The 141,825-nt window shown below is 38.6% G+C and overlaps 14 protein-coding genes and 1 long non-coding RNA gene across 20 annotated transcripts; 8 read left to right on the forward strand and 7 right to left on the reverse strand.

Annotated features, from left to right (window-relative positions):
• Positions 1–915: 915 nt before the first annotated feature.
• LOC125480263 lies at positions 916–2,273 on the reverse strand. The gene is made up of 2 exons (XR_007260643.1): positions 2,017–2,273; positions 916–1,165 (listed from the first exon to the last, which is right to left on the reverse strand). It is a non-coding gene; the product is annotated as an uncharacterized LOC125480263 (long non-coding RNA).
• Positions 2,274–4,346: 2,073 nt separating this feature from the next.
• LOC103936670 (high mobility group B protein 1) lies at positions 4,347–7,538 on the forward strand. The gene is made up of 8 exons (XM_009346519.3): positions 4,347–4,538; positions 5,480–5,567; positions 5,718–5,846; positions 5,940–5,997; positions 6,114–6,158; positions 6,571–6,651; positions 6,736–6,816; positions 7,285–7,538. Exons 2-8 carry the CDS (start codon positions 5,497–5,499, stop codon positions 7,327–7,329), a joined length of 510 nt encoding a protein of 169 aa, XP_009344794.1. The 5' UTR covers positions 4,347–4,538; positions 5,480–5,496; the 3' UTR covers positions 7,330–7,538.
• A 20,872-nt stretch (positions 7,539–28,410) lies between these two features.
• LOC103936683 (cytochrome P450 90A1) lies at positions 28,411–33,549 on the forward strand. The gene is made up of 8 exons (XM_009346541.3): positions 28,411–29,161; positions 30,067–30,216; positions 31,085–31,330; positions 32,389–32,475; positions 32,637–32,715; positions 32,829–32,935; positions 33,007–33,140; positions 33,334–33,549. The coding sequence occupies exons 1-8, from the start codon at positions 28,643–28,645 to the stop codon at positions 33,449–33,451; spliced, it is 1,440 nt and encodes a 479-aa protein (XP_009344816.2). The 5' UTR covers positions 28,411–28,642; the 3' UTR covers positions 33,452–33,549.
• Positions 33,550–34,106: 557 nt separating this feature from the next.
• LOC103936699 (nuclear pore complex protein NUP88) lies at positions 34,107–39,405 on the reverse strand. The gene is made up of 9 exons (XM_009346554.2): positions 39,100–39,405; positions 38,630–38,781; positions 38,122–38,244; positions 37,743–37,887; positions 37,305–37,366; positions 36,513–36,729; positions 35,334–36,257; positions 34,976–35,225; positions 34,107–34,744 (listed from the first exon to the last, which is right to left on the reverse strand). The coding sequence occupies exons 1-9, from the start codon at positions 39,388–39,390 to the stop codon at positions 34,479–34,481; spliced, it is 2,430 nt and encodes an 809-aa protein (XP_009344829.2). The 5' UTR covers positions 39,391–39,405; the 3' UTR covers positions 34,107–34,478.
• Positions 39,406–40,084: 679 nt separating this feature from the next.
• LOC103936709 lies at positions 40,085–43,581 on the reverse strand. The gene is made up of 4 exons (XM_009346571.3): positions 43,130–43,581; positions 42,265–42,539; positions 40,918–41,020; positions 40,085–40,359 (listed from the first exon to the last, which is right to left on the reverse strand). Exons 1-3 carry the CDS (start codon positions 43,404–43,406, stop codon positions 40,955–40,957), a joined length of 618 nt encoding a protein of 205 aa, XP_009344846.2. The 5' UTR covers positions 43,407–43,581; the 3' UTR covers positions 40,085–40,359; positions 40,918–40,954.
• A 23,225-nt stretch (positions 43,582–66,806) lies between these two features.
• LOC103936724 (putative ABC1 protein At2g40090) lies at positions 66,807–71,914 on the forward strand. Of its 3 annotated transcripts, none has more exons than XR_665703.3 (13): positions 66,807–67,029; positions 67,237–67,391; positions 67,501–67,626; positions 67,733–67,828; positions 67,964–68,064; positions 68,205–68,241; positions 68,537–68,755; positions 69,179–69,290; positions 69,678–69,769; positions 69,858–70,037; positions 70,262–70,375; positions 70,689–71,055; positions 71,382–71,914. XR_665703.3 is itself a non-coding variant. In XM_009346582.3 (12 exons), exons 1-12 carry the CDS (start codon positions 66,846–66,848, stop codon positions 70,893–70,895), a joined length of 1,623 nt encoding a protein of 540 aa, XP_009344857.1. In that variant the 5' UTR covers positions 66,807–66,845; the 3' UTR covers positions 70,896–71,323. The 3 variants fall into 3 exon arrangements, 1 of the variants encoding a protein (XP_009344857.1); XR_007260630.1 differs by having other exon boundaries at positions 71,395–71,914; XM_009346582.3 differs by lacking the exon at positions 71,382–71,914 and having other exon boundaries at positions 70,689–71,323.
• A 3,022-nt stretch (positions 71,915–74,936) lies between these two features.
• On the forward strand, positions 74,937–78,097 carry LOC103936736 (GDSL esterase/lipase CPRD49). The gene is made up of 6 exons (XM_048590379.1): positions 74,937–75,219; positions 75,365–75,442; positions 75,956–76,096; positions 76,517–76,593; positions 76,682–76,834; positions 77,546–78,097. The coding sequence occupies exons 1-6, from the start codon at positions 75,109–75,111 to the stop codon at positions 77,757–77,759; spliced, it is 774 nt and encodes a 257-aa protein (XP_048446336.1). The 5' UTR covers positions 74,937–75,108; the 3' UTR covers positions 77,760–78,097.
• Positions 78,098–79,888: 1,791 nt separating this feature from the next.
• Positions 79,889–82,398, forward strand: LOC103936745 (DNA replication complex GINS protein PSF3). 4 transcript variants are annotated; one of them, XM_048590751.1, is made up of 8 exons: positions 79,939–80,026; positions 80,138–80,222; positions 80,700–80,800; positions 80,896–80,964; positions 81,048–81,148; positions 81,510–81,602; positions 81,835–81,974; positions 82,091–82,398. In XM_048590751.1, exons 3-8 carry the CDS (start codon positions 80,756–80,758, stop codon positions 82,198–82,200), a joined length of 558 nt encoding a protein of 185 aa, XP_048446708.1. In that variant the 5' UTR covers positions 79,939–80,026; positions 80,138–80,222; positions 80,700–80,755; the 3' UTR covers positions 82,201–82,398. The 4 variants fall into 4 exon arrangements, with proteins under 4 accessions (XP_009344887.1, XP_048446707.1, XP_048446708.1 ...); XM_048590752.1 differs by having other exon boundaries at positions 80,138–80,216; XM_009346612.3 differs by lacking the exon at positions 80,138–80,222 and having other exon boundaries at positions 79,889–80,026.
• A 7,300-nt stretch (positions 82,399–89,698) lies between these two features.
• On the forward strand, positions 89,699–90,387 carry LOC103936752 (protein EARLY FLOWERING 4). Its single transcript, XM_009346624.3, has one exon. It carries the CDS (start codon positions 89,810–89,812, stop codon positions 90,203–90,205), a length of 396 nt encoding a protein of 131 aa, XP_009344899.2. The 5' UTR covers positions 89,699–89,809; the 3' UTR covers positions 90,206–90,387.
• A 137-nt stretch (positions 90,388–90,524) lies between these two features.
• Positions 90,525–92,772, reverse strand: LOC103936770 (peptidyl-prolyl cis-trans isomerase CYP20-1-like). Its single transcript, XM_009346640.3, has 8 exons — positions 92,613–92,772; positions 92,446–92,508; positions 92,292–92,358; positions 91,765–91,812; positions 91,653–91,676; positions 91,367–91,549; positions 91,163–91,238; positions 90,525–90,869 (listed from the first exon to the last, which is right to left on the reverse strand). The coding sequence occupies exons 1-8, from the start codon at positions 92,688–92,690 to the stop codon at positions 90,722–90,724; spliced, it is 687 nt and encodes a 228-aa protein (XP_009344915.2). The 5' UTR covers positions 92,691–92,772; the 3' UTR covers positions 90,525–90,721.
• A 3,159-nt stretch (positions 92,773–95,931) lies between these two features.
• Positions 95,932–99,117, forward strand: LOC103936781 (phosphoinositide phospholipase C 6). Its single transcript, XM_009346650.3, is given in 10 exon segments — positions 95,932–96,280; positions 96,817–97,013; positions 97,139–97,274; positions 97,358–97,496; positions 97,499–97,536; positions 97,621–97,847; positions 97,936–98,053; positions 98,204–98,356; positions 98,447–98,533; positions 98,633–99,117. Coding segments are annotated over 10 exon segments (1,734 nt in total). The 5' UTR covers positions 95,932–95,935; the 3' UTR covers positions 98,927–99,117.
• Positions 99,118–103,952: 4,835 nt separating this feature from the next.
• On the forward strand, positions 103,953–107,640 carry LOC103936790 (phosphoinositide phospholipase C 2). Its single transcript, XM_009346664.3, is given in 10 exon segments — positions 103,953–104,390; positions 104,489–104,685; positions 104,888–105,023; positions 105,102–105,213; positions 105,216–105,346; positions 105,447–105,673; positions 105,966–106,083; positions 106,567–106,719; positions 106,808–106,894; positions 107,083–107,640. Coding segments are annotated over 10 exon segments (1,776 nt in total). The 5' UTR covers positions 103,953–104,069; the 3' UTR covers positions 107,377–107,640.
• Positions 107,641–113,019: 5,379 nt separating this feature from the next.
• On the reverse strand, positions 113,020–115,818 carry LOC103936800 (putative serine/threonine-protein kinase-like protein CCR3). Its single transcript, XM_009346674.3, has one exon. It carries the CDS (start codon positions 115,651–115,653, stop codon positions 113,245–113,247), a length of 2,409 nt encoding a protein of 802 aa, XP_009344949.2. The 5' UTR covers positions 115,654–115,818; the 3' UTR covers positions 113,020–113,244.
• Positions 115,819–122,482: 6,664 nt separating this feature from the next.
• LOC103936809 (carboxy-terminal domain RNA polymerase II polypeptide A small phosphatase 1) lies at positions 122,483–125,280 on the reverse strand. Its single transcript, XM_009346683.3, has 6 exons — positions 124,993–125,280; positions 124,289–124,417; positions 124,083–124,203; positions 123,902–123,983; positions 123,064–123,217; positions 122,483–122,956 (listed from the first exon to the last, which is right to left on the reverse strand). The coding sequence occupies exons 1-6, from the start codon at positions 125,278–125,280 to the stop codon at positions 122,825–122,827; spliced, it is 906 nt and encodes a 301-aa protein (XP_009344958.2). The 3' UTR covers positions 122,483–122,824.
• Positions 125,281–127,225: 1,945 nt separating this feature from the next.
• On the reverse strand, positions 127,226–131,216 carry LOC103936817 (dual specificity tyrosine-phosphorylation-regulated kinase 2). The gene is made up of 7 exons (XM_009346699.3): positions 130,660–131,216; positions 129,594–130,386; positions 129,133–129,412; positions 128,789–128,896; positions 128,374–128,652; positions 127,985–128,128; positions 127,226–127,729 (listed from the first exon to the last, which is right to left on the reverse strand). Exons 1-7 carry the CDS (start codon positions 130,946–130,948, stop codon positions 127,553–127,555), a joined length of 2,070 nt encoding a protein of 689 aa, XP_009344974.2. The 5' UTR covers positions 130,949–131,216; the 3' UTR covers positions 127,226–127,552.
• Positions 131,217–141,825: the final 10,609 nt, after the last annotated feature.

The following is a 141,825-nucleotide window of genomic DNA, read 5'->3' on the forward strand; positions in this document are numbered from 1 at the left end:
TTCACAAGATTTATTGTGAGTAATTCCCATTCACTCGAATCCAGGGTACAAGTCTAACTTATGGAAATGAGCAAGAGTAGGGATTCGGACCACTCAACGAAATCCAAAACTATCAATCGGTTTCTTGCATGTAAAATTAGTGTCATCGATCACAATCTATAAACATCAAATATAGAATCATGCTTTATGAAATCATAATCAAGTCACTGACAACTTCGAAGGAGTCACCCACACATCCAACTGACTTTTCTAATTCAAAGCACAAGATTCTCAAAATCCATTGTTCATATGTACATTAAAAACTAGGGCTAGAAGGACGCAGTTCGGCCGAAGACTACATCTTTGAAGCTATCTCAATCCAAAGTCAATGAAACCCAAGGTGGATACGATCCCGGACCATCACTCAACGGAATCAGGGAGTATGAGGGATTCCAAACCATCTCTCAACGGAATCCGAGTGGATATGATTCCGGACCATCACTCAACGGAATTGCGGATCTCTCAACGGAATCTGAGTGGATACGATTCCGGACCATCACTCAACGGAATTGCGGAGGGCCAACAACCATATATACAACGGCTCAAAGAAATGAGACAAGCACAAGTTACTTAATTTACAAAAGTTCAACCAAGGGAAATAAGGCACAAATACTAAATTTAGAACGAATCAACGAAACAGAAGATAAAAACCATATCGAAGCAACAAATCCCCATCACCATGGGTTAACGGTCTACCACTAGTCCTCACATTTCATCACAACATGCTAAGCAAACCAATCAAACCATATTTCAATATATACATGTCAGATCTCATTTCATAAACTTAAATCAATGTCTCAGTATTGGAAATAACAATTCAATAGAAACATATTCATAAAACCAAATCATATCCACATAGGATAATAATTACGAAAATAGAATAATCACCAATATCACTTATATTAAAATCACTCACAGAAATGATAAACCTATATCAAATCAAACCATCTACTATGTAACATTGCAAAACTAGAAATAACCAATTGTTGTGCACGAAGTTTGTCTTCATAAATGGTAAAATGCCACCTATTGGTAATCACACATCTTGTTCCTTTGTGGAACAATATTTATCATGATATGAGCAATGATCCATCGGAGCTATCACTGAGATATGAAACCATGCCACCTACACAACATTTTTCTTAAACATAAATGTTTGGACTTCATTAATAGCAACTAGATCATAAAAAAAAAAAAATCCATATTATTTGTAGCACATTCTTGCATAGCAATTACAGGAAAGCAAGACAACCTTGGAAGGAGCATGAGAATAAAACTTGATCCCACTTTTAATCCCACATGACTTGTAGAATAGCTAGCTAACGTACCACAGTTGAAGGCATTCGGAAAACATAATCAAGACCAATATACATCTTTGAGGGTTGGAAATGTAGAAGTATAGTTAAACTAAAGCTGTAAGGGACTTTCCAACATGCACTAATGTACTATTAGATTACCACATAACACAAGTATTTACAGCTCAGTGCAAAGAAAGTAAAGAAGTTATTTGACGAGGTCTTACTCCAAGGAGATAATATCAATAACCACTTCCCAATAGTGTAAAAGAGTTAATTCAATACTACCATATGTGCATCATCATGGTGCAAAGACTGCAGCTCATGTCTCACAAATTCTATAATCTATAGAGACATTGTGATCTGGTGACAACTAAATAGAGAGCACCTCCCTTGTTGCTTCACTAATCTCCCCATGACAGCACAATAATCAACCAAAGCATTTCAACCAAATGTATGTTCTCACAGTAAATTAATAATCCTAATTCTGCAGATATATAGTATTTCAAGAAATACGCTTTCCAATCTTTAATTATGGGAATTCTAGTTCTTTAATTCAAAAACTACCTCTCATCCATATTGAAGCATGCCTATTTGAAATAACAAAACTCATTGAAAAAAAAATCAAAATAACAGAACCAAAGCAATCCAAATCCAATGACAAGAAACCAAAGTGGAAAACCTTATCCGAATAATCTGAACTCCGAAAGCTAGAAACTATAGATACCATGCTGTTGAAGTTGAATCAAGAACTCGTTTGGTTTCTCTTTGAAACCAAATACCCAAGGCTGAGACTTGATAAATGATGGGGGTACCACTATCAGATCGAAAATGATAGTGGTTGGAGAAGTTGAGTTTAGGTAGGAAAATAGGAAGAGAGTAGAAGACCGCAGGCCCCCCTGCACTCGTCCGCACCCTTCTCCGATTCATCCCCCTTCTTTTCCCTCCTTACCTCATTCTGATTGGCAGCTCCTCTCCTTTCTCCCCTTTTTCATTGGTCCCCTTTTCCACTTAAGATGGCCGGTCCTTTAATCCCAAAAGTGTTTGGGCCTTTTTATCTCTAAGTGGAAATTAAAATAATTATCACAATCTATAGTTTCACAACTTAAAACGTCTGTAACTACACCGTTATAATTCGGACTCTGAAACGGCTTTCGCCTATGCGCTCGTGGCTTCGAGACCTATTCGAAAGCGTTACTTGTGACCTCAAAAGGTCAACGAGTAAATAATAATTTTCCAAACTTCACTCTTCGTAACTAGTTTAATTGAAATCTAATTTCAAATAAACTAATATAAATTCTCGAAAAATAATATAAAATCTCGATAATACAAATATGTAGATTATAATAGTGAAATCCGAAAACGGGATTTCACATGTCATGTTACACTATGAACCTATAATATACAGATGTCTCAATATGTGGTTCAATATAAACATTTGGAGGTGGTAACATAGCTAGTTAGAGTAAGGTCTCTTCATAGTAGCTCAAAAAACAGAAAAATTCTTTAATGTAACTGTCACATCATCACGTGATATTATCAATTTACTTATATTATATAACACGTAAATTTTTTTACTAGTACTAACTTTAAGTAAATGACATATTAATTACATTATTCACGTATATTATAATACATAAATGAATAACACCTCATAATATTTCACCATTACCATATATTTTCTCCAATAAATGGGAGCAATGTGCTTTTTATTTATTTATTTATTTATTTTTGAAGATGAAGAAGAAGAAGAACAAGGGAGCAATATGCTTCTTAAATTCATTGTAATTGTGCTAAGAGTGCATCTTAATTCTTAAACTCATTATTTTCTCAAATAATGAAGCCAAAGCCCAATAAAATAAAGGCCTTGAAAGTTGGCAACCACCCATGTATGATCCCAACTCCCAAAATCAGGTCCGAATCCGACTTTAGGCCATGAAAGTCCAATGACAGATGGACAAAACTTTCCATGCATTCATCTATTTCGAAAGGAACTATGTAAGAGTTCGTAAATATTTATTTATATATTAAGATTTTAAGTTTGATTCAGTTGTTGTTGCATAATATAAAAATAAGAAATAGAAGAGAAATTCCAGAATGTGGATTCTCTTCGAATCTTCTTTACGAAGATTTTGATGATTTTCTAATCATATTTATTTATTGTATATTATGTGGTTAGAAATTATTGTAAATTTTTTATTTAAAATTGAATATAAACAATACTTGACGAAAAACTGATTACACAATGTACGATAAACATACATAATTAAAAAAATTTAAAATCTTCACAAAAAAGATCACGAGAGGATCCTCGTTCCTCTGGTAAAGACCTATAACTCATGATGTTAGATAAAATAAATATTTTATTTTATACACATATAATATTGCTTTGCATAAAACCAAATTGGATTGATGTGTTCTAGCCTTCTAGGGTACACTTTGAATACATCATTCCGAATAGACAGACAGTGACATAATAACTCTCACCATTTAATTATTAAGAAATTTTTGTGTATGACAATCATATAAAATGAACCATTCAACATACTAATAAATATTAGAGTTGTACTTACACTATACCAAATGGCACCGGCTTTGGAGAAGGATTCTTTACCATTTTAATCTTTTTATCTTTTAATGTTCTCTTATTTGAACGATCACGATTAAGTTACATCAATATTTTATATATTTTTTTTTATAAAGATAATAAGATAAAAAGTAATGTATGAGATGTGAGAATGAAAGGATCAGAATAGAAGAGTAGAGTATCATCCTCCACCAGCTTTAGGTTTGCTGTCTCCTTTTTATGTGTCTTGTTACTAATATTGTGACACGTGTTTTTTGATGCTATCCAATCAAAACCCATCAATTATCTTGTATGTATTAGTATACATGTAGCATGACCAGAGCCCAAAAAAAAAAAAATAAAATAAAAGTTCACCAAAAAAAAAGAAAAATGGAAATTAAATAGTCAACTAGCTTAGTGGTTCCACAGACGTGTCAGCTGCTAGAGTTCACAGACATATCTTCTTGGCATCTCTCCCTCTCGATGGACCTGATGACTTCCCACAAATATCTCTCTACTTTTTTTGTCTTTGGATTTCTTAGCTTGAACTTGCTTTAGTCACACTACTCTCTCTCTCTCTCTTTCTCTCCCCCCCTCTCCTTTCCCCTGTTGCGTTCCCTTCTCTCCAAAACCAAGAGGTATGCGATTCTTCCATATTCTTTTACTTTTCTCTCAGATTAATTTATAAATTTTTATTATTTTTGCTCATATTTTTAGTCTGCTGATCATTTGTTTGCATAATTCACTTGCCTGTTAACAATTTCAACCATCTGGGTTGGTGATCATTCTATTTTTCTTCGTAGCTGTTTTATTTCTTTGATTTGGTATTGACAATTCTGCTTAGCTGCTGAGAAAATATAGAAATTTTTACTCTTCTGCCAGTAGTATAACTTGCTTAAATTTCCTGGAAACTTGAACTGAATGGTTTGACTTCTCAGATTCAGCAATGGTTTTATTAGGGTTAGAATTTAATGTTAATACAGCATGGTATTATAACTTTTGATAACTCGAAGAACATCCTCAAAAGAAAAAGGAAATTTTTTAATAACTTGATGAAAAGTCATAATTAAGGTAAGGATTAGTAGTTTGATTAAAGAGAAGTGTTTTTAGCACCTCAAAAATATCATTTGCACTCCTTCCCTCTGTATTTTCTGTGCACTAGGTTGTAGTGCTTAATGGTATTTTACAAGGGCAAATAGCAGCTCCTTGATTATTATCCATAATTAGTATTTTTTTTAGGGTAATATGCCCGTTTTGCGGCCTGAATTTTCACCCTAGCGTTAAATTAGGGCTTGAACTTCGTTTTGGCCAATTCTGTACTTCTTCAAGGGAAATGATTTTCACACACCCCATGGCCAAAACATAAAGAAGAGTTTGTAGGGGGAGAAATGGATTGTGAAAATCATTTCCCTTTTTTTTGAAATAGTCCAATGTAGGGCGTACGACAACTTTTTTGGACGTCATCTATTATTCCATCCAAAATGTCATGTGCACAGGTTTCATCCATTGTTACTACCATATCTGTTTTCTTTCCGTTGGACTTGGCAGTGGTGTTTTAATCGAATTGTATGTTTTCCAGAAATCAGTCTGTTGAGAATGAAGGCTTCCAAGGGCAAAGGACCTGTGAAGAAGGACAAGAAAGAAGTATTAAAGCCTGTTGAGGACGTGTAATTTTCTTTGATCGAAATTCTCTATATGAACGACTTTCTCGAGTGAAACTTTAGATTAATAATTAGTGAGGCAGTGTCAGATGTGAGTCTTAAATAGCTTTCCTTGAAACGTAATATTATGTTTATGTTTAATTTTCTTCAATTCAGAAAGGTGGGAAAACGAAAGGCGGCGATTGAGGCTGACAAGAGCCGCCGAAAACTTGCGAAGAACGCAAAATTGGGCAAGAAGGACCCCAATAAACCAAAGAGACCTGCGAGCGCTTTCTTTGTTTTTCTGTAAGTACTCTCTTTATATGAGATGGGCGAGGGAAACATGTTAAGACTTTTAAATGAATCTTTAATAAGTTGTTTTTTAATTAATTAATGTAGAGAAGAGTTCAGGATGGTTTACAAGAAAGAGCATCCGAATGTGAAAGCTGTGTCAGCTGTAAGTAGCTACCATACTTTATGTTTCATTTAGTAGAGAGTGTTGTTTTTTTTTAGTTTGGTACGTATTTAATCTTTAGTTGGATATTGATGAGATTACTGGATGCTTGAATGAAGGTGGGGAAAGCTGGTGGAGAAAAGTGGAAATCTATGTCACCTGCGGTAAGTCTATACTGTATAGGTATACTGTATTATCCTCTGAAAGTAACAGTATTGGGATGTATGGAGGATGATATGATGTGCTCTCACTGGACCTAGCTATGCACAAAGCAATTTGATGGCTATGGAAATTTGTTGCGTGTCATAGCCATTGTCATTCGGGTAAATGGCTTCGTAGTTGTTGCCTGCCTGATGAACTTAAAGGGCAGAAGTGTCAAATGGTGAATTTTCATCTTCGATTGTGTACCAAAGTTGGTAATTTAGCACAATATTAAAATGGTCGGTGAGGAAAGGATATATAAGTTCTTAGTTTCTGTGAGCTTAATTCTCTTTGTGTAGATGCAGTCCAGGTCACAATTGCTTGGTCCCTTGCATTTATTGTCTAATTTCTATTTTACTGGGCCGGCATTGGTAGGAGAAAGCTCCATATGAAGCTAAAGCAGCAAAAAGGAAAACGGAGTATGAAAAACTTATGAAAGCTTACAACAACAAAGAGGTATAAATGGACTTGCACGTTAATAGAAACAAACCCTTCATCCTTTCTCAATCTTTAGTTTCTGACTGTCACGTCTTCTATCAGGATGAGACGGAGGATGACGAGGAAGAAGTTGCTGAAAAGTCAAAACCCATTGCGAAGGTTGTTGAAGAAGAGAGTGCTGAGGTAATCTTCGAAGCTATATATGAATCCTTGCATGGCTGCGCTGTGCTATTGCTTGCTTTGTTCAGTCTTTGATACTTTCATATCTTGCATGCGTTCTGATCTTTCATCTGGTGCTATCAAGATCTTATAATATCAGAAAGTTCAAGCATTTTATTATAAAAATGACGTGTAAAATCAACTGCAATTTCTGTTGTGAACCAGTAGTTCATGTTGCACTGAGTCAGATAGGTACAGTTTTTACCTGAACAAAAATGAATTGCTCCTACTTTTAATCGGGAAAAAAAAAACATTAATTGCTCCTACAGTCCTACTATATACTGTTACTAGATTGTCAAAATGGGATTCATGAGGTTCATCTTATATTTGGAAATCCTTTGCTCCCTTGTTCATACTTGACTAATTGGGATTGCTTTCGTCACGGGGGTTTCTCTGCTCATGTTAACATAAATTGGAATTTTCAAATTGCAGGAAGACGATGAAGAAGATGATGACGACGATGAAGACGAAGACTGATCTGGCGTGCCATGTTGATCCATAATCACTCCCACGGGATGGGACTTGTACTATGACACCTTTCACTTATGTTAAATATGCTTGTTTATTTGAGAGGGAAGCATCAAGCATGCCGAGCCCTTGCATCTTCTAAGTAGCCTTTCTGGGTTACATCCTCTATATGTACCTTGACCACCATTGTTGTATATATCGTGTTTAAACCGTGTTCATTGGCTGTGCAGGATATGATATCTTTGTTCATCTATTTACTAAATTAGAGATGAATGGGTTGATCTTTGATATGGAAGGTGGAAGCGATTAAGAATCGTTTTACAAGTCATCTACTTATTATTTATCAGCATTAGCTCTCTTTTCTCCAAATCGAGTAGCACACTTATTCCTGAAATGATTTCGTTTCAGTTGCCGAGTCATGTCATGGAGTCATAAGGGATGGCAATTTTACCTGGCAAAACCCTACTCCAGCCGGGCCTCAGACCGGGTACTTTTGCCGGGCCTTGGACTGGGGAGGTTTGGGGAGAAAAAACCAGGGAAGGTTTGGAGAGGAAAATACCACGGATGTGTGTTGACACGGGGAAATTTTATACCTTTCTGGTTTGATCAAAGTGTGGAACTTCCGATTTTGTATGGCGTGGGACGGAGGGAGGGTAAACCCGGCCTCCTGCTCTACTGCCATCATATCATGGGAGAAATTCTTGTGTCCATCTAGAGGACCAGCTCATCTGTATACTTAACACACAATCAAGTGCATCCCTAATATATGGGGTCTTACTTCGTTATGTGTCGAGGTATACGGATGACGTGATCCTTTAGAGGATATGGTTCTCAGCCTGGGCAGCTGAATGATGACATTTGATATGGAACATTTTCAAAAGGGAGGCCCAACCGAGGCAAAACGAAAACACAATGTAACCACCCAAAGAAAAGATAAAAACCAAATCCTGTGATAAGTATTTTGGGATTAGGGTTTATGTGAAATTATGAAAAAGCTAATGCTTTTAGAACAAATGAAAGGGCAAACCACTTTCCAAGTAATTATCTTTATCTACGCTGTGAGCTTTATACATAAGTCTGATCAAACAGATGGCTTATGCTGTAAAGAAAATAGATTAGACATTATAGTTACAGACTTACGGGGAAAAAAAAAAAAAAATCAAATGGTGATAAGAAAATCGATGAGAGAATTGCCATGATTTCACACCTATCGATGTCGGAAACATGTTGTGAGAAAGTGAGAAATGTGATGGTCACATGGTCGCCAGTAACAAAATGTAGCATGCCGCAGTGCATCATGATTAAATTCCATGATTTCATCATGTTTATTAGAAATAAATTCCATTTAAATGATCACATTCCATGCATAATCCTCAACACTAATCATGTTCAATGTCATTTCCCACCCAAAACCAAATTACTACATAGTTACCATACTTGTTTATGTCGGAATTTTGTCGCAGTGATTAGCGGCCGCACGTATACTGTTCCAATAAATTTTTTTTTTCTTTTATTGTAGCAAAAGCTAATTATAGGAGAGTTTTACATTTTTTTTTTCACCGACCACTCATCCTCATCATCAGTATCATGACATGTTAAAGATATTGAACGACAATATCTTGGAGTATCATTGAAGATTGTGTGTCTTCCTTAGTTATAGGAATAGCTTGATCCGTGTAAATCATGTATTGATATTCATAGTTGACTTCCGAGAATAGCCTCATGTATTATTGTATAAATCTTGTACTCCATGTAAAGTAGAATTTGTATGAAATCAAACTACCATTATTTTCTCCCTCACGTATCCTAAATCTTAGAAACATGAAACCCCAGCAGCTTCATATTTTTAACATGGTATCAGGGCCTCGTTTTTGGTGACTCTGAATACCCAATGCTTCCGCACCTTAACCAAACAATACTATCATCATCAGTGAATCAGCAACCAATCCAAAACCAACAGAGGTGGCTAGTGACATCTCGAACCCATTCATAGTACATCTATCTGATCAACCTGGGAACATTTTGGTCTCCAAAACTCTTCAAGAAGACAACTACAACACATGGAGCAGTGCTATGCGTATCAGTCTGAGTGCGAAGAACAAGTTAGGCTTGGTCGATGGAACCATTGACCCTCCTGTTGAAACAGACAAACAATTTGCATTGTGGCAACGATGCAATGACATGGTCCTTGCATGGATCCTGAACTCTGTGCATGAAGACATTGCAAGTAGCGTTTCTTACTACACATCAGCAGCAAATGTGTGGGCAAACCTATGTGATCGTTTTTCCAAGGAAATGATTCACGTGTTTATCAAATTAAGAGAGAAATTGTTGAGCACAGACAGGAGCAACAATTGGTCTTGATCTACTACACAAAGCTGAAGGCATTATAGGATGAATTGACATCCTACCATGAGCCTTCAACATGCACTTGTGAGGGCTTGAAGAAGATTAATGAACGAGATGAAAGGGAAAGGGTGATGCAGTTTCTCATGGGATTAAATGAATCCTATGCCGCGGTACATGGGCAAATCTTGTTGATGCAGCCACTCCTAGACACTCGGAAGGCATACTCTTTTGTTTTACAATAAGAGAAACAAGTGGAGGTATCTCTTACCCGCAATAATAACAACTTACATGCCATGAATGTGACAAGTAACAAGGAACCTGCTACACAACGAGGTAATCCATCCTTTAAATGCTCATATTATGATAAAAAAAATATCACACCATAGATCGGTGCTTCTATCTTTATGGCTTCCTGCTGAGGCACAAATATCATGGCAAGAAGGTAACACTTCCTAACAAGAGGAAACTTACGACCAACCAAGTGAAGACTGGCAATGAAGTCGCCAAAGACATTGATCAGCACCACAAAGGAACCACCAGTGACGGGCCTAAATTCACTGCTAAAGAGTACAATCAAATCATGGTAATGCTCAAGAAAAAACAATCATGACGGTAACCCACAACACTTTGCAAACGCCACAGGTACACTTACACCCTTGTCTAATATATAAGAAGTTTTACCACAGAAAACCCTCTATTGGATCATTGATAGTGGGGCAACGAACCACATCTCTCTTTCACCTCATTTACTTGACAAGAAAGCCTCATCCATGTTTGAGTTTGTACACATGCTGAATAGGGGCAAAGCCACCATAGACTCTATTGGTTCCATTCAAATCACTCCTCTTATTAAACTTGACGATGTGTTACATGTGCCTAACTTTCGAGTCTATTTGTTATCCGTTAGCAAACTCACCAAGTCTTTACAATGCATAGTGATTTTCTTTCCCACATTTTGTGTGATACAGAACATGGATACGAGGAGGACGATTGGCCTGGGCAAGCGATATAATGGGCTTTATTACTTGTCCCCGACACAAAATCCTCACCTTGCCCACAACATCAGCCATCATTCCAACCTTTGGCACCAACGCTTAGGACACCCTTCCACCAGCCCTCTACAAGTTTTGACCAAGCAAGTTCCAACTATTATGTTTGACTCGACTCATTCGTGTGACATTTACCCTCTTGCTAAGCAAACTCGTTTATCTTTTCCATCAAGTTTTATTTCATCTAAAGCACCTTTTGATTTAATACATTGTGATATTTGGGGACCCTATCGAGTCAATTCTCATTCAGGGGCTCGATATTTTTTTACCATTGTTGATGATTATTCTCGTTATACTTGGATTCACCTTATGTGTTTGAAGTCTGAAACACAAGGCTTTTTATGCTCTTTTATTGCTTGGGTTCAAACACAATTTAATTGCATGATCAAAACACTTAGGGCGGATAATAGGGCTGAATTCACTTCTTTACGATCATTCTTTGATAGCAAAGGTATCATGTTTCACACATCTTGTCCTTCAACTCCCCAACAAAATGGGGTAGTTGAAAGGAAACATCGCCATCTTTAAATGTTGGGAGAGCACTTCGATTTCAAGCCAATTTACCTTTAACTTTTTTGGGGGGGGGGGGGGGAGTATTCAAACCGCATGTTATTTAATTAATCGTTTACCCACATCACTCCTCCAACACAAAACTCCTTTCGAGCTTTTACATCATACCCCTCACAATCTTAACCACCTCCGAGTTTTTGGTTGCTTATGCTATGCCACAAATCTCACTCCCACACAAATTTGATCAATGTGCTAGGAAATGAATTTTTGTTGGATACCTTATTGGTCAAAAGGGCTACCATTTCTATGATCTCACTACCCACAAATTTTTCACTACTCGTGACGTTGTCTTTCATGAAGATCAATTTCCTTTTCTTTATCAACCACCAGATCACCAACTCGATAATGTTGTCCTACCTCTACCTCTTGATCCTTCCATTTCTATACCTTCAGAACTTATCCTTGATCTTCCCACTCCCACGCCCGTACCACCTCTCACAGACACATCTCCACACCCATCACCTTCCACAGACACACTTCCTACCGAGTTTACCCAACCACCTTTACTCGACCCTATTCCCTCAGCCTCTTCCCTTTACTACTCAACACTCCCACTGTCCTACTAAACCCTTTGTGCGAGTCCAAGGCTACCATTTATATCATGTCCAGTCACTTGCTCTTGGTGCTAACTCATCTTCCATGTCAGGTACTCGTTATCCTTTATCTCACTATGTTTCTTATGCTCATCTTTCTTCTTTCCATCGCTTTTTGCCTGTGCTATTTCCACCTTTGTCGAACCTACCACTTTTGAGCAGGCTAATAATGATCTTCAATGGTAAGCTGCCATGCAATCCAAACTCCTTGCTTTGGAACACAACAATACATGGACTCTGACTCGCCTCCCTCCCAGTCATTGGGTCATTGGTTGCAAATAGGTCTATAAAATCAAGTACAATTCAGATGGTTCTGTCGAACGTTATAAAGTTCGCCTTGTTGCTAAAGACTTTACCCAACGGGAAAGTATCGACTACAAAGAAACCTTCACCCCTATTACCAAACTCATTACAGTTCGTTGTCTTTTGGCCTTGGCTTATATTCGTCATTGGTTTCTCCACCAAATGGATGTCCAAAATGATTTCTTCCATGGGGACCTTGGGGAAGAGGTGTATATGCAGTTGCCTCCTGGTCTTCGTCGACAGGGGGAGCATAATGTATGCCGACTCAACAAGTCACTCTATGGGCTCAAATGAGCTTTTCGCAGCTGGTTTTCCAAATTTTCCACGACCATACATCAAGCTGGATATCAACAATCCAATGCTGATTACTTTTTATTCACAAAGGTACGTGATCACTTATTCACAACCGTACTAATCTACGTCGATGACATGATCATCACAGGTAATGATGAAATGGCTATATGTGACCTCAAGCAATTTCTTCACACTCATTTTCGAATCAAGGACATTGAACCATTAAAATACTTTGTCGGTGTAGAAATGGCCCGGTCCTCTCAAGGCATCTCCATTTCTCAACGGAAATACACACTTGATATTCTTGATGAAGTTGGTTTACTTGGTGCCAAGCCTACACAATTTCCCATGGAAGAAATCTTGAAGTTATCTTAAACGGAAGGACAAGCTTTTCACGATGCTTCGAAGTATAGGTGGCTTGTTGGCAAACTCATTTATCTTACAATCACCATGCCAGAGATTTCATACGCAGTTCATATACTCAGTCAATATATGCAAAAACCAAGAAAACCACATCTAGAAGCTGTTCATCGCCTCGTGTGATACTTAAAATGGGCACCTGGACAAGGACTTCTATTTCCTTCAAAATAGGACTTAATGTTGGTTGGTTATTACAATGCCGATTGGGCTCGATGCCCACTTACAAGGAGATCCGTCATAGGCTATTATATATTTCTTGGTGGTGCATTGGTGTCTTGGAAAACTAAGAAACAAACGACCATTTCTCGATCTTCAGCAGAAGTGGAGTATCGTGCCATGGCTTCTGCTACATGCGAGCTTACATGGATGAAATATTTATTAGCTGACCTACAAGTTGATCATCGTGTGCCAGCAAAGCTATATTGTGACAATCATGCTGCTCTACATGTAGATGTTAATCCAGTGTTTCACGAGCGCACCAAGCACATAGAAATCGATTGTCATGTCGTTCATGAGCGCATTCAATCAGGGATCATCACAACAACTTACGTTCGCATTGGAGTGTAGTTAGCTAACATGTTCACCAAGCCACCAAGCCACTTGTTAAAAGCTATGTTTCGATCCTAGAATAGCCTCATGTATTATTGTATAAATCTTATACTCCATGTAAAGCAGAATTTGTATGAAATCAAACTACCATTATTTTCTCCCTCGCTTATCCTAAATCCTAGAAACTGGAAACCCTAGCAGTTTCATATTTGTAAAGAAAAACTAATGAAAATGGTTTGAAAACTTTGAATTTTAATGATAAGGATCATGAAAAGACGTGATCAAATGATTGAGAAAGGACAACGTATACACTTGACAACACATTAACCAAATGACTTTTTCTTGTTTGAGAAACAATCTTTAATGGTCCTGTATATGCATGCACAGTAATTCAAATTGTTGCTAACATGATCAACTGAATTTGTATCTTTTTTCATAGGCTGGCAAGAGAATTTTAGCTCAAGATCTAAATGTTTTACTTTTGGAGTTCAAATCTATACTATAGTAAGCACTATCGAATAGATGTGAATGGCATAAATTTTCGTAAAGAAATTAAAGAAAACAAAAGTGGAATACCGACGGTAGATTTATAGTAGGTAGGTTTGTCCACCATTTTTCAAACAAACAACCAAGATGGTAAGCATCTCGAATTCAAAAGATAAAACCCTAACCCTGTTCACTTTTGCTGTCTCAACCTCTTTCTTGCAAGTGAAAAAAAATGATGAGGTGGTTGATTAATTATAGAAATTAATCATAATTATGAGATTAAATTAGTGGATTATAAAATGATTGGTGGAGGGGTAGAAAGTCTTGAACGCTGCAGTAGTGAACCAAATGACAAAGGAATTGAGGACAGGGTTTTGAATTATGAGTGTGGGGTTTTGGATTATAATGCCACTTGATTAGAGACAAAGCAACTAAACCCTAAAGATTTAAAGGGCATTTGGCAGACAATGTCAATCAAGTTTATCAGCAGTACTTCATAGAAAAAAAACAAAATCAAAATCATTAATATTTTAATGAGCTTTTGGTAGAGTTTCTAAAGATCCATTATCTCCAATAAGAATTGACTCCAATGGTTTTGGTACCATGAACATTGTTGAAGCATAGCCCACTACACCCTCCCAAGCTGACGTTTTCCAATTTCTTTAATAATACTTCACAACTTAAAAGATGAGTAGGAGTTTCTCTTCAAAATTGTTTGTTGCAGATTCATAGAATTTCATGTTTATGATCAAAATCTGTCAGATTATAAATTACTATCTAAAGATGCCTATGTAAAAAATCAATTAAAAACTAACGTTATTTAGTTATCGAACCGTATAAATACAGATGAACAAAATTGGTAAAAGCATTATGAAGTGTCTGTATATTTGCTACAATAGATTGACTAAATGACCTTAGTTTTGATTCTTTTTTTGTAGAGATGATTTTTACAGGATGATTCATAGTATGAATAATTTTGGTCATAAGCACAAAGCTCATTTGAACACAAAGATGTTTTGAGTAGGAATTCCTACTTGTTATTGTTCAAAAAAAAATTTCAACAAAACTTCTTGTAAATTGTAATTATTCGCCTCCATTTGGCAAATAAAAAAGACAGAAAAAGAATCCTACCGTGCGACTCGCATAATTGCATACCCTTTTATAATTCCACTCCTAGCTTAGCTAAGACAATCATAGTAGCTAAAGATACAAACATGTTCATTGAGTGTATATTACATGTGCTCTAGATATGGGAGATAGGGACACCAACGAATCAGTCAAATAGCTAGGAAAGATGGTTTTTAGTTATACCACAATTCTCACCTCCTAGATATTTAGGGGGTGTATTTAATTGGGAATTTGGAATCCGTGTTTGGTGTGAAAGTCAGACTTATGAACAATGAGAGACTAAAATACCTCTGTGAATTTTATCGATCCCCAAAAGGGATGGATAATCATGGCTTGCCACCAGTTGTCTCCCTTTAAAATAAAAAATTAGGAGTTTGAGAGATGTTAATGGATTTATAAATCATGGATTTTTATGGATTTTTTTTTATAGGGAAAAGTACGTCATTCATTGCAACGAAATAGAAAACTTTAATGGATTTTTATGAAGTTTTTTTTATGAATTTTTATGGAGTTTTTTTTATTTGTAGAGATTCCATGTAAAATTTTGATTCAATTCTCTCAAAATCTCATGGGAAAATGTGAGATTTGTGGATGCTTAAAATATACTACAAAATCTCTTCACTTCCCTTTAATTCCTCAACTTTCTCAAATTCTTTAAAATCAAATTCTAATTGAATACACATGAAATGTTATAAACTTCTTTAAAATCCTAATTAAATACACCCAAACTTAAGTGTCACATGACTCACATCCCAGGCTCAACTCCACCGTAGCACGATATTGTCTGTTTGGGGCCCCAACCACGCCCTCATGATTTTGTTTCTGGGAACTCACACGAAAACTTCCCAGTAGGTCACCCATCCTAAGAATGCTCTTGCCCGAACTTGCTTAACTTCGGAGTTCCGATGGAACTCGAAGCCAGTGAGCTTCCAAAAGACCTCGTGCTAGGTACATATAAGGCTTATAGGATCCGCTCCCCTGAACGATGTGGAATGTTACAATCCACCCCCTTTAGGGGCCCGACGTCCTCATCAGTACACTTCCGGCCAGGGATTGGCTCTGATACCAAATTGTCACATCCCGGCCAGGGCCCCCACCACATCCAAGGCTCGACTTTACCGTAGCACGATATTGTCCACTTTGAGCCCCAACCACACCCTCACGGTTTTGTTTCTGGGAACTCACACGAGAACTTCCTAGTAGGTCACCCATCTTGGGAATGCTCTCGCCCGAACTTGCTTAACTTCGGAGTTCCGATGGAACTCGATGCCAGTGAACTCCCAAAATGCCTCGTGCTAGGTAGAGATAGGAATATACATATAAGGCTTACAAGATCCACTCCCCTGGATGATGTGGGATGTTACATTAAGGATTTTAATAAATTATCTTAAAATCTTGATTGAATACACACGGAATTTCAGAGAATTACTTAAAATCTTGATTGAATAACCCTAGATTCATTAAAAGAATTAAAATTCTTCAAAATCCCAATTAAATACACCCCTTTAGATAACAAATTTAAGATCTTTATTATGACTTTTACCATATATCTTAGTCAGAGTTAAGTTACAAACAACTATCCAAATGAAAAATTTAAAAATTGGGAGTTGGAAATCATGTGGAAATTGAAGTGCATTTTGTCAATTAGGTTCAATAGCTAGCCTAGATTATCAATTGGACAATTACCAAACTTTAAGAAAGTTGAGAATGTGAAACATATAAATAATTGATTTCTCTAGCAGAATTATAAACACGTACCGAAGAGAAATCAAAATAGAGATCTTAACGTAAAAAAATTTAACAGTAGGAAACAAAACATGTCTTCTTCCTACTATCACCCTGTAAACATTGAAATTTCAGTGAAATAGATGTTCACCAACGCATTAAAGTTTCGACATGCCAGAGCATACGTGGTATGCGCCATGTGTCTCATAAATCATATGCGTGAATGTGACTCATCAAAGTCGGACGAGTCATCAAGAAAGACATGTGTCAACACTTGGTGAAAATGAACTATTTGATTTTAATTTAATTAAATCAAATATTAATTGATGAAGTCAAATCACGAACTGGCCCACATATTGAGTCTTGGTTCTTTCATCAATTAATCAAGCCACAATAAAGGCCAAATTCATCCGTAGTCAAGGCTTGGAGAGTCTACAAAGGAGGCTCCAAGACAAAGAAAATGATCCAAAAATCATTCAAGCACCTAGACGCTGCCAAAACTCAAGCACCCAAATTCCCAAAATAGTCAGAAGAATTCGGAAAGTACTTTGTGTTCTGCACCAAACCTTCGAAGAATCATTAAGCACTACTACCTATGACGATCCTTTAAATCGCCAAGAGTTAAAACCTCGCGGCAACCGTTCATCCAAGATCAAGTCATCGTGGCCCTTGGATCAACAACCTACACGTCTACACATCATTCGGAGATTGAATCAGAGGAAACTTGTAAACAGAGATTGTAACCCTACAAATTCATGAATACAAATTATTATTTTGTACACGTGATCCTTTGTTATTTGTTACAAAAATTTCGTGTTTACACACCCAACCATAAAATTAATAGTACGACATACTATAGAATAGAAATGCTAACTTTTTATAAGTAAAGAGTTTAAGGTCATTTTCTTGTTGTAGGCAAAGCATCATTTAACGTGTGAACACAAATTTTCTTTCATAATTTTATTGAGTTGTTTTTTAATGTAATGAGAAATGACTTTGTACATGTAAGAATTGGAAAAATTTTCACATGAATAATGTAAGTTGTAAACTCAAATGTTGAGCACTGATATTTTCGTTTGTGGATGCCAAATATCCAACTTAGATGATACTTATGACTTCTACATGAGTCGCTACACTTTCGTAGAAGGGGCGTTGAGGGGGAGGGAAAGGTACAGTCACATAAGGAGACACATCCCCACCCGGAATGTCAACTAGGACCTCGAATCGAGCTATGGTGGCAGACACCAGGAAGGTGACGAAGCTATAAAGTGTAGTGATGTGGAAAGTGTGAATAAATTTAAACCTAAAAGTGCCTAAGTGCGCTGTGAGCCGGAATGAACCCAATTCACACGTGATGACAGAGCATAAGTATAGTATTGTAAAATAGGGTGCGAATTATACCATCGATGATAATCGCCTACACTAAGATTTGCCAATAATCATTGTCGGTACAAAAACTTTGCTACTAACACCTGGAGGGGCAAAAAACAAGGGTAAGTGGGTCTAAAAAAAAAGTTTTAATAAAAACCTTTTGAAAGCCTTATAACCCCTCGCTGTAAAACCCGTATAATTTCCAAAAAATAATACTACTACGTAGGTATAAAAACCAATGCACAAGAGCAGCGAAAACTAAAGTATGCCATGTCATAATATCTCAGCAATAATAAATGTAAGTTAGGTGTGAAACCAATATAAAATAGTATGCCAGTTGAAGTCACCTAACGTGACCTGTATGACTGGACCTGTAGGTCATCAATCTAGGCTAGCACATGAGTCGGAGTCACCTAGTGTGACCTATACGACAAGCTGGATATAAATTTGTACGCTTAAGTACTACGATCACGTGAAGGTTGTGCGATAATTTATGGGTCACCTATGAGTCGGAACCACCTATTGTGGTCTATACGACAGGCTGGCATTAGACTTGGATCCAAGGTGAGCGTGCGGTGCGGGAGGTGAACAATCACATAAAGGCTAGCCTTATCCCCGTGTAGGAGCACTAATACCGGGATGCAGCCATGATGAGCTCTAAATAAATGTGTGCATACCAATGCAATACAACCCATTCAATCACATAATACTCACATGAAGCTTACCTAAGTCTCCGCAGCATCACACAATACAATTCACAAGTGTAACAATGTAATATTTAAAATGTAACTTATTTACGATATGGCAATCAAAGCATAGTTCCATATAAAAAAAAACGTTTCTAGAAACCATAAAGTTTATATATCTATAAAAAGGAAAAAGACCCACTCACCTGAGGTCCGCGTTACAACTCCCTGGCACGAACATCAATGCATCACGAACGATCGTCGCCTAGAACAAATATCAATTCACAACTCATAATTCTTATCTATAGAACACGTAACTTACATAAAACACATCCCCAAGAACGTTCTAGAATGATTTGAAACCCATTAACCAAAAGTCAACCGTTAGTCAAGGGTCGACGATAAGGTCCACAACCTTAGATCCGTACCTCAAATTTTTGATTCATAACTTCAAAGATCCACATTGTGCTTCTAAAACATCATACTAAAGTTTCTTTATGATCCAACGATTTCTCTGTCAATTGCAAATTCAAGTGGCGATCAACGTTTTATTTTATGAACTAACAAATCCAATTTGGGAAGATCCGTATGTCGGATTCCCGATCCGTAAGTTCCTATGATCCTTATAAATTGCATACTATAATGTACTAAAGTTTGGTGACGATTCAACGGTCGGATCGTTATAGTGGCGAACCTTAATGGAAGTAGGTTCAAATGATAGAAATTCGTCAATTGGACTTCACATATAGAATTGGAGAATCAAATTTAGCCTAGGAAAGTCAGGGGATGCCTCAGCCCACACACCGCCGTACACGACGGTTGGCCGCCTCGACTGGCCGGAAAAATCAACTATTTCTAAAAATTCTCAAACTTCACAAAAATGAAGATCTCAGTTAGTAGAGCAAGTTTTATACATATGGCTAAGTCCAATTTGGCCGGAAAATTCCCCAAATCATCCTTGAACCGACGAAAACCCTATAAAAGGTGTGCTTTGATTCGACCTCGATTCGAACTCCGACGGCCCCAAACTTGTTTGGGCTTTGTTCCTGGGTTCAAGGTGAGTGGTTGGATGATGGTAATGGTCGATGATGTTTTCACGATGGGCGGATCTTCTCCGTCACACCTTCGGAACCCATAGGTTCCATTCTTCCTCAAAACGAGGTCAATCTAGGTGGATTTTGGGTGGACATGAATAAGGGAAGGTCGGGTAGATGTTTGGTAGTGGTGGTAGGACGTGATTCACCGGAGAAATTGCCTGAATGGCATCGGAAAACATAGATGCCGCCGGGTCGGGTAGGGGTTAAGGGGAACCCGGCGGGTTCCTCTCCTTCTCCCCTTGTCTCCTTTCTCTCCTTTCTCTCCTCTCCCATTAGTCACTCTCTTCTCTCTCATCTTTTGAATGGGTATCCCGCCCCTCTTTTCTTTCCTTTATATCTTCTCCTAACCATTTGTTTCTTCTTTTATTCAATCTGGGCCACACACGTGGCTTTCCAGATTTTGCTCCAAACATATGTAGCCTTCTAGCAATTAATCAATATACTATTTTGTCCCCGACTTCGTTTGTTAGTAACTCCTTCGTTATAACTTCAAATTACATTCTGTTTACGCTCATGTGCTTGTAGCGACGAGTACTACGAGGATACGCCAAGAAAACGAATCTTACGTGATACGACAAGGCAGTGAACAGAAGTCAACGTATTTGTTTCAAAAGGCATTTTCATAAATTCACAAATTAAAATTATTAAAACCTTAAAATTTGGGGACGGGTCATTACATAAGGCCTCAAATGTTAAGGGACTCTAAAATTTTTGCCATCTCATATTATGTAATGATGTTTTATATTCAAAAATTATTTTTGTTAGCACTTTAAAATCTCATTGTGCACTACTTAAAAGATTCTTTTTTTTTTTAAATATAAAAATTTGGAGTGCAATGAGATATTTTGTCACATTATGGCCCGAGCCTCCACCGTAGCACGATATTGTTCATTTTGGGCCCCAACCACACCCTCACAGTTTTGTTTCTGGGAATTCACACGAGAACTTCCCAGTGGGTCACCCATCCTGAGAGCTCACTTAACTTCGGAGTTCCGATGGAATCTGAAGCCAGTGAGCTCCCAAAAGGCCTCATGCTAGGTAGAGATGAGAATATACATATAAGGCTTACAAGATCCACTCCCCTGAGCGATGTGGGATGTTACATATTTTGGGTGTCAATAGTAATATCCTAAGAAAGGATATTTTTCAATTTATAATATAATAATGTTATATATTCAAGTGAAACTTTAAAGTTAGAGTTTTGAAGTTTTCTTTTTCATGTTTGGTTGTTGAAGATTGAAATGCTTTTGATTATTTAGTAAATGTTATGTTTATAGCTCTTTTTACTTATAATTAATGACATTTGTAAACTTGCAATTAGTAAGAACTAAAGTTTGTTTTGATTTAAGTGATTGTTTTCTGGCATCAACATTGTCCTACTTTTCTAAAACTATCTTAAAGAATGATTATTTTATAAATTTCATACAGAACTCCCGAAATTTTAGAGACGGTCATGCATGTACGTACCTTAATTTTGCCCTAAATTCTATATCTAATACAAAAGTACGTACTATAGAAGGCACGAGGAAACTAATTTGGATGGAACCGAAAGCTAAAGACCAAGGTTGAATGTGACCAAGTCTGTGAAAGAAGCCACAAACAAACTAGCTAGTTGTGAATCAATTGGAAGCCAAAAAGCCAGGAACAGAGAGAGAGAACTAGTTGTGAATCAATTGGAAGCTAAAAGCCGGGCACAGAGAGAGAGAGCCGGCGGGGGGGGAGGAGCGACAAATGCCATGGGAGTGCATGTGAACCTTGCTCCGGAAGTACGTGAACATCGTCAGTGCTCTCTCAAATCTCAGTCTCTTCCATCTCTCATGTCCCCCCACACGTGCACTTCTGACAGACAAACCCATACGTGAACATCGTCAGTGCTCTCTCAAATCTCAATCTCTTCCATCTCTCATGCCCCCCACACGTGCACTTCTGACAGACAAACCCATTCGTGTGAAGTCAGACTGATGAAATTTACAAACGTTGAAAAGTGTACACACTCACACAGACATACAGAGAGAGGGGTCTGGCATTCAACGCGCAGTCGCCCCACACGTGTGGCTGCAGACCCCGTGTCCAGTGGCTGACCACTCTATAACCCTAGTTTGACTCCGACCTCAGTCATCACTCTTTCTGTTTCATCTCAGGAGTAGGATTATCTCCTCTCTTTTTTTTTTTTTTTCTTTTTTTTTTTTTTTTTTTTGAACTGTCATGATTAAATTATATTAATATTTTATATTAATTTATTATAACAAGATAAAGATAAAATAAGAGAATGTAAGAGGAATGAATGAAAATGAACGAGAAAACAAAGGAAGAGAATCCTAATCCTCTATCTCATCCGGGTGATCCCTCACCCCCACACTTCCCTACTTGAATGGGTATCTTTGGGAACCGGGCACTTTCATCTTCTTGTGGTACATTGCATGCATGCACTACTTCTCTAATTTCATCCATTTATTGTGATTAATTGGGTTGCATTTACAAAATTAGTGGCCATGACCAACACTTTGTTTTATGATACAAACTATGGAACCATATATATGCAACGAAGTATCTGCTTATTAGGCTTAGCGAAAACAATAACGACAATAACAGATCATATTTTAATTATACTATATCAATTGTATCAACAATCATAACAATGTATAGATAACATATCAACTGCATATATATGTGCATATTTGTTTTTAAATGTGAGTCACTACACAACCTTAAAGTTTAATACTTTAGCTTTAGCATAACACGTAGACGACAATCTAGCTATATATGAGATTCACCAACCATACATACGAAATTCGCAAGTTTTTTCGCCTTGCATAATTTCTTTTGCTAGGGTTTAGGATTCTGTCTTAACATGATTTCTTCACTAAGGGTTGGAGTTCTCTTTTTTCTCATCAAAAGTCTATCCTAACCGAAAAAAATTCTATCTTAACATGAAGAGCTTAAAAATTCTTCACTAGGGTTAGGGTTCTATAGCTTCTCGTCATAAAGTTCTATACTATTTCCAACTTGCAGAGGCATTTGCTCTTAAATATACACCTTCTAAAGTTAAGCATGTCGAGATTCATAATCATATTAGGAAACTGACTAGTGAAGATAGCCCACTTTACTTTTGAATGTTTGCTACTGATTTGTCACAATTGGACAAATTATTGGAGTTCTTCAATCTTGCATTATTGGTATTGCTTGACTAGCCACATAAAATTCCAATTTATGTCATTCACTACCTGACACACACTGAATTAATGGATGAGAATTCACCAATGATTGCATAGCACGCATAGATTTTTCCTCAAATACCTGCCCGTATAAATCCAAATTTTATGACCATAGAAATATTAGTCCACCCTCACTGATCCATGTGCAGCACGATTGAACGCTCTTGATTGTTAGTGATGAAATACATGAATATCTTCAACCTGAAAAGGATGTCTTTGGGAAATAAAGGAAAATAAAAACCTTTGTCATGTTTCGAGACCCAAAAAAAAAAAAAAGTATACATAACAAAAAAGTAAGTGATTTAAGGCGGACTACCGTGTTCCACAATAAAAATCTGTCATCTCTATCTGAATTCTAACCTAATTAATCAACTTGAATTTATGATATCTATTCGAAATCTTAGTAAAAGATTGTAGATTTGTTATCTCATGTTTGATCATTTCATTTATTCAAAGTAAAAACCAAAAACATTTTCATTGGAATTATGATCTTGACCTTTTTAATTAAACGAAATTAATTTTTTGGTCCCCTTTACAGTTGAATCAATGAATCCAAGATTTGATAAGATTCCGTGGTCCTTTTGTGGCTTTATAGCTGGTACAGAGGTGATAGAAAAGAAATGAAATCTAAAAAAAAAAATTCGGGACCTCAAATTGAAAATTCACAGTTCATCATGTTATCTTGCAACTAAAACAGTTGTTAACCATATAGCTATTTGAATATTATTGTGTCGGCAAGCGTACATGATACATGCGATGCATCAAAAAATTTCCGGTGTCCCACATGACTTCATGAGTCCCTCGTAGGTCGCCAAACATACCTCAAACTCCCATATTTTTCAAGTTAAATCCCTTTCACTGGATAAACAATGCACAACTAGCTACCATTTTCTCTTTCAATATTCATCATTTATGTCGTTCACATCACTTACAAGAATATCTTTTTCTTACCAAGCGGTTTTTATATTATTTTGTAACAGAATACGTCATCAGTTTGTTGTTTTATGTGCGTGTAAATCCATACATTATTTATGCTGGGGTTATAGGAGGTAAATATCGACGATATAACAATGATCATATTAACTACAGATCAACAATGATAATCTCAGCAGGTCAAAAACATTGACTAGCTCAACATATCGACTACTTCGGGTCCACATTCTTAAAAATAGGATTAACTCCAACCCAGAAATTCTCTATATGAACCCTGGAAGAGCACGGACTCGTACCAACTTGGCTGCTGGATCCAATCCCAAAGGATCGGTTTGATGGACCAGCAACAATATTAGATCGTTTGATGTGGTATAGCTTCACTGTGGTTGGTGCAAATATATGGATATTAGAGCGACCAATCGATCGAGGCTAGCTAGTGGCACATATGGGTGGAGTCGGGCGTAATGGCCGGGCCCTTGAAAAAGGACACAGTTTATACACATGATCACTTCCATATGCATCTCACTATAGATTAATATCAGGACTGTCACCTCACACGTGAGCTGAGACGTGTTGTAGGGGCAACATCATCTACTACAATTGGCCAACCTTGATGATGACTTGCATGAGCAATGTCTCGCGATTAGGGTTTGCAACTTTTCTTAAGGTAGGGTTGACTTTGCATTATCAAATATATATAACAATTGATTAGTGCTTTCTTGTTTTGACATAATCATTCATATTTTTTTTTTACAGGACATAATCATTCGGATTTCGTTCATGAATTTCAGAGGACATTGGACATTAACCTCAAATATCCTAGTGATAAATACGCATTAATCTAATGTATGTCTAACTAACATAAATAGATGCATGAAAGAACAATCTTTTCAGATGATTTAAATTAGATGGCGGAGTGGGTGGACCAAAGATACATATTCAGCAGCAAAATACACAGCTTCCATATTAAGCTTTATTGTTCGATTTGGGCGCATGATCAGCCTGTGTGCAACTCGTCCTTTTCAATGAAATATGATTTTTCTAAAATCAAATTTTGTGGTTTACTATGTTTTATCAGCGTTTTTATGTTTTTCGGATAATTTTGATAACTTTTGTTTCTATCTGTTAGGGTTATATAGCTTTCTTTGGAGTGTTAGGTTTTGTTAACTTTTATTTATTCAATGAATATACTTTGAGGTTTTCTCATATTACTTTAGTGGATTACAGTTCTATGATGCATTACGATTATCGTTTGATACCATTTTTTTGTTACGATGCATTATCAAAGTACCAAATTATAAAATAACAACCATATAATTCAAATGCAATAATGCTATTTAGACATTGATAAAAACGACATATTTATTGACATACCCACTAATGCCTATGTGATCTATTGTGATCCAAAGTTGACAACATATATAGCCTATAAAATTACACCCTATATTAATATATTCTGAAACAACAATGATGAGGTTAGTTTATACGGAATAACAGGCTATCTCTCTGGCAAAGAAAGAACTCGATCGAACGACAAAGATTTAAGATATATTTAAAAGTGAGAGCTTGCTCTAACATTGTTCAAGTTAATGAATTAATGGGGATTGAAGAATGTGTGTGTTGTATGGGTTCGTACAGTTGCAGTGATCACCAAAGAAAAGGTTGGAGGGCACAACACAAACACATGCATGATGGGATTCTGTCATGAGTGATGGGATTCTGTCCTGAAAATAAAGCTTGATATATACGAATATATAAAAATCTGTGGTTTTGAGAGTGCTTCATAGGGATCATTATCTTATGGGGCAGGACTTGTCCAGTGGGTAGAGATCGATCGATCGAGCCTAATGTTCCTTATGGGGACCATGTGGATTGAGCGATGTGTTATCATCACCTCATATTCTTCAAGTCCAAACCCTATAATTGCATCATACTGATCATTATTTGTATACACGTGGCCGCTTGCTATGTTTAAATTATCTTTTTAGAAGCTTCATTTGTGGGGTTCACACCCCCCGTGGCTGCATCCTGCAGGAAGGAGAGTTCAGATGAACTTGTTTACTAATCATAGTTCGGTTTGATAATGACAATGTAAAGGAAGAGGTTTAGTAATTTTAATATAAGTATGTATCGAACATTGAATGGGTGGGACAATTAGCGTTTAGTAAGTTCGATGACATCCAATTTGATAACATTAAACCTCAACTGAAGCAAGACACTAACTCATTACTCATTATTATATCCTATTTTATCACTTGGGCAAACACAGATTACTTGAAGATGAATAACGTTGGCAGATAACGTCGAATCTCCCTCCTTATATACTAGGTTATGATAGCTTATAACTTTAGGGGAATTTACCAAACATGCATGTATAATAAGAATCAAGCTTCGTTCAGTTATTTTCAACGTCGTCCAGTCCACCCATTGGCAGATGCATTGAGGGGCGGTGAACGTCCATGGATACCTTGGTGTTAATTCTCCGAACTTCGATGAATGTCCATGGATACCTTGGGTGTTGTCCTTTTGAAGATTAGAGTTGGCTTCATACATGACAAAATGTCTGAAAGAAGAGTGAATGAAATGGTGATCTCAGTGAATAACAAAGTATCATCATTCTTGGACAAACATATTAACGAGATGCAATGATATCAAACATTGTTAGTGTGTTCAATATAAGTGTGTTTCTTTGTTAATCATTCATATGGAAGCAACCTAGAAACATGTTAGTTACTCTCACAAATGAGGCATTAACAAGTGTGCATTATACCTTTCCAAATAACTTCAGGCCCACAAAGACTAGATGAAATGGCGATATGCATGCTATTTTTGGTATAAAAAAAAATTGCATGCTGTGCGAGCTATTCTTACTAACCCCCCTAATATTATTTTATGGATCCGCCACTGAGTCCACCAAACCCTTGAATCTTATTATCCCTCAATCTCCAAAGGGTAATGTTATACTTACCACCTAATTGTACTATCATTTATATTATCTCTCTGATAGATGTAAGATCCATCAATGCAAAGTAGTTTCATTTCTATTAAAAATTGTACAAATAGGTGGTATGAGTAACATTTTTTATCCCTGAATATTTTTTTTTTTTTTAGAAAAATTAGTGGCAAAACCTAACTTAAATGAGAATATATTAAGTGCTATATATACTTTAATCTCCTTCGTTACGTTAGGTATGAGTTTCTATATATGGGTTGTGCAGTAAGGTACGAATCCAGAAAAGGATTAAAAATTCGGATCGGGTTGGTGTACTCGCAACTTGTATGATATAACTCGTGATTTTATATTCCCAACCCATAGTTTGAAATATTAAGAAATGTTCTATGGCAAAAAAAAAAAAAAAAAAAAAAAAGAAAGAAAGAAAGAAAGAAGAAGAAGAAGAAGAAGAAGAAATGTTCGTGCGCCACATGACGAATAATTAATGGAATGAGGTTCCTCTTCGGATCCTCTTTGTGATGATTTTAAGGATCTTTAAATTGTGTTTTTTTTTGTACATCGTCCGACCAATTTTCTTCATGTACTATTCATATTTAATTTTAAATAGAAGCATTTAAAATGATTTTTTGTTGTACGATGTACGATGAACGGACACGATTTGAGAATCCTCAGGATCCTCACAAAGAGGATCCTCGTTCTAATTACCGAGAAGGTGATGGTGTTGATAACACCCGAACCGGTGAGAACACTAAACTAAATACAAACAACTATCGAGATCAAATATTCTGCACCTATTTTGTGTGTGGTTTTTATGTGGTCTCTATTATTAATTGACGCATGTTAAATTTATGACAACAAAGTTGAAAAAGATTAAATTTATTAACACGTGTTAATCAATAATAAAGGTCACACCACACACAGAATAATTGCAAAAGATTAAACTCATAAATATTTATCGTCTTCCAGACTGTAAAGCATTTAAACTAAGGTTCACGATCAGTGACCATGAGAACTTAAAAAGTCAACAATTTTTTTTCTCCTAATACTTTATCTTAACCCACCATCTTTTTTCACTAATCCATTCTTTTAATCAAACGGCCAAGACATGGACACTTCAACACATTCTTACCATACCAATCACCTCATGAAACACACCAAAACTAAACCAACAACCCTCTCTTTTTCCCTCTCCATATTTTCCCCAACAAAGTCTCACGACTCTTATCCACAGAGACACAGAAAAGGAACGACATCGTTTTATGAGAAAAAGGAGAAAAAAAGTAACGAAAAATAAAAAGTTGTCAGACACTAAAATATCCGACATTAAATTTCCTTCTCTCCTCTCTTCCCCATCCTTAGATTCTTATTTAACAACCAGATTCATCGATCCATTTTTCGATTCTCGAAACCCCTCGTGTGCTTTCCCCACCACCTCTGCGCCATCTCTTTCCCTACCCCCGACTCTTTCCTTTTTCTATATATACCCACCTCCCCATACACAAATATATACATATAAACAAATATATACGCAAACACTTAGAGCTTAGAGAGAGAGAGAGAGAGAGAGAGATTGTTTGTGTGTACTCAAATATTAAAACTCCATGGATTTCCTCTTCTCATTTTTCTTGGTTTTCTCTCTCCTTCCAACCCTAGTTTACGTTTTTCTGAGAAAGTCTAGGTGCCGGAGGCTGAGGCTGCCTCCGGGGAATCTAGGGCTACCATTTATAGGGGAGACTCTGCAGCTCATCTCAGCCTACAAGACTGAGAACCCCGAACCGTTCATCGACGAGCGCGTGAACCGGTTCGGATCCATATTCACAACTCACGTGTTCGGAGAGCCGACCGTGTTCTCCACCGACCCGGAGACCAATCGGTTCATCCTGCAGAACGAAGGGAAGCTGTTCGAGTGCAGCTACCCGGGCTCCATAACCAACCTTATGGGGAAGCACTCTTTGCTGCTGATGAAGGGCAGCCTCCATAAACGGATGCATTCTCTGACTATGAGCTTTGCAAACTCCTCCATCATTAGGGACCACCTTTTGGACGACATAGACCGGTTGATCCGGCTCAACATGGATTCATGGGCCGACCGGATCTTTCTCATGGAGGAGGCCAAAAAGGTAGTGTACCACTTTACTTCTTTAAGATAGGATTAGGGCAGGTTCGGAATTCGAAATTAAGACCTTACAAGATAAGCTATTACATTTTAGTTTGGATTTTTTCTTCACCAAGTTAGAAATAGTGTTTTTTTACATATTGTTGTTTTTTTTTTTTAATTAAATACAATTATACAAAGATGATATTTGGACACGTAAAATTGGCACAGTTATTAATAAACAGAGTTTGAAGTCATCAGGACTGATAATCTGTTAATTTTGTGTATTCAAATAATTTTATTAAAAATGCAAAGAGATATTGACAATTTTTATTTTTTTGCTATTCCTCAAAAAGTAGAGGACAAAGGTAAAGTTTGTTTAGAATGTTTTATAATCAATGGAATGTTTTAATTAAAAAGAGTTTTTTATAAAGAAAAACTAATATAAAAGAATTGTAAACTCTGAGTTTAAAATATAAGGATAAAATAAAGGGTAAAATATATAGTACCAGGATTGATTTTTTAGTGTAAAAATATGGTTTTTCATTAAAGAGAATAGTACCGGAAGCTTTTTGTTAAAATTCATTTTTTATAATTGGTTGTATCCCATTGGTTAGTTTTAATTTAATTAATTATGTTATAATTTAATTAATCATGTTATAATGGTATTATGCTTCATGGGGTTTCGACTTCCCGTCGAAGAGAAATGGAGGTGACTAGGATCCCATGGCCTAAAGTGTGGGTGACATGCATACAAGTGCAAAGTGCACGTTACCACAATTTAAAGTAAACGGCTACAAAATAAAATAAAATAAAATCATTCCCTTAGAGACATCATTTTCTTGCTAGCTTGTGTACTTCTGGATTTATATTTTATTGATCCTTAATTAATCTTAATTTTTATTAGTTAATTAATTAAATTATGTGCAGATCACTTTTGAACTAGCAGTGAAGCAACTCATGAGCTTTGATCCAAATGAATGGACCGAGAGTCTAAGGAAAGAGTACGTCCTACTGATCGAAGGCTTCTTCTCCGTTCCCTTGCCTCTATTTTCCACCACCTACCGCCGGGCCATTACTGTAATTTCCTCTCTTTTTCTTGTCCGATGATTTAATTAAGGGGAAACTTGATATAAATCTAATTTTTTAAGCTAATAGTAGGAATAATTCAGTTTATTAAAATAAGTTCAATTTGTTATATTTAATTATTTAATTATCAATAGTTATTTGTTCAATGATAAAATTTATTATAAAAATCAAATTTCTTCCCAATTATCTCTTTGCTTATTTCTTTTTTATTTATCTTTTTGTTATTTCTCGTTCTTCCTACTGATTTAAACTCCATGTATAGATTTTATTTTTAATTTTTATAATCAACCTATATCACATGTTAATTATTTTATCTACCTATATGACATATTTTTTTTTTATAATTAACCTGTCACAGATTAATGTGTCTTACTTGTAGGTATGTTATGTTTTTTCTACCTTTTAATTAGGTTTCATATCGGTATTATATACATTCATATATTTGTTACTTGATTTAGGGTATAATGTTTTGCAGATAAATTTATGTTAGTATATTAGTGTTTTTGTTATAAGATATTAAATATATTCTTTTGGAGTTAGAAAATGCATAATATTAGAAGATTTTAATTGATTTTTAATATTTTTAGAAAATTTAAAATGAGTATAAAAGAAATAAAAACATATAATTTAATAACTAGACTCACTCCTAAAAACACTCTACGTTTGTGGACCTGGATCTAAAAGCCCCTTTAATTAATTGCGTAATTAGAATTATATTATTTGAAAACACAAGATAACGGATTTTTCGTTTGTCAAGTGTGTTAGACTTTGTGTATTTTTATGTATTTAAACCTAATTAGTTTTTTTTTGTCAAATTTAAACCTAATTTATTTAATTAATTGGGAATTTGAAATTGAAGGCGCGGACAAAGGTGGCGGAGGCATTAACCTTGATAGTGAGGCAAAGGAGGGAGGAGAGCGAAGCCGGGCAGATAAAAGAGGACATGTTAGGCGCACTTTTGGGCGGAGACACCGCACTCTCCGACGAGGAGATTGTGGATTTCTTGCTTGCTTTGCTGGTGGCCGGCTATGAAACCACCTCAACAATCATGACACTTGCCGTAAAGTTCTTGACGGAGACACCTCTGGCCCATGCTCAACTCCAGGTGCCACTCTCTCCCCCAACGTCCCTTTTTCTTTTGTCACTTTATTTGCCTAGTGGGGACTGCTAGTCTTGCAACTGCCATCATATGCTCACGTTACTATGTTGGGCATTTCAACATCCACTTTTTTATCTAAATCCTCAGCCATTCACTTTGTTTTGGATAGATTGCATTGGATAAACTATGGTTTAAGTGACCGCACATATGGTTTACTGAGTCATTGCACGTATCTTGATCAGTCGTAAGTTGCATTAGATAATGACTATGTCGGACATTCCTCTCCATGTTTGTATCTTTTCAATTATCTTTCGATTTATTCGTTTTTAAGACCGAAAAATGAATGAGTGTTGGACGTTAAAAGAGAATGTGAATTAAAAAGACGAAATTGTCCCTATCTAAACCGGGAAAATGTAGCCTAAATTGTTACACGGTAGTCAAAAAATAGAGTGAAGTGGAGAATGTAAAAGCCGGACAACATTCTGATAAAACCAACGGACAAAATGATGACATGTTTTTTCCCTTCGCTCCCTTCCAAACTGCACGCTTCAGTGTGCTGTAAATATTGTCAGATTCTCGGCAGCTTTGGTCTTTTGACTACGTCGCCTCTTTGCTTCACGTGCAGCTGGTTTGGGAGGGTATTCTGGTCATTCTACTGTACCTAGGGGTCCCAAAGCTGGGCCATTGGGAATCGTGCGGTTCTGATTTCTAGGACCACAACAATCCAACGGTGTAAAGGGGTTCGGAGGTTTCAATGGAGTCAGCACCCTAGGGTTGTTACCCATTTTCGATTCCTAGGATTGTTTTGGTGTCCGTGCGCTCTAGTGATATTCCGTGCTCTACCGTCGGATTATGTTATCATCCGAGAGTGCTAGAATGGACCGACCGAGATTTAGGCAATTGTTAAAGGGTTAAACGGTTAAGTATCTCGATTCATGCTATGAGCCGGTTCATACTAGACAATCCAGATTATTGTCTTTGCTGAATAACAGAAGTCTTTTGTTTTTGTTTTTTAGGTAAAATGTTTGTTAAATTGTTAATGAAGTTCTGAATCCACAATGCAGGAAGAACATGAGCAAATTAGGGCGAACAAAAAGTCATCCGAAACTTTGGAATGGAGTGATTATAAGTCAATGCCATTCACTCAGTGTGTAAGTATTGCTTTCAAAACTCTCAATAAGTACGGGTATTACATCGAACTCAAATAACGTAAGTGTTATTAGAATCCAACATTGTGCCGTTGCCAAACATGCTTGTGAATTGTCGGACTCTAGTTCTTCAAAGTCGATTGACTTTGTTCGTTGAAATTTAGGTTGTAAACGAGACACTGCGAGTAGCAAACATAATTAGCGGGATATTTAGGCGGGCAATGACAGATGTTCACATTAAAGGTAACAACTTTCTATACCACGTAAACAACCTGCATTCCGAATCCGAACTGGATATTTTACAAATTCTTATGCACGCGAATAAAGTTATTAATCGGTGAAAATACTATAAACAGGATACACAATCCCTAAAGGTTGGAAGGTATTTGCATCGTTCCGTGCTGTACATCTTGATCAAGATCATTTCAAGGACGCTCGAACTTTTAATCCATGGAGGTGGCAGGTACTTAATTATACATCTCTGCCTGATAAGTATGTTATAATTTTTTTTTATTAAAAACATGATTTTTGTAGAACAACTCTGGACCGGTCACAAGCCCAGCAAATGTGTTCACACCATTCGGAGGAGGGCCAAGGCTGTGCCCAGGCTATGAGCTTGCCAGAGTAGAAATCTCGGTCTTCCTTCACCACTTAGTCACTCGTTTCAGGTACCCAAAAAAACTATGTAAATCTGCACAAATAGAATTGGTATTATATTTTTAATCACAAACACTAAACTGACAATAAAGTGGCATAAAAAATGTTTTATGTGTACGGGTTATTGTTTGTTTAGATTTGCAACAACTTGTATTTGCGCATATTTCCCGTTAAACTAACGATGCTGATTGTTTGTGTTAGCAGTTGGGTTCCTGATGAGGAAGATAAGCTGGTGTTTTTTCCGACGACGAGGACGCAGAAGAGGTACCCGATCAATGTGCAGCGGAGGAACAATGTGTCATATGGGCAATGTAAAGAGTAAACCAGAGGAGAAAGCAAATGAGTCAGGAAATTATGTAGTAGTACTAGAGCTGTAATATCCTTTGATCTCCAACCCAATAAAGTTATATTATTAATTAATTAATTAATTAATAGTTTAGTGAAATTAAATCAAATGATTAATTGATAGGAAAACTAATGAAAATGGCTTGAAAACTGAGTTTTAACGAAAATGACAAAATAAAGGGTAAAGTGAATAGTAATAGGATTGACTTTTTAGTGTAAAAATATAATTTTTCGTTCAAATAAACAATATCGAGAGCTTTTTCGTTAAAGATCCCTTAATTGATTTCTCTTCCCTTCTGAACGTGGAGGTTTTGTAGGTGACTGCAGATTTTGCAGCTCTTGTAGGTTTTAGCCCAGCTTTAATGTGCTTTAATTATTAAAAAGGAAATCCACCTGAAAATCTTTTCCTCCTCGAGCCCTTCTTCTGCGTGCGTTTATGGCCCTGGTCCACATCATCATTCCGGCGGGCCGTCATTGGGATACGTTCTCGGTTGCATCTAAGAATCCCTTAAACCTTTAATTGTTGAAATGATTACTTTCTAGTTTTAATCAATTTGCCGTTTGTATTTGATTTTGATTAGTTCAACTCACGTTACCAATTACAACAAAAACATATAATTCCGAAGAGAAAATGAATCGACCAAAAATGCATTACAAGTGCGACACATTCAATAATGTTTCGACAGATTCAACATTTCTCATCTTGTAAAATGAAAGAAGCCGAAATTGGGTAACGAAAAACTACAATTATTTTGTACACAATTCGTCGTCTCTCAAGGAGAGCATCTGCCACTACAAGCATGCCAGAATAACTACAGCAGTAGAGCTGTTGGTGCCCCCCGGCTTCAATTGCTAGAAGCTTCCGCTCGACTTGCACATCTGCTGGGCCATACCGTTCAAAATGGCACCGTCTTGATGGAATGACACATTGTGCACCGCCCCAGGTTCAAAACTTACATCCGAGTTACCATAACTTAATCGCAGATTCAGAAACAAAGTAGGTCTCAACATCTGCTGGTTTCCCGACTTTTCAATGCAGATTCAACAAGCTTAACCTTTTTCGAATTTTCACTATTGAGCAGTGAAAGTTTCTCAAGTGAGGATTTCAGCTGGGAGACTTGAGATTCTTGCACAGGATCTTTCCCCTTTGCCATCAGCCTACGTTGGTTTGATGCATTGCCCTTTGGCGATTGTGTGTGCCTTTTAAACCTTGCAGTTACAGCATTAATGGAAGAACGCAATGCATCCAATTCAACTTCGGAGAAGTGGTCTGCTTAGCAACAAAAATGTATGTTAGAAGTGAAAAAGTAGTGCTGGGCATAACTCCTGACCAAAAATGTACAGGCTAGTAACCTAAGCAGGTGTGAATTATGACGATTTAGGGAACCGGTAAATTAGGAAAACGGAAAATTACTGACCACGAACTAGGGCATAACTCCTAAGCTCATTTATTATGGAAAAAGCTACATTAGTACACTTATTATTGAAAAATGGTCATTACCAAGCTCCGACTTGAACTCTCGCTCAGCTCTGGACAGTGGTTTCTTATGAGGCCCTGGCAAGTCCCTCAAACGTTTCAAGCGCTCCTGCAGAAGATTTTGCATCTTGAACGCACTGTCAATTCTGTCCTCCAATTTTGATTGTTTCTCCTCAACTTGCGAAAGCCTCTGTTGTGCATTACCTAGGCGAGCATGCTGGTCATCAATTATCCTCTTCAAGATGGGTCCATGATGCTTGAGTTCAAAGTAAACCTAGAGGGTGGAGGAAAAATTCATAAAGGAACAAAAGGAACCATTTCCCTTAATAAGGTAGATTTGACACAAGTAAACATAATTTGTTGTATTTCTTGGCATTGTTACCTTATATGCATACTCCGCATAATTTTCATGAAAGCTTCTGAAGTACTCATGAAGCATTGATCGACCTTCAATAGAATCAGCAGAAAGAGAACGTAAACTTGGTGAGCTCTGAGGAAGAAGAACCACCTTAGGTCCAACTAGTAGTTCTTTGCTTATAAGATCTGGCATATCTTTTTCTTTTGGTTCTTCCAGGCAAAGAGATTTGTTCTCCGTATCAACTTGATGAGGCAGTAACAGGTTCCAAGTCTTCATCTCCAGCACTATACATTCTCGCGAAACAGTGAGTCCCACAATCCAGGAACACCCAAATGAATCTGATAATGACACAAAACCGGAAAGTGGAGATTGTGAGGGGACTTCTCCCTGGCATGTGCTTAGAACAGGATGCACAGAAGGAGTTCTCATAGTCTCGTTCTTGCCACTGATCTGACTTGTAAATGGAAGATAATGCAACACTATTGAATCTAACCCTCCATCATGAAGGGTGTATATTCTTTCCGGCATCAGCGGATCAGTAAACATCATAATAAGAGAACCACTCTTTGCTTTCCTAGGCAAAGCCAGATCCACAATAGCCAACCTCAAAAGAGGGGGAGGAAGTCCCAACCAAAGAGTACTATCAAGAGGTTGATCAAGCTTCACAGGTGAAAGCTTGCCTGGGGTTGGCTCACAAATCATTGCAATACCAAGAATATGATCGTGGGAATCAACACGAAGTCGAGGTGGGCTGCCAGCATTCCACAACGGTTGGATTTCATCAGCCATAGCATCTATTTGCAATTGCCCACCACTCCAGGCAGTCACCAGAATTGAGTCTTTGAAGACTAAATTATAAAGAAGACTGACTGCTCCACCTTCACATTCTGCACCCCGGAAGGCCAAATCTTCTTCATCCTCACCATGACACACTTTCCTCAGAGGTCCCTGCGAAATTACAATGTAGGTCATACTGCGGACTTCTACAGATTTCCAACTTAAGACACCCAACACTGAAAGAGAGTAGGCTTTAAGCTATTCGTTCAAATTTACTTGGAGAGATTCAAACAGATAAAGGGCAGCAACTTTGAAGTAAATGAAATTATCAAGGAATTGTAGCTAGTGCCGACACATAATTTACTCAGGAGCATAGATAGAGCTATAGTAACTACTGCACGCTTATAGGTAAGAGAGCACAGATACCTGCAGTGAGAGTGAGGCATCAAATATAGCATACGGATGAGCTTTTATCACATATGGATCTGATCCTTCTGTTTCTTGGTTTGTGATTGCTGGAAATGTTGCTTCCAACCAAGAAATAGCTAGATTCGAGTTACTAACAGCCACTGAATTGGCTGACTTCAGGCCAAATGTCTGAGCATCATTATGTATCTCTACAATGGATTCCCATTTGTAGGCACTGTTCAAAAGAAAACAATTTATTATGCTCAGCACCCAATACAAAGATCAGTTAGCATACGATGGCTACAAGGTATAAATACTTCTAACACCCCAAGATGCTACAGCCTATATAATGGTAAAAACTCAAGGCAGTGATGCAAGGGGAAAAGACTATCAGTTAAATATTTCGCTTTGATTTATAACATTAGCCTTTCGGTTAAATACTTCACAACCTTTAAGCGACACAGAAGCACCAGATTTACATGGAGGAATATTATGTCATAGTTCCAACAAAAACGTATTAGGACAACTTTAAGTCTTCTCTGTAAATTAAACGTTTCTGAAAGGTTCCTAAAAGGACTAACTCAGGCATCCAGCTTTCTAGTACATGGCACGTGTCCTGGCAAATGATAGTTGAAACCATACAATCCTCTTGCTTTAGGTATCCCGAATCTTTATGCTTTTAAACAAATTAAAAATACCTTGGTCACCAGGCCTAGTTGATCTCTAGTTGATCAACTAGGCCTACCTGTAGCTCCTCTTAAGAAAAAACTATAAGCCTTACAAAAGGGCACGACATGAAGAATAAAATACCTTCCAAATGGTACAACAGGACAAAGGATGTAAATTGAACCATCGTTGAACAAAATGAAAACCTGTACAATAGCATATGAATGAGAATTTAAGCAAATTACGTGATAAAACAGTTAAAACGGTCAAAATGTAAAACTCAACTTGCCTAATATGAATGACCATAGTAACAAAATAGATGATCAAACAGTTGAAACATGTGTTATGCTAAAACAAACGTAAGCTTTGAAAAATCCTAATAGAATAGCTTATATCTTCATGACTTAAATGATAGAAACAGATAATATTTCAAGGAAAAATCATATTACAGATGAACAATAAATGACGCCACAGGAAACAAAAGACCAAGAGCATTCCAATCTATTGCATCAGTGTTTGAACAAAAAAAAAAAGGCATGACAAAATAAATTACCAAAGTCAATTTTTTTAAAATGAACTTACACTAAACGAATCCCACAGGTGTTCACTCCCAAATGAAAAGTCAACTGGGCAAATTGATGTCGCATTCCTGGATCGACCTGGTTGCACAGGCTGTAGATAGTATTCTTGCTCTGGTTGAATAAGATCTGAAGACAAATCAAATATTCTACAAAAAAAGTGAAGGTAAATGAAGATACAAGGACATTAATTGTTCAAAACACAAAAATTAAAATAAATTCACAGATACACTAATCAAAACCGGACACAATGTTTTTTTTTTTTTTGTCTAAATCAAACACAATATGAATAAGAAACACCATTTATACAAGCTAATGCTCGATCTGATGAAACCTAAGAAGACCTCAAAGAATTTCTTTTACATTTGAAAAAGATTTCATACCTGAAAACTGAATCAGAAGAAAGAATTCCCAGGTGGGTGTCACTGTTAGGATGCCATGAAACTTGCAGTACACGTATGAGATTGTTTCCTCTTAAGTAGATTTGTGAACCAACAGTTACAGTCCTGTAAGGTTTTATTTAAAAAATAACGGATACATTAAGAATCTTTACTTTGGAACATCAAAACTATTTAATTTGCAACACAATCTCCATTAAGCTCATACGGTCATATCCACAAGTACATTTTCAGAAAGAGAAAACAGGCTAGTACATGAATACAAAATCATGATGCTAGATGACGAGGGAAGGGGAGAGGGGAACTAAATAATCATATTGTGCTCAGAGAGAAAGATCAGCAGGGGAATAACCACCACCCCTCCCCAAAAAAAGCGTACAATCTAAACCATCATTATGATTCATCACTCAGGTTGCTCTCTAAGACACCCCAGCAAAATATGTTTAAGATGAAAACAAAAATTGATAACGTAATTCCATTTTTCCAGTCATACCTGCAAATGGTTGCATTGTCTTTGTTGGAAGTCCGCCCATAAAGATACATAACGCAGAGACCACCCGAACCAGAAAGAAGCAATGCTGATCCATTCCTATTGATTGAGATTTTGTGAACCGCAAAGTCGAGCTTTACATCAGTTTGCAATACCTATCGAATTACAGGCATCATCAACAAGATAAGTACAACTGACATAGATAGTACACTCCAGGATTAGTCGATAATCATAACCACACTATGCCCGAAAATTCAATTCACAGTATAATTTTCAATTCTTATACAAAGTATCGCTTCAATAATCACTTTTTGTTACCATAAAACTTCAAGCTATGCAACCAACTACATTAAGCTCAGCTGAGTACCATTCGAGTGCATTTACTTTCTTATCCTTCAATTTTCTCAGCAACCAAACAGAACCAAAGAAATTGAAATTTCAAAAAAAAAAAAAATGAGGGAAAGAGAGGAAACCTTGGAAGGCGAAGAAGCGATGACGGAAGTCGGGTCCGGTTCGCCCAGCCGGATAGAGATCCGGTGAAGGCAGAGCTTATCGGAGTCCCAGAAGTAAAGCCGAGAGGCTCCGTCCCAGGCCAAGAGATTTCTGGGCGCTCGAGCCGCGGTCGAGTCGTGGACCGGACCGGCGGCGGAGGAGGAGAAGACCGGGTGGTTCTGCAGCTGGACCCACTCCACTTCGTCTCTTTGGGGCGTCGGAGACCGCCCCGGCTCCGGTTCCGTTTCCTGCAGGTCGAAGTTGTACCTCATTTTCTATCACTTTCTCTTCCGAGCTCTGGAGTTTGTGGAGGCTTCTTTTCGCACCGTGGTTTTGCTTTTCCTTAATGGAGTTTGTGGAGGCTTCTTTTCGCACTGTAGTTTTTGCTTTTTTTTAAAGAATCTTTAATGAAAAGTTTCGATACGGTTTATTTTAACGAAAAATTATATTTTTACATTAAAATATTAATTCTTGTATTATATATTTTACTTTTTATTTTGTCATTATCGTTAAAATTCAAAATTTTTAATCTTTTTCTTTAAACGTTGCGGGGGTTAAACAGCGGGACAACGTCGTTTCATTGAGTTTTGTATTGCACGTGGGGGCAATGTAGAAGCGCGCATTGCGTTTTACCAATGCCCCCGCCACACGAGCCAAGCGCGACACCAACGTTGCTATTTGGTAGAGAATTTTTAGAGTGTCCGTAATATTGGTGATAATGATTATACGTGTTTCAGGTCATTAAAAATTTATCGGTATTTTGAAACGTTTTATGTCTATTTGACAAAAGAAAGACGTTTTTTGTCTAAAATAAATGACACAACACACAATACATTTAGTCGAAGTTCAAAATGTCAATCTAAAATCTCTTTCAACACTTTCAAAAAAAAAAATATTACGTAACCGAGTTTTAATATCATGTCAATTTAGTGTTCTACATATATTACACTAAGTTGCTCATACGGATAGTTCTGAGAACAATAATTTCATTAACTTCAAGCACAAGTTTAAAAAAACCCTAGCTTGGGCTAGTTTCATAAATATTATGCCTTTTACATACAAATTAAACTGTACACTTGATGAATATAAAGAAGAACAAAAAATGATGGTATTTGCCGTAGTGGTAACAACCTCTGTACTCTCTCTGTGATGAACAAATATATACACAACCTCCATTTGCACAACATGATGTTGATTGAAGGGGCTGCTTCTATAGCTTCGTCTATATACTTTTAACAAATCTGCACCAAAACAAAAGCCACCGAGACGAGAAGAGAACATAAGATAGGGAAATGGAATGAAAGCACTTTTGTACGTGTTTTTGTTAGGCTTTTTAGCTATAATGGTTCGTGAGATTAACATAACCCCTTGCTTTGGTCTTTGAGATTTAAAATCGACAGATTGATCCCTGAGTTTGTCCACCGTCAATCATTTTGGTCATTCAGTAAAAAATCTTCATTAAATAATGAGAAAATGACCAAAATACCATCAATTTGTGTTAATTTTGGCCCATTGTTTATGAAATTGAATATATTTTTATCATTTTGGTCCTTATTTAACATATATTTTTCACTGAATGATCAAAATAATTGACGGTAGACAAACTTAGGTACCACTCATATCGATTTCAAATCTCAAGAACCAAAGTGAGCAGGGACGAGTTATGTCAATGTCATGAACCATTTTGGTTAAAACTCCTTTTTGTTATAAGCGTTTTTTGTTATCTCAAAACGCTGCTAACCATTATAAAAACACTTCCAAACAAAACCGAAAATTAATCGCTGCAAAACCAAAATTACCTGTAGACCCTTAAGATTGGGGTTGGTTCGTGTGAGTTTACTTCACTCTTTCTTCTTTCAGAAGCTTCTGGTACCTAGGGAACCCATTTTTGCAAGCTGAAACCTGCAAACAGACGGCAATTTTCACATCAGCATTTGATAAATCATGAACTTTTTTATGCTTAATCATGTTTAATTATGATTAACTGGGGATTAGCAGAAAGCACATGATTTGGGGAAGATTCTCATGGCAGAAAGTAGTTTATTCTGATGTGACAAAATATTTGGCAGCGTTGCTGCAAATGGCATGTGGTCAACAATTCGAATATAAAGGCAGAGCTGCCCATCTCTGTAGACGGCCACCCATCACGGATTCTTCCTCTTAACACAGGACTCAGTGATATATTTGGCTTTATTAGTTAAAATGCTTGATATAAGTCTTCATTTTCATTCTTGAGATGAAAAATTGATACAAGTAGTCTTGAGTTTGTCCATCGTCATTCATTTTGGTCATTCTTTGATAAATCTCTGTTAAAATTGAAGGTATTTTTGTCAAATCATTACCTCCACATTTTATTTTTTTTTCATTTAACGAAAATTTTTCACAAAAATGACCAAAGAATTGACAATGGATAGAGTCAGTGACCACTTCTATCGAGTTTCAATGTTAGGGACCAAAGTGAGAAGTTGTGTCAACCATTTCGTTTAAAAAGCCAATATATTTTGACAATTCACCAAGAAAAGAAAAAAACAATGGAAAGCAGGGATTATGGACAAAGACTAATATTAATACGGTAAGAAGCAAGCATCGTAAACGTTTTCAATGTTGCCTTAAGAAAAATGGAAAATGAATTTTGACCTTCCAGAAGACTAGAAATTTAGAATCCAATTACTCAACCCTTTCACGACCAGCAATTAAATTATTGACCAAAACAAAAACCACCAATTGAAATGAAACTTTCAAGCGAATTTCAACAGTAGTGGTTGAACAACAGACATCTCAATTTATTGATACGCTTATTCACGAACAAGTCACTTAAAATACCTATTTTATCATCAAAAACACTTAAAACACCATTTTAGAAAAGAAGGAAACTTTTGGTTTTCAAGCGTTTCTCACTGACAAGTGGGAGCAAGATTTGCCCTTCTTTTCAGGGAGCGATATTCTATATTATGCTAACTCGTCATAAGATGATTTGAACTTGCGTTAAGGAGGCGCTCACATAAACCTAACCAACTAGCTTAACTTTTGTCTGTCATTTGATTTAAGAACTCCATTTCTTCCAATTAAAGTCAAAACTTACAGCCCAAAATTGACACGATTTCATCTGAGAAAATGGAGATTAGACAGAGAGAGAAAGGACTTACAGCTTCAATGTCAATTTTGTACACCCAAAGCTTCCTTCTTTCTCTGCAACTTGTTCTATAGGCCACCACAATATGCCCAACGGCCAAAACCAGCGAGCAGACGAACAAAGCAATATCTGTTGCTCTCACATACTCTGCCCTCTCCACACCGGAAGCCCCAAACACATACGAAGCCTTCAATGAAACAAACACCAGGGACACAACAGAACACATGGTTGTGATCCCCAAATACGGTCCGTGTGATAGCCTTCGTCCATCACAGAAGCTGTAAACGCCTGCAGGTAAAAGAAAAACCCAATTCAGATTAATTTCACCATGATTAGCTACGGGAAGGTGATTCAAACTCGGGAGGTGGCAAAACACGCTATTCTGACTAGCTGACCTGACTCATGTCTACGATCCTAAAACATAGCTCATGAGAGATGACACACTTACCTCACCAACTAACCTAACATATGTATCCAATCTAAAAAGATATGCTTTTTGGATTAGGATTCTAAAGCAGCATGATCAACTGTTCTGATCAAATGACCTCACTCACGGCTGCAATCCCGAGACTTATGCTTTTTGCGAATCAAATTCGGGTGCAAAGCGACAGGACACATGTTCTGCCGTCATAGCCAGCTAACCTAACTCATTTCTGCAATCCCAATACAAGCGTGTTCTGCCGTCCTAGCCATCTAACCTAACTCATTTCTGCAATCCCAATACAAGCGTGATCATTGAACGGCAGACCAACTGAAGTAACTCATATCTTACGGCAGGCCGACTGACCTGACTCACCTAATTTTGTGCTCAGAAAGTGAAAGAAAAACATGTAGTACGAAAAAAACAAGCAACGAAAAGAGTAAGGATTAAGGCTTACAAAATATGACAGCTGATCTTAGGATGGAAATCAACGGAATATCGACGAGGGAAGATCGAAAATCGTAGTTATTGAAATGGGACGACAGCGTTTCAAGAGAAATCAAAGAAGAAGACGAAGAGGCAGAAAGTATAGCCGAAGGAACAAGCGTGTCGGCAATCACAAGCAGAATCGGGGCCGAAAACAGCAGCAGAGAAATCAACATAGTAATCAAGAAAAACAGAGTCTTAACCCCTCTCAGAACCCTCTTCGATTTCTCCTCCTTCAAAAAACCCATGTCTTAATCTTCGGTTTCGAGTTTTGGGTCTCGAAGAATGATCGGAGGCTCTTGGACTGGTACCGAAAGGGAGAAAGAAGGCAATTAAGAAAGGGTGGGAAGGGAGGGGAAGGTGCAGTGCACGGGTGAGGTGTAATGTTTTGACTGGACTCGGTTCTTGGATATCTTCCTTGGGGGGTTAGTGATGACAAAGACTGGGACTTTATACGCGCAAGCTGCCGGTCAAACGGATGAGTACGTCCTTTCTTGGTATTTTACTCGTCACAAGGTTAACGGCAATACCTAAATGCCCTAGAAACGACCATCAACGGCATATTTTACTTTTTTCGACAAAACAAACGACATATTTTACTTTTCTATTTTATTAAGAAAGGGTTCGTTTGTAAGTAAATTTTGATTGTTGATGCATTGAGATTTTCGAATTCTGAATTACCTGAATATGTATAGATTTAAGCAAATTACACAATAACTTTGTCACTGATTGCGTGAACGAATTATGATCGTCAATAATCGTGGATCAAATCATTCAGGATTGAGCACAGAATAACTTTGTCAAGGACAATCTCTTGCTCATGTTAATTCTGATAGTAGATGAATCGTGGGTTTCAAATCTGGACTTGGGTGCGTGTCTATGCAATAACTTTGTTAAGGACAATTTTCTACGCACATGAATGAATCATAATCGTTGATACCATGTGTTAAATCATCTAGATTTGCATGTGTGTCTACGCAATAACTTGATCAAGGACATTCGTCAATGTTCGTGATTAAGTATTGATCTTTTAGGCATGATGAGTCTTTAATCATTCGAATTTGTGTGTATGCCTATTTAATAACTTTGTCATAATCTGTCTTGCAAGTATGCATGATTCTTAATGTATTGTAAGTCTTATATAAATCAACGATAAAAAGTCAACAATACCCGCATAAACGATTAGCTGTAACGTACTTTTCACTCACTATTTTTCACTCACAATTTTAAAGTTTATATTGCTATAGAGTTCTGGCAAATTTCTCGTTTGTGGGTCAATCGACCAGGAATATTTAGGCTGTACATTGTACATGAATCTTATCAAATGGGCAAAGCTGCTGTATTTCTTTTTCCAAAAATTTGGTTCACTTCACTATTAAAAGAACTGCCAATCAATGAACCAGGAATGGTGGAACCGACTGATTCGAGACCATGTGGCCACATGGAACAATTCACCTTTGCGAATCAATTTGTGGGTTTTAAATCAATTTTTGGTTTGTGTATATTTGGGGGCTAATACTTTACATTTTTCTAATGACGTGATGGTTAGATTCTTTGGTGGTTGAATTTATAAACCGTTATGGGTGATGCTGATAATTATCCAACTTAATCTGATCTTTAATCTAATTAAAAAATAATTAATCCAATCTAATCTGTTCTAAAAAGTTGTGCAAATTGAGGAATAAAATATGGAATTGTTACGTTGGCATTGGAAACTTTGGTGAATAAATTCAAAATCCATATGGGAAGATAAGATATCCATTGGCAGCAATCATGCACCTAATCTGTGTGCAGTGAGTAGTTATAAGAGGACCCTATGTGGCCTGGCATGTCGGTGATACTAATGAGATTCCTCATTCAACGGCTAGTGAAGTATATACTCAAATGTTATAAGGAGAGATCCGTGATATTACTATTTTTTACATAATTTTTTACACATGTTTTTTGTAAGACTCATTTTGTAATGTACTTCAACGATCCGAACCAACTGTATATCTTTTAGGTCTTTCTCCAAAGATCATGTCTACCAAAAACTACTCAAATCTGAAATCATATGACCATTAGGTAAAGGGTTCAGAATTTCTTTGTAGTGTTGTATTCGTCCGTTTTTTTTCACAGGGTTGTTGTTCGAAATGATTCAGGTGATTTTGTGGCTGTAACTTGTGGAAGTATTGAGGGAGTCTACTCTCCCTTACAGGCAGAAGCACTCACTTTTTGGGAGAGCTTGCATTAGGCAGTGAACAGGGGTTTTCAAAATTTGTCTTTTGAGAGTGATTCACTTCAGATTGTGGAAGCGATGAAAAATCATATCCTAAATTTGTCAACAATTGAACAAGTTGTGAAGGATATCAAAGCACTAATCCAATCAATCATTGAAGCTACTGCCACCCACACCTGCTGCAATGCAAACTCGGCCGCTCATCGCCTTGCCCGGACCGGTTTCTCTTTGAGCCAAAGATGTGAATGGCATGGTTCTCCTCCAAGTATTCTGATTGATCTACCTGTAGAAGAAGGTGCTAAGCACTAATGTAAAAGTTGTATGTTGTTACTACTTTGATGAAATGAAATCTACTTTGTCTCTTTCAAAAAAAAAAAAAAATGAATGTCATGATTTTGGATCTAGCTAAGTTTTTGCAAGGGTGATACATGAATAATGTTATAAAAGATAGACGATTCTTTTTGTTAAAAATACAATACGAAGTGGGCCACACAAAAACAAAAAAACGAAGATTGTACACTGATCCGTTTGATCGGTTTATTGAGGTTGTGCGGCTGAAATTAAATATGCCATAAAACATTTTCCTTCTCCATTTTCTCCCTTTCTTTCCTGTTTCTCCTTTCTCTTCCTCTCGAATGAGGCGCAACGCGAAGGGCACAACCAAAGCTTCACTCGAAGCTCCAAGAATCACATGTCATCGCGTCAAACCTTTGCAATTTCAGGTTCGGGAGATTATGTGTGTAATTGGATTCAGTACGGTTGTCTTATCTGATAAGACTAAAACACACGAGGTCGTTGTATAGTTTGTCATACAAATTACGCGGTCAAATGATTTTGTCCAAATTTTTTCGGTGTAAATGGCAATACTCTCGTATACAACTTTAATCACGTTACAAGAGTTGTTGATAGAAAAGGATAATATTAATGACCGAATTGTATATAATCATCTCTTGTAGACGGGCCTATAAATATATGGCCTGCAAAGGTGGAGAAGCCACCGAGATTAGGTGAAGTTTTGTCCTCCAGTTGTTTGTAAAGATGCCTGCATGCTTCTCCGGCAGCTTTGTGTTATGAAACAGACTACATATGCCAGGCTATGCCAGCTTTGCGATTTCTTTATCAACAGGATCCAAAATGTGCGTGAAAGCAACCCAACACCACCACCAACAACTACAAATACAACAACAACAACAACTACAACGTGCTTAATCGTTTCGAATTTGGTGGCTTAATCTTAATTAGTGGTAATACTACTAATTAGTGTTTTACGGCATGATTAATTAGGGCTCGTTTGGAAATTCTTTTAAAATGGTTAAAAGCGATTTTGGGATCAATCAATCTTTAGTAAAATACAAGTCAAACTTGAAAAAACACTTGAAGTGCTTCCTCTAAGAAGCATATAACTGGTGCTTCTTTATAGAAAGTACTTCAAGTGTTTTTGGAACCAAAAAAATATTTTCCTCAAAGAACCTTTTCAGTCGTTTTAAAAACTCTTCCAAACGAGGTCTTTGTTATGAGTACTATTTATAGGTTCTTTTTGTTAACTAGTGTTTCACCGCATGCAGAAAGTTCTTCCCAATACTTGACGTTGTTTTGGTATTTGAGGTTTGAAATTTTTTTTGAGATTTCGGTCGTTTTGATTCATCACATGAAACGACAGGGTGTATGATCAACCAACTATATTTTGCATCAAAACGCAATATGAAAACTAAAACCAAGGCTTAGCTTGTAATGTGGCACAAAAAGTACGCAAAACCTGGAAATTACGAGTTAAAACATTGTTAAAATTCACGATCGCATGTAATTATAGTAGAGTTGTATGTTTAGGGGTGTTGGAACGAAGAAAACTTACATACAAACTGCTTCTTACCATTTTTCTTAAGTTAGAATTTATGCATGATGATAAGAATATGAAACAAGTTGCATGCAAATTTTTCTTCGTTAAAAAATATAAGTATTTTGTTTTGTGGACAATGTACACTTACATTGTTAAATCGTACACAGCTAGAGATTCGTCAATTTAACGTACATTCCAAAGTTAATTCGATAATATTGGACGTGAATAGTTTATACGAACGAGAGTATAACCATGGCAAAAGAACTCTTGCACTTTTTATCTTGACATCCACTTATCCAGCTGACAGAACATTTCTCGTAAGACCTTTTGGATGCGTGGAAGCACGTCCGATTCCACTCCCACGGCGCAGTCGGCTTACACTATGGTCAAAAGAAATCCATACATCTACGTCATTACCTTTTGACATAGATGGGATGGCGATTATATTTACATAGAATAATATTATTATATAATCTGTGTATGTGTGAAAACTGTGAATCTTGGATAAGACCAAACCCCTTTTACGTCATAAGCCAAATTAAAATTGAACAAAATCTGTCTTTTGCTTTGAAGGACTAAGCATAAGCAGCCTCAATCTTGTATTTTGTCAAATGCGTAAAAAGTTGGTTCAAATTTAATAAAATCCAAGTCTTTAGGACATTACGGGTGTCTCAGTGGTTAAAGATGAATTCTAGGTCCTTATTCCACATGACATGTTCTGGTTCGATTTATAATGCTATTGAATCACATGATAGTGATCGCTAAATGTTAAAATGTCTTTTTGAGTCACATTATGAATTACCAACATTTGTATTTGGAGCCGCCTTTTGTTAATTATAATTAGTGAGTCAAATGTCAGAAAAATCAAAGGCCGTGATTCTAGAACCACATCATGAGAGGCCCGTGAAAACAACATGGTATTGTGACGTTTGGTGCTTAATTAAAAGGTTTTCATATTATTTGCATTTTCAAGTGTTTATGATGTTGAAACTAATGCTAAATTATAAGGTTGTACTAAAAGTTTCGCATTATTCTGTATTTAATTTTGGGTTATTTATAACGTTGAACTAATCCTTCCAACTCAATTAGTACACAAACAGTGTTTTTGATATATAATGACATTTTATATATACTAAAATTCAGTTCAGAATTACTATTCGTTAACGTATTTTTGACAAAAATGCTCCTCAACAGTTGGCCATCTCCAATTTCCTTTTGGTGTTGCACAATTGAATTACTATTTTGCCACTAGGTTACACGTATTTATCCTGGCAACCGATTGGGACTACTTCAAACACGAATTACGGTTCCATTACGACTTCTCTCTCAGAAACCTCGCCTTCCCTCTCTCATAAATTTTAAACTAAGCTTCACAATAGCCTTGCAACAATAATTTAGTATCGAAGTTGTCATTACAAGATTTGAACAAAAAACCTCTCGTTACAAGTGAAGATGAATACAACTTAACTATAGTACTAATAATAAATTGGTTTTTGAGTCGAACCTTAATTGTTTTTATAATATCAGAGCAAGTTCCGCACATACAAAATTAAACTCTTCATGTAATAGGTCGAGCCACTCCACCCATTACGGATTCATTTTGAGATAAAACATCACACATGAGCGACTCACCTAGGCATTCATCGAACTTTTACTTTGTACAATCGAGTTGTTACTTGTTAGTTACATAACCGCTTTTTAACCTTTCCATTGACATTTCATGAAAATGCGTGGGACAACGCATGGAATCCGATTCCAAGAAACTCCATGGTTAAGCACTATGAAACAAAAGGGGGACTTTCCACCTAAGATTGGGAATTGAATCGGATTGCCACAATTACAATGAAATGAACGGGTGAATGAGATTGAGAGAGACAGGACAGATCACAGGATCAACCTTGTTCCACAAGGAACCACAACGCAGGCAATTGCCATGGGTTACCGTACAAATTATACCATGAGCAAGAACAGTAAAATTGACTTTGGTGGGGGCCTTGAGATTCTTAGCCAAATCACAATTGTATGGTTCTTTAGGCTTTTAACACTGTGATTATATTCTAAAAACAGTTATACGCTAGTCGGGCGGCATTTAGGTGTTTAGGGCTTAGATTTTTAGGAGCCTGGGTGGTTTTTTAATTTTAATTAAATTTGTTGTATGATATATAAATAAATGTTTACTTATCTCTACTAATTAATAAAACACTCATTGTCAACCAAAATCTTATGAACTTACAAGTTTAACCCTCTAATTAAAACAGAAAATGAATGAAAAATATGGGCAGAAATATAATTGCACACAACCAAATTTTGTTGTTTTTTTTTTCAAAGCTTCACCTACATGTAATCCTAACATATCTCTAATTAAAAAAATAAAAAATAAAATAAATAAAATAAACTTCCCACTCTCACATTCTCTATCACTCTCTTCCACTCTCCTTCTAATTCAAAAACAAAAATAAAAAAATTTCACACACACTTTGTGTGTGCCCATATGCTAGTACTTAAATAAGTACATATTGTATTGGAATACATAAATTGCAAAATTAAATGACATATAGACTATGAAGTATTACAACATATTGAAAATATGGGGAACAAGCATATAATGAGTGTTCATCTAAGTATTAAACTAGTCTCTTACAATTTATTGAAAGAATAAAATGTCGAATGAAAGTTATCTATTTTTTGTTTATGTGAGAGTCGCGACCTAGACGGGTGCCTAAGCAAGTCTAAGTGTCATTTCTTAGTTTACAAACGCTTAGGGATTAATTAGGGCAATGGTCAGCCGCTTAGCGCTGCAACGCAAACTTTAAAACAATATATTTAGTGATACGAGTATCAGTCGTGCATAGTTTTGTGATCGAATGTCAAACATTAATTTATGTGTTTGTGTTCAAAAATCAAACATACAACGTCACATATAAAAATTAAATACACATCGTCGTTTTATGTAAATCCTTATCTATTGTGTGTCTCATCCATCAAGCACCTAGGCCCTATGCAATAATTTTGAGAACAGTATATTTAGTGATACAAGCATCGGTCATTCATAATTCTGTGGCTGAATGTCAATCACTGATTTATGTGGTTGTGTTAAAAAATCAAACATACAACGTCATGGAGAAAAACCGAATACACATGGTTGTTTTATGCAAGTCCTTATCATGTGTGTGCCATCCGACACGTACCAAACTCGGAAATGTGTATACACACGCAACAGAAGGAAGGAAAAGTAGAAGGGAACATTGCCTCCCCCTGGAAGGATCAGTGTGGCCCTTCACTTGGTATTGAAGGGAACAAATATGGGCATGTATTTACGCGCATACGGCGTACAGCACGCGGCATAAATTGATTAATATTAGAAACTGTCAAGAAAGCAAGGTAGGTGATGTGGATGAATTGTCACACAATTTAACTTCTCTTCTTCAAACATTTGTTGTTAATTTACTATGGAAGAGGCCAAGGCATTGACACGCATGGGACATGGATTCTGAGCATGGTTATGAACGTGCATGACTCGTTGAAATACAATCTCTATAGACTAGCAATTTACAATACAAAAATATTGGTATTGTGACGTTTTATGTCAGAAGAAAATGTAGTAATAGTCTCTCAAGTTTAAACTTAATTGGAGAAATAGTACCTTAATTTTAATTTTATTGGAGTAATGATTACTCAACTTTAACCCAATCGTAGCAATTGTCCTTCCAACATGACTTATTTGACGGAATTCTGACGAAGTTGATGAAAACGAACATAGCTGCACGTTTTGATGATTTAAGGGACAAATGATCATGAAATTTTAGTTGATGGACTATTACTCCAATTGGGTTAAACCTTGAGAGACCATTGCTATAGTTTTCTCTTTATGTTAATAGTATGAATGCATATGTAAGTTTCTCTTAATATAACATTAGGTGACTGTATACTCGTACAATTTAAGCTGTTATCCAATTAACAAATAATGAAAATGTGTGGCATGCTATGCAATTATGTAAACTTTTTGTATTTTTAAAGAGAAATTTGGAAAAATAATAAAAATGTGTAACTATATATAATTACAGTCATCATTTTAAGTTTATGATAATTATAACTAAAAGTTGATATGCAAGTATTAATATAGGGAATTGTTATTAGCACTCAAAAAATCTCATTCTACACTCCAAACTTTCTATATTAGGAAACAAAAAATATACTTGTGAAGAATATAGAATAAGATTTTTGAAGCGCTAATAACATTTCCCTTAATATATCCTTAAAAATCACGTTTCCTAATTAAAATGAAAATGAGGATCGCCTCCCTCTACACCTCTAAGCTTGTCTCATTCTCTAAAACTAAAGATTAGTTCTGCAGTGTTCTTCGACATTGTCATTTTCCTCCTCTTCTTGGTCGTCTATGTCTACATCCCACCGTGCTCGGCACTTGGTTCGCGTGGTCTTTGTGCTTGAGCCTGTCTAAGGGGCAGAGTTGGCTTGCTATTGCAAGTGTGTTTTATTACGTTTGCAAAAATAGAGATGAATTCATTACTACAATATAGGCTATCACCGGTGAAGTAAAAACCGACTTAGAAACCGAATTTTTGTCAGAAATTTGGTAAAAATCTGACATAAAATAATGTAACGTCGGATTGGAATAACGACACTAATGCTAACGTCACGAAAAATGATATTGACATTGGATCCTCATTTTCATTTTGTTTTTACTTTGAATTATAATTATTAGAAACTTATAATAGTAGCTATAATTCTATATGGGGTCTAAATTTTAATTATTTTCCAAAATTACTATTTTTAAAATATAATGGCAAAGATAAGATTTTGGAAAAGACGAAGCTGGCTGGCTCTTGTCATGCCCTTTTGTCATTCACAAAGATAGTACGATGAATGCGCAAACGCAATAATTTTCGAGGGAAGGTGTTTTCAAATTAATTAAATTCCCAATAATGGACTGTGTGTAATTTTGTATTGTTCGTTCAACAAGAGAGAGCAAAGACTCATCCAACTAACGAGGAGCTTTTGGTGGAAAAAAAAAACTAACGAGGAGCCTTGTCCACCCAGATAAGCGTATCTCATCACACTTCAAAGCAAAACTAAGCATAATTCAGAAGAAGTGTGTAATGTTATTGTTTGGGCCCAAAATATTGGGATTGGGCCGAGCAGCAGGATGTGCTCGGCCCAAGGTAATGACATGCTATGGGCCAAATAATGAAACCCGGACCAGCTGGCAGGGTCGGCGAGATCCTATCTTAAAAGTAGTCCAGATAAGTGAGGAAAGGTCGAGGAAATCCTGGTGCAATCAGGATTCTCGACCAGCAAGGGATAAAGCCTCAAAAGGAGGAGAATTCAGAATCCCAGTAGGACTAGGGTTGTTCGAGTTAAAGGTGAAATGGGATAAGGACTCCCAATCCAGATCAGAATGGGATTCAAGGAGCGAGGTGCTATAAATACAAGAAATTACGCAATGAAAAACCCCTTCAACATCAGCATACAATTGCCCTGCGCAAATTCTCTCAAACACTTTGAGATTTTTTCCTTTTCTTTTCCCGCCGACACACCTTCAGTTTGGACAAACAGCACTGTGGAAGCAACCGGTGAGCACCTTCAGTTTGGATAAACAGCACTGCTGCCGCAGAATCAGCCGACCGAGACACACCTTCAGTTTGGATAAACAGCACTGCGTCGAGGTCGACCGATTATCTATCTAAGTCTCGGCCGAGGAAGGTTTTCGAACCTTTGTTGGTAGAGGTCATCTTACTAAGCCATTTCGGCATAGTTGGGTGTTACGAATTGCTCTGCTCGGCGCATTGGAGGCCGAGCGAGTTTATGATTGGATACTCACAAATAAGTTTCAGGGTTCGGCATTCCGACGGCCGAACTACGTTTACCATCAAGACATACATCACATTCGAATACCTGTGCCCGTATAGTTTGGTCTCAATTCGGCGTGCTTATACCCTTACGAATATAATCACAGTGGCCGAATCAGGCTTCGACGAGTTGTGAACTCCGTAGAATTAGTAGCCTTGTCTTCAGGCTATAGAATCCAGAGACCGAGAGCGTTCCTTCCTCGGTCGCAATCGCAAGATACAGAAGTCAACAGCGCGCTCAACGCGACCACATCAAATTCTACTCCTCGGCCTAGCTCGGCCGACGAGTTGGCACGCCCTGCATTCAACCGAAGGACATTAGTTAGCTCATTAGTTATTCGGCCTGCGCGCCACGTAGGTTCTGTAATTTTTGTAGTCAACATTTTGGCACGCCCGGTGGGACCATTGTGCTAAACCTTCGGAGTTCATGACCGTAGAAACACGGTCTACCAAGAAGAAAACAAACATGGGAAAGTCAACAGTTGACTTACCAGTGCAAGGCCTTGGGCAGGATTCGCACCCAGCAAAAAATCCGGTCATTGCTTTGCCACCCGAGGCTACAAGTGTGACCCGCCGAGAGAATGAGATCTGTCTCGGTGGGCAACCTCACAACGCGGCTATCCCGAATCAAACGACGCCCATATTCGTGGAGGGGATAGTGGAAGACTGCGACGACGATGGTGGAGAAGGCTCTGATCCACCAACTAGGTCGTTTCTTCGGAGACGACTCGATGAGCAGTATCGACAGGTCGAGCAGTCGATTGGTCAAAAGATGAATGATTTGCTAGAGGCAATACGAAGTAACAACGATACACAGACCAGAATGCTTGAAATATTAGTTAGTAAAGCCTTCGAAGATGGCCAGGTCGGCCAACCTCGACAGCTCTCGACGAACGTGCCCATACCTGCCGATAGAGCGTCCGCTCGACCGCAACCAGTCACCTTAGAAAGAGGATCAGGACATAGATCCGAGGGACCAAGCCAGGGAGAAGAAGCCGCCTCCGTGAACATGACCGAAGTCCAGAGAATGATTGATTCGGCCTTGAAGAAAGGGCCGAAGTTTCCAAAATTCATTCATCCTTACCCGGCTTACGTAGAAAGGTTTGAATACCCACGGGGATTTAAGATCCCTGATTTCAGCCTCTTCGCCGGGGAGTCGTCTTTGTCCTCATTAGAACATGTGGCTCGGTTCACGGCGCAGTGTGGAGACGTTAATAGCGATTTCTACAAACTACGTCTGTTTAACTTTTCATTGACAGGCTCCGCTTTCGCCTGGTACATTAATCTTCCACCCAATTCTGTGCAGAGTTGGGAGGAGTTGGTCGAAAAATTCCATGAACAATTCTATCGGCCTGGGATGGAGATGTCAGTGTCATCCTTGGCCAGGATGGCTCAAGCATCCGACGAATCGCCAATGGAGTACTTAACAAGGTTCAAGTCGGCCAGGAATTGGTGCCGAGTACCACTCCCCGAAGTGGAATTCGTCAGGATTGCTCTCAACGGATTAGACGTGGAGTACAAAAAGAAGTTCCTGGGGGCAAACATTCGCGATATGTACGAACTTGCTCAACATGTCGAACAGTATGATTACCTGCTCCGAGAAGAGAAGGTCTCAAAATCACCATCCCGGGGAACGTTGTATAAAAACCCCACGGTCAGCTATGCATCGGCCGAAAGCGGGGACCCTCAGTACGTCAGTGTGGATGCGGCCGAGATAGTAATAGATAAACCATACGTCTGCAAGGCTCTGGCTCAAGTACACGGCAAAGACACCAAAGCCCATTCGGCCGCCGAGGACATAAGTAAATCTTCAAAAGTATACACTTTCGACATCACCAAGGCCGATGCAATTTTCGATCAATTATTGGCGGCAAAGATCATCAAGCTTCGGCCGGGACATATTATCCCTAAGGCCGATGAATTGAAAGGAAAGATATACTGCAAGTACCATAATTCTAATAAGCATGCAACAAATAATTGTGTCGTGTTCCGGGATACAATCCAAAGTTGGATCGAAAAAGGAAAATTGAAATTCCCGGAAAAGCAGATGGCGGTCGACGTCAATCCCTTCCCTTCAACAACAATTGGTATGGTGGATGCTCATCTTCCTAAAAACAAAGGGAAGGCCGAATACGTTCCGGTGCAGCATATCCGTAAACAGAATGGTCGAACAAGGCTGAAGCTTGATATATTTTCAAATGCACCACCCACGGAACAATCGAGGCCCCTCGCCGATGAGCCTATGATGGGGTCGAGTTCCGACGAAATTCATGAGTCAAAGGTTTTATGTGACCATTGTAAAACATCGATTGAACCTGGGAAGAAGACATTTTCAACAACACCCACGGCCCTTACCACAGCACCAAAGGAAGTTGGACCGCGACGTCAAGTGTTCGATCGACTCGGCTTACAAGTACGGCCGAAAGACCAGGCCTCAGTCAGGCGGCGCCTTGATTTCGACGCGCCTTTCTATAATGAGGATTACTACTCGCACAATACTAACAGTTCCAGCTCGTCAGCCGATCGCAAAACCTTCAAACCACCCCGAACATCGGATCAACGCTGGTACAGTTACAACTCCCCGACTGGTTTATATACAGCACTGTCTAAATCCCAAAAACGTCGCCGTCAACGGATTGATTGCATGGCTCGACGACGAGGAGCACAGGCCAGCACTACCAACCAGTGGCAACCAAAGAAGGCCGCGGAAAGCATCAGTGAACGGCCAACCCCGACTATCATGACCGAATTGGCCGAAGGGAAGCAAGTAGCTGCTGCCGGTTTTGAAACCACCATTGAGGATGCTGAGAAACGTATCAAAATCCTGCTTCGGCCTGGGGAAACTAGAGCTCGGCTAGAACACTTCACGCAAGAAGCCAAAAGGAAGATTTCCTCATCACCACCGCGCGAACCGTTTATCAAAGTACGGCGCAACTTACATCCCCCATTCCTCGGTGAATCCTTGGAATACATGAGAGAGTTTCACAAGAAATACTCCGCCAATGACTTGTACGGACTACCCAAGGAGTGTCAGGAAGCCCTCGACCTAGCTCTCACTTGCCCTGATGCCGAGCAAATCATTCAGAAAACCTCCGACCCAGCAATTAAGGCAAGGTTCCAGCATATACGGGAAGCTCGGGTACTTGGTTTTGATGTTGATCCTTATACAGATATCGACACCGCCGAATTACCTTTCTCGCTCGATGACCTTCAGCATTTGCGTTATCATTTCGAAGTTTTCTCGGCGGTATCACTCTTCGGCCTCACGGCCGACGAAGAAAAACGAATAGCAAGGTTGGATACATATCTCGACACTAGGAACGCCCGCATTGCCTATGAAGAACGGGCCCGTATAACAAAGGACCAACATAAATCTTCAACAGTCAACATGGTCGAGGAAAATAGCCACACCACATTCGACTCGGTTCCCATGTCTCGGGTACCGGCTCTTACCGAGGCACTTGAAAGCTTGATCGAGGATGTTCCGCCGACTGATACTGTGGCTAGTTCGGCAGAAGACGACGACCACGATCCAATGGGCCCTTCGGTTCTCGAACAAATGGAGATCAGTATGGTCCACGTGTTACCAGCCGAATTCCAACCAAGTACACCCCAGTCGAATTTCTTGGACGGGGATGTGGTCGCCGAGGAGGCAACACAAGTCGATTTCATCGCAAACGATGACGACCGAGAGACCCGAAGCACGGACAACCTTAAGGCGGCATTGGCCGAGCTATTTCCTCGTTCCCCTTCGGTTAATCTCCAACACCTGAAGCCGTTGTACATCACGGCTCACATCGAAGGATTCCCCATTTCCAAAGTGTTTGTCGACTGTGGGGCCACAGTCAACATTATGCCAATATCTGTCATGAAGGCTTTGCGCCGTTCTGATAATGAGCTCATTCCGTCAGGGATCACTATGAGCAGCTTCATTGGTGACAAGTCTCAGACCAAAGGAGTGTTACCATTGGAGGTTAGCATTGCCGGTCGCCAACACATGACGGCATTCTTCATAATTGATTCCAAGACCGATTATAACGCATTACTTGGTCGAGACTGGATCCACCAAACCAGTTGCATTCCTTCATCATTGTACCAAGTTCTCATCTTCTGGGATGGCAAATCGGTTACCATCCATCCAGCCGATAATCAACCATTTGAGACCAACATGATTCAGGCTCGCTATTATGATGATCACGTCGGCTACATCACCCTCCAAGGTCTTAACGAGGATGGGCGGCCGACGCGAATTTCAGTGCAGAAAGTGATTGAGGTCGGCGCCGAGACTGTCCAACAGGATTCGGCGAGACTTGGCTTGGCAGATTTGGTCCCCAATGCCGATGATTGAGCACACCAAACAAGAACAGCGTCAGGCCGCGGTTTCGTCAACAATGGAACGTCTGCTGGCCCATTGGTACGCCATTACCAAGCAACCGCATTCTGGCATTAATTTAATTGAATTTTTGGCCGAAGCAGATGACGGCCCTGTTTTGTCTCTCGAGAAAGTTCGGGCTGCCCCGGCCGAACTCGAGGACCATCGGCCTCAAGTCAAGGACCCATTAGAGGAAGTTAACGTAGGCACGGCCGATGATCCTCGCATATTGTTTATAAGCGCGTTACTCCCACCGGCCATGAAGGCCGAACTCCGTAAGTTACTCCAGGAATTTAAAGATTGCTTTGCGTGGAGTTACCATGAAATGCCAGGCCTCGATCGAAACTTGGTCGAGCATGAACTACGCATCAGGGACGGTTGTAAGCCTTTTCGACAACCCCCTCGCCGATTCTCGACCGAGTTACAACTCGGCATTAAGGAAGAATTGGTTCGGCTTCTCAAGGCCGGATTTATTAGGACCGCTCGCTACGTCGAATGGTTGGCCAATATCGTCCCAGTGTTGAAGAAAAACGGTGCCCTCCGCATTTGCACCGATTTCCGTAACCTGAATCTAGCGACTCCCAAGGACGCATATACAATGCCAATGTCGGATTTACTCATTGATGCCGCAGCTAATCATGAATTACTATCTTTTATGGACGGTCATGCGGGATACAACCAGATTTTCATCGCCGAAGCCGACGTCCACAAAACGGCTTTCCGTTGCCCAGGGGCACTAGGCACGTACGAATGGGTAGTCATGCCATTCGGCCTCAAGAATGCCGGCGCCACATACCAACGAGCCATGAATATGATTTTCCACGACTTAATTGGGACCATCGTCGAAGTTTATATCGACGATGTGGTGGTAAAGTCGAAACGCCGCCAAACACACCTGGATGACCTACGACAAGCGTTCCTTCGCATGCGCAAGAACAGCCTCAAGATGAACCCAGCCAAGTGTGCTTTCGGTGTTTCGGCCGGTAATTTCCTAGGGTTTTTGGTGCACCATCGCGGCATCGAAGTCGACGCCAATAAAGCCCGCGCCATCATTAGCGCCCCACCTCCCACAACAAAGAAACAGTTGCAGTCGTTACTCGGGCAGATCAACTTCCTCCGCCGTTTCATCGCTAATTCGGCCGGTAAAATGAAGGCATTCTCTACTCTCCTCAAACTTAAGGATACCGATAAATTTGTTTGGCGCGAAGAACATCAGAGTGCATTCACGCAGATCAAGGTGGCCCTTTCGACCCCACCTGTGCTGGTTCCACCTTGTCGCACCAAACCCCTCAAATTATACATTTCGGCAGCCGCCGAATCCATTGGTTGTCTCCTTGCACAAGACAACAACGTCGGTCGTGAGCAAGCTATCTTTTATCTTAGCCGAAATCTGAATGCACCAGAGCTCAATTACTCACCGGTCGAAAAACTTTGCTTAGCTTTGTTTTTTGCCGCATCCAAGCTTCGGCATTACATGCTCCCATCAGTCACGCAGGTCATCGCCCAGACAGACGTAATTCGTTACATGCTCACTCGGCCTATCGTTAAAGGCCGAATCGGGAAATGGACACTCGCCTTATCCGAATTTAGCCTGCAGTACGTTCCCCAAAAAGCGGTCAAGGGGCAGGCTCTCGCCGATTTCTTGGCTCAGCACCCTTCCCCATATGGTTTTGAAGGGGGCGATGTCGACATCGGACTAGTCACCACACGCGATAACCATTGGACTATGCATTTTGATGGATCCAGTACTTCGACCTCGGCAGGCGTCGGCATCGCAATTCAGTCGCCCAACCACTGCCGATGGTACTTCTCTCTCAAGTTGGATTTCAGCTGCACAAACAATCAGGCCGAATATGAAGCCCTCATTATCGGTCTCCACGTTTTACACGATCTACGGGCTTCCCGTGTTCTTGTCCTCGGTGATTCCGAACTTGTGATTAACCAATTGAACGGCATTTTTCGTTGCATGAGTTGTACTTTGGCGCCATATCACATGGTCGCCACATACCTGGCCGAGTCCTTCGAACGGATCACGTTTGAACATATTTCACGAATCCACAACACCGATGCCGATGAACTCGCCCAGATCGCCTCCGGAGCACAACTCATGGGGGGCAAACTCGGCCGCGTCGCAGCCACAGGACTGCAATCGTACCCGGCCTTGATCGATCGGTAAACCCTCCAGCGCACACACGTAATACGAACAAGGGTAATGTCGCTCCCATCCCTACTAGAACGAGGAGACCCCGTAGAAATATGTGCCGTCGAGGTGGAACCAGATGATTGGAGAAAAACGATGTTACGATACCTCGATAATCCCAATGGGAAACACGACCGGAGAACGAAGGTCCTCGCCACGAATTACGTGTCGTATCAAAATGAATTATATCGCAAGGGCGAGGATGGGTTACTGCTATTGTGCCTTGGCCCAGACGAGGCTACCCAAGCAATGGCCGAGGTACATGAAGGAATTTGCGGAGCACACCAGTCTGGACGAAAGATGCGTTGGTTGCTCCGACGACACGGTTACTTTTGGCCCAGCATATTAAAGGATTGTATCGAATACGCACGGAGATGCGTACCATGCCAAATTCATGGACACGTACAGAGAGCCCCGGCCGAATTGCTACATTCGGTCACCAAACCATGGCCGTTCAGAGGTTGGGCAATGGACGTGATTGGCAAAATCACGCCATCATCGGGAGCAGCGAAACACGCGTGGATTATGGTAGCAACTGACTATTTCACTAAGTGGGTCGAGGCAAGGTCATACGCCGAATTAACGGCCAAGGAGGTATGCAATTTCGTAGAAGAAAATATTGTGACCAGATTCGGCGTGCCAGAAACGATCATAACTGATAATGGCACTATCTTCACGGCTGATAGGTTTAAGGAATACGCAGCAAGTTTGAACATCCGACTCGAGCAATCTACGCCGTATTACCCACAGGCAAACGGGCAGGCCGAGGCAAGCAATAAAGTGTTGATCGGCATCCTTGAAAAAATGGTAAAAGAGAAACCTGGGTTGTGGCACTTAAAGTTAAATGAAGCGTTATGGGCATACCGAACGTCACCCCCGCTCGGCCACTGGAACGACCCCTTATGCGTTAACTTACGGACACGACGCCATGTTACCGGTCGAGTTAAGTATAAGTTCGTTACGAGTAATCGAGCAGAGTGACTTGTTCAGTATTGAATATTGTCAAGCGATGCGGCAGGAATTAGAAGATTTAGAAGAAAGTCGAGTCGACGCGAGTAACTTATTGGTAGCACAAAAGAAAATTGCCGAACGAGCGTATAACCAGCGTGTAAGACAAAAAACGTTCGGCGAAGGAGAATTGGTTTGGCAAACTGTGTTGCCTGTTGGGATTAAGGACCCAAGATTTGGGAAGTGGTCGCCGAATTGGGAAGGGCCATTCGTCGTTCACAAAGTCCTCGGCAAGGGGGCATATCATTTAAAAGATCGGACGGGTTCAGTTCACAAATTGCCGATTAATGGAAAGTTTTTAAAGAAGTACTATCCAATTACTTGGGAAATGCAAGAGTAAGACTATTGTATTGTTAGCAAAACGAGCATTGTATTAATAGCAAAAAGATTATTACAAAAACAATACAAGTATAATGATGGGTTCCTAAGGGGTCGAGGGGAGGAAAGTCTCGAGGGCAGCTTTCAGCTCCAGCCACTTCGCTTCGCTCAAAATTATCTCAGCCTGCCGTGTCTTCTTGTTACATTGCAGCTGCTGGATACGCCGTGCACCGGCAGCGAAGGCCGTCAGCCGAGCCTTGTTAGCCTCGAAATCTTTCTCGAGCTCGGAAGCAGCGGCCGCCCTTTGCTGTCGAAGGACAGAAATCTGACGCTCGAGGTCAGAGATCTGGCGATCAAACTCGGTCAGCTTCGCTTTCCTTGCTTTGATTGCCTCCAACTCCACTCGACCTGCCTCCTGCGCGACCTTGGCTACCTTCAGGTCATCCTCGGCTTGCAGTGCTCGTTCGAAGATAAGAAAATGGTGCCGAGTCCGCTCCAGGAGATCGGTGAGGAAAGAGATGCCCTCCGGGCTGAGGTGACCACCACTGGCGAGGTCGTTGAGACACTCTCCAACAGAGTCAAGACCCTGGCATCGAAGAGCTTGGGAGGCAGTGAGAGAAAGGACTTCGCGCAGCTTCACGAAGACTTCGGCCTCGGGCATGGCTCCAGCTGGTTCGGCAGGAGCAGCGGAGGAGCCGGCCTCACCGGTCGTGCTTTGGAGAAGAGCGTCAAGCTCCAACTCCCACGATGGCTGCACATAAGAGGGAATGTTTGTAAAGAATAGTAGAAACATCGTGATAATGCATGAGGGAAAAAGGGGATTGTTTTAGACCTACCGAGAGGAGACTTCGGCCATGCCCTCTGGGTCATTGCTCGAACCCAGGGAACTTAATGGCCGAGCCCAGTGCCTTAGACAGCTACGCAATTCACGCGGCCGATGGAGGTTGTCTACATTTGATAGCCACGTCGGCGGCCAGGAAATATAAACAACACCCCTCGGCGCATAAAATTGCCGGTGAAATGACCGTTCGGGCACCTGACATTTAATAATTTTTTAAGAACATGTCATGGAAAAGTAACAAGAAAAAGTGAAGACTTACGTAGGCCGAGGAGACTTCCTGCGGGGGAATGGGGAGGTCTTCGTCCTGCGGGTGGATCGGCGACTCGGCCGTGGCCTCAGGATCGGCCAAGGGTCTCTTGCCGCGATCCGCCGCAGAAGGAATCGGGCGAGCGGTCGCCTCGACCACCGGAGGATGAACGGGAGGAGAGTTGACTGGTCGGCGCCGGCGTTCCAAGGGGACCTCTCCGCTCTCGCTCTCGACATCCTGAACAAAAAGAAACTTTTGCATCATAACCGAAAACCGAAAGGAACAAGGGAGAGAAGTAGGGTCATACCTCCAGAACGACCGTCGGAGAAGAGGGTCCCTCGACCGGTGCTGCCGACCTCCCCGCGGCAGGCGTCACGACCGGCTCCGAGGCTGGGGCTGGCGCGCCGATGGGGGCTGCCGTGGCCTCTGGAGAAGCGACGGCCGGTGGAATCAAGACGTCCGGCAATGGAGGAGAGCCGGCGGGAGCGGTCGTCCCTGTGGTATCACTAGGGACGACATGAATTTCCCGATCGCCCTTCTTCGCCAATTTCTTGACGCGTTTGGAAGGGCGAGGGGCATCAACCTCCGGCTCGGCCTCTCGGTGGGGGCGTTTGGCCGGGACTGCCTTCTCTGTGGCGATTGGCTTCGGCACCTTCTTCGCCTTCGCCACCGCGGCGACCACCTCTACCCTCCTCGACACACGGCTCCCTGGAGGGCAAGGTGATTAGTGACAAGGCTCAGGATATATATAAAAAAAAAAAAAAAAAAAAAAAAAAAAAAAAAAAGTAAAGGCGGAAAGACTACCTTGGGCCGGCTCCTTAGGTTGAGCCGAGGGCGTCGACCGAGGACGGTCGCCGAAGATCTTCGTCACCAGATCTTCGGCCGGGGACCCGAAGAAGTCTCCAGTGTACTCTTCCCACCAGTCCCCAAAGGTGTCGGTTCCCAGAGACTCAGGAACCGCCGGCCGGATCCTAAATTTCCTGCACTTCTCCTGGAACTCCTGGTCGGACGCCTTGCACTCCCTCTCAGAGGAGCCGGTAAGACGTCCCCGACTCAAGAGTGACCGAGAAGCAAGCAGGGGGACTGGACTGCCTTGGAGGTAGCCGAGCTGCCGGGCGACAAAATTGGGGTGGTAAACCTCCCAGCCCGCTCGGCGGGCATCACAACCCAGTGGGAGGTCACGAGCCACAACGAACGACCCCCATCGTTGACGAATGTCCGCATCCTCGGACGGGGCCCACGTTGCCGTAGGAAGCCCGAGCGAGGAAGGGTACTCCTGGTGCCGGCACACCAGGAACTCGTCATCCGAGAGGACGTCGAGGCTGAAGAAATGTTTGAATACCTCGTCGGCTCGGTGGGGAGGCGCCGGTCGCGAGGCCAGTTGGGGGCCGAGGGCGGCCGTTCGGTCGAAGGCGGGAGCCTCCGGTCGAAGGGTGGAAAAGTAGACCTGCAGCCAGAGTTGGAACACCCAGAGGGGTCCGTTCTGGTGCGGGTCAATCTTGCCAATGGTCGCCTCAGCCAGGCAACGGAAGAGGTTGGCGAGTATGGCCGGACTGAGCGCCAGCAAGCGACCATTGGCCAGTGCCTGGGCCACTGGCATGTTCTCCACCAGGCACTTGTTCGACCTGGTACAACAGACGAATTTGTTGTACCAGTAGAAGAGGAAGGCCTCGTGCTCTCCCTTCCTCAGGCCCTCCTCGCCTCGACCGGCGAAATGCAGAATGAGGGTATTGTAGTTGAAGAAGTTCTTGTGGAGTTTATGAACTTCTTCCCTTGAGGGCTCCCGATCGCCCCGGCTCAGCGTTTCGACGGCCCTTTCGTCGAATAGCGCCTTCAGGTCGAGGGGAGAAGGGTATCCAGAAAGGGCGGCGTCAATGGGAAGGCCGGTCGGGGAAGTCCCAAGGATGGCCGAGACGTTGAGGACTGTAGGGCCGAGGGGGCCGAAGGGCAAAACCATGGTGTTGGTGGCCGAACACCATAGACTCATGGCCGCCAGGAGCAGCTCCTTATCCATGGCAATTTCCATGGTTGACAGCATAATGGCATCATAAATGCCAAGAGCCTTCCACTCATTGGAGAAAAAGGAGCTCATCCGGTCGACCCAGGCAGCCCAAGCCGTGGTGGTCGAGGGCCAGGCTCCCTGTGGCCGCGCCAGAGTCCACTTGGACCAGTCGAACCCCTGCAGCAGGGGTATTAAGCACTGCTCTTTGAGCAGGTCAGTGACGGACGATGGCACGGCGTCTCTAAAGAGGGGACCCAGAATCTGGTGGGTGGTGGCCATGTCCTCTTCGAATCGCAGCGTCTTGACGGTGCTCCGATCGATGAAGTCTTTGCATTTGTTGATCTCCTCAGAAAGTTTCGCGATGAAGGAAGCCATTAGAATAGTCTGGAAGAACTGGTAAGCTTGCAGGAGGGAAAATTAAAAGGTTGTGAACAAGCAAGAATGATTGAAATTTGAGTTTGGATTCTTTCTGAAAGCGTAAGATACGAATGGAGTGAACTGTGGGTATTTATAGGCTTTTCAGATAGAAGAGCAAACGACTGAATTTTGGAAGGCATTAGAATTCGAAAAGTGTTCGTTCAAAAGAGGGGGAAATTTAACCGGGAAAGTTGGCAATCATTTCGGATATTTTGGGAACCTGCGAAAATGGGATCGAGGGGGCGAAGATCCAGGACGCACGATGGCGTGCGGCGATAGGTTCAATGTATTAATGAGGATAAGACGGTTCAGTTGGTGCACGGTTTCGAGGCCCATGATTGAAGCTTTTAAGAACGGCGGAGAATTGACGCGTGGCCATGCGTTGGGGGCAACGAGGAAGGTACAATCATGTCTCATAAATATGCAGGAATAATGGTCATTAATGAAGTAAGGTCCAGAAAAGCAATAAATGTTTTCGCTTCTTCAAGGCCGAGAGCCGACCAAGAGTGACAGTCGGCGACCTCAGAAGCGAGGGGGCAATGTTTGGGCCCAAAATATTGGGATTGGGCCGAGCAGCAGGATGTGCTCGGCCCAAGGTAATGACATGCTATGGGCCAAATAATGAAACCCGGACCAGCTGGCAGGGTCGGCGAGATCCTATCTTAAAAGTAGTCCAGATAAGTGAGGAAAGGTCGAGGAAATCCTGGTGCAATCAGGATTCTCGACCAGCAAGGGATAAAGCCTCAAAAGGAGGAGAATTCAGAATCCCAGTAGGACTAGGGTTGTTCGAGTTAAAGGTGAAATGGGATAAGGACTCCCAATCCAGATCAGAATGGGATTCAAGGAGCGAGGTGCTATAAATACAAGAAATTACGCAATGAAAAACCCCTTCAACATCAGCATACAATTGCCCTGCGCAAATTCTCTCAAACACTTTGAGATTTTTTCCTTTTCTTTTCCCGCCGACACACCTTCAGTTTGGACAAACAGCACTGTGGAAGCAACCGGTGAGCACCTTCAGTTTGGATAAACAGCACTGCTGCCGCAGAATCAGCCGACCGAGACACACCTTCAGTTTGGATAAACAGCACTGCGTCGAGGTCGACCGATTATCTATCTAAGTCTCGGCCGAGGAAGGTTTTCGAACCTTTGTTGGTAGAGGTCATCTTACTAAGCCATTTCGGCATAGTTGGGTGTTACGAATTGCTCTGCTCGGCGCATTGGAGGCCGAGCGAGTTTATGATTGGATACTCACAAATAAGTTTCAGGGTTCGGCATTCCGACGGCCGAACTACGTTTACCATCAAGACATACATCACATTCGAATACCTGTGCCCGTATAGTTTGGTCTCAATTCGGCGTGCTTATACCCTTACGAATATAATCACAGTGGCCGAATCAGGCTTCGACGAGTTGTGAACTCCGTAGAATTAGTAGCCTTGTCTTCAGGCTATAGAATCCAGAGACCGAGAGCGTTCCTTCCTCGGTCGCAATCGCAAGATACAGAAGTCAACAGCGCGCTCAACGCGACCACATCAAATTCTACTCCTCGGCCTAGCTCGGCCGACGAGTTGGCACGCCCTGCATTCAACCGAAGGACATTAGTTAGCTCATTAGTTATTCGGCCTGCGCGCCACGTAGGTTCTGTAATTTTTGTAGTCAACAGTTATATAGATAGCAAATTTGTTCACCAAATGACGTGACAGTGTTTAATTAATTTAACTTGAGTGCAGTTTAAACAATATATATTACTAATAATAAATGAGTTCACATATACATTGACGCATCGTTTGGTAAACATATTTTACCAATAAATTTGACCAGTCTAGCATCATTGTTTCTTAGCTTTGAGAATTTCACTAGTTGTGTCCATAAATTGGGGAAAAAAATGGAAGAGAAGAAAAAAAAGTATCTAGACAAAATGAACCGACCCCAGCCCAAATAGACCCTTAAAACCCCAAAGTCAACCAACCCAGCCCACTAACTTCGGATTATGTCAAAGCAAACCGGCCCAACCCAATAGCTTTATTTTTTTTTATTTATTTTTTTTTTTTTGAACAAACGATAATCTGTACACTAAGAAAAGAAAATAAGCTTAACTTCACAATGAACCAGCAATAATATGATTTAAATTCGCATTTGAAGAGGATCGAACTAAAACCTCTCATTTACAAGTAAAATGAATATCACTAGACTGCACTACTAAGTGACATTTTCATTTAAATAACCGCGTCATCAAACCAATAAAATAATAAAAAATTTAGACTTTAGACCTGGAAACGTCACCGTTGCGTACCACCTATTTATTCGTTTCCCTCGCACCTTTCGCTCCATTTTGGCAACGCACCTTTGCCAAAAACATGGCCACGCGATCCTTGTGGAGAGCCGCGAAGCTCGCGCTGTCGGCGACCGCCGTCATCGGCGGCGGCGCGGCGGTGGCGAATGTCGCCACGTCCGACGACCCCGCCATGACTTACAAGCTCTACACCACTGTTCCCCCACGCCTTGTTCGCGGCGCCGTGACAGCCGCTGCCATCGCCTTCGGTAAGTCCCACTCCTCCTCATAACCTCTGCGTTTTCTCCAAGCAATGTCAATTCTAGGGTTTAGGGCTTACAATACGTCGCCGTTTCGAAGTTGTAATCAGTCAATCGAGCATTAATAACTCAGCTTTAGCTTAATTAATCAGATTGGTTAAATTTAAGTGAAAATTCGATTCTAATGGAGTTCTGAAATTGCTTGTATGTAATCAGATTATGAGTATTCACTGTTGGGGATTCCTGAAGGAAGCAATGAGAGGGAAAAAGCTAAGCATGAAGTTCACCTCAGGTCTGCGCTTAAACTTCAAGAATTGTGCTTCAAAAATGGAGGAATATATATCAAGCTCGGTCAGCATCTCGGGCAACTGGTAAGCTTTCGAATTCAAATTTGAAATGATCAATCGGAATTTGGAACAGCATGTGTTGATTGAGAGCAATGGGAGCTGATTATTTTTGCGTTAATTCGATTTTGTACAGGAATACTTGGTACCTCAGGAGTACGTCCAGACAATGAGGGAGTCCATGTTGAACAAATGTCCGGTTTCTTCGTACAAACAAGTGTGTGAAGTCATCAAGAAAGAGCTCGGAGATACTCCCGATAAAGTATGTGATATTGGTTGTATGGGTTTATGATTAAGCTCTCGCAAATGCTCGGTATTTTATTAGCTTACTTATAGGTTTTGATCATTATTTTCTTTCATGAATGCAGATATTTTCTGAATTTGATCCTGTTCCAATAGCAAGTGCTTCCCTTGCACAAGTCCATATTGCTCGCGATCACAATGGCGAAAAAGTGGCTGTGAAGGTCACCGTTGTCAATTTTATAAGGGTTTTACTGCTAGGTGCAATCAAGTAGTCTTTCGGATTTATTCAAGTTTTAAAACATGCATCTTTCTTATCAGAATTTTCTTTCTTGGCCCAAATAATTTTCAATTTTCAGGTTCAGCACACTCACATGACAGATACTGCAGCTGCGGACTGTGCTACTGTGAACTTTATTGTGAACACCCTGCACGAGATTTTTCCTTCTTTTGATTACAGGTAATTCTACGAAACCTGTTGTACCTGTTTATTTTCTTGTCGAGTTACTAGTTGATAAGATAATGAACACCATGCTAATCTTGCTGACAAGCATATATGTTATGGTATTACTGTATTTTCATTCTTGCTTTCATGAACAGGTGGTTGATTGAGGAGATGCGGGAAAGTTTACCCAAGGTAATTTGTTTCAATTTCTCTAACCCTTGATTGGCTCCTTCATAACCTTGTAGAAATATATGGCTACAATATGTCTAATTGTCCATTAGTAACTTTTATATGTCCATAAAATCTTTTTGGCACAAAATGTTTGTTTCCTTCCATATATGCCACTGTAGTGATAGAAAAACACGTGGAGCTTTGACCTTAGCTTGACGCGTGTAATAATTCTCTATCATACAAATATGTGCTGCCTAGTAGTTTCAACTTTCAATAGATGTGTTGTCATTTGTTTGCATGTGATTGTGGAAATCAGGAACTGGATTTTATAAACGAGGCCAAGAACAGTGAGAAATGCTTGGAAAACTTTCAGAAGTTCTCTCCTCATATTGCAGCTTATGTATATGCGCCAAAGGTGCATTGGAGTTTAAGTACCTCAAAGTTGTTGACCATGGAATACATAGATGGCGCACAAGTAAATGATGTGAAGACCATCAAAAGACTCGGAATGCGCCCTGATGAAGTTGCAAGACTAGTAAGTCCATGAGTTTCATGTCATGTTTTTACGATCTATGTTAGACAATCATGTTGTAAAAATATTGATTGCCCATTCAAAATTACATACTCTTTCTTCTAAACGATCCCATTGACCATCAGTTGACCACAGAAGTAGGTCCGTAATATGACTGCATATTGATTTGACTGCAAATGAATTAAGATTTTAGGACATTGGAACCACAGCTTTGGGTCTATGGTTTAAGGTTGAAGCTAAAACATAGACCGTCCATAAGGGCTGGTTTTGGACGCCTGTTCCCCTGTGTGATTCATTATTTGATTACGTGTTAAGGATATCAAACAATGGACCATAAAAAGGAAAATAACTTATGCTTCATCTCCCTTATAAAGATGTGCAATTTAGTGAGAAAAAAAGAAGTAAGATTGGATGTACTTTTTGCAGGTTAGTGAATCTTTTGCAGAAATGATGTTCAAACACGGGTTTGTGCATTGTGACCCCCATGCTGCCAACTTGTTAGTTCGTCCTCGGCCTGGTAGTGGAAAGAGCTTTCTAGGTGAGAATCTACTTTGTTGTAGAGGCTATCATTTGAGAATTTTTATAGTACTTTTCTTTCTATGGTAACCACAACTAGAAGTAAACCATGACCTCGTTTTATGGTATTATGATACTCCGCTCCATTTGCTTGAGAGCTAGTTGGCCGGTCATCTTCATGATATCTTATCATGCTATGCTTGTGGGTCACAAGGATGATTGTAATGCTGCTGATAAACTGTTTGGTAGTATATTTGTGTATTTCTCAATCATATTTGGGGTCTTCAAGACTCACTGTTGTCCATAAGGTGCCACAAGTTGATGTGTACTTGTGGTCGTAATAATAAAGCACAATATATGCAGACCTTCAGGACTCACTTAATTATTTTCCCCGACTTCTCATCTACAGGAAAGAAAGAACCACAATTGATACTTCTAGACCATGGTCTGTATAAAGTTCTTGACTCCGAGACCAGAACTAACTATGCTGCACTATGGAAGGTACACTGTTGCTTTTCTTGAGTTAGTTTTCTTCCATATCGTAGCAACTTACTTTGCCGTGTTCTCTAAGTTATTATGATTGTTGCAGGCGTTGATTTTTTCTGATGCCAATGCAATAAAAGAATATAGTGCAAAATTAGGTGCTGGAGAGGACTTGTATGCATTATTTGCAGGGATTCTTACCATGAGGCCTTGGAATAGGGTCATTGACCCAGCCATTGATCATTTGATTATACAAGGCACTGAAAGCGACCGTTCAGAACTGCAGGTGAGCTCTTGCAGTTATATAAGAGCTTTCGCCTGATTTATATGCTGTTACTGTGTTGCTGATAAGTTCTTTTGTGTATTGGGACTTTTTTCACTGACAAAAAGCAACTTACTGTGGAGATTTGTACTTGCAAATATGTTCTTTTGTTATGTGATTGATGTTGTTGGTATATAATCATAATTTACTTCTCTCACTGCTTGAATGTCCCTCCGTTTCATTTTCAGATGTATGCTTCTCAGTATTTTTCTCAAATCTCAGAGCTTTTGAGGAGGTTGCCGCGTGAGATTCTTTTAATGCTGAAGACAAATGATTGTTTGCGATCAGTTAGCAATGCTCTGGTATTGCTTTGCTGTTATTTCTTTTGCTGATACCATTGAAAACCTGGTTATAGTAAGATGAGCATGTTTTTCTTATACTGCTGTTGAATACACGTAGCATTTTTTGCCTTCTCATAAGCTGTATGTCAAACATCCTTACCATGCACCCATTGAGTTTAACTATATAGCTTTGTAATCATAAATATGTCAAATTATGTGAGTCAGATTTCGGTTGTTGCAGAAAAATTAACTTAAGCATCTATCCTAAGGGAGCTGTTTTCTAGTTTTTTAATTTTTAATTTTTGAGCTCGACCCTGAAATGCTTCTCAAACAGTTGCAGGTACCTTCTCTTGAGACATTCATGATCATTGGAAGGGTTTCTTCTGAAGCCATCATTGAGGCAAAACTATCACAAAAGAGATCCTTCCTACGTTGGTTGAGTGCTTGGTTAGACAGAATCATATTAGAAGTTCGACTTTTTACAATGCAAGTAGCATTGTGGCTTATACGGGGAAGGAGAGCTTTATCTTGGGAAATCTGAGAAGATACTGCACAAACACAATTTCTTTGACTTGCAAACTCAGGAAACCCAAAGTTTGGTGAAACTATAGTTACTTCTTTGTTCGTTACCCAAAAATGGGCATACACATTCTTTGTCTCCATAGATCAAGCCGCTTCATCCTCTGAAAATGGATTGACAGGTGATTTTTTATCGCAACGGAAGGAATAAATGATTTGTACTGTATATTTTTCGTTTTATACGTAATTATTCTCAATGTCCTCTGGGATCTGATCTATGTTTAGAAACCCTTTGATGGGAGAACTGTATATCGGAAGCAGATTATTTGCTAGAGATATTAGTTATAAACTTATATGCACAGAGAGATTTTAAACTTTTGAACCAATTCTTTCACAAATGAGTTGTACATTACATTGTTATTTGGATAATAAAGCTTCTTGAGTTACTCATATGAGTTATATCTTGACCTCATCCGTGTTCTGGTTGTCGAAAACACACATGAACCAGGTGTTCTATGCAGTGTGCCCAAATCCCTTGCTTCACAACATGCTTCTTCAACGTGAAGGCTCCATGGCAAAGGGCTTGATAGGCTGCTGACTGAGGTAAGCCTCTTGAATGCTTCGCATGCATGTGAGTAGTGCTTGGATTTGGCAATGCTAGGATCAGTCGACTTTGCGTGCGCCCAAACTTGGTCATTCATGCCTGTGGAGCCCACAAAGCAGGAACGGCCAGAATCAACGCACATACGCGACTAATCTTAGCACTAGTAACAGTCCGCATCCTAATATTGACCATGTCCATTGCTGGAATAAGTTGTTGGTTTTATTTAATTTTCAATGTCCTTGTTATTTAGGAATGGTAACTATAGGGAATGAATGGGAATAAATGCCACTTATGGTAGTAGTTGGTTTATTAATTCGGGTAGGTGTTATTACCTTATTACCCCCTTTTTCCGATTGTTGTCCTAGCGACTAAACTTCAACTAAACTATTGTCAATTGCTACTTTTCTTTGCTTATAAATTTTTTGGTTGAGTGTGAATTATAGACCCTTTTGGGATTGTGAACATCGGCAACAACAAGTGCACTCTTTTGCTTCACCCTTCCATGAAAGTGTAACCTCCAAAGAAAACGACCGCAACTTTGATCGGTCCGTGCTATACTTAGGTCAGTTGGAATTGCTTTGGTAGGAAACATTTTTCCTTATGTCAGGCACTGCTAGAAGGGTTTTTCAGTATCTAAAAGCGTTTTTAGTCATTTCGAAAACATTTGGAAACGTTCCATTTCCAATTCGGACCCTGGTTGTTTCCATCTAACATTTACCTAGCAGAGAAGTACAAGGTCAGTGCCTGGTTGATATCGGACGGTGGGTATTGAAATCTTTGGTTGATTGGCTGGTTGGTGGTTTGTATTTGTTTGAAATTTTATAATACAACTACATACCCAAGTCCCCATCAAAAAACAGATGATAGTAAAGAAGATAAAACAGGTCATAAATGGGAAGGGCTGGATGGTCGGCCAAGTTTGGTGGCCTATTTAGCATTTACCAGCTTCACCTTCTTTTACGTACCTGCGTCAGATTTCTTTTAATTTTCATTGATATGAGATTTATTCTAACTATAAGCGTTTTTTGACAACTAAAATCGCTATTGAATGTGTTAGATAGAACTTTAGACGTGTTCCGGCTATTAAAAGCACTTTCTAAAAAAGTATAGGCTTATTAGTGTTTTTTAAAATGACTAGAAGGGTTTTAGGTGGAAGTGCATTTCAAAAGCATTTGAAGTGCGCTTTGGAAGAAACATCAGTTATATGCTTTTTGCCGGAAGCATTTCAAGTGTTTCTCCTAAACTCACTTGCATTTTTGTTAATAATTAGTTTCAAAAATACTTTTATCAAAAGTGCGTTAAGTTATTTTAAAAGCATTTTTTAATTTAGTTAAAGGCTATATCCTAAAGTGCTGACCTGCCTCTATAAATAATAAATAGGTGGAATCATATTAACACACTAATTAGCAAACAATGAGAAGCTTTCATCTTAATAATGCAAGTTTGTTTGTTTGCAATGCTCTATTTTGATGTTTGTGTCTGTTGATCTTCTTCAATTCATCCAATCTGACGGTCGAAAATTAAAAATGTGAATACTGGTCAATTATGAGGGAACTTATCTTCCATTTCTATAATTTTGTGGCATAATGTGAATACTAGTCGATTATTTTCGTGAGAAAACTATGCTACAAACAATAACGGGAAAAAAATTAGGGAGGGAGAGCTTGAGTTGAAACTTTTTAATTTAAAACTTGGTTAAAAATATTTTGTTTTTGACATTCAGAGTTTTAAATTCAATAATCACCTCGTGAACTTCATTTCAACCGCATTACACTGTTACGAGGACTGGAACTGTATTGTAAGTTGCTCTCTATTCAATATTCTTTTTTTGCAAAACGTTATGATTTGGTACTCTTTCAAAAGAGCTAGAAGTGTTTATCGGGTATAAAATACTTCGAGTACTTTTGTAACAAGTATGTAGGCTACTTTTGGCCCATATTTATACAAAACTCATCTCCGATCAAGAATCAGGCTTAAATTTAGCCAAAGGTAATCAAAGTTGAACACCGTCTTGAGAAGCCAAGATGCCTCCACCGATGTGTCTTGACCGGAGATGGCCTATTGGAATTAACCAAGGGCTATGTATAGCCTTCCATGACAGGAGATGGCCTGACGGAATTAACCTTGTTCCTCATTCTTTGGTTGTAACTCCGTTCCTCCCCACAACATAATTACCAAAACGGTTTTGTCATGACTCGTCATGTCGTTACTCCTTTTATATACAAACAATACAACCCCAAATAGAAAACAAAATTACGAGGTACATTGATTGTGACTAGAGATGGGCAAAATATCCATGGGTTTGGATAACCGTGGTTACCTGCCCATTTAAAGTTCACGGTTACGGTTATGGGTAACTGTTTAAACAAATAAACGGTTATGTGTATAACTATTTATCCGTGAAATTTAAATGGGCGGTTATAGCTATTATCCATGGTTATAACGGGTATCCATCAGTTATGGGTATTACCCACAGTTATACGGATATCTATTTACCCATTTAACTTAATATATGTAAAAATTAAAACAAATATTATCGTAAGTGTTCGAAATTATAAAAAAAAAAGAAAAAAAAAGGACTTGATAGCGTAAATGATTTTTTTTCCAAATTTACCCCTGACAAAACCTACAATTACTTAGGAATTTTGAAAACACAGACACACATACACAAAACAAAAAAAAAAAAAAAAAAAAAAAAAAAAAAACTAACTGACGGTGGTGGGTGTGGAAAATGAGGCAACACCAAAAGCCCCATATGCGATAGAAAAAGGCCAAGACAGTGAACGGGTTTGGTTAGGTTCTATAGGGGTAAATTTGGAAAAAAATATTTACTATTAGTTGGGCTTTTAATTCAGTCTGTGAGTTTTTTTTACATGGCTTTTAATACATGAAAACATTTACTGTTAGGTTATACGGTTATATAGGTATTACCCGCGGTTATAACGAGTTGATGATAGTTTGCCATTGAATGTGTTCGAAAGTGTTTAGTTTCGGAAAATTTTTCTTTTGTAATTTTCAAGTTGTTAAAAAAAACATGTACACGAGTGAAAAAATGAGTAAATGGGTAAAAAAAGGATAAACGGGTTTAAAAACGAGTAAACGGGTAAATGGTTATGGTTAAATGGGTACACGGTTATGGGTACAAAGGTATAACCGTTTATGCAATTACCCAACGAATAAACGGCTATGCGGATATGAACATAAACGGTTATGAGTAAATAACCGTGGTTACCCGTCTGCCATAACCGTTGCCCATCCCTAATTGCGACAACCCACTCATTACATGATAGAGGTGGATTGTCTGCCCTTCCATTTCTATACTCTCTTTATGCTCTTATGTTTGTGTGATCACGGTTAAGCCACGTCAACATTTTATATTCTTATTATTTTTTATTTTATTATTTCTATAAAAAATTAATATAAAATATTAACGTGATTTAACTGTAACCACACATAAACGGAGGCAGACAACCTACCTCCTTACATAACATCATTTGCTTGCACCCAGCTGCCCACTAAACCAAACCATTTCAGAGTAAACTCCGAGGTCGTCCTAGTCCTCCTTCTGCTCTCTACTCTTCCGACCAATTCCTCGTATTCTTCCTCCTCTTCTTTAGAGAGAGGGAGAGAGATGGTCGGACCGGCAAGGCCCTTGTTTGTTCTGTTCGGATCCTCCATTGTTCAGATGAGCTACGACGTCGGCGGTTGGGGCGCAATTCTTGCCGATATCTACTCTCGTAGAGTTCTGTTTCTCTCACTCTCCCCACCTGTTTTTTTTTTGTTCTTTCTAATTTGGGTCGTCATTTTTCGCTGCGAAAATCAAGAAACAAGTCTAAAGTTGCAATCTTTGGGTTGCTTTTGCTTATTGGGTTTGTGAGTTTTTGTAGGCAGACATACTGGTGCGTGGTTACTTTGGTTGGAATTCACGGCGTGCTGTAAATGTCCTTGATCAAGTCTTTCCCAAGGTAATTGTGCTTTTTTAGCTGAAATGCTCTTGTCTTTTCAGTATGTGCTTGTCAAGGAAAAGTAATTTAGTGATTTGAACGCGCCTTGTTTAGTCCCGGCACTCGTTGTGAGTGCGAGTGCAGAGAAAAATTCTAAAATATTCGATTTGCAGTGTACGCGGTTAAAAGTGGAGTGCGAAAATCATTACCCTTTAAGAATAATGATAAATCAACAAAAATCTTTGTTAAATAGAAACATGAGATGGGTTGGTTTGTGTTGAGGAGTAGATTATCCCGTTCTTTGTATATTAAAGTAATTTAAAATATCGTCTCGTGAAAACGAACATGTGTGACAAAGACTATACTGCTTGTATAAATGGCATGTTTTTGGGTGTTACTATTATAAGATTGCAAACTTAGATATTTCATTGTTTATACTTTTATTTGTTTTTTGGGTCAAATATTTATGCTTCAATAAAGTACACAGTGGTCTGACTCCAAGGTTGCATACTTGCATTTCTGTTTTTGTTCTAGGATGCTGCTGTTAAACCTTCTTTGGTGATAGTTTATTTTGGTGGTAATGATTCTATGGGGCCTCATCCATCCGGCCTTGGCCCTCATGTCCCGCTTCCTGAATACGTCGAGAACATGAGAAAGATTGCAATTCATCTGAAGGTAGTTTCTTCATCTATGTTAAGATACATGCCTTTGAATTACTGAACCATCTGTTACATGAATTCCATTTCCCCCATCTGTTGTTTTTCCTAGGCTCCACCGAAATTGTTGTTTGCATTGCTCGGAAGTAAGACATAACGGAATCAACTGTTTATTTAGCATATCACAAGTCTCTAATGCGAATGGAAGCTTAAACAAGTAGCCAAATTTGTTTTCAGGAAACGAAAGATGTCGATTTTTGAACACTTGAGAACGATAATTATCCAGAATCATGTATCTTTTTATGTGGTTGAAGTAATTCGATTCTGGTTTTGTTGCATATGTGTTTCCTGTAGGGTCATCCTCATACGAGAGAATATTGTGCTTGCATATCTATGTGAAAATTTTGATGCATTCTAACACGGTATATTTGATGACCAGAGCCTTTCAGATTCAACGAGGATCATCTTTCTTAGTTGTCCTCCAGTTAATGAGGCCTTAATCAATGGAAGTTCAAGGTACTCAGATGCAACTCTTGTGTTTATAGTTAACCTTATCATATCTCTATGGCAGTGTCCCTTATATCATTTTTCTCCTCTTTAAAAGCGGCGGGATTTTCAGCGAGATTATAAGAACCAACGAGTTATGCCAACAGTATTCAGAAGCTTGTATAAAGCTGTGCCAGGAAATCAATGTCCCATTTGTTGATCTTTTCACTGCATGTCAGAGAAAAGATGACTGGAGGAATGCTTGTTTTACGTATGTTAACTTGGCGTTTTCGCTCTCTCATTTTTGTTATACCATCTGTTTTGACATTTGTATCATTTGGTTTAAATCATCAATTTCCCTGCCTAATATCTTAGCGTCCTCATGTACTGGATAAGTTATATATATACTTTTGAATCATCATTTGCTCGGTCCCCTGTATACCTTGCGTATAATATTTTTAGCTAGTATGGTCACATTGTAATATGTAATGGAGCAATGATTTATATAGACGATTAGCCATAACCTGTACGGTTGATTTGCTATTACAAATTTACACGTTCATGCATCTTGTATTCTTGCCACATGTTTGCTTTTCAGCACACATATTCAAGCCCCTCGTTGATTCAGTTGTGAAGATTTTGTTTTTTCAGTTAATAGCTCATACACTATTAAATCCATATATTCGGGAAGAAAACGCTTAATATCCTATCCTCTCAGAGGGTTTCCTTCCTCCATCCATCACGAGTAAATGTCTAGATGATTTTTGTCGTATGGTAGTCGTTAGGAACCAATTCAAAGTAGGGATGAAATATCATGATTACCGTTCAGATATCTCTTTGAGATGTATTCCTTCCGCATTTTCCCGGAGGAGAGTACGGTGTCATTATGCACCTTTATACCAAACTCCGCCATTAAAGTAGTTTAGCATTGAAATAAATCTCTCTTAATTGTTTAACGTATCTCCTGCTTATCTGTTTCCAGGGATGGGATTCATTTTTCAGCTGAAGGGAGCAAAGTAGTGGTGGAAGAGATACTCAAGGTACTGAGAGAAGCTGACTGGAAGCCAAGTTTACACTGGAAATCGATGCCGATAGAATTTTCCGAGGATTCACCGTATGATCTCGTTGCTGCTGACGGAAAGACAACGTTAAATCCTTCCGGCTGGACTTATTTCAGGGAGATTCAGTGGGACTAGTTCACAGAAGGGGAATGATTTCCGCACTCTTTCCTTTCCTCCCGCCTTTAGAATCAATTGACAGCAACAAGTGGAGGCAGAAGGACACAACGGGAGTGCGAAAATCACCACCCTTGCGGAATCGTGTTTCACCGGTTTTCCGATGCCGGAGCTTTGCAATTGAAGGTTGAAGTATGCAATGAAGGAGCAAAAAATAAAAGACGGGTTGGAAGTATTTTATGCACATTGGTAATGATATTGAGATATTGGAACCACTGGTGAATGCTTTGTTATAACTTCTTTTGTTGAAGCATTGTGAAGTTAATAAAAATAGCCCAAAAGATTTATTTAAAACTCAATCGTGAAAATTAAAAACAAAACCCTAATTTCATTCATCTTTTTTAGAAAATGAAGTCTAAATAAATAAATTTCGGAAAATACACATAATTTCTGTTATGATGTTGTTTTATAGTTTTTTTTTTTTTTTTTTCGCTCAATTTTGTTTCTTAATTTTGTTTGAGTGTTTAATTCCTTATTTTATCAAAAAGAGAGAGGACAGAAATTGTGAAACATTCAACATATATTTTACCATTACCTTAACTCAAACTCTAAAATATTAAAATTGCTCAGTTATGGTTGAAATAGTAATGTTAACACAAACCCAGTTGGTTTTTTTTAGTACAATGATATATTTTACACTAAGGAGAAAGATAGTTCGGCTAAACCACACTGTGAACAATCTAATTTGGTATCGAATTCGTTATCCATGAGATTCGAACATAAGACCTCTCACTTACAAGTGATGAGGAATACCACCAGACCATAGTACTAAGTGGCACTTGTTACGTTCATTTGTTATTTTATATTTTATATTTTTTTATATTTTATTTTTAAAAAAAAGAAGAAAAAAAGTCAAATTTTTTTGTTTGAAAAAAAAAAAAATCATTTTTGGTTTAACATAAAAAGATCAATTTGCACGAGAGAGAGAGAGAGAGAGAGGATCCTCGTTAGATCCTCCAATCACATTCGTTCATCATAAGTTGTGCGATTAGTTTTTTTTCAGGTACTGTTTATATTCAATTTTAAATAAAAAAAATTTACAATAATTTCTGACTGCACGATGTACGATGAACGGATGTGATTAAAGAATCCTCAGAATCCTCACAAAGAGGATGCGGCGAGGATCCTCATGGAATTTGCACGGCGTGTGCCAAAAGACTAGATAATAAAAGGGTTAAACTCTGTTTACTACATTCATGTTTCATGGTTTTCAAGATTTAGTATATCAAGTTTTTTTTTCATCCCAGAGTCGTACCTAAAACGTTAATTTTGGGACAATCTCATACATCCGTTAGTCAAACTGTTAGTTCTCCCGTTAAGTAATGGCGTGGCGGCCACGTGGACAATGACTGGGAGCCACATATCATTAAAAAATATTAAAATAATTAATTAAAAAAAACTATCCCTTCCCACCCCTCCCCCGACACGCGCGCGCCCCCAACCCAGAAAAAGAAGAAGAAGAAGAAAAAAAAAACAGCAACCTAAACCCAGTTCGTCCCCCTGCCCCGCATTCCGAATCTATAACCCAGAAGAAGAAGAACCAAAAAAAAAAAAAAAAAAAAAAAAAAAAGAATCTGCAACCCAGAAAAAGAAGAAGAACAAAAAAAAAATACCGAATTTGCAACCCAGAAGAAGAAGAAAAAAAAAAAAAAACAGCAGCCCAAAACCAGTTCGTTCCCCCCCCCCCCGGGCGACCCACCTGCCTTCCTCCCCACCCCGCGACCGCAAACCCAGACCATGAACTGGGTTTTTTTTTTCTTCCTTCTTCTTCTGGGTTGGGGGCGCAGGGGAAGAAGGGATGGGGTTTTTTTTTTAATTTAATTAATTATTTAAATATTTTTTAATAACACGTGACGCTCAGTCATTGTCTACATAGTGTCACATCATTATTTAACTGGAGAACTAACAATTTGACTAACGGATGTATGAGACTATCCCAAAATTAACACTTTAGGTATGACTCTGGGATGAAAAAAAATTTGATGTACTAAATGTTGAAAACCAAACATAAAGGTAGTAAACAGAGTTTAATTCATAATAAAATGGTAAAGTCTATCAACATTCTAAATAATGGTACACCGCATCACACTGGAGCATTTCATATCTCAATATTTTTGAGTTTCCCTCCTTCTTCCCTCGCGTTTAGTTCAATCTCTCTCTCTCTCTCTCACTCTCATTCATCGGCCTCAGATTTCACCCCTGAAACAGAGAGCGAAACAACAACCCAGGTAAATGGTATTATTTTTAACTCCGTTCTTTAATTCCGCTGCGAATTATACTCTCGTTTTTATTGGATTTTAGATAATTTTATTTCCGAATTTTTGTCTCGCTATGTGAAGCTGTAGATTCATGGGTGGCCTCATCTGATTCTTGCTTTTGAAGCTAGCGTTAGTTGGATTTGTATTTTCGACCAACTGGGTATTTGTGGGTTTCGTTTCTTTTTTCAGAATTTTCAGTCTTTTCCTAAATTATCTGTACTTCTTCCATGAAATCAGTAAGATGGGTTTGTTGCCTGTAACGTGTTTGTCAAAATGCTTCAAAGAGTTCATAAATTGTTGGTATCTGGAATCCTCTCGTTTCAGCAATTGTCGAAATAGGAAATCTTGAATCTGTTGGTTCAATATATCTGTAGAACCCAAGTAGGCATTCTAACCCCAAATTTTGGTTTTCAAATACATCCCAAGTACTTATGGCAGTGGAATATGGGAAATCCTATTCCTGAGCGGTTCAGATGGTTCAAAGATTTATGCTTTTGCAAAGTCAAAGATCGTTTATTAAACAAGAATGTGGCAATTTTATGCCTATGATTTGTTTGTCATTTTGGTTTTTGGTGGCTCGAGAGATGATAAGATTGGAAGGTTCAATTAGTAAGGTTTTTAAAATTGGTCTTTGTTGCTTCAGGAATCTGTTTTGAAGAAGCAGGGGACGTTACAAGGAAAGTGGGAGCTTTCCTGAAAATGGCAAACTACTATGACATTGATGATATTATTATGGAGCAACAGGTTACTTCCCGTCTCTTCATATCCTTGAAATCTAAATTCCATCTGCTACGTTTATTTAAATTTGTATTCTAAGCATTATTTCTGTTTCCAAGCAGCTCGTCCCGGTTGTTTTCCAGAAAGCAGTAAATGGGGTGGAGATTGATCCTAGTGCTGAAACTGATTATGTAAGTGATCAGAGTGGGTTTGGAGCGGATGGCCTTTGGTTGAAAAGGATGTGTTCTTATATCTTCTTGGGTTTGTATTTCAGGTTGAAGCCGGTTCAAAGGTAGAGCTGCCTTTATGGCTTGCTTATGAGTTACACCTCAAACAAGTAGTAAAGATGAAGGTTCCTGCCTGTTTCAATCACAGGTATTATATCATATTATAAGTTCGTTTAACATTTTTAAATGGCCAATTTGGTTAGGGCAGAGTTTAATGGCATGTTTGGTTCATTCAACAGTTTCTGGCCATGGTCATTGAGATTCAATTTGTTCTCAGACTCGAAATCTGATATCCGTACATTTCTTGTCTTTGGTATTCAAGATATTATGTTTATTCGTCATATCTTTGAATGTGCTTAGTTGCCACTGACCAATTACAATTGCTGCCATTCTGTGGGATGCGTTAAATTTTGAGAAAGCATGAAGAACAACTCACGTGATTCAAGTTCAAGTTCAAAACTAGCGATTGCTACTATATATCTAACTCTTGTACATTTTGTTTTTATCAGAACAAAGCTGGAACTTGGGGCTGATGGTGCAGCTGTAGATTTGAGATCTCGATGTCTATACTTCTATGAATTTGGATGCAAGATAGCACCATTGTGAGTCTCTCTCCTACTGATTTCCTGTATACATAATTCGATTGGTATGTTCTCTTGATGTAAGCTATCTTCTAATGGGCATATTTTTAATAAAAATCACTCTTATTGGGGTAGAGGGTTGAGAAATTTCCGGTCATGAACTTAACACTCCCGTAATTTAGATTAGATTAGAACATCACTGGTAAATGTGACTAATATTTTCTTTATTTTGTGCAACCATTTGGATGGACAGGATTGGTGACAGAGACATGGGGTCTTTCCTACTATCTGCATTCAGAACCAGGTACCAGCAAATCCTGGCAAAGGCACATAATGCAGCATTTACGGCACCTTCGAAATTGTTGAGTTTCTTAACAAAAGAAGAAACCAACTGTAAGATTTATACTACATTTGTTTTTCATTTTTTTGGGTTACACCGGAGGGAATCGAACGCTTGACCTATGCGTATCTCGATAGTCTGTTGACACAGAATCTGTTTGCAATTGCAGTGTATGAGGCAGCTCAATCCTCAATGGCAGCCTTCAAGAAGTGGCGGATCGGTGGCCCCCGATTCGAAAGAGCTTCTGTTCTTGGGAGGAAGAGGAAATCAACTGACTAGTTGATCCATCTTTTTTCTGAATCATTGCCTCAGGTTGTAATTTTTCCCGAAATGCATCAGTTCTTATAGTTTTCTCCAAACACCATTTTATAATTTATGAAATTTATTTCGCGGCCCCTAACTCACGACGGGTAGCAATGGATTGTCTTCGAGTTTAATTGTATGTCATGTTTTTATCAATTTACGAGTTTATTGACATGCAAGGTGAGAAAAGACATTGTATTTTATGGGTTCGTTTTTATTTAAAATGACTAAAAGCGCATCGTTTTTGTATGAAATTTATTTCACGGTCCCTAACTCACGACGGGTAGCAATGGATTGTGTTTGAGTTTACTTGTATGTAATGTTTTTGTCAATTTATAAGTTCATTGACATGCAAAATGAGAACAATCATTGTATTTGACGGGTTCGATTTTAAAATAATTCAAAGTTCACCGTTTTTGCATGAATCATGTATTTTTATTAAAAATTAAATTTAAAAGTCATTTTTACGAGAAGCGTTTTTAATCAATTTAAAAATATTTAACGGATTTTATATTCATATAAATTCCAAACTCATTATCTAGCTACCCAAACAACAATTTTCTCCTTTTTTTTGAAAAGCTGGCAACCAATAAACCAGGCCAAAGCCAAACAGCAACAGAAGCTCACCGAGAGCAAGCAACAGCGCAAGACACAACATAAAACAGAGGAGGAGGATCAACACCACCGACCTAGCCTAAAGCCACAGTCACCCCCTTTCCCCGCAAAACAAAATTAAGGGGGGCAAGGCAACCCATCCTTATTCAAAACGTGGACCAACGAAGATGGAGGGAGATTTACCCAAGTAACATCGCACATCTCCGGATTACTTCTCGACGCCAACACATGCGCCGCCAAATTGGCCGATCTCGGGACCCAAGACCAGCGACAGTCCTGAAAGTCCCCCCTAAGGCGCAAAGCCTTTGAAATAACAGGGAAAGCCTCCCAGCTGCCTCTCAAATGCCCCTGAGCTAAATTAAGGATGCTCTCCTTAGAATCGGACTCAACAATGATGCATTCTAACTCCAACTCTTTTGCCAGCTCACACCCCAGCAAAATCGCGGCAGCCTCAGCAGCAGCCACACAAGGGGCCCCAACCCGACCACGTTTAGCTGCCACAAACAACCCCGCATGATCCCTGATCACCACACCAGCATAACCACATTTGGAACTAGCACTCCAACTCGCATCCACATTCACCTTCATGAAAGGATGGCCCGGGGGACCCCAGCGGGCAGGAGGACCAGAGAGAGAACGGTTCCTCTGAGGACTAGAGGCGGAAACATCAGTCGCCTCCAAAAACCCATTCACCGAAGTCGTAATAGCCATGATGACACGATTCGGAGAAATACCCATGTTATCATAAACAAAACTACACCTGTTTTTCCAGATGTGCCAGCAAGTGAAAGCCACGATCATCAAAATCCTAGCCTTCTCTTCCTTTGAGCCCAATCCCGCCTCAAGGAAAGACAAAACCCAGGCAGGGAGATTCGAAATATTGGCTCTAATCACCCGATAATTCAACGGGCCACCAAACCAAATCGGTTCAACCCACGGGCACAGAAGGAGCATATGCTCAACAGATTCATCCTGGTGTAAACAAATAGGACAGCACAGGGAAGGGGAACAACGGCGTCTGAACAAATTCTCCATCGTGGCCAAAGCACGATTCAAAGCCCTCCACATAAAATTACGGATTTTCGGAGGAGTCTTCAAATGCCAAATACAATTCCAAACCTTAATCGGGATGACAGAGGAAGACGAGGAGGCCCCGCCAACAATGGAGCACGCGTTAGCATGCTTCCAATGATATCCAGATTTCACAGAGTACTCCCCATTCCTGGTAGCCGGCCAAATCATCCTATCTTCTCGACGCCTATCTCTAATGGGAGTGTCCAGAATGGCCCCGAAGTCCTCCAAAGAAATAAGAGGCCTAATGGCCTCAATATTCCAAGATCCAGAATCATTATTAATCACTGCATCCACCCGCATATTCCGAGACACTCTCACATCTCCAATAACCGTAGGTTTTCCAGCAGGGATAGACGGCAACCATCTATCCTGCCATAACCTAATACTTCTCCCATTCATTATCTGCCAGTGAGCACCTTTCAGAAGGATCTCACGCCCAACCAGGAGACTAGACCAACCCCAAGATGCTCTGCCCCCCAAAGTAGCATCCATGAAAGAGCAGTGTGGGAAATAACGGGCCTTAAGTAGCTACGCCCATAGCGAGTTTGGTTCATGAATCAATCTCCAACACTGTTTTGCAAGCAGAGCATCGTTAAAATCTTGAAAATTTCGGAACCCCATACCACCATCTTGTTTCGGATACCCCAAGCGGCCCCGAGAAACCCAATGGATGCTTTTCTCCCCCCCCCCCCCCCCCCGCGTTCTTTCCCCACCAAAACTCAGCTATTAAAGCATCAAAATCCGAACATAGAGTAGAAGGGAACTTAAAGATATGCATGGGATAGGCAGGGATTGCTTGAATCACAGCCTTAATCAAAATTTCTTTCCCTGCTTGTGAGAGGGTGCATTGTTTCCAACCCTGAACTTTTTCTAAGATTCGACCTTTCACGAAAGCAAGCCCCTGCTTTTTAGAATGACCCCAAAAAGAAGGAAGACCAAGGTACTTTCCCGGATCCTGCGCCAAAGACATACCAACGATGTGACTAAGCTCAACTGACAAGCTTCTAGGCACGTTTGCCCCAAAGAACATACACGACTTCTGATAGTTCACCAGTTGGCCAGAAGCAGAACAATAATCATCTAATATCCGCAACAGGCAATCACAATTTTGTTTATCAGCGCACATAAAAATCAAAGTATCGTCCGCAAAAAACAAGTGAGAGATGATCGGGCACCTATAGTTCAGTTGGATTCCCGTGAGTAGCCCCATTTCCCCCGCCTGTTGAATCATCATTGCCAATACCTCTCCAACCAGGATGAAAAGGTACGGAGACAGAGGGTCTCCCTGCCGGAGGCCCCTGGAAGGGAGGAAATGCTTCCCTGGCTGCCCATTTAGAATAATAGCAAATTCTACAGTTTTTACACAGCCCATCACCAGATTCCTCCAATGGGAACAGAAGCCCAGCTTTTCCATGACTGCCTCAAGGAAATCCCATTCAACCCGGTCGTAGGCTTTGTGCATATCAAGCTTCACTCCCATCTCAAACTTCCTCTTAGCCTTTCTTAGTTTCAGAAAATGGAACATCTCATGAGCAATACCAATATTATCTTGGATTTGTCTTCCCATCACGAAAGCGCCTTGCGTGGAGGAAATAACCTCCGATAGAAGAGGCTTGAGCCGATTCGCAAGAATCTTAGAGACAATCTTGTAGGAGTAGTTGCACAAGCTAATAGGTCTGAATTGTCCAACCGAGTCCGGATTAATGACCTTCGGAACCAACACAATGTGAGTCGAATTTAGCCGCTGCGGAGCCGAGACCCCCTGCATAAAATCCTGCACAATACCATTCACATCATCCATAAGGGAGTTCCAGAATGAGTGGTAGAAAATCCCCTGGAAACCATCAGGCCCCGGGGCTTTCAACCCATCCATTTGTAGAGCTGCCGCCTGGATTTCCTCCATTGTTACCGGTTTTATCAGGCCAGAATTCATCTCATCACTCACCTTATGTTGAAGACAATCCAACATCCTTCCCCACTCTCTAGGGCCCGATGTGGAGAACAGATTTATAAAGTGATCATCAATATACTTCTGAACCTCATTCTGATTTTCAATCCAAACACCATTCCCATCTTTGATCTTTACTACCTTGTTTCTCCTTCTCCGTTGAAGCGTCGATTGATGGAAAAAAGCAGTATTCGCATCACCCTCCTTTAGCCACTTCACCCTCGATCGCTGTTGCCAAAATTGCTCCTCAATCTCCCCTAATTTGTCGATCCGCGCCGAAACCTTCTTGATTTCCTCCCAATTTGTGCTCCAATTTTGTTGAAGGACCCCCAGCCTGTTGATTAGACCGCCAAGTTCCCGCCCTCTCGACTTAAATTCCTGCTGGCTCCACATGATCAACTTGTCTCGACAATCACTCAATTTTTTCTGCCATCTCATAATACCATCACTACTGCAATGTTGTCTCCAACAGTGATTCACGATTGCCTTGCACCTCTCTTCTTTGGCCCAGTAGGCTTCGAAACGAAAGAGCTTCTTCAGTTTCTTACCCCTAGGCTGATATTGAATAATAAGGGGGCTATGGTCCGAACCGATCACAGTCTCATGAATGACCAAAGTATTTGGCCAACAGTCTTGCCACTGCCTGTTAGCCAATCCCCTATCCAACCGCTCCTCAACAAGTTGCCCATTTCTCATACCTCTCCAGGTAAAGCAAGGCCCATTAAAATCCAGGTCCATAAGCTCCGCACTATTCAAGAATTCCTCCAAGTATCTTGGTCTGTTATAGCTTAAACTTGCTCCCCCGGATTTCTCATAATCCCAAAGAATCTCATTAAAATCTCCTCCGCAAAGCCACGGCATATTGGTCGGTTTAAACCAATCATTCATCCACCTCCAAAATTCCAACTTCTCATTCCTATAAGCAGTACCATAAACCCAAGTGATCCGAGCCCGTCTATCCGAATCCACAAACTTAATATTAGCATCAATAATATGTTTGGAAGAAAAACCAATCATTACCTCAATAGAATCATCCCACCACATACTTAGACCCCCAGCTCTCCCAATAGGGGAAACATGAAACCCCTTCCGATACCCCATTCTCCTTCTTACTCCATCTACTCTGTTATCTCTCATCTTTGTTTCAGCAAGAAAAATCATAGCAGGCCTATGCTTTCGAATGAGCCCATGAAGAGCCCGAACTACCGTGTTCGACCCTAGACCACGGCAGTTCCATACTAAGTGTGTCATGGCTCTCTTGCGGCTGTTGAGGGCCAGCCGCCACCGCCCATTTTTCCTTGGAGCTCCCAATGTGTTGTCGACTCCCGTCTCTTCGTCTCAGCTTTTTCTTCAACAAGATTCCACTTCTCATCGAACTGACTTGCTTCTTTTGCCGATTTCCTGGATAGAGGTAACTCCAAAATTTTTCCTTCAGCCCTTCCCTCCCCCATCTTATTTCTTTTCAGAGAAACATGATTTGTCTCCAGATTGCTCCTCTTTAATCCACTGCTCCACCCACCCTCCAATCGTCCAATTTGCCCACTAATCTCATTCCTCGGCACAGCATCTCTTGATCGTAGAACTGGCCTGGATGATGATGCCGTAGTCTCTGAATCAAGAGTTTTGCCCATATTCGAACAACTTTCATTGATTTTGAGAGGTTGTCCATCTATTCCCCTGCAGCAGCTTTGAAATGTTTCTCCCATCTCTTGGATCTCTTGGACTCGGGGTGACTGGGGAAGAAAAAGATGGTTAGGGATATTAAAAATTGTAGTGGGTTGGGGGCCCAAACACCCTATCCCCATAATAACTTGCTGGGCCACTTGGGCCATTTGTCCTTCTATCACCCACTCTTGCGTGAGCCCCTCCCGACCCTCCGATCTTTTCTTCATCCTGTGCCACGTTCTCTGACTTTTCCTTGTACTGTGTGCCTCCGTCTGACTTGTTGTCCCCCTCACTTGGCCTTCCACTTCCCGACGACCTGTATCCTCTGTGGGAACCACGCGCCGTAGCACAGAGTTCTGATTCCCGCCTCTGATAGCTCCCGCCGGTCTCCTCTCTCCCAAATTAACCACCATCGGTTTTGATTTAGCTATCTCGTCTCTTATAGGACCCGTTTTCGTCCATTCACCATATCCCGCTGTGGAGCTCTGCCCGATCTCGTAAAAGCACTCGTTGTTTGCATGTCCTATCCTCCCACATTTGTAACAAAAGTCCTGAAGTCTTTCGTATCGGAATTCAATCCACGAATCCGTATTACTCTCCCTTGGTATCCAGCATCCTTTAGCTAAAGGATTTTGTGTATTTATGATCACCCGTACCCTGAGAAAACCCCGAGCTTTTGCAGGATCCTCAATCTCCACTAATTCGCCAATCTCTTTGGCCAGTCGTCTCACATTCGTTTCTGTACACAAACCCAGAGGCACCCCCCGGATTTGAACCCAGAAAGGGACCCTCTCCATAGGGATTTCCTCTATCGCTAGCTCTGGTGGCCACCTTTTAACAGAAAAATTCTGCTTCATTACTGCCCATGGTACCTGACTCAAAATCCGCTCAGCCGAGGTTTCATCCTTCACTGTGATTATAAACGTATTTCCATGAACCCATTTGACTTCAAATTCCCCCATGTCCTTCCACGCAGCTCTCAGTATGTTCCTGACTCCCCATTTGTTTAACACTTTGTTGGTTAAGGCAGTCCCCACCAGTTTTATCCCTCGTTCCATAGTTGTTATCTCCATTGATTTCTCCAGTTGGACCATCAGTTCTTCCACCTCTTGATTCGCCATCATCCAGACTCTATCTCTGTTTTCTTTTTCCTCTGGCCTGTTTCTGATTTGCCTGTTTTCTATCTGCACAGCTAGAAGGAAAAACACAGATAGGATAGTAAATGTGAACCCTCCGTGCCTGCCCATTGGATTTTTACACCTGCTCCTGATTCCAAGTTTAGCAGTAGGTAGTCTGCCTTTAATTGCATTAACTTTGTTAGGTAACATCCTATAATAAATACCCCCAACCCCCTCCACCAGGAAAGGGTTGAAACTCCACATCACCCCTTTCCCAAAACCCCAAAATTCTAAAACTCTGGAGAACCAAGACCCCGACCCAACTGAAACTCCCAGCCCCACCTGGTTTACAATAGTCACTCCACAGTAGACACCACGAAGAACAGAAATGAACTGAAAATAGGAAACCAACCCACTCCCACTCGGAGAGAAAGGACACTCACCACGGAGGTCTCTCACAACGGAGAGAAAAAAACATCGGTCTGTAATTAGTCTTTTGGTTCAAAAGTTAGCAATTTTCTCCTTTCAACCTTAATCAAACATACTTCTTCTCCCACGTCAAAGACACAAACATACATCTTCACTCACCATCACCAGAAACCATCCTTTTCCACCACCATTAGCCCCCGTCCTTCACCCCTCGTCCGTCGAACCCAGCCCGAGTCCCTCCTCCGTTGAAACCAGTCCAATCCCTCCTCCGACCTCTCTCCTCCGTCTGATTCGCCGTCGACCCCACAACCATCCCCATTCACAGCAGATCTGACCATCGTCGGTCCGACGTAATCATCCCCACTGATGCTGTCAACCTCTCAATTTCCCGCTCCCAAGTCTCGTGAGTTCGTCTAACTGGAAGGTGACGAGGGTGGGATTTTCTGATGGCAAAGGCAAGGCAATGGAAGGAAGAAGATGTATGTTTGGATATGGATTTAAAGTGAGCTGGCTGCTGTTTGGGTAGAAAGATAATATGATTTTGGGTGAGAGTTTAATATGACAGGTGTAAGCATTTTATTGGGCTACATAGGAGAGGCAGTTTACCAGGGGAAAAGACAAAAGAGTCTTCGCAGGATCATTTTCCTGAAAATTTACCTTGTCCCTAAAACCCAAAACAGGAAACAACAAACGACAAAACACAGAGCCGACCGATACGCCCACATTTTTCACGCACATGACCTCCCGCGATTCATCGTCCGGAGCCGAGTCGAGCATGGACTACTTCAGCCACGAATCACCAACCAAACGCACCGTTTCGGCCACCGCCGTCTTCGATCAAGACGTGGAAGCGGACGATTCGGAGCTGTGGGACCAGTTCAACCGCAGGTTCAGCGAGGTCCAGTCCTTACTGGATCGCAACCGCTCCCTGATCCAGCAGGTCAACGACAACCACCGGTCTCGGGTCGCCGACAACATGGTCAAGAACGTGGCGCTTATCCAGGAGATCAACGGCAACATCTCCAAGGTCGTTTCTCTTTACTCCGACCTCTCATCAAATTTCTCCACCTTCTTCCACCACCACAACGCCAGCAAAAATGCCGAGGACGGCGGTGCCGAGCCCGATAACTAGTGTCGTTTTTCAGTAGAATTTACTCCAATCCCGACCACTTGAAATTTGAGTTGAATCTAATAAATCCCAGCTAGGTTTTTACAGTGTTATTAGTGTTCTTATTTTTGAAGTTTATTTTCCCTATTTGGTCAACAAATCAGTGAATTATTAACGTGTTTAATTTTATGAATATTTGTTGGCAATTTCTATAAATATTTTTTTTTTGGAACTGCAAATTTAGCATATATAACGGAAAATACTTAGTTCGTTACATGACATATCCACTGTCACGTAAGCATAAACTTTTCTTTTTGTAAGTCTAACGAGTTACACATGTACATGCGTCAAGCTACAATTTGCAAACACAGAGTCGTTGATCCTTACATGTGAGAAGCCGAGATTCGAACTTAGATCAGAAGTTACTGAATCGAAACTCTTTAGTGATACATGTATCAGTCTTGTGCAGCATAAGCATATAGTAGTTGTACAGCTTTTTTTACATCTCGTTCGCCGCTCGTTCGCAGCTTGTCTGAAAGGTTAGTGTAGTGACATTGGAAGTTCGCCGCTGTCGGTGATGACAACCTTGCTCCTAGGTACCCCGTTCGCGTCTCCAACTTCTTCGACTTTGTACACTACGTCCATCCCGGAAATCACCTTGCCAAATACGACGTGCCGCCCATCCAACCTTTCAAGAAAAGCATAGCGAAATTCAGGCATGTAAGTTTTATAAACGTTTCATTCGGATAAATGTTCGGTTCCCAAATCGAAATATGCATGCCAAAATCATAACCTAGTTCGTAATCATACGACTGGATTGATCTAGTTTCAGTTCTAGGAAAGGATTGTTCAAATGGGAATTGAGACAAGTCGGTGTTTGAGATAAACAACTTAACAGAATTGATATCTCCTACCCCGACTTATTTGAGAAACACCACTAAAACTACAGGTATTCCAAGAAACGTCGAAAAAGAAACCTACCAACCAGTTTTGACTGTTGTAATGAAGAATTGTGATCCATTGGTGTCTGGCCCAGCATTTGCCACAGAAAGAATACCTGTTTTTCAGGCAGAGAGTCGAATTCAGATGAGTAGTAGTACGTTTCCGACATTTACAGTTAAACTTCACTTAAAGGAGAACTTTTGCACGAACAAACTACTCAAATACAAGGCAGATTTTACTTGCCTGGCCCTGTGTGCTGTAGTTTGAAGTTTTCATCTGCAAACTTATCACCGTAAATTGACTCACCACCTCGCCCATCACCGAGAGTGAAATCACCTCCCTGTATCATAAAGCTGGGAATAATCCTGTGAAATGTACTGCCCTTGTAGTGAAGAGGCTTCCTACTTGTTCCAGTTCCTTTTTCCCCTGAAACCCGAGGGCTCATTAAATTTGAAAACTACACAAAATTTGTAGCTTCCATGCAAATAATCAAGGATTACATATAAGGGAGCTAAAGTTACTTGTCTACCCGTGCAAAGCACTCGGAAATTCTCTGCATTTACAACAGAAACTTTGGTTAACTCTTTCCATAGCAGTGATATCTCAATAGAAACTTTAGTAGTAGGCTGTGAGGTACCAACCTATGGTTTTAGGGACTGTTTTTCCAAAGAGACCCATCACAATGCGACCTTCAAGAAAACAAAATATCAATAATTTCAGTTAAACCGCATTTCTCTGCCAAATCATTTACAACAGCTGAATACTGATACACAAGACACAAAGTTCTTAACTTTAAGCTTTAATTTAATCTTATCAATTATTGGAGGAAATTAATGACTACCCGAAAATGTTTGCTCATGATTAATTGAGGAACATGAACACTATCAAGGTAACAACATTTTCTCTGCCAAATAATTTACACCAGCTGATGGAACAACACACAATCTTCTTAACTTTAATTTAATGTGATCACTTGGTGGAGGAAATTAACAACTAAAAGTTCATTTAAACAACATTGCTCTGCCAAGTAATTTACAAACACAAAGGTTCCTAACTCTAATATATTTTTATAACTTATTGGAAGAAATCAACAAATACCCAGAAAATGTTTGCTCATAAATTGATGAAATCGACAATTAAACTAGCAGATTAAGAATTCATGTCATACCAATGGGTTTTCCATTTATTTCGATATCGAAGTAAACTTTGTGAGTCACTTGCTCCAAATCGCTTTCCTGCCAAAACACAGAAACACCCAACAAACGTAAGCAGCTCCGTTGGTTCCCAAAGAAAACTGGCGGGTGAAAATATCAAATACCCACCTCACGGAGCTCGCTTTTGACAACATTCGGCTCGTTCAGAGCTCCGTCGCCGCCGAGTCGAGTCTGAAATCGAATCGCAAAACAATTCCTAAAAACAATTCGGAGAGAAGGGAAGATTGCAGAAATTGAGTTATGCAATTGGAAGAAAGAGGTGATGGAGTTTGTACCAGGATGAATGCTAAGGTGCCGAAAAGGAGTAGGACCCACAAAAGAGCCGCCGAAAACAGCCTTCTTCCGGTCGTCATCTCGGCTTTCTTTTTTCCCAGTGCTTCCTCCGCTGCTGCGGACTCGTAAGCTGAGATGTGAGTCTGTGACTGTGAGTGGACTGTGTGTGGGCCTGTCGACTGGACTAAATGTTTGTTTGGGCCCAACTAGCAAACATTATCACTTTCTTTGTATTTGAGGGATTCCAATTCCATGGCCGGCCACCCAACAATGTTATTTGGACACCCAACATGTCCAAACATGTCAATTTTACCCTTTTAGTAATAATTTTACCTTCCACGCACTCTTATTAGTTTTTATCATTAATCTTCTTCGATTTGTTTGATCTGACAATCGAAAATTGAGAGATATAGTGTGTTATAACCTCTTTTTACCTGACAGTAACATTATTAATTTGGAGATAAGTTTCGCTTAGGAAAGTTTTCCTACGCATGTTTCCTACTCTCTCTCTTTCATCATCTCACATCACGTGATATATATGTAACATTATTCTAATATTCCAAATGAGAGAAACTCTTGTGAAACGTGTTATATAAGTCGTTAACATACATAAGAGAGTATGAAAAACATGATAGGTAAATTTTTCTCCATAATCAAACTGAATTTCTCAGAATACACGAAATTTTGTAGTGTTATTGACGAAATTTTTAGTTATTAAATATTTTCATTGCATTTTTTATCACGAATTTAACGATTAAAAATTCATTACCCCGAAGAATACTAAGAAATTCCGTATAATTTAATTATTCATTAGAAATATTGAATGCAGTGTACGGACAAGGTGTCACTTTTCTTCCCTTGTTTTCAGTTTTCACATACGTGTGTGGATTTGTTCAATGCTTCCAACCTTAAGTGGATCCAAGACCAAGTCATTGTCAACTTCTGCATTGTTCAGATTCTGCCTCTTCCCCATTGAGTGTTAGGTATGATTTATGAGAAAGAGTAATGTCACAGAGGCTCTCTGAATTCTTTATAGACTTTTCGTTATTAAAATAATATATATCGATTGTATTTATGAGGGAAAAAAAATTTAAATATCTTAATCTCATTCTAATTATTATTAAATTTTTTTGTGATAAAACCTCACTCTCTCTGATAATTTTATATCTACCGTTTATATTTTTGACATCTATGAAGAATTTTACTTCTGAGAAAGTCTTAAAATATCAGAAATACTATGTTGAGCACCTAAGAGTTATTAGATTTATATATCCAAAGTCTTTGTGAATTGGTAGCTGTAATAGGCAGCTTTATATTGTACCATTGTTATTGTGTTCACACTTGCTACTATAAAATATACTCACACACTCACCAATGCTAATTCTAATATATAAAGAAAGACTTTACGTTTTATTTGGTATTCAGTAACATGTCAACTTTGGTACTTTCATTCCAATTGCATAATTTTTTTTTTTTTTTAAGTGTAACTGGTGGCTTAACCACATCAATCTATTATTTCAAAAACTATAAAGACTCACAAAAGTATTTAAGTGTCTTACTGACTATTATCGTATGATTCACAGATATCAGAAATTAAACCAAAGATGTACCATATATAATACATACTTATAATCCATCTCTAACCAGGGCCATGGTGATAGCAATTGGCAAAATTAAATTGACATTTCAGTTTTGTCAAAGTTGAAAAGTCGTATTGAGTTATGTTTTTGTCATTTTTTTTCCCCTCCTTTCTTTAATCTGAAGAAGTCGCAGTGAGTTTAATCTGATGAAGCTTTTTTTTTTTTTTTTAATTTTTTAATTTGATGGATACAATGGTCTAGTTGTTACGATTAACGATCCAATTTTTAATTTAACCTGGGTAGGTGTTTACAGGGACGATGCCACTCTACGAGGCTTTTGGCTCTTTCTATTTGCTACAAGCAAGGTAAAGTAGCCTACTCTATTTCCTTTTTTGGAAAACGATAAAGGAACTACTCAATTGATGTGGGAATCTTTATTTTTTTGCAAGAAGAGAGTTAAGGATTTTATGGTGTAATCCAACGATCAAGTTTTTATGTGTAATTTTTTTTTTTTTAAAGAAAAATTTACTATTTGTAAGATAAAGGGAGTAAGTTCAAAACTAATTTAAGAAGTGAGAGTTTCAAATTCAGGACGCGTATTAGAAACTTAACATACTATCCACTATGATATTAGACACGTAATTTTCAAATGTTTAACCTGAATAATCAAAAGATTATGTCTAGTTCAACTTGCAAATCCTTCATCAGTTTCAAATGTTTTTTTTGCTTTGAGCTTCCCCTTTTTACGGTTGATTTATATTATATCAATTTTGATTTCTACCATTGGTCATTTCATCAATTTCGTTGATCAGTTTATTTATTTATTTATTATTAAAATCAAATTTTATTATTAACGGAGGGAAAGGTTTGAAACTCTACAACGATCAAGAGAAGAAGAAGTTTCGAACTCATGAAATATGTATAAAAACTCAACACTCTATCTACTAAAATATTACATCACATGTCGTTGCGCAGTTTCATATAACGATATTGCACTCTAGAAGACCAATATAAATCAATCACACAACGATAAACAATGACAAGTATTTATTAAAATCCTTATCCAAATAAGTCAAAATAATATTGCTTTTTAAAAATAATGAAAAAGACTTGAAAACTTTAAGTTTTAACAATAAAAAATAAATAAATGATAAAGTGAATGGTACCATGATTGATTTTTTAGTATAAATATATGATTTTTCGTTAAAATGAACAATACCGAAAACTTTTCATTAAAGTTCTCTTAAAAATATCGCAATAGGAAATAATTCTTTCATGACCAACTTGTAAAGGGCAGTCACAAATGTAGTTGTAGCCTTGTAATAAAAGGGCAGTCACAAATATAATTACTAATTTTTTAACATATATATTTCACGTTTATATATAGTAAGACGTGATTTACCATCACGCCGTCCTACTGGAAAATCTCTCCGCCCCCGGTCTTTGTTTTCTAACTTGTTTTTGACTTGGCACGTCAATGCCAATTGCTCTAACGCCAACTTTTCAAAAAACCAAAAAAATAATATAAAAAAAGGTAAGACAAGTTTTTGGTATTGGAACGAACAGTTGATTAGTCGGTTAACCTCCAACGATCCAGCTGATTTCTAGGGGCCCCTCTCCTCCTTCATCACTTCCTCCCTCTCCCTCTTCCCCCTCTTTTTTCTCGATTCACTTTCCCGGTGACCAAACAGGAAACTCAGGAAACCGAAACGAAGATCGATCGGACTCGGAGGCGGGAACTTTCGATGGGGGACAGCAATGCACCGCACCACAATTACAAGATGTTCAAGTGCTTCAACCGGAAGTTCAAGGCCAGCGAGGCCGGCCCGCCGCCCGACGTCAAGGCGGTGTTCGCCGAGTACGCGCAGGGCGGGGACCGGATGTCCGTCGACCAGTTCCGGAGCTTTCTGGTCGAGCACCAGGGCGAGTCGGCCCTCACTATCTCCGACGCGCATACTATCCTCCACCAGTTCACGACCCGCCACCCGGGCGAGGCCGCGCAGCACAAGAAGCACGCGGGGGGACTCTCTCTCGAGGATTTCTTTCATTTCTTGTTCCTTGAAGAGTTCAACGCCCCAATCAGAAGTCAGGTCAAACTTTATCGCCCCCACCCCATGAATCTTTTTTTTTTTTTTTTGTTAAATATTATTGACACTTAAAAAATGTGTTCATACTGTGAACATTGTTATCGGAGTTATCATGTTGATGCATGCTCTAAGTTTACAATTTGGTAGACATAAATCCGGCGAGAAAACATATTTTTTTGCTTATAAAGTTTGTTTTATTAAATTTTTAAATAATAAATGATACAGTGACGATTTGAAGTGTTTTCAAAGTATTACTTGAATCTAGATACTTTGAAAGCGAGAACAGATGATAAGGGCTTCTCGCTTAATAATATAGATGATATAGGGACGTTTTGAACAAGTGAAATAGAGACGAGAAATTTCGGCAGTGTTGTCTAATTAGGGTGACTCTCACACCAGATGAGACCAAATTACCGGTAGATTTGATGTTTTTGTGAGAGTTGCTCTACAGATGACGTAGTCGGGCCGCTTTGCTTAAGATTTTTCTCGAAATAAAGCGTCGTTGTAAGGCTAATATGTAAGTGATTTTGCAATTGCAGGTACACCATGATATGAATGCTCCAGTATCACATTACTTCATATATACAGGGCATAATTCCTACCTTACTGGGAATCAACTGAGCAGTGATTCCAGCGATGTCCCAATCATCAAGGCATTGCAAAAGGGTGTTAAAGTAATTGAACTTGATCTGTGGCCAAACTCTGCAAAAGATGATGTTCAAGTTTATCATGGAAGGTACTAACTAGCAGTTAGCTCAGTTCGTTACAAAATCCGTCTCATCTTAAATTGTATTTCGCTTATAGACTTACAGTTAACGATGACAGATTGAAACGAAATTAAATGCAGAATGTATTTTGCAGGACCTTGACCGCTCCTGTGACGCTAATCAAATGCTTGAGGTCGATAAAAGAACATGCTTTTGATAAATCACCATACCCCGTTGTTATAACTTTTGAAGATCACCTTACTCCCAACCTTCAGGCTAAAGTTGCAGAGGTCAGCTTTCATGTTTGAATTATGCATCTGTTGCTTTCACATCTTGTTTTCCGACCTCGAGTTTATGATCTTGCATAATACAGTTGGTTATCAAAACATTTGGAGACACGCTGTATTATCCGGAGGCAGAAGACCAAATGGTAGAATTCCCATCACCCGAATCCTTAAAAAAGCGAATTATTATCTCAACAAAACCGCCAAAAGAAAGCAGCGGATCAAAGAGTTCAAGGGCAAGGGTAGTGGAAGGTCTTCATCTGAAGAGGTCAGCGGACAATTGCAATTAATTTATCTCCCAGTTTGGTCTGGGGTCCTGCTTAGTTTACATTACTTATTTTACTGGGTTCAGAGTGGCAGTGATCAAGATGGCGACGCTATCAACAGTGCTAATGCAGCTGAAGCCAAATCATACCAACAATCAGCGCCTGAGTACAAGCGTCTCATAACAATCCGCGCTGGAAAACCATCTGGTGAATTAAAGGATGCTCTAGCAGTCGGTGATAAGGTTAGACGTCTTAGTTTGAGTGAAGGAAAACTTGAAAAGGTGGCTGAAGATCATGGAACTGATGTCGTAAGGTAATACCTACAAGAAGTTAACTCATTTTTAGTTATCCGTGTTCTTCTCAGTACTAATGGTTCTGTTACTTGTTGTTATGCTCTCTAGGTTCACACAGAAGAATATTCTAAGGGTGTACCCGAAAGGAACACGATTCAACTCCTCAAATTACGAACCACATGTTGGCTGGATGCATGGAGCTCAAATGGTTGCATTTAATATGCAGGTCAGTTTCAAGTTTTTATTTTTCTCAGATGTTAACTTCGAGTTCAAAGTCTCAAGATCCAAAGAAAAGGGAATTTGTTTTTGAAACAAACACAATTCGATCTGTGCTAATCATATAGAAACCTGCTAAAATGTCGAAAATATTTAACAGGGAAAGGACAAGTACAATTGGCTGATGCATGGGATGTTTAAAGCCAACGGAGGGTGTGGTTACTTAAAAAAGCCGGACTTTTTGATGTGCAAGGGTCCGAAAGGCGAGGTATTCGATCCTAAAAACGCCTTGAAAGTGAAAAAGACATTGAAGGTGAGCATATTTTGTTTCAACTTAAAAGTGAAGTTCATTGTTTGCAGCTCTCCGAAATGGTCTCATGATAACATGAATGTTAATTGACAGGTGAAAATATACATGGGAAATGGATGGCACTTGGATTTTAGCCGAACGCACTTTGATTCCTTCTCCCCACCCGACTTCTACACAAAGGTTAGATCAATTATGCTTTCTATTAAGCTAATTACGCATTGATTTGTTTAATACGAATGTTCAACTCGAAAACTGAGAGTGTTTTATGGATTATGGCAGGTCTATATTGTTGGAGTGCCAGCAGATTGTGGTAAATTCAAAACAAAGATAATTGAGGATGATTGGATACCTGTATGGGACGAAGAGTTTGCATTCCCTATGACTGTTCCGGAGCTTGCCATACTCCGGTTAGAAGTCCGGGAGTATGACAGGTCGGAGAAAGATGATTTTGGCGGGCAGACGTGTCTGCCCGTCTCCGAGCTGAAGCCCGGAATCAGGGCAGTCCCCCTGTATGATAAAAAGGGGGAGAAATACAAATCTGTAAGGCTTCTAATAAGGTTTCATTTTGAGTGAAAAGTCAGAACAATGTCGATAGCATCACATCAGGACAAAAGCACTTCCCCTTACAGCATGATTAAGCTGTATGCAGGTGGTATGTGTAATTAGTGAGAATGTTAATTATGTTTTTAGCTTTTGATTTCGATTGAAGCCATGACTTTGACTCATGAGTTTTGCTAGTGGGATCTTACTAACTTTAATCATCACTTGCTTGCTGCTAATCATCAGATGAGATTGTTTATATGACATGCTCAACATGTGACCCTTTTAATTAATCAGTAATGAAAAGATAATTATCATTATACTACGTTATATAGTTAACAAGTCCTATTTTTGGGTCACCTATCGTTGAATTTGATATCAAGGCTGAGGATTAAAGCACTAAAACATATTCATCATTTTCCACCTTGGTATCCAATCCAAGGACAAGTGACTAAGAGAACATTTATGTATAGTCATTTTTGAGATCTTTTAATAAAATACTTCTTGTTTTAATTTTTTTTTTTTGTTTTTTTTTTTTTTTATTGTCAAACGATAAATTTTGTTAGATGTTAGAGTAGATGCCGATAGGTTCGAACTACGCCGTCATGCAAAGGTTCAACTCCTTTTCACTACTGTGATAAAAGGTCCCTTGCATAAATTTGGTAATTGGAGTTTCATAGTTTGCTTAAATTTCAATTTAGACAATCTGTTAAATCAACCAACATAATTACATAATTTAGCATTTTTGTCATGTGATAAACATGCAGAGAAGAAAAATCGGTCTTTTTTTAAATTTATTATTATTATTATTATTTTTAACAAAGAAGGGGAGGAGGTGAGTTTAGTCTAACAATGAGCTAGTCATAATAAGGTGGTTCAAATTCGCTTATGGTAAGAATCGAACTTAAAACATCTCACTTACAAGTAAAGAATAATATTACTAGACCATAATACTATTCAACTTTCTTAAACTTGAACCTCAAGATCACCAAATTACACTAAAACACTGAAATTTACGACTGTATTGCGAAAATTCTCCAAACAATGCTTCAAAGTCTAAGATATCATTATATGTGGCAAAAGATAAGCTATCTTTGTGCAGGTGTATGTGTAATTAGTGAAAATGTTAATTATGTTTTAGCTTTTGATTTGTATTGAAGCCGTGACTTTGACTCATGAGTTTTGCTATTGTGATCATATTATAAAATATAATAATAATAATATTATAAATGTTTTAATCATCACTTGCTTGCTAATCATCTGATGAGATTGTTTAATGCTTAATCAAGTTTTCAAGTCAACTCAGTTGGGTAATTTTTGACTTGTCATTGCTTGATCCGTGAAATGTGAAATGTGGCTGTACAACGAGCTTCCACGAAAGCAAGAGTTATAAATTATACGACATGCTTAACATGTGACCCTTTAAATTAAGCAGAAAAATATAAGATAAGATCATACTACATTATATGGTTATAGTTAGTCTTATTTTATTTTTACCTACCGTTGAATTTAATATTAAGGCCGAAGATTAAAGCACTAAAACATATTGATCAGTATCCATCCCTTGGTATTCATGCCAGGATAAGTGAACAAGAGAAAATTTATATTTTTAGAACAGTTCGTAAAATCAACTAACGTAGTTACATAATTTGATCTTTTTTTCGTGTGATAAACCTACAGTGAGGAGAAATCCGCCTTTTGAAACTTAGTAGGTCCAACTTTCTAAGATTTGCACCTTAGATTACTAAATTACACTCAAACGCTTAAATTCATGATTTTATTGAGAAAATTCTCCAAACAACGCTTCAGAGTCTAAAAAATTGTTATTAGCCGCAAATGATAAATGTTTCCCCTCCGCATGCTTATCATTTGACAAAAACGCTAATTCCTATTAATGCAGATTATCCGGGATAGAAATCTTAATCAAACTACATAAATTTATTTGACATAATTTAAACTATTGAAAAAATGATTTTTCCCCTTTTTGTCGAAATTAAAAATAGAATTTCATAAAAAAAAAGGGGGGGGGGGACACAAAACTAATGTAAGAGAAATTAAAAATCGAACTTTCTATAAACTATTTTTATCTTGTAATTTTTCATTAATTTTATGTTAATATTATAAAATATTATGCTAAAAATATGAGATGATGAGCATCATCTTCAAAAGAGATGTCAAAAGATAAATGTCAAATGTTAATTTGATGACTGACGTGTTAATGTCAGATTTTCTATACTTCCAATCGATATTTTTTTGTTATAAATGATATTTATAGAATCTATTTTAAAAAGAAATCAATTAAAATAAATTTCAAAAATATATAATTGGTGCATTAATGAGACCTACACAATAAAATAATTAAAAATGATTTGACATCATCTTTTCTCATATGTCAAATTTAACGTATGAAAACTCATATGTTAATTCACATAAGATTGATATACCGGTTAGAGCTTGCTCTTAATTTTAAATTTAATTACATGACATTTCACTTAGGTTTTGATTTAGAGATGGCTGACCCAAAAAAAAAAAAAAAAAAGCGCCGACAAAAAAAGACGGTAAACAGTAATTATAATTGGAGGGCCATGGAAGTTTGTGGATTACTCCACAATATTTCAAAAGTTGATGACTTGGTTGGATCCATCCACGTCGACATTGATGGTGATGTCGTTTCTTTCGGAGGCAGATCGTCTGCCTTCTCGTTCGGATGTTTTTTTTATTTTCTCTTATTTTATACTATATTAAATTACATTAATATTTTATATTAATTTTTTATAAAAATGATAAGATAAAAAATAATAAAAATATAAAATATTAACGTTGTTTAACCGTGATCGCATAAATAAAAAAAATGATAGAAAAAGCATCTAAAGACCAGACAATTTGCCTCCGTTTCTTTCTGCACGGTCCGCGGGACATGGGACCGATGCACATTTTTCTGTCTCATTTAATTATTTTTATGGCATCACGAATCCACTACTGCTCCCCTCCCATCATGTAAAATGGCAGTAATTAGCATGACCCAGACCCTTTTTTTTTTTTTTTTTTTTTAAAAAGAATCCAGATTGTTTTTCATTAAAACGGAATTATTACTATTTAATCATGTATTAACAGCTCCAAATATTACTCATGAGATTACGGTAATGATTTGTTATTATCCTAATCCAGCTATAATGTTCCCATTGGAGAGAATAGTAGACAAGACCTCGAGTGCAAGGAATGGATAATTTTAACCACATTTGGGATTGCGAGCACAACAAAATGCTTTACAAAGAAGTACACTAGTTTTTTATTTTTTACATGCTTTTATTAGTTATTTTTATTAATTTTTTTCAATTTATTTGATTTAATGGTAAAAAGTTGAGAAGTCTGTATGAGGGAAAAAAATAGATGTGGATATCACTACCTTACGACTAACACTTGTTAGTGCTAGCTGAAGAAACACCGAACATAAACATAAAGCGCCTACGTGCTTTTGGCTTTTGAAATTTAAGATTAAGGTTAAATATTTTTGTAATAAGAATACTAGTCATTTTAAAAGCAGTCTAAAACACGGGAGAATGATTATCTCCTCTCTTTGTTTCCCTCCATTTTCTTTTTCTTCTATTTGAACGGTCACGGTTAAGTCATGCTAACATCTTATATTAATTTATGTACTATTTATAACTTGCAAGTAAGACCATAAGATTGGATGCCCGATCTCTGTACTATTTTTAACTTGCAAGTAAGACAATAAGATTATTTTTCTCTATTTTCAAAGTGCAAATTACACTTTTCAAGTATAAAATCCACATGAAATATGAAGACAAGAAACTGATAAAAAAAAACATTTCTAATTAAGGGAAGGATAATGTTGGATCTTTCGGATATTATTCTTTCAACCGTAAAGACAAAATAGGGAAAGACAAATACATCCCAGTAAAATAACACACAATGTTTATCCACTTATTATTTTTGGTCCCCAAAGCCACCGTGTCTCACCTATGATTAATACACATCAACAGTGTTAGTCATCCACATAATGGGAAGGGGATCCTCTTCGGATCATTTTCATCAAATTCTTCCTATCAACTAATCTGGACTATTAAAATTTGATCAAACGATTACAAATAAGAGTTCGCTTTAAAATTATAATAATTTTGATCGTTAGATCAAATTTTAAAAAGCCCATATTGTTTGATGGAGATGATTTGATGAAAGAGATCTGGAGCAAATTTTGTCAAGTTGATTAAACTACTGTGTTTGTAAATACACAGTAAATATTGTATTCTTTAATATAATCTTTAAAATATATTGTCATATCGTTTGTAAAAAGTCAGATCATCTTCAAAGGAAATTTGACACTCGACATGACATTTTAACATCTTTTAAAGTTTCAATCTTCATGCTATATATAAAATTAAAGTATTATTTTATTTTATTACATTATTTTTTTTTTCTATTATATATATATATATTATTTGAAGCTGTTATCAAATTTAACCGTAATTAGCCTTCTGCCATTTAGTTTCATGTCACATAAAAATTAACATTTCGGTTCAAGAGTACTAAAACGACCTTTCTTACTATAATTGTTGATACAGGAGTTTTGACTTTTACTCTGAAGATAGGATCATCTCTGGACCTTCTTTGTGAAGATCCGAAGGATTAATCACTCGTGTTCGTTCATCGTATATTGTGCAGTTATAAATCATTTAAATTTTTTAATTTAAAATTGAATATAAATAGTACCTAACGAAAATTATCTTACGATATACGATAAACGGATAAGATTGATTAATCTCTGAATCCTCACTAGAGATGATCCTTGTCCAAATTCTGACCTCATATATTCAGCAGTTAAACGATTTTAAGTTCATATTTAAAAATAAATTAGAAAGTAGACAATTATCGTCACCACAATACATAACGAATGACGATAAAATGTCAGATTGTACAGCACAGTGCGCCACCTTATTAAATTACCCACCAATAAGCCACGTGTAACGTAAAAAGTAAATAGTATTGGTGTGGTGGGTCCCACCCCACCACCCCATCATATTCCGTTCCTTTCCTTCTGGAGTTACTTCACTCTCCCACCCATCTCTCAAATTCCCCAAGCAACCGGACACCGACGCGGGCGAATCTCCTCCAAATCCTCCGGCTCCGAATTCCGATCCGAACAAGGCGATTCTCCATGTCGAAGCAGACCTACAGAGTGTGCTTCTGCTTCCAGCGGCGCTTCAAGCTTGCCGTCAAGGAAGCACCGCCGGAGATCAAGGCCTTGTTCGATCAGTACTCGGAGAACGGCATCATGACCGCCGATCACTTCCACCGATTCCTGACGGAAGTCCAGAAGGAGGAGAACGCCACCAAGGAGGAAGCTCAGGCCCTCATCGAACAGAGCCTCGCCGAGCTTAAACACCTCAACATCTTCCACCGCAAGGTCCTCGATCTCGAAGCATTCTTCAAGTACCTCTTTGGCGACATCAACCCCCCAAACTCTCCATCTCTCGGGGTACATATTATTTTAATTTTAATTTTAATTAAGTTTGGTAATTTTTATGAATTTTTTGTTTTTGTATGATTTTGAATTTTTGTTTGATTTTTTGGTAGGTGCACCATGATATGAATGCGCCATTGTCGCATTATTTCATATACACAGGGCACAATTCGTATCTGACTGGGAACCAGCTGAGCAGTGACTGCAGTGACGTTCCTATTATTCAAGCGCTTCACAGAGGAGTGAGGGTGATTGAGCTGGATATTTGGCCGAATTCGAATAAAGACGATGTCGATGTGCTTCATGGAGGGTATATTTTCTGTTAAATTTGCCATCTTTATGCGAAAATCGATTTTGCTTTATTAGGACGATGACAAGACCAGTGAAACTTATCTTTGTGCTGTAAATTTGTCACCTAATTGGACAAATATGCTACTAGTAATGGAATACTAAAACTGTATAGTTTGATTTTGTACCGAATTGAGATGAAATTTGGGTTTGTTATACCATAGGACATTGACTACACCGGTGGAACTTATCAAGTGTTTGAAGTCTATTAAGGAACATGCCTTTGTTGCCTCTGAATACCCTGTTGTAATCACTTTGGAAGACCACCTGACCCCGGATCTTCAAACTAAAGTCGCTAAGGTTGGTATTTGCAATTTCCTTGTTAGGATTTTAAACTTGAATGGTCTGGTATTAATTGTTTTGTCAACCATTTTCAAGATGGTCACTGAAACATTTGGAGAGGTACTGTTTTCTCCTGGCTCGGAATGTCTGAAAGAATTTCCATCCCCAGCGTCACTAAAGAAAAGGATTATTATCTCGACCAAACCGCCTCAGAATATCGTGAGGCAAAGGATGCTCTGCAAAGTGAAAGTGATCCGAAGAGTGGAAAAACTCCAGCTGATGAGGAAGCGTGGGGTAAAGAAGTCCCGGACGCCAAAGTTGCAATTGCGGTAGATGACAAGGTATGGAGACTTTTTTAGTATAACTTGCTGCATTGCTGATTTGGTGAGACCAAAATCTTTTAGTTTATTTTGTTTATGCTTAACATTTTTGTGTTTTTAGCACAATGAATTGGATGAAGAGGATAGCAATGAGGAGGAAGATGTTGATAATGGTGGTTCCAAGTCCGTTGCACCTGAATATAAGCGTTTAATTGCCATTCATGCTGGGAAACCCAAAGGTGGATTAGTGGAGTGTCTCAAAGTAGATCCCAATAAAGTGCGGCGTCTTAGCTTAAGTGAGCAACAGCTCGAGAAGGCTGTAGTAACCTATGGAAAGGAAATTGTCAGGTATTTTATCCATCTATAATATGATGCTCACATGCCATTAACTCGTACTAAAATAAGAATGTAGCACTAGTGAGACAATCATATCCAGTCATTGTAGTTGAAGTTTCAATTCAGTACTCGTTAGCCTCAACTCAACGCATCTAGTGTTCAGTGCTAAATTACTTTACAATATTTGATAGGCTTTACATTATTGTCCTGGATAGATCTTCGAGGGCAGACTCAAATTCAGATCCATTATTAATCCTGTGCATTAGAAGACAAAATTTCTGCTCTGATGATTGTTTTTGTGTAGGTTTACTCAGAGGAATATTTTGAGGGTGTACCCAAAGGGCATACGTGTTGACTCATCAAATTATAACCCAATGATTGGGTGGTCGCATGGGGCTCAAATGGTTGCATTCAATATGCAGGTAAAATGTATTTGCATATAAAAGTCTATTTTCCACCAGCTGTGGGTTAAGCCAGTTGGCCCAGGCACACTGCCTGCCCCCTTGCACCTGATTTTGAATCCCCCTCCCTTTAAATTAGAGTCATTTACAATATCGTCTTGTCAAAAAGTTATAATTTTCCATATCGGTAGTGCTTAATGGTATCCATTGTGCTAAATAAATATTATTCTTGTTTGGAGTGAACTATAATCAATGTGTCCTAGTTAGGCTTATGTTATCTGTGTATAATAATTAATTGAACAATTTTGTATGAAGATCGGATTATATATATTTGTGATGTAGCCACTAATGGGAAATGGTTGGTGTGTTCTGTTGGTCCTAATATTTGTTTTAGGGTCAATGGAATATCACTCTTGATTCTATGGCTTTTGAAATGGAGATAAAGAAATAAATAATTCTTGGCTTACAGCTTGCAAATACTTAGAATGGGTTTGCTTGTGACAGGGATATGGAAGATCATTGTGGTTGATGCAGGGAATGTTTAGAGCCAATAATGGGTGCGGATATGTGAAAAAACCGGATTTTCTTTTGAAGAGTGGTCCACATAATGAGGTCTTTGATCCTAAATATGATTTACCAGTGAAACAAACTTTGAAGGTGAGCGCCGTATGCTAGGCTTTTGACTTTCGTTCCTTGTTTTGTCATATGCTGAGTCATAGCTAACGGTAATTATTCTGTTTTCTAGGTAAAAGTATATATGGGAGAAGGATGGTACTATGATTTCAAGCATACACACTTCGATGCATATTCTCCTCCAGATTTTTATGCAAGGGTAAGTTGGAACAGCCTACATCGGCGTTATCATTTCTCATATTTGGGAATGTTTGTGTACACTGTTACTGTCCTGTGGTTTGCTGTTTGCTTGGTTTTGTCTGCATCCTTTTACTAGCGTGTTTTAGAAACTCGTGATCATGTATACCAAAGAATTGAAAATGTGATTTGAACTTTATAACAATTTAGGTAGGAATTGCTGGAGTTGCTGCTGATAGTGTGATGAAGAAGACGAAGACCCTAGAGGACGACTGGATTCCAGCGTGGAACGAAGAATTTGAATTCCCATTAACTGTTCCAGAAGTAGCTGTGCTCCGCATTGAAGTGCACGAGTATGACATGTCAGAAAAGGATGATTTTGGAGGCCAAACATGCCTACCGGTGTCTGAGCTCAGAAGAGGGATTCGAGCAGTTCCCTTACACAGCCAGAAGGGAGAGAAGTACAAATCCGTAAAGCTTCTCATGCACTTCGATTTTGTTTGAATAAAAACCCAGGTTTGCACGTTGTGTGGGCAGAGAAGAAGAAAACGCCACAATAATGTAAAGCCTTTTGTTGTGCTTGCATTTGTGTGTACATGTTTTTGTGTGATTATATGTATTTGGTTACACATTATCTACTGGTTCTCTGTTTGATATATGTAATACGACGTCGTGTGCCTGGAACTTTATGTAAATTTGTAAGATTGAAGCGATTGAGAACAGCAACAGTTTACTAAACTTTATCTAGTAGTGTTTTATTTTATTTTATTTGGGCCTTATTGGTCGGACCAAATAATAAATGGGCTTTAGTTATTGTGAGGCCCATCAACCATCCAAATAATAGAAAATTTCCAAGAGCCGACGTGACGGGCGCTCAAAATCTCAGTCCACTCCGAAATCTTAAGAGTAGTTGTTCATTGCCTTAGTACTCAGTGTTTAAAATATCGGTATTAGTGAAAATATCAATATGAAAATTAGTAGACATATCGATGTCAATTTCGATATTGGTTGTTTTCGATGGAAATTATAAAAATTTAAATTTTAGAGAATGTCAAACATTGATTTAGATGAAATATAAGAGTTTTTTCAATATTTAACTGATATGTCGACAATATCGATGAAACTGTCGATTGTAGCTAAAATTTGAGAATTTCTCCGATATGTAATGAAATTTAGACTTCACATCTTTCCATATCTTTGATTTTTCAGATAGTTTCACGAAAATATTGATAGTATCGCACTGATTGTACTCATGCGTGCCCAGAGATTTGTCATCCTGGTGGTCAGCGCTCGCTCATCACCCCAGAAGTGCTCTAAAAACTGTGGAGGTAAGATCTTGAAATTCAAACAGTTAAATGATAAGCAAGGACCAAAGCGGAAGAACGGGCGCAACAGGGCGCAAATTTCGACGTTGCAAGTACGTAGTTCCTTTCCTGGAAAGAAAGACTCAGCACTTTGAACTGCCTCCTGGTGGTTTTAGTTGCTGTATCATACTATGAACACAATTGTCTCCTCCGGCTTGATGATTGGATGAAACGAAGTTGAAGGGAAACGAGAAAGAAGATACCCCCGAATATAACCAATGTAAACCTCGACGACCAAGGTAGTACATTATACAGCAATACCTATTTGAGGTTCTTTTTTCCTCACGATCAAGAAAATGGTGTCACCAAGTGCTGTCTGCAGAATGTAGCCGGAATGTCTGGCCTCGTTTGTGCCCTATACTCGTAGGACTAGCAAATCAAAGACCAGTTGGTCCTTACAACTGCAACACCCTCGAAATGTTAGTATGTGCATGACTTCTTCAAGCCGATAAAGTTTACCAATTTCGACCGCGAGACACATTCAAACAAATTTTTGGGGTGATGTCTCATTGAAATTTATTTGAACTACATGCTTGACTTGGTCCTCTGTTTTACAAAATAAAAATTAAAAAGAAAAAAATGATCTTTCCAACGTCATGTGAAATGTATGTTGAACATTCTTTTTGTTTGAGAAAACTAGAAATTGGTTTCTGAATGTTGACTGAATTGGAGTTTTGATCCTTAAACTAAGAATTTGTGAGTACTGGTCCTTGAATTTATTATGTGGAGCAGTAATCTTTTTTGGTAAAACTGTTGAAACTTATGATCCTTACTAACAACTTAAAACCCTTTATTTTGGAAAAGAGTTTAACATTGTTATCCAAAATGATCATTACTCCACATTTCAGCATGTTTATAAAATAATACTCATAAATATTTAGTTTAAGGAGTAAAGTTTTAACGTTGCAAGTACATATTTCCTTTCCTAGAAAGAAAAACTTGAGCACTTTGAACATCCTCTTGGTGGTTTTAGTCGCCTTATCATACTACGGATACATTTATCTTCTCCGACTTAATGACTGATTGAACAAAGTTGAAGAGAAATGAGAAAGAAGATACCCTTGACTGTAACCAATGAAAACCTTGACCAAGGTAATACATATACACCTGATACCGATTTGAGGTTCTTTTTTTTTTTTCACGATCAAGAAAATGGTGTCACCAAGAGCTTTCTGAAGAATGTAGCCGGAATTTCGGCCTTATTTGTACCCTAATATAGTAAAAGGCAATCCTAATTCAATAAGGCTCCCACTTTACAAAGAGTTGTTTCCATGACTCAAACCCGTGACTTTTTTGTCACAAAAGAGCAACATTTTTAGTCGCGTCAATGCTCGGCCCCTTGCACCCTATACTAGTATGACTAGCAAATCGAAGACTAGTTAGTCCTTATAGTTGGTTGCAACTTCCTTGAAATGTTATTTTGTGCATGACTTCTTCAGCACAGACTTCTTCAAGTCGACAAAATTTAACAATTTCGACAGCGAGACAACGTTCAAACAAAATTTTAGCGTGATGGCTCGTTGAAATTTATTTGAACAGTTTGTACATGCTTGACTTGGTCCTTTGTTTCTTACAAAATAAAAATTACAAAGAAGAAATTACCCTTCCTACGTCATGTGGAACGTATATTGCACCTCTTTTTTGTTTGAGAAATTGGGGAATTGGTTTCTGGACGTTGACTGAATTGGAGCTTTGGTCTTTAAATTAAGAATTTGCAAGTATAGATCTTTGAACTTATTATGATATTTTGCGATGATCTTTTTGGGTTTGAAACTTCTGATCCTTATTTTTATCAAAAATGATCATCACCCCACATTATAGCATGTTTAAGAAATAATGCTCATCAATTAGGTCATAGTTTAGGAATCGATGGTCCATTTTTGGCTTTTTGTTTAAGCATAAATTGAATAGACAAAAGGAGAAGGAGAAAGAAACAAGGCCGTGTGAAAAGGTTTGTGAACTGTGACACCAAATTACAAGGCAAAAGAGCATGCAAGAAATTAAGGTCAACAAAGTCCTCCTACTACCATCTTCACATAACAAAAGCTTATTAAATATGCCCCTTTTGTATGAATTAAATCATGATGAAAAGAGGAGTGAATTTTATGGAATTTTCCTTGCCCCCTCAGTGGGCCTAATGACTTTACTTAATTATGTTTAAGTGTGTGTCACCATCACCAACACCAACACCAACAAAGATTGACTAATTTTAGTCCAACTGGTCCTACCCTAGGACAGCCAGGGCCCTATAAAGTTCTAGAGAGTTAGTAGATATTGACTTTTTTAACCCTTTCAACTCCATATTCAAGTGGCTAATTCATTAGTCCAAGTGTTTGATCAATCTTTCAAATTTGTAACGCAATTGAGTTACTCATGTTTATTTTCCCACACTTTTTCATTTTTTTAGCCAAAACAAATGAGAGGAAAATTTAAAGAATATAAACAAAAGGATGGGGAAGAAAATATATCGATGCGAAAATCATTTTCCCAAATAGTGTGCTTGGACTAGAAATTTCAAATCCAAATTCATAATAAATCAGGTAGAAATTCCCTTCAAAACATTAGAAGATGATTAAAGATGCACTTACTGACTTACATAAGCATTACGAGGCTAATAAGTAACGAATTTTTAGGGTTGATTTTGGGTTGCTTAAACTTCTTAAAAGTAGCTTCTCAAAAAAGTTGGGAGTTTAACTGTGTTTGGTAAATAAAAAAAATGTGTTTTTTTTTTTTTAACTTTTGAAATCATGGATCCAAAACCAAAACAACAAAAAGCAGAAGCAGCTTTACACATACTTCTCAAAAAAGTTTTCCACATGTTTATTCTCACATCAGAACATAAGCAGTTTTAAAAAAAGACACAAAAACCCAAACTACTCATTTCAAGTAGTTTGCATGTAGTTATTTCAAATCATCTGTCTAATGTTTTGTGCTGCATTTCTAATTAATTTAGCCTGAATTCCGAGCTACCTAAAATCTGGTTATTATTTCAACAGTCTCCTTCCCTTTCTCCTCCACAATACATACATTAAGAAATATAAGCCATCTTTGATACACACTAATGCAAGAAGGAAAATTGCAATCTATTGTAACGGGACCATCGACAAAGACGTTACATGATCATGCATGTTTGCGTAATATTTAAAGTATTGAAGCGACAATTATAATTGTCGACGGTCTTCCACAAGCGTCTCAATAAATATATAATCCACACAGTAGAGGTGGTCACCGGCCACCCCCAGTCCACAATCCATACATTGCGTTCATACTCCTATACAAAAATAACAGCAGCATGCATATATTAATCTATAAATGTTATGCTTTCATATTAAAGTCTCTCATTACTCAATGAGGCACCGCTTTAATTTATGGACACGTACTAGCAGGGCTTTTTTTTTGTTTTTTTTAGCACATAGATATTTTTATAATAATTATATGAGGAAGAGTTTAGCTAAACTACATAATGGACAACTTAATTTAGTATCAAATTCGTTATTCACAAAATTCGAACCTAAGACATCTCACTTCTAAGTAAAGAGAAATATTACTAGACCATAGTACTAAGCGACTAGGCATGCCTTTTATATGAGAGAAACTTATGTCTGACAGGGGTGTTTTAGCCGTTAGATTTTTGTTCAAAAAAGAAGAAGAAGATATAATGGTTAAACAACCTGAGCATATATACTATATCTCATACTCCAAAATGCCTTAGAACTTTTGTTCGTGGTCATAAGTATACGCCCTTTCTGTGTAGGGAATGAAAAAAAAAAAATAAAGATATGGTTTAGTACACCAAGTATTATATAATTGGTTGAAATTTTTTCAAATTTCCAACCACATATGTTATAACTAGATGAACCAGGCCGTGTTTCCGTCACTCAGAAAATCTCTCAGATAAGGAGGAGGATTCTCTTCACTTCTAATCTCTCTCCCCTTCCCTCTCCTCTTATTTGAACAATCACAGTTAAGACACATCAACATCTTATATTGATTTATTTATAGAGACAATAAGATAAAAAGTAATGTGCGAGAGGAGGAAATGGATGAAGATGAGAATGAGAGAGGAGATAATCCTATTTCCTCGGAGAATGGATCTTGATCCTACACGTGTCGATTGATTAAGAGAACACATGGGCTTAACCAATTTGGCAGCCTTGTTAGAATTTCCGAGTCAAAGTGTTGGACGTGTAAACTAATCTGAGATTCAAAGTTATAGACTGGTACTTTTCCTTCCCCTTTCGTGATGGACCATACCTTATGACTCATGACATTGGAAAATTCTCTTTTTTTGTGTGCCACAAAACATACTGCTACTGGCTACCGCTCTCGACTACAAACCGCAGGCTTTGTAGTCTTCGGCTGACTTCGCAAAAAGCAGAAGAAGAAGAAGAAGAAGAAGAAAGAAAAACACATTTATTAAGAGAAATCCCTATGGTTTTTGGAAAGCCAAACTTCTGTGTCACAATCTTTGACTCTCTCATCTGCCAAGACAGTATTGTCATGCACCTTTCTGTGAATGAGGACACCCACCCAAATGAATTGTGCCTTGTTCAAATCACACCACAAATACTCAATTGCTTGGTCAGTTGACTGGTCCGATCATTTAATATTAATAAGCATATCAATCATTGACATGTTATTCGTATTACACTGTCGAAACTTATATAGCAAGTAACTGACGACGTGATATTATGTAATTGGCTCGTTTTATGGTATGACCCTAGTTGAATGCTTTGGCATACACATTTAAAAGTAAAAAAACAAAAAAAAAATTAGGCATCACTTGAAAATTGCAACCAAGGGCTATATTTTTCTAGCTGTTAGTGCTTACAAAATGTTACACTACAGCAAGGTTAGATAGAACCCCCTAAATCTCTAGTCTTTTTACAACCCCCAATGGTAAAAATCTTAATTAAATCCATTCAATTTATCCCCTAAAAATTTGACAAAATTTGAAGAAATAATTCAATTCTTTCTTTAATGGGAAGGAAGCACATTTTACTCACTCTTACTCTGCAGACACAATGGAGTTTCCACCACTAGAGATGTTGCCGGGGCTTTCATCGCAGAGAGCAAACGCCCTCTCCAAATTCGCCACAATGTCCGCCATCGTCGGCCTATCTTTCCCTTCCAAATTCACGCAATGCATTGCGGTATACGCCATCAGCTCAATCGCCTCCGATTCATTCACCTCCGGCGGCCCAACCCTCCTGTCCAAAACCCTCACCAACTCCCCGCTCATAATCGCCGGCACTGCGAAATCCACCACGCTTATAGGCGTCCCCTCGTTCTCCGCATCCTTAAATATGGCCCTCTTCCCCGTCAGAAGCTCCAATAGCACCACACCAAATCCATAGACATCGCTCTTTGTTGTCAACAAGTTGAGTCCATAGTACTCCGGATCAATGTAGCCAACCGTCCCTGCCGCCTTCGTTGGCCTAAAATCCGCCTCTGAGTCCGGCCCCATCAACGACAACCCGAAATCAGACACCCTCCCGGTCCAATTCGCGTCGAGCAAGATATTCGATGATTTTATATCTCGATGAATGATAGGCGGCACGGCGTAATTGTGCAGATACTCAATGCCTCTTGAAGCATCCAATGCAACCTTGATCCTCACTCTCCACGAATTCAACAAACTGCTACTCCTCTCCACATTGTTCTTGTCATGCAAGTGATTGAAAAGCGCACCGTTTTTCATGTACTCATATACCAAAAGCCTCTCATCCCTCTCTTCGCAATATCCGACAAGCCTCACGAGGTGCTTGTGATGAACTCTCGACAAGAAGGCAACTTCCGAATCGAATGCCCTCTCCTTCTCCTGAAACTTCTTCATCTTCGAGGCGGTTTCGCCTCGCTTGATCGCAACTTCCCGGCCGTCTTGCAGTTTGCCCCTGTATACAACTCCGAAGCTTCCGGAGCCAATCTTGTTCTCCATTGAGAAGTCATTCGTGGCGGCCGCGAGCTCGGACAGTGAAAACTCCTCCGCCCTGTCAGGGTGCTTCGAGGATGTTCCGCTCCTCTGCCGCCGCATGATCCTCGAGCCCTGGCGGCGGATGGTGGACGATCTCGACGGAGGACTATTGTTTGACGTTGTCCCATTGCCATTGTTTGAGCTTGCAGCTCTAGTAATTGTCGGCTGAACTGAATTATGAATCTTCTTGTTCCCAAAACAACCGCCAATCCACAAACAATAAATAACTGTACAAATACCTGCAAATCCCCCGACAGAACCCACAATGGCAAACACCAATAAACCAGTAGTCAACGTCGCAGACCGCCGCGTTGACGTCGGTGGCGGTGTTGATGGCGGCGGTGGTAATGCTGTTGGGGGCACTGAAATTGGAGGAAAACAGGGGTTGCAAATGTTACCAGTACCAAAACAGAGTCTTTGAGACTGAGGGTAAATTCCACATTCACTGCAGGAGGAATTAACACAAGAACCGGGGAGAATTTCGGGCAATTCGAGCTCCACGCCTGATTCTGAACCGGAGAGAATGGGCCAGCCCGGACCCCAACAAACAATCGAAAAATTCCTGGTGGTTAATCCACATATGAAATCCGACCCAGAAGCTAAAATTTGAAAAGACACTCCACTTGTTTTGTTAATTGAAAACTGGCCCATTCCTCCCCAGCAGACGACTGTTTGATTATGAGTTCTGATTGCGCAGCTGTGATTTGCTCCGAGTGACAGAGCGGAGTACTCAAAAGGCGAGCCAGAAGGGGCGTTCAACTGACCGCCGCCATTGCTTCCCCTGCAGACCAGAAGCCCGGTGGTGTTGATCCCACACACATGCGACTCGCCAGCTGTGATGGTCGCCATTGACATGTTTCCGAACCCGTGTTGTATTTCTTCCGCCATTGCAGTTGCTCTGCCCCAGCATCGAACATGGAGGCTGTGTTTCAGAATTCCGCAGGAGAAGCCCGATCCAGATGAAATCGAGGAGAATTGGTCCGACCCAGATGGCAAGTTGGGCCGCCAGCATTCTACGGTGTCTGTGTCGACGGTTCTGGCGCAGATATGGTCGTCGCCGACTGCGAGATTTTCTAACGGAACGGTTCTGTTGAAGTAAAGGCGTTTGGATTGGAAGGTGGAGTTTTGGGAGGTGATGTTGTCCCAGCAGAGGAGGCTGTATCCGCCGGAGCGGATGCCGCAGAGGGAGGTTCGGCCGCCGGAGATGGCTAAGAATGAAATGTTGGGCTCGACCTCGACGGTTTGGCCGCGGCGGTAGCAGACGATGCGCAGCCGCGGTTGGTCCGAAACGACACCACAGACGGTGCCGGTAGCGGATATTACGGCAAGGGTTGAGCCGGAGCCGAGGGCATGAGCTGATGGTGGGATAACGGCTAAGAGGATGGCGGCGGTGATGATGATGAAGGTGGTGGTGCGGAGGGAGGAGAAGGGTAGGTTCGTCATAGAAAAGAGTGGGGACTGACGGCATGGGTGGTGGGTTGGCGTGCTCTGGTGTGCTTCATCGGAGGCGCTCTTTTGGAGTTTGCATGTGCACAGACACGGAGGTAGAGAGAGAAAGAGAGGAGAGAGAGAGAGGAAGAGGGAGATATTCCAAGTAGATTTTGGGGAGTTCAGAAACTGTTAAAAGACTCTTGATGTTGTTTCGCAGCATTGATATATCCTATGACGGAAACATTATCCTAATATATAATTCCTTTCTTTTTTTTTATCCTTTTTTTGGTTGTTACTTCTGAGGAGAGAGAAAATAGATGATAAGTAAATTCTTGTGGTTTTTTCAAATATAAGTTACTATATAAGTATGACGGTCCAATGGTCAAAATTTCGTAATTCTGTTAAGACAGGGCGGTAAATTTGTATTTCGGTTATGCTTAGTAGACATTTTCGCCGGTGCAAATTACATTACAGCTTCTTGGAACGAAAAGAAGTTGCACCTTTTTGATACGAGGTGTTGTCAGACAAACTGTAAAAATGAAAGAACTTACATTTTTTTAGATCTGGTGTTGTCAAACATTGAGAAGCAATATTCCGATAATTAGGTATTCCGATAATTAGGTTCTTTTGTTATAATGAGCATAATCGAACATTTGATCTAACTTAATTTTACAGTACTTTTCCCACTACTCTCACCGATTGAGTTAATCCTAACTGTAAAACATAAAATTAATCTTTGTAGGTGAATCGGTGATATAAGTTATAACCCTAATTTAAAAAAAAAAAATGATTTAACCAAGAAAAATAAACAAATCATGTGAATTTTTAATTTTTTTGTGAAGCTTTCTTTATGAAGCTGGGCGTCAAACGAGTGGACAAAGTCAATCTGAATTGCGCGCCTGAGAGGTGAAACACGTGCAATGTGCATGTTCCATGCAAAAAAAAGGTATTTCTGAAAAAGTGAAAAAAAAAATGTAAGAGTGGTAGTAGGTGGTGATTCTTTTTGACCAAAATCTAATAATCTATGGCTGGTATCAGGTAATTTTAAATTTTAAATATAATTTTAAGGATTATCCCAAATTCCTATCTTCAAAGCTAGCAAAAATTTATTATCTGAAAACAAAACAAAACTAACAAGAATTTGAAAATTCAAAATTCAAATTAGAAACATAATTAATGATTCAGTAACTGTAAAAAAGAATTAGTAATTGGGTTAGAGGAAGGAGGAATGCAACAAAAATAAGTTAGCCAACCAAAAAAAAAAAAGAGGAAAAAAAATTATTTCTTTAGAAAACATAAAATAGTAGATACGTTATGTCATACAAAAATAAATTTCTAGATACGTTATTGTTGTAAAAAAAAAAGTAAATTATTTTCCTAATTATTAAACATTAGATAAATTATTTTTGTAGCTACGTTAGCTTTGTAAAAATTGAAAAATAGGTATATTATATGCAAGTGGCATTTACCGCAGTGGTAGAAAAGTGTTAGCCTTGCATGACAATGTGGGTTCAAATCATGTGGCTAATCTAACAAAATCTATTTTTTGACAAAAAAAAAAAAGAATTATTTTCCTCAAATTAAACAATAAGTAAATTAGTTTCGTAGGTACATTAGTTTTGTTAAAATTAAACAACAAGTACATATTTTTTTTTCTTTCAGTACAACGATATATTTTATGTAAGATCCCACATCACCCAAGGGAGTGATCCTTATATGTATATTCTCATTCCTACCTAGCACGAGGCCTTTTGGGAGCTCACTGGCTTCGGGTTCCATGGGAACTCCGAAGTTAAGCGAGTAGCGCGCGAGAGCATTCCCAGGATGGGTGACCCATCGGGAAGTTCTCGTGTGAGTTCTCAGAAACAAAACCGTGAGGGTGTGCTGGGGGCCCAAAACGGACAATATCGTGCTACGATGGAGTCGGGCCCGAGCCGGGATGTGACATTTTACACCAAAGGAGGGGGAGTTCGGCTAAACCACACACCGGGCAACTTAATTTGGTATCGAATTCGTTATTCACGAGATTTGAACTTAAAACCTCTCACTTATAAGTGAAGAGGAATATCACCAGACCATAGTACTAAGAGATACCAATAAGTACATTATTAGTTTCACAAACTTTATATGGTAGGTAAATTATTTAAAAAAAATTATAGGTACATTATTTTTGTAATAAACGATTTAGTAGATAGACTATTTCATTAAAAAGTATACTGAAACTGAAAAATATTGTTTTTCTTTTCTTTTAAAAAAGAGATATGTTGGTGACTTATGTATTGCATTCTCCCTTTACGGGGCCGAAAAGACTCACAGATACATTGCAGCATCTCCCTGACCACCATCGTGTGATTCACCAATCCTAAAAACTGAACCCAGGACATACCGTGTAAAATACAGACATGAAATTCGTCTCTAAATTTTATGCAGTGAGGGCAACATAATGCACATGATCAATTACAACCAAATTAATTACAAATGTGAAAATCATAAAATTCTCATATAACATACAATGAATTTAGAATATTAGTGTATTTTTTTTCTTTTTTCTTTTATAAAATCATTAATCCCCTTAAAATCCGAATAAAATAGGAGTATTTATGCATTTGAAAAGATAGAATATGTAAAGTTAACATAATTATCAATTTATATAGAGTTTAGTCACTCGGTTTTATTCAAGTAAAAAAAAAAAGTCAAATTTTATATCAAAAAAAATTAAGTTTAAAGGATTAAAATCATACTTTTAGAAAAATAAATTACCTGCAAAACAAAAGGAAATAAAAGTAAACTACCTGTAAAACAAAAAGAATTAAAAACGAAAAAGAAATTGGAACTTTTTGTAGGCTACAACGTTTGATAGAGACCCCATACAAAGGTGGGCAGGTGGTTTTTTCACTTTACAAATTTAACCACTCTTTTCTTCCATCACCAAGAAAGTATTCCTTCCTTTTTTCTTATTTAGGGTTTCCCATATGAAGGTTTCTACCCAAATTCGACAAGTTTAATGTGAACAGGCAACTGAATTGAAAACCCGTGATTCGTGTCTTGGCTGCAAATATATATATATATATATATATATATATATTTTAAAAGTTTGAACATAAAATGTTAAGTAAGAAACAACCTAAGTATTACGAAATTAGAAAATTTTATTAAACATACACGTGAACATATAATATAATTTCATGGCATAAATAAGATATAAACTAATTAATCACCAAAGAAAAAGATGTAAGTTAATGACAATTAATTAGTTAAATACTGCATTGTTCTTTTGAATCTTTGACAAATTATAAACCATAGAAGATGAAGATAGAACATTCTATTTTCTTGTCTAATCACATTTCCACGCTTTGACGTGTGAAATTGACGGAGTCTTCCCTCACATAACCAAACAAATTTAGGAGACTGACTTTTCATTACGTTGGTTCTGGGAGTGCTCTCAAGATCATTGTGTGAGTAATGCAAATTTTGTTTGAAAATGATAGAATGTAAAGGTAAAAGAGTCTCATATTGCCAATTAATTTTATAATTGAACCTTAATTTTTTTCACAAGCTTGAATAATCTGCAGATCGATTATTTCTTCATCCACGATTATCCACAATATGATAAGCTACGCACCCTTCTAAAAAGGTTTAAAGGGTGGTGGGATTTGCTTTCAGCGGAAGGTATGGGATCATGATTACCTATCAACTAAACAAATGAAATAAGGTAGCAAAAAGGTTCTTTGGAGTTTTGACCTAACAAAGAGTTTTGACCCGATATTCTTTGTTATTATTTATTAGATAAACTTAGGCATCTCCAAATGAACAGCTCAAAAGAGACATGATTTATTAAAACATTAAAATTGGGAACAACTCAATAGCTTCATTAGAAACAGCAGAGAGAAAAAATAAGTAAACAAATAGTGTGAACTGTGAAGGAAAGTTGCAGTGACTAGATAGTTGTCAAACAGTGTGAAATGGGAAGGGAAATAATTGAACAACAAATAAAATCTGGGCCCGATGATTAATTTCGTTATTATTATTATTTATAATCACAGTTGTTGCGCAAGATTAGGACATGGCTAATAGATATATCTAAGTTAATCATGTTTTTTTTTTTTTAAATATTACAATTATTCTCATAGACTTGCCAAAGAATTCACATCTTGTTGAATCTTAGATTTACATTCAAACCTTGATCTAGAGATGGCAAATCAATTCATTGAATTGTTAATTGATAACCGTTAAGACCCGTTTAATTTGATATCATCACAATATAAAGATGATATTGATAATGATTATGATGTTGTAAGGTGAAAACAAACTTAACGAGTACTCATTAATAATCCAAATGGTTAATTCGTCACCTGATAGGCTATAAGCCTTTAATGTATGTAACATAATTTGAAGTATTGGAATTCTCTTTTTGCGAAAGTCCATTCCTATTTTCATACTATAAATGCGTTTCTTTTCTACTTTCAGTTTATTTGGTGATTATCCTTAATATCAACCAAGTGGATAACCAAGATAAAAATTAAGTAAAAAGAGATAAATAGGTTGCAAACCGATGTTTCATAGAACAAAAGAAAGAAGGGAAGTCTTGTCGAGAAAAAACACTCATTGTAAATAATTAATCATATAAACATAATGATAAAAATTTGGCCTTTTCGGGTGATGTACATTATAATGGAAAGGGATCTCTTCGGATCTCTTCCATCAAATCCATCAATCATCAGTCTGGATATTTAAAATTTGATCTAACGGTTAAAAATAGAAGCCTGCTTTAAAAGTTATAATAATTTTAGCCGTTAAATTAAATTTCAAGAACCCAAATTAGTGAATTTGATAGAATGGATCCGTAAAAGATCCCTTTCCCATTCTTATGTATTAGTTGTTTAATCAAAGTGGTGATGATGAGGATGATGTGGAAGTTTGGGGTTTATAAGGATGGAGAAAAGTTGGTGATGAAACTTAGAATAAAGGGGCAGCACTGCAGGCATGTTATCAAGATTCATGTTGTCTGCGTTTGGCAAGTATAACATGGCGTGGCACCGAAATTTGTGGAGTAAACATGTATTTACTTTATCGACGACACTGACGAGCAGCGACTGACAACCCTTTTTAAAGTGTTGCATTATTTTCAAGGAATAAGATTTTGAGAACACATGTTTTTGACATATATTTTTTATGGAACTTACTTTATAATGAATTTCAGCAATTCAAATCGTCGATCTTTCAGATCTTGTCTCAAACATCATGTTTACCAAGAATTAATCAAATTCGAAACCATACTGATGGATTAAATTTAGTATTTCTTTGTAGAATCGTATTCGTCAATTTTCTTCACTACAAATGAATAGTCTTAATAGTTTTGTATTTGTCTAATTTTTTGTAAGGATGATCTATCAATGATGTACTAAAATCTTAAACGTTTGGATTGTTACTCTCCAAAATGAGTGTCAAAATGTATGTAAAAAACGTGTGTCCCAAATCCTAACCATATTTAAAAAGCGGAGATTTGATTAAGTTATAATGATTAAGCAAAGAACACGTCAATCAAATAATCTAAATCTGAAATATGGAAAGGGATCCTTTCCGGATCCCTTCCTCCTAATCCACCAAGTCCGAGGATTCAGGTCATTGAAATTTGATCAAACAGCTAAAGTTATTATAACTTTTAAAGTGGGCTCCTGTTTGTAGCCGTTTGATCAAATTTCAACGGTCCAGACCTCCAGACTTAATGAATTAGAAGGAAGGGATCCTGAAATATGTCAACTATGAGTCTGAAAAGAGTTTTACTAAACCGTGATGTTAGTTGTAAGGTGTTGAATTTGAAATTAACATTAGATTGATACTATTTAAATACACAAAACTGACACGCTTACATTTAGTACTACAGTTTAGTGATATTCCTCTTCACTTGTAAGTGAGAGGTCCTAGATTCGATTCTTGTCAAATGCAAATTAGAATCATATTATTGCTAGCCCATTATGCAGTTAAACCTACCCCTTCTCGTTTGGTGTAGATGCGAATTGTGTCAGCGTCATAATTTTGTAGGTTTTTATTGTTAACATTAGGGCAGCCAAATTCACGGCGAGAATGAACATAAAATACTAACAGAAAAATTCAAATAATCAAAGAGATCGAAAGGCTGCAATGGAGTTTGGAAAGTGAACGACGCAGACCCGCATGTCGAATTGTCGTTGCTTTTGGTTACTGAGTTAACATTAATGCCTAACATGATGTCGGATTGCTGGCTAATCCCCAATTAGGACATCATTAACAACGAAACAAACTAAAAAGAAGCTTATATATAACTGTCAGATGTGGCCATGAACTGGGTGTCCTTGTTGTGCCAGATAATCTCAGATCAAGGTAGGGCAAGGTGAAGATATGGTGAAGGCTTTTTCGGCAAATCAGCTTCACCACCGATTCCAGGCAGTTCTCAAGTATAAACCAGGATATATCGCTTTTCATATGACTTGATCACGTGATGATAGATATAGAATGATAGGACACGACCCTAATTGTAAGGTAGAACGTCTTCTAGTTTTAAGTATCCGAGTTGTGCTAGCAATAGACGCTCAAATAACTGCCGGTTTAGTTTGGCTCGAACCCTTTTCCTTTGCCTAAGTGATCAAAGAGATTAGCAGTTGGGCAGCAGTGAGGTCTATTCATGTTCCTTCTGGTGGGTACTACCGTACTAGGAGAGACTGTTTAGCCTCCATGCCAGGGCTAGAGTTGCAAAAGGTCTGGTCATAGGTTTGAACTGCGTGATTCGGAACCCTTAACATGTATATTATTTATTGATAGTGTGTGACATATCAGCAACAAATAAATCTCAATGCACTATGAGGAACGTACAAAATGCTAGTAATTATTGGCAACAATTTCACAAATTCTAGCAAAATACAGACGCTGAAGAGAACTGCAAGCATATAGACATAGTTACACGAGAATAATCGATTTCTTAAAAAATCTAAATACATCAATGGTTTTCGTATGATAGTGAGGCGCAGCAGTTCGACGTCTGGTGAAAACACAGCCTTGTATCAACAAATTGCAGTGAACACACCTGCTGTGCAGAAACCTGGAGTCCGACGATGAGACGCTGCCTTGAGGCTTGAACAGAATAACTATCGAGGATTGCGTGAAAGAAGAATGGGTAACGCCATTGCGTACAATTTTGAAAAATCTACTATTTCCAAGCAGTTGAAGGAATCCCCTGCTTTTGAAACCATTCGGGCATGTGAAACCTTTCATAAAGGGCAGGTCTCACATCTTTCTGCAGCGAGAGCTGCTTGAGGAGTGGAAGAAGAACATCCAAAAGCTGCGCAGCAAGGTAAGAGGAAATGAAAAAGAGATTAAAGAGGTAAACAGATAAAGTAAAGGGGTACTGAAATTTCAAAAGTTGTAGCAAGATAATGAAATTTTTACCTGTGTGTCGTGTGTTTGCCCGGCAGAAAATGGAATGCATGGAATTCCATTCGAAGGTTGCAACAAGAAACTGAAGGGATTGTTGTCAACAATAACAATTCGGCGCATATCCTTTGATAGACCAGATAGATCCTTCACATGCTCCCGGTATTCCCTGTATTCATCCAGCATTAGAGATTTTACCAAACTAAGGATTTAAAGTCTCCAATAACAATATTTGGTTATTTAAACAAACTAATGGAGCCAATGGGTCACCCAAAAACTCTACATCAACACATTTGAATCAGGACTTGAAACAATAAAACCAAGGAAAATATTGAGTGTGGAAGTGTATGCACATCTGTTGAGAATCGTATGATATGTTTGCATTCTATACAGAATCTTACTGAATATTAAACTCCAAAGAATCGGTAGCTAAAATATCATATCCATACAACCCGTTCACTCTCTTCATAAAATGTGTGATCCCTAAACTGAACAAAGACATATCACTTAACATCAACATGAATCATCCGCCAGGGGGAGAGGAGGGCCTCTACGTGCATTGTGAGTTCACTGAGAATGATCTATGATCCACCATTCAACCAAGTCCAGTGACGGTACATGTGTACGAGAATAAATATTTCATGCTTAGAGTGCTGCGGTTCATTAGCTAACCATATAGGGTGGCTATATACCTAAGTGATGATGACATGAGACAAAAGACCATAAGATTCCAGTGTCCGTAAAGTGCTAACCATGGTAACATATGACGGTATCAGAGTCAATTACTATAAATCTTCACAGAAGAGACCAGACTTATTTACAGTAGATCAAACATACAAGCAGCAGAACTTACGTGCTAGTTGTTGAAGGCCGATAAAGTCGACAACTGAACAGATTATCCACATCTATTCTGTCAACAAGTGGCCTAGCATAACCTGCAACCATACAAAAACATAAGTATCCCAAACAGTTACATGAAAAGCGAGCGGCCAAAGAGAAAATAGAAACAAAGAAACGGAAAGTCATAAGCAAACCTTCAAGACCAGCAGTGAATAACACAAGCTCTGCAAACTGACTAACTTGTTTTAGGAAGTCATGCAACCCTGGGCGCTCAAAGACTGTGACATAATTGACCTTCGGTTTGCCATCACATTCCTTCGAAACCCAACACACTCACGTCAAGAAACTTTCATCTTTCGGAGGGAATGCAAGATAATCAACGTAAATAAGAAAAAAGCACCTTGTCCGAAGATACGCATTCAAGCTCAAACCAGTTCATCCCACCTTCAGTTGCTTGAGTTCGAACTACAGCCGGCAAGCTGGATGTTTCATATGCACACACTAGGGTTTCATCCAGGTCCAGAACTACCTGCAGATCTTAGTGTCAGCACACCCACTCTCTTCCTCCCTCTACTGAATTTCCATTTTCATCCATTACTAGGTCCCTTGTGGGATTGCTTGCGGAAGAGCTAAAACTACTCTCTGATAAGCAAATTCACTTCTGATTTCATTTGGCAGAAAGCTCAAAAGCACTTTTGGGTCAAAGAAGCCAAGTGCTTCTTCATGAAGCACTACCAAGGCTTTTTCATGAGGCACTTGGACTCTCAACAAAAAATTCGACATGTTTACAATAAACACACTTCTAGCAAAAGTGCTTTTGGGCACAAATGCTTCCCAAACCAGCCCTTACTAATTCTGCATTAACTAAACCAGAACCATAGAAGCTTCTAAGTTCCTATCAAACACTTGATTCAGATAATTCAATTGGAGTATAATTCCAGCTAATTAAATTCTTGTTCCCCAATCTATATATAGAAAAATCAATTTTTTCTCTTGAATTAATACAAAAGAACAATAATTTCGGTGAGCAATTCGAAATTCTGAAAATTATAAAATTTTAAACAGGATTCAAAAATAGAAAGTTTTTTAATTTGAAAACCGCACCGTGAGCTTTCCAAAAGGGTCGTCGGAGTCGGAATCGGGAGTGTCGGCGATTACAACGGCGGAGGCGGCGGGGGAGTCGTTCTCGGGCAGCTCGATGACGGGCAGTGATTTGAAGGCGGCGGAAGAAGCGGAAGAGGAGGAGGAGGAAGAGAGGAGGGGGTGGTGGCCTAGAGCTCGGAGGATTCGGAGGAAGATCTGGAAGAAGAAGCCGAGCCAGTTGAGCAGAGCTCGCCAGACTTGGAGAGTCTTGGGCGAGTAGACCACCTCGTCCTGAGTCAACTCGGCCATTATCTCGGTTGTCAGACTCCGAAGAGAAGAAGCTGATTGATTGGCCCTTCTGCAATAAAACTCTCTCTCTCTCTCTCTCTCTCTCGTTCCTTGTTTCCTTGGCGATGCCACCTTCGACAAAGCCTAGAGAGATAGAGGAGGGAGGGGATGGGGAGCCCGACGCGCTGCTTAGGCGAGAGTGAGAGTTTTGGCGGTGGTGAATAGTAGAGTGGCAATTACAAGTGACTATTTACCACAGTAATGAAAATAAATTGAGCCCTTATATGATGGCGTGGGTTTGAATCATGTCGGTGGTTAATCTAACAAAATCTATCGTTTGACAAAAAAAATAAAAAATAAAAAAAATAGTAGAGTGGCAATTGGTTAACACTAGTTCAACACAATATGATTTGAGTTTATCAAAAAATGATTCTTAATCATGACTTAGCAATAGAGTTTGGTAATATTTGTCTTCATTTGTAAGAGAGCAATTTTAGGTTTGGATATGAGTTTATCTAAAAGTGATTCTTAATTATCACTTAGCATTATGGTTTGATAATATATTTCTTCATTTGTATGTGAGCAATTTAAGGTTTATTTCTTGTCGAAGACAAATTTGAACGATTAATATAAGTGACTCATTGTGTAGCTTAGTCCTACTATTTGGTGTAAATATATCATTTTTTCCAAAATTTAAAATAAAACATGAAATTAACGATTTTTCTTTTTGATGATAAAAGTGATAATTTCATTAATTTATACTAAGCAGAGGAAGGATACTATGAAAAGAAAACTAATGAAAAGAGCTTAAAAACTTTGAGTTTTAACAATAAGGACAAAATAAAGGGTAAAATGAATAGTACCAGAATTGACTTTTTAGTGTAAAAAATGTGGTTTTTCGTTGAAGTGAATAGTACCGAAAGTTTTTCATTAAATTTCCCTAGTTTGAATGCAGGATGCAAGGGGTTGAAAAGAAAAGGCCAAACTAATAGGGCAATTCATTACTTGCACAAAGTTATTTCCTATGACTTGAATATGACATGATTATTTTTTTTTTATACTTTTTAACATAACGATATATTTTATACTAAGGTGGTGGGAGACTTCAACTAAACCACACAATTGGCTAGTCACATTAATTTGCTTCAACTTTGTTATCGATCAAAATTGAACTTAAGATTCTTACTTCTAAATGAGATAAATATCATATTATGATACTAAGAGCTATATGACACGATTATTAAATGGAAGCTGAGTTTCGCAGATTATTTTTAACATGGATTTTTGCAAAGAGAAAATTAGTATATGTTTATCATCATTTTTCTATTAGATTATATTAGACTGTAATAAGTTAATAACAAGGTTATCTCCTTTAATGTTTAATGAAAATTTTAATAAAATTATAAATGTTTATGTCAAGTAAGAGAGTTTAATTGCACGCGGGAAAGGAGAGCGTGGGCGTTGGAGAAAGGTGGGAAAGTGAAACCTATTCCCGCCAATCAGAAGAGACAATCCTTTGTCCTTTACAACAACGTTGGTGTCGTTTACAAAATCACCGCTGCCACTACTGAATCAAATAATTATTCACTGATCCTTAAATTAAATACTATTTACTTTTCAAGTCAAAGTATTTTTCTTTTGTTTCATTTCCGCCAATCAAATTTGAAGACCCTTTTTTCTCATCTAAACATGACACGACACTCGACTGCTTCCATTTGTTGATTCACAAGATTTTGCTGTTAAAACAATAGACGTGTGTGATGAGATAGATATATCGTATCACTAATTACATCGAAAAATCTCTTCTGTGTGATATAGCATATGCATGTATCAAGTAGTAATGATACGTTACGCAATTGAATGACTCTCAGCTCTAATAAACATTTTGAGAGTCAAACCTAGACCCGACAATAAAAAAATAAAAAACCAAGAAGTTACAAGCGGACCAGCGTCATTAACGGAAAGATTTTAAGCATCAGAAAAATTGAATTTCTTTAGAATAAGTGAATCAGAAAGCAACACCATATTAATGCAGAACGTTTTATACATTTGTATGACCTAGCCACTCAAACATTACATTTTTTGAACAAGAAAAGTATGAATATGTTAAATCAGAACGAGAGAATATACGATAGACAATGCAAAACAAGGCCATGTACACGAAACCAAAACTGAAATCCGAAGCGCATCGCAGTCCAGTGTTCACCGGATGCAGATCGTGGTTCGAAAATTGCTCTTCAAAACTCAATTTACAAATGAACCCACAAGGAGAACTGCTACGTACCCCATGAGTTCATTCATATGTGTAGGAAAGCCATGGGTGCTCTAGTGCTTCCCTTGCGGTTGGGCGTCTCTCAGGATTGACTTCAAGCAGGCTTTTGACAAAGTCGATAAACCCAATGTCGGTTACTTGCAGGTGATTCTCCAAGGAGGACTCCTCTGGGATTATGTATTCCAGTTGGCTTGTTTCCTGAATGTGGGATGGCAAAGTGTTTAGTCCGAATGATTTATACATTGACTTATAAAAGGGAAAAGAACTGATGATTTCCTATTAGGAGAAACCGGAAACACCTACAAAAGTTTTTCGATTCTGTGGAACGAATGAAACTTAAAATCAAAGAAAGATCCTACACTTTATCGCAAGATACGTTCTCCTTGCATATTATCCAGAAAAAAGCCGACTGCATGCAACTTACATCTAAAGAGAAAGATTTGAAGTATGCACCTCATTTATGTGGTAAAGATCTAACTCGTTTGTGAAGTACTTATCGGTCTCCTGACCTTTCACTAACATATCCAGATCGATAGGACCAAGCATTCCAATCATGCGCGCAAGGATCATTACAACCCCGTCATTTGGAAAGAGCACCTGGTCAAGACAGAGATATTATGAACATGAATGTATTTATATATGAACATTATACCTGAGGAGTTATTCCTTCAAGTTGATGGGAAACTAAAGAAAATATCATATGAGAGGCATAAACAGTGTAAGAAGTTTGCAGGATACTGAAAAAATAATAGCCAATCAGTAACAATGCAATCGAATTTCAACAAGAATAAGAAAAGAGAGCTGAACATAATGAATAAAACCAAGCAAAAGAGGGGGCATACTTCTCCAGAGCATAACTCCGCCAATATACAGCCAAGAGACCACATGTCAATCTTCTCGTCATAAGGGAGGCCAAGAATGACTTCAGGAGCTCTATAGGAACGAGATTGCACATATAGACACAGGTTGTCCGTGCGAAAGCAACTGCTTCCAAGATCAATTATCTTTATTTCACATCTTCTGTAACTTTTTATAAGAATGTTTTCAGGCTTTAGATCGCAGTGGATAATTCCCAAGCGATGCAAGTAGTCCAATGCCTCTAAACATTGACGGGTTATAATCTGTTAAAAAAGGGCACCATTTAAGTTCTGTGTAAGCTGTGTTACTCGTAACTAATTTTTAAGGCAGCTGGAAAGCCATGTTAATAGGTTGATGGAATCTAGCAGGGCAAGCATTTATGAGTTAATACAAACAAACCTGCAACCTTCTTATTGTGAAGTAAGCTTCTCCACCAGATTCTTGACTGAACTTCTGAAATTCATACAAGTTTGCCCGAAGGAGTTCGCAAACAATGAAGAGATGCTCCTGTTTTGCAAAAATAAATTTGAGCACACTAAATAGTATGAACAATGCATGCTATTATAAGAATCTCAATCAACCATCTCGAAAGAGATAAAGGTAGCCATCATAGGGTTATAAAACTTAGCATCAGTCAGGTTATAAAACTTAGCCTCAGTGAATGACAACTACGGCATCCCACTCAAAACAAAGAATATCAAAACGGTTTTTGAAGTTTCTTATATTGGATCGGAAGGAAATACCTGATGATAGAAGTAGTCATAAAGTCGCAAAATGTGGTGTTCGTCTGCAGGGTCATTTTTGTTGGCAAACTTTAGAAGTTTAATCTCATCCAGACTCTGATCGAAAAATTCTTTATCATTCTTTATGATCTTAAGGCAAACATCGACTCCTGTGTGAAGATCATGAGCCTGTACAACCTTACTGAAAGCTGCTGAACCAAGATATTCCGTTACATAGTATCTGCTTGCAATTACAGTCTTTAGCACAATGGGGAAATCCTTGCTTTCTTCAAATCCGGTCCTGTAAACAGCAGAACACATGAGTAAAACTGATAGCTACTTATCAATTTATGCAAACACAAGCTCAATCCTACATCAAAACAAAGATACAAAAATATCCTCACAATGGTAAATGCATATTCTCAGTCAAGATGGATCAATAAGTCGTCAAAACCATAGAAAGGACACTATGAGCAACAAACCTGTTCTTCCTGTGTACGATTCTCAACTCGAAAACTTCATAATCCTTGTCATTATTGTACATCAAAAAATCATCGGGAGCAACACCATCTCCATCAGCACCAACCTCAGGCTCGTGGGATCCTTTCTTTACTTCACCGACTCCTTCATATCCTTTAACTCCCTTTGGCATGAAATCTTTCACTGCAACATTATCGTCTAAACCAGAGGACCCATTTTTCGAACTCCTTTTGGCTGAGTAATTAGAACTTTTGCTTAACTTGTGATATGGAGCAGAATCAATATCCATATGAAGGATACCCCCCGAAACATCTAATTGGCAATTGTTGAAATCGGTTTCTTTCAAACTTGGATAGCAGCATTCTGCAGAATGTTCCTCAAAGCCTTCTTCCAACTGATTTTTCTTTTCAAAATGATAATAATTCGTCGCATAAACCTCCCTTGTATCATCCACGGGAGAAACATCAGTAAGACAACTCTTGTCCAGGCAATCGAGGCTTATTTCCGATTGAAATGCCTCGGATTTATAATTCAGACCCAGCACTTTCTCGTTCCCCTTGTCTGTATCGGAAGTCATGATGAACTTATCCTCAGTGGGACAGGCGAAGAAGTCTGGCCCTTCAAAGCAAGGAGTCATGAAGTCTCCTCCATCATCTTTCTCATCGTGCCAGAACAGGTCATTTTGCATATCGAAATCGTGGTAATCGCGTGCCGTGCCAAACTGAGAGAACCTATCAGATGAAGCCTGGGAACTGCTTGGAGATGTTGATCGAACTCCATACGGATTTGTAAATTCTGCGAACCAGAGAAAAAGATGAGACTTCTCCAATTCACTATCAACTAACAGAAACAAATAGTGGCACGATCATCGCCAGGAAATCTTCTCTGTTCCCAAGCTCAAGATACAACTTATACATTAAGCATTAAGTTACTCCTAACACTATACATGTGTATATATACATATATGTATCTATCTATATGTGTGTGTGTGTATGCTTAATTTGAATTCACCCAGAAACCAGAAGCTTAATTTTGATTGAAAGTAAGTAACTTAAAGTTTCTAACTACCTGAAGAGCACTTGTTAGAAGTAGAAGACCCCAAGCTCACAAACTCATCGTCCTCCGCGGAGCTCGATCCCGAGCATTCTCCACCGCCCTGAACCTCAGGTCGTCGGAAACTCGCCGGAATTCTGACCGGCGGCAGCGGAGGAACCATCGGAAACAAGAACTTCTCGTAATCGAAAGAACCCAGTTCGCCTTTCTCAATCATGTCCTCTTTGAGAGCGGATTCGGCCTCCGAAAACCCGTTTGCTCTCAGGAATTCGAGCACCGCCGAGACGTCGGCCGAGTCCTCCATGGACGTGGGAATTCAGAGCTAGTGGAGTAGTAGTGGTGAGAGAGGTGACCAGTGGGTGTGAATAAAGGGAGTTGGGAGTGGTAAAAGTGAAAACTATGACATGGTTCAGGGCTTGCATGCTTGTAATAGAGAGAGAAAGACAGATGAATCCACTCTCACTCTCTCCTCTCCTTTCTGTGTCTGCTGTAAAACTGAAGCTAAAAGAGGAGAGAGAAAGAGTAAGAGAAAGAGGAGAGAGAGATGTGTTACCCACTTTGAAAAGCGAGGACCGTGGGTTTTGGGGGGTTTTGGTTTTGTGGGTCCTCCCCTTTCTATCATCACAACAACCGTGGACGTGTACATACATATTTATCCACGTGGAAATTGGTCTTATTGATTTTCTGGTATTTCCCTTTATTTCTTTATTTTTGTCGGGAAGTCATTTTTGTCGTTCATGGGACCATTTCCATCCCATCCAAAAAAGAAAGATAAATAAAGAAAAATTAATGAAAAAAATTTGAAAATTTTAAGTTTTAATGATAAAGACAAAATAAAGGGTAAAGTGAATAGCACCAGAATTGACTTTTTATTGTAAAAATATGATTTCGTTAAAATGGACAACACCAAAAACTTTTCGTTAAAATTTTCAATAAATAATACGCTTTCTTTTGCCTTTTCTTTACGACGACTAGAAAAAACCCCACGTGTGAGAAAATTATGATTTTTTCACTAGAACAAATGTGAAAAGAAAAAATAGAAAGAGATTTTTTGACCATATGTGGATGATAGGGGAGAAAAAACAGTGAAAAAAATTTATATGAAATTATCTTTATGCCCATCATTTTTTTAAGAATGTTTTTATTGAATTGTGAATTGAGGGTTAAAATTGTCTTTTCATTCTCATTTGTTGACAAAGAGAATTTGTTAATAGATAGTATAGATATATTTGTAGTATATGCATATATGAATTGAGTTTTTTTTTTTTTTTTTTTTTGAACAAATGAATTGAGTTTGTTAACCTAATCTGTGCGTCTGTTTTTTTTTTTTAAATAAACTTAAATTGTATTAAATTAATATATTGAATAGTTTTTCTTTTTAATATTGAGACAAGAAATATCGACTAACTACTGGCTGATTGATAGAATAGTTGGTGGTTGGTTAATTTTTTTCATCATGGTAAGAAACAATAAACATAACAATGAAAGGTAACCTACATGTTTGATAGTCAAATGTGAAGCTTCCTCGCCTTAAATGTAGTCTTTGATTTTTAAAGCAAAGTTTGGACCAGTTTGCAAAATGCACAAGGTTCATTATCAATTAACTCAATTAAAACGATTCTCCCATTCATTCAATGATGTGGATTGAAGTTGAAGAATAAATATAGCATAGATTCTTTCAGTGATTGTCCTTTTGTCTTATATATATATATATATATATATATATATATATTGAGGAACTTATTTGTTCTGCACATACGATTAATAAATATTTATTGTCCGAAAATTATAATCGGAACTGTTCAATCTCCTTATTATCATCTATAGACCATATCTGTAAAAAATCGTCTAATTTGGAGATTGTTTAGTCATCCATGCTTTAAACCAATGAACATTTTTTTATAACAAGTAGCATCCTCAGGATAAACGGTCTATTTATTTTATGCATATAAATGGCTAAAAAGATCTCAAAATTGAATAATTTTTTTTGCATATATAATCTTTTAGTTGATAAAGAGAAGACTTTTTAGCTAAAATGGTCCCTAAGACTGGCGTAACTCGTCACTTAAGTCCCTGATATTTGAAATCAATCGAAGTAGTCCCTGAGTCTGTCCACTATCAATCATTTTGGTCATTCTATGGAAAAATTTGTTAAATAAGGACCAAATTGACAAAGTACCCTCAATTCAATAAACAATATGCCAAAATGATTTTAAAAAAAATTTGAGGGTATTTATTTCATTTTATCCTTGTTTAGTACAAATTTGTATAGAATGACCAAAATGATTGATGTAGAAAAACTCAGGAGCAACTTCTATCCATTTTAAATCTCAAAAATCAAAATGAAGAGTTATACTAATCTAAGAAATCATTTTAGCAGACTGTAAAAGTCTGTTAATCATAAATAAAGGAACAAGTAAACAACACATTGATGAGGGGACACAAGCATTACCCATTAATCATGTTACTTTGATTATGTTGAGGTTTAAAGCATTAATGTACCGTTCAGAATGAATCATTTGATGCTTATTTACGGTTGGTGGACAATAGTACATAGTCAACCAATATTTGGTTGAGTTTGATATATATCCACACATAAAATTGCTTAATTATTAGTTTTAATGAAAAATGGTAATCACCCACCGTTTGTCTCTTTGTCCACGTTGTAGATTCGGAGAAATTTAACTTGTTTATGAAATTTTCAACTTTATCGTAGATGTTATTAGCACTTAAAAATTTATCGTGTGAATACCTTTTCTCTTTCCAAAGGAAAAAATAATAAGAAAAAGCAAAAGAGTTGGATGGTTATTTATTAGTTTACTAATTGTTACAAGTGGTGATTTGTCCTGGTAAATATTGTATTTTTCTTCAACCATTGTGTCTTGGATTTAAACACATACCTTTATCTTTAATCTAGCCTAGAGGCTAGAATAGTAATATCGTCAGTAATTGGGGACAAATTTTAGGCCTATATTTCACACTGTACATTTTAGGTTTAATTCATAACACTAATGAACCACACAATAATGATCAAGAAGAGGTTAAAATGACTTTGTAAGTTTTCTCGACTCCTGAAAATATGATTGTTATGGTGTAGTTACCGGCCAGTTCCATTTTAAAGATAAAAAATTGCTGCAACGATGAAAAACGTTGCAATCTGAGTCGGGGTCTACCATGCATCTTTAATTTTAACTGGTCCATGTTATTGTTGTGGGTGAATCCAATCGCTCGATTTACCGGTGCAACCACTTTTCATGGGGTCGTGAAGTAAGTAAAGGTCGACCCACCGCAGGTCATCATGTTGTTTCTCCAAAGAAAGCGGGACACAGAACCCCTTTTTCCCCTTTCTAGCTTCTTCTCCATGTGACGATGGTAAATAATGATTAAAGCCTACATCTTTTCCCATCTTTTTTATTTCTCTCCTTTATTTCTTTGTGTTGATTTGACTGTGAAGTTTGAAAGAAATGCCTGTTGGTGAAGAACCTTGGGTGGGGATTTCGACCTCATCATTTGCATTAGAGAGACTTTTGTACGAGAAAATTATCGCAACACTCGCGTTTTAGTCTTTTATACATTTCTGTTTAATTTTGTTCGTTCATTTCATTTTATGCCGGATGGGATCATTGCTAATGTAGAATTTCAAGTCACCAGTATAATGTTAGGTAACTTATGTGGATAAAATCTTACACATAATATTGTACTAATAGTTCGGAACGGTAGAGTGACTAAGAAATCCGTTTTATTTGGTATTTTTTCGTTTGCAACCAGAGGCGGATGCATTGAGGGGCAGGGGGTCAGCTGACCCCTGAACATCGATGAATGTCCATAGATAATTTGAGTGATGATCCCCCGAACTTCGGTGAATGTCCATGGATAACTTGGGTGGTGTCCCTTTAAAGATTGGAGTTAGCTTCATACATGCCCTCCAATTATAAGAGTGGTTTTTCTTATTATTTTTTTTAATAAATATTACTTTGTCAAAACAACATAGTTTTGGACCCTTAGTTTAATAATTAAAAAAAAAAAACACCAAGAGCCAAAAAAAAAAATAAACGCATGGATGATGGATATGTTACTCGAGGGAGATCACGGCATGGAGCTCAAAGCAGTGTTTTAAAAATCGACCTAGGTGGTGATGACCCGCCGCGATTTAGGGCAAATTGTTTCAAAAAATCGATCTGGAGCTAGGCGGATTTGTTCTTTTTTTTTTTTATATTAATTGTGTGCTATTTTTGTTTTTTAGTTTCATGGTGATATACCTATGGAAATGGTGTACCTAATTTGCAAATGATGGATTGACTACAAGTTCATCTAATTGTGAAATGAATTGGAGAACTTTTGAGGGGATACATACAAAAAAAAAAAAACTAGATACAACAACGTTAAATAGTTTAATCTATAACCAATCCAATGCAAAGATCATGAACAAGAAGAATTTAGTCTATTATCCAAGAATGCTCCTCATTATGATTATATGCTTACTGTTTTTTAAATATTGAACTTGTTGGATGGATGTACTTTGTGTATTCTTCTACTTCTATTTTTGCATTTTATCATTCTTTTATTATCCATACAAGTATATTTTTTTTAGTGTAAATAGGCACTTATTTAAAAGATATATAATAAATTTACATAAATCCACCTAGCCACCTAAGCACTAGACCCCTGCCCGCCGCTCGACTAGCGCCTAGCGTTTTTTAGAACATTGGCTTAAAGAATCACAAACTTCCATCCTTATCATGTGGAGCTCTCCTTATCATGTGGAGCTCTTTGTTTGATAAGCAACTTGTGGAATTAAATAGTCGTTTTGATGAGGTAAATACAGAGTTGCTTCTTTGTTTGGCAAGTTTGAGCCTGAATGATTCATTCTCGACTTTTGATGAACAAAAGCTAATATGTTTTGGAAATTTTATCCGAATGAATTTACTACTTATCAACTCTTGACACTTGAAGATCAACTTGGGCATTATATTCTTGATATGCGTTCGAATAGGTGAATTTTCTCAATTGAAAGGAATTGGTTGCCTTGCAAAAAAATGGTGGACTGTAACATCCCACATCGATCAACGGAGAAGGGGTGATGTGCCTTATATGTACATGCCCACCTCCATATAGCACGAGGCATTTTGGGAATTCACTGGCTTCGGGTTCCATCGGAACTTTGAAGTTAAGCGAGTTCGGGCAAGAGCATTCTCAGGATGGGTGACCCCCTGGGAAGTTCTCGTGTGAGTACCCAAAAACAAAATCGTGAGGGTGTGGCCAGGGCCCAAAACGGACAATATCGTGCTATAGCGGAGTTGAGACTGGGATGTGATTGAATGATATCAGAGCCACTCTACCGTGTGGTGCGAGTGTGCTGACGAGGACGTCGGGCCCCTAAGGAAGGTGGATTGTAACATCCCACATCAACCAACGGAAAGGGGGTGATATGCCTTATATGTACATGCCCACCTCCATATAGAACGAGGCCTTTTGTGAGCTCACTGGCTTCGGGTTCCATCGGAACTCCGAAGTTAAGTGAGTTCGGGTGAGAGCATTCCCAGGATGGGTGACCCCCTAGGAAGTTCTCGTGTAAGTACCCAGAAACAAAACCATGAGGACGTGGCCGGGGCCCAAAGCGGACAATATCGTGCTACGGCAAAGTCGAGATTGGGATGTGACCAAACTCGCTTAACTTCGGAGTTTCGATGGAACCTAAAGCTAGTGAGCTCTCAAAAGGCCTCGTGCTATATAGAGGTGGGCATGTACATATAAGGCACATCACCCCTTATCCGTTGGTCGATGTAGGATGTTACATGGACACGGGGAGGAATAGAGTATATAATCATGTGTATTTGCTAATTATATTAGCTTTGGTTCTACCAATTGCTTCTACTTTAGTGGAGAGAGCTTTTCCCGCTATGAATATTGTGAAGACTCCATTATGTAACCGAATGGGAGATCAATGGTTGAGTGATAGCATGGTGGTTTATATTGAAAGCAATGTTTTTCTTCCATTAACAATGAAGCTATAATGCAACATTTTTAAAATATGAAAACGCGTCAGGAACTATTGTAACTTGTATTGTTATTTGTTCCATAAATTATGAATGATAGAACTATAGTTTAATTTTTAAGGTTATTATATGTCTATGAAATATTTGTAAACTTTTATACGTGACCCTCCGAAATATTTTTCATGGACCTGCTACTATTTGCAACACACTTCTCACAATAGCATGTAACCTTACCTTATATTTTCTGATACAGGTTCTTTCGTGTTGGAGAGCCATAAGGGTTTAAACTTAGTTGAATCCTTGCTTTGTGTATAACGATGTTTCTTTTTGTATTAAAATAGTATGTTTGTCCTCTCGCACTTGCGTTCCATCTGTTCTCGAAAGTTAGAGTAGTTTATAATCAAATATCATATCACATTCCTAAAAAGGAAGGATAGACTTTTCTTTTTTTCTTCTTTTTTTTTTTTTTTTTTTAATTTCTTGGTTAGTTGTTTTTAATCGTAAATACAGCAAAGGTAGGTACGCAATACTTGGTCCAGGTTCCAACCATAGATCACCATTATTTTTAAGTTTCAAAGTCAGAGGCATCTTTAGATTCCGATGCACATTCCAGATATTTGTTGAACTTTCATGGATGGAAGTGGAATAATAAGAAACTGAGTGAGGATTGGTTGAATACTGCCAACCCAAATCAAATCATTAAACTAAATTCTAAAACTGAATGACGTAGTGATCGCTACAATCCTTGACAAAAAGCATGACTAAACACACGTTAGGTATATATTCTAATCATTCTAGATAATTATCTTGAGGCGATTTGTCCTTTGAATCTGCTATTTAGTTTCACTTTACTTTCTGGAATTAATTTATCTCGTTTTGCTCTACAAAACTGTCATACTACTATTTAATTTACCGTTTATTTGACCGAATCGGCAAAAATATGGTGAACTAGAGACTAAATGAGACGAAAATAATAGTTTCATATGACAAAGTGAGACAAAATCAGTTTCAAAAGGTAAAGTGAGACTAAATGTTAGTATAAGGTAGTAAATCAGTTAATAAGCCTATCTTAATTCAAACTGAAACTTGGATGGTACTATTCTTAAATCTTTATTTGACAAAATATGTAGCTACCTATTTTTTAATACCAACATGGGCAACTTCATCCAACAAAATTATTATTCCAATTATCCAACAAAATGATTGACTCTTCACATTTAGCTTTCTATGCTTAACTTGAAGAGCAAGAAGGTGCAATTGGCATTAAAATTAAAAGAAAACTAACGAAAAGTTAAAAAAAAAAAAACTTTAGTTTTAATGAAAAATGACAAATAAAGATGTAGTGAATAGTATCAAAAAAGGTAAAAATGTGATTTTTCGTTAAAAGTGAACAGTACCATGAGTGTTTCATTAAAACTTCCTAAAGTTAATCGGGTTTGTTTTGTTAGATCCTTCCCTTACAAGCACACATATATATATATATATATATTATTAATATCTGATAGAAAACAAGAACATATTAATTGATATTTATGCACAGAAAAGACGAGCTTCTGGTTTTCATTTTTGTTATAATAGTCATGATCATCTGATGTTTAGGTAAAACACATGGCCGTAGCAATGCAATATTTTGTTTGTAAAAAGGACCATTAGGCATTAGCAGAAGGAGTAAGTAGAATTATGGTTGTTTTTTCTTTTTCTTTTTTTTTTTTTGGTCAAGAATTATGGTTGTTTTAAATATAGAATTGTGAAGTATGAATCCTACATTGATGAGAGGATGGACTTTGCATGAACTTATAAGGAGTTGGGCTGCTCCCCATATTGCCAATTGATTTTATGGAAGAACCTCAACTTTCTTCATGATGTCAGAGTAGGTTATTCCACTGTGAAGCCAAACGGCCACATACGCTCCACTTAACCCTATTGTGTTGCTCACGTGCTAGGTTTGAAAATTCGCCACATGTGAGGAGCCTGTTGAGAATAAATCATACGTTGATGAGAGGAGGGACCTTACATGAGCTTATAAGTAAGTTGAGCTATTTTTCATATTACTAATTGATTTTATGGTAAAACCTCAATTTTCTTTAAGAATAACGGTACAATCAATTGCACTTATACATGTAAGTTGAAATACTAAACTTAAAGATTCATGTTTTATTAGTCTTATACGCATAAACAATTAAAATTAGTGCATACAAGACTCATCTTACCATTTTTCTTAAAAACATAAGCAAAATAATATCAAATTAAAAAGAATAAGATTAGGGTTTTATTTGATAAAAATAAGATTCGATGCCACATAGTGTACTGTTTGTGTGGCCTGTGTTTCAAGTTTCGAACACAGAAGCCAACAAACAACATTCCCATGCATTAAACGCATGAATACAAAAGGTCCTTTATGCCACTGAAATCTGATCTGGAAATGCGTAACGCATACCTCAGTTTCTTCTAAATCACCACCCTCTGCCGCTGCTGCTGCTGCTGCAATGCGGAAGACTTGCCAGCAGCGCAGAAGCACCATACGAATCTGCAGATGTGGGTCACCGTGGGCCTCCGTTCAAGAGATTTTTAAGCGTGTCAAGACGGTTTTATATACTAAATGTTTGATTCAAGTAGTTTTTTTGAACAATCGATATTATTTACATTAAAGAAAGGAGGTGAGCTTAGTCTCACAATGGACCAGCAATAATGTGAATCAAATTCGCATTTGATGATAATTGAATTTAAAACATCTCACTTACACCGTATCGAGAACACTAATGCATTTCTCCTTCGGCTCATTGTCCTTTATCAACTAGGGTTTAGTTGGGCTCAATGGCAATGGATTGTATCTTCTTGGGCTGCATTTCATATTTACCTTTTCATTAATTTGATTTAGAGTTTTTTCCTTCATTTTTTTAGATTTGATTTCTATAAATGGCGAGTTCAATAAACATTATTACTTATTCATTATGTGATTTATCTCAACACACACCCACATTTTTGTCATATCCCGGCCCGGGGTGGATCACTTCCCGGGCCCGCTCCACCACCGTAGCACGATATTGTCCGCTTTGGGCTTACCATTCCCTCACGGTTTTGTTGTTGGGAACTCACGAGAACTTCCCGATGGGTCACCCATCTTGGGAGTGCTCTAGCCCCCTTCTCGCTTAACTTCGGAGTTCCTACGGAACCCGAAGCCAGTGAGCTCCCAAAAGGCCTCGTGCTAGGTAGGGATGGGAATATACATTTAAGGATCACTCCCCTGGGCGATGTGGAATGTCACAATCCACCCCCCTTAGGGGCCCGACGTCCTCGTCGGCACACTCGCGACCAGGGTTAGGCTCTGATACCAATTTGTCATATCCCGGCCTGGGGTGGATCACTTCCTGGGCCCGCTCTACCACCGTAGCACGATATTGTCCGTTTTGGGCTTACCATTCCCTCACGGTTTTGTTGTTGGGAACTCACGAGAACTTCCCGATGGGTCACCCATCCTGGGAGTGCTCTAGCCCCCTTCTCGCTTAACTTCGGAGTTCCTGCGGAACCCGAAGCCAGTGAGCTCCCAAAAGGCCTCGTGCTAGGTAGAGATGGGAATATACATTTAAGGATCACTCCCCTGAATGATGTGGGATGTCACATTTTTGTTGTGTCAAAATAAATAAAAACAATCATTTAATTTGGTGGCACTCTGTTCTACGGAGAAAGTCGTGAATTCACATCTCATGAATATACAAATAATCAACAAGAAAAAACAAAATCGTTATTAGCATTACTAGAAATATCATCTTGCATTGACTATTTTAGATTAGCCCGCTCTGTAGAACAGAAAAATGGTACTCAATTATTTAGATCACTAATAATATATAAGGACCATCTAAGTCGTCACAGACAAGCCATTAGTTTTTTTTTTTTTTTTTTTTGAACAAATGATATAATCTACATTAAGAGGGAGAGGGTAGGTTAAGTCTCACAATGGGGTAGTAATAATGTGGTTCAAATTCGCTTTTGACTAAAATTGAACATAAGATCTCTCACTTACAAGTGAAGAGGAATTATTGGTAATCTTCTTCACTTATAAATAAAACATCTCATATTTAATTGTAATGACGGGTTCAAAACTAATCTCATTGTTAAAAAAAAAATGTGTTTAAAAAAACAAAGCCCAAAATGTGTTGGATATACATACCACACACTTAGCTGGGATTTAAAGGCCCATAAATATGCTTTGTTAGTTCTGTGTTATTTTTGGGCTTTGGCCCATTGCACCTAAAAAAAAATTAAAATTGAAAGAAAAATTCCCACACTTGCACATACATAGGACATTTCCAGTTATCTAAACTACTTATTAATAAATAAAAAATTGTTAATTAAAAAGGGTAAAAAGATTATTTGATCTTATATCACACAAAACAATGTAATTTTGCAGAAATTAAATGTTGCAATTTTTTTTCTTACTTCACTCACATGTTAACATAGTATCTCTTTAATTTTGAAATATAAAAACTAAAAATATAAATATCTATGCACTCCCATGTTTTCTCTCTGTCACATTTCCATTCAACTTTTCTCTCCCCCATTTATATTTTTTTTAAAAGAGAACAAATAAAAAAGCAAAAAACTGAATCACAATGAAGTGGTCCAGTAGTCGTAGACAAATTCCATGGTGATTAGGGGGAGTATGAAATGTCTTTGTGAATCTCCTGACCCCCATAAGAGTGGACTGCCTTAGTGAAACCACCTTTTTTTTTTTTTTTTTGAAAAAAGAAGGAAAAAACAGGGCTTAGGGTAGTATATAACGATGGAAAGTGAAAATTTGTCAAATCATTGAAACAACGGAGGGGAACTAGGTTCTCCACTAACACACTAATCATAAATTCCTATTTTAGGTAAAAAAGTTGAAGCATCATCAACTAGGCCACTCTCACCCACTCAGCCAGGCAGCCAACCAGTCATGCACCCATGAATTTGATGTCCCCACCCACCCTAACCCGATGTCTCTTCTTCCCTCTCTTGAATTTTGCATCTTTTCAAAATTTCAACATCTCCATAATTTATTCTTTACGTGGAAAGAAAAACTTTTTCTACAGTTGAAGGATCACTTCCTATGCTTGGACATGGTCATACGCATCTCCTACTCAGCAACAGGAATCCTCATCCCCCACACACACGTACAGAAAACCACATTATTAAAGTTGCTTTCTAT

The sequence above is a fragment of a genome, unplaced genomic scaffold (genome assembly GCF_019419815.1).
Source record: "Pyrus x bretschneideri cultivar Hongxiangsu unplaced genomic scaffold, Pyrus_bretschneideri_v1 Contig32, whole genome shotgun sequence".
Taxonomy (NCBI): domain Eukaryota; kingdom Viridiplantae; phylum Streptophyta; class Magnoliopsida; order Rosales; family Rosaceae; genus Pyrus; species Pyrus x bretschneideri.

Bases quoted from the DNA above. Each gene is read 5' to 3' on its own strand.
- LOC103936670 (XM_009346519.3), top strand. From the start codon at position 5,497: ATGAAGGCTTCCAAGGGCAAAGGACCTGTGAAGAAGGACAAGAAAGAA. The intron at 5,847-5,939 runs GTAAGTACTCTC...TAATTAATGTAG, and splicing joins AGCGCTTTCTTTGTTTTTCT to AGAAGAGTTCAGGATGGTTT. The intron at 5,998-6,113 runs GTAAGTAGCTAC...GCTTGAATGAAG, and splicing joins ATGTGAAAGCTGTGTCAGCT to GTGGGGAAAGCTGGTGGAGA.
- LOC103936683 (XM_009346541.3), top strand. From the start codon at position 28,643: ATGGATTTCCTCTTCTCATTTTTCTTGGTTTTCTCTCTCCTTCCAACC. The intron at 30,217-31,084 runs GTAATTTCCTCT...TTGAAATTGAAG, and splicing joins CCTACCGCCGGGCCATTACT to GCGCGGACAAAGGTGGCGGA. The intron at 33,141-33,333 runs GTACCCAAAAAA...TTGTGTTAGCAG, and splicing joins CACTTAGTCACTCGTTTCAG to TTGGGTTCCTGATGAGGAAG.
- LOC103936699 (XM_009346554.2), bottom strand. From the start codon at position 39,390: ATGAGGTACAACTTCGACCTGCAGGAAACGGAACCGGAGCCGGGGCGG. The intron at 38,782-39,099 runs GTTTCCTCTCTT...GTAATTCGATAG, and splicing joins TCGCTTCTTCGCCTTCCAAG to GTATTGCAAACTGATGTAAA. The intron at 38,245-38,629 runs GTATGACTGGAA...AAAACCTTACAG, and splicing joins GACAATGCAACCATTTGCAG to GACTGTAACTGTTGGTTCAC.
- LOC103936709 (XM_009346571.3), bottom strand. From the start codon at position 43,406: ATGGGTTTTTTGAAGGAGGAGAAATCGAAGAGGGTTCTGAGAGGGGTT. The intron at 42,540-43,129 runs GTAAGCCTTAAT...TTTTACCTGCAG, and splicing joins AAGATCAGCTGTCATATTTT to GCGTTTACAGCTTCTGTGAT. The intron at 41,021-42,264 runs GTAAGTCCTTTC...GTCTGTTTGCAG, and splicing joins ACAAAATTGACATTGAAGCT to GTTTCAGCTTGCAAAAATGG.
- LOC103936724 (XM_009346582.3), top strand. From the start codon at position 66,846: ATGGCCACGCGATCCTTGTGGAGAGCCGCGAAGCTCGCGCTGTCGGCG. The intron at 67,030-67,236 runs GTAAGTCCCACT...GTATGTAATCAG, and splicing joins AGCCGCTGCCATCGCCTTCG to ATTATGAGTATTCACTGTTG. The intron at 70,038-70,261 runs GTGAGCTCTTGC...TTTCATTTTCAG, and splicing joins GCGACCGTTCAGAACTGCAG to ATGTATGCTTCTCAGTATTT.
- LOC103936736 (XM_048590379.1), top strand. From the start codon at position 75,109: ATGGTCGGACCGGCAAGGCCCTTGTTTGTTCTGTTCGGATCCTCCATT. The intron at 75,443-75,955 runs GTAATTGTGCTT...TTTTTGTTCTAG, and splicing joins TTGATCAAGTCTTTCCCAAG to GATGCTGCTGTTAAACCTTC. The intron at 76,594-76,681 runs GTACTCAGATGC...CCTCTTTAAAAG, and splicing joins TTAATCAATGGAAGTTCAAG to CGGCGGGATTTTCAGCGAGA.
- LOC103936745 (XM_009346612.3), top strand. From the start codon at position 80,756: ATGGCAAACTACTATGACATTGATGATATTATTATGGAGCAACAG. The intron at 80,801-80,895 runs GTTACTTCCCGT...GTTTCCAAGCAG, and splicing joins ATATTATTATGGAGCAACAG to CTCGTCCCGGTTGTTTTCCA. The intron at 80,965-81,047 runs GTAAGTGATCAG...TTTGTATTTCAG, and splicing joins CTAGTGCTGAAACTGATTAT to GTTGAAGCCGGTTCAAAGGT.
- LOC103936752 (XM_009346624.3), top strand. From the start codon at position 89,810: ATGACCTCCCGCGATTCATCGTCCGGAGCCGAGTCGAGCATGGACTAC.
- LOC103936770 (XM_009346640.3), bottom strand. From the start codon at position 92,690: ATGACGACCGGAAGAAGGCTGTTTTCGGCGGCTCTTTTGTGGGTCCTA. The intron at 91,677-91,764 runs GTTGGTACCTCA...TTGTAAATGCAG, and splicing joins AACAGTCCCTAAAACCATAG to AGAATTTCCGAGTGCTTTGC. The intron at 91,239-91,366 runs GCAAGTAAAATC...CCTGAAAAACAG, and splicing joins ACTACAGCACACAGGGCCAG to GTATTCTTTCTGTGGCAAAT.
- LOC103936800 (XM_009346674.3), bottom strand. From the start codon at position 115,653: ATGACGAACCTACCCTTCTCCTCCCTCCGCACCACCACCTTCATCATC.
- LOC103936809 (XM_009346683.3), bottom strand. From the start codon at position 125,280: ATGGCCGAGTTGACTCAGGACGAGGTGGTCTACTCGCCCAAGACTCTC. The intron at 124,418-124,992 runs GTGCGGTTTTCA...TAAGATCTGCAG, and splicing joins ACCCTTTTGGAAAGCTCACG to GTAGTTCTGGACCTGGATGA. The intron at 123,984-124,082 runs GTTTGCTTATGA...GTATGGTTGCAG, and splicing joins ATTCACTGCTGGTCTTGAAG to GTTATGCTAGGCCACTTGTT.
- LOC103936817 (XM_009346699.3), bottom strand. From the start codon at position 130,948: ATGGAGGACTCGGCCGACGTCTCGGCGGTGCTCGAATTCCTGAGAGCA. The intron at 128,897-129,132 runs GTATTTCCTTCC...TTTGCAAAACAG, and splicing joins ATGACTACTTCTATCATCAG to GAGCATCTCTTCATTGTTTG. The intron at 128,129-128,373 runs GTATGCCCCCTC...TGTCTTGACCAG, and splicing joins CGGAGTTATGCTCTGGAGAA to GTGCTCTTTCCAAATGACGG.